This window comes from Rutidosis leptorrhynchoides, chromosome 7 (assembly GCF_046630445.1).
Source record: "Rutidosis leptorrhynchoides isolate AG116_Rl617_1_P2 chromosome 7, CSIRO_AGI_Rlap_v1, whole genome shotgun sequence".
NCBI classification, from domain to species: domain Eukaryota; kingdom Viridiplantae; phylum Streptophyta; class Magnoliopsida; order Asterales; family Asteraceae; genus Rutidosis; species Rutidosis leptorrhynchoides.
The window spans coordinates 84,688,843-84,833,021 of record NC_092339.1 but is presented as its reverse complement, the minus strand read 5'-3'; positions in this window follow the sequence as shown (position 1 = coordinate 84,833,021).

Below are 144,179 nucleotides of genomic sequence, written 5' to 3'. Positions count from 1 at the left end.
ATATTAAGTCACATTTCGCCCAGGCCCTAACTAGGGGTGTGATAACTAGCCACAAAACGTTGCTGCATTTATAACTATCTGGTTTCATTTTTCAAGTATTTTTAGCTGCTTTTTTATTTCTCTATATCCATAACCTTATTTTTTTTATTTTTCAAATATTCATAATGAATACGAATATATGAGAGTGTAGCTTCGTTTTGATGATAATTAATGGCCGCAAAATACGTATTTGATGTCACTACATTCCTCACAAAATCTGGAAAAATTTTGTGGAGAATTTTCAGAAAAATTTCAATTGCAGATTAGGCCCATTTTCGCAAGATAACTAGAAAACGGCACTACGAGCAAGACCTTCTTAAAGTTTTCCTCCGTTCGAAGCAGTTTAGATGCCGAAAATGACATATTACTATTTTTAAAGGTGAATTTTGCACTTTTAGATCTTACGATAAGTAATACCTTCACATGTATATATATATATATATATATATATATATATATATATATATATATATATATATATATATATATATATTGTGCCTATTTAAATACCACTATGATACTTATTTTTATTTAATAATGTATTTAGGTACATCGAGAATCATATTGGGGCTACTATCTCACCACTAGCTACAAAATGTTGCTGCTTTTATAACGTCTTCATTTTATTGTTTGAGTATTTATTGGCCGATTTTTTATTTCTCTAGATCATAACCTTATTTTTGTTTTTGTTTCTAAATTTTATATTGAATGAGAATATATGAGAGTGTAGTTTCATTTTGATGATAATTAATGGCCGCAAAACACATATTTGAAGTCACTACATTTCTCACAAAATCGGGCAAAATTTTGTGAGAATTTTCCAAAAAAATTTCAAATGCAGATTAGGCCAATTTTCGTAAGATAACTAGAAAACCGCGCTACGAGCAAGACTTCCCTAAGGCTTTTCCTCGTTCGAAGCAGTTTAGATGCCGAAAATGACATTTTATTATTTTTAAAGGTGAATTTTGCACTTTTAGATCTTACGATAAGTAATACCTTCACATGTGAATTGTAATCCCTGTTTAAATACCACAATGATACTTGCTTTTATTTAATATTGTATTTAGGTGGATCGAGAATCATGTTGGGGATACAATCTCACCACTAGCCACAGTATGTTGTTGCATTTATAATGTCCTGGTTTCATTGTTCGAGTATTTTTTGACGCTTTTTTATTTCTATAGATTCATAACCATATTTTTTTATTTTTCTAACTTTCATATTGACTGCGAATATATTAGAGTTTAGCTTCATTTTTATGATAATTAATGGCCGCAAAACACATATTTGAAGTCACAACATTCCCCACAAAATCGGGCATAATTTTATGGGGAATTAGGCCAATTTTCGCAAGATAACTAGAAAACGGTGCTACGAGCAAAACTTCCTTAAGGCTTTCCCCCGTTCGAAGTTGTTTAGATGCCAAAAATGACATTTTACTATTTTTAAAGGTGAATTTTACACTTTTAGATCTTACGATAAGTAATACCTACACATGTGAATTATTGTACTTGTTTAAATACCACTATGATACTTGTTTTTATTTAATATTTTATTTAGGTACATCGAGAATCATGTTGGGGATACTATCTCACCACTAGCTACAAAACGTTGCTGCTTTTATAACATCTTTGTTTTATTGTTCGAGTACTTTTAGCCGATTTTTTTATTTTTCTAGATTCATAACCTTATTTTTATTTTTGTTTATAAAATTCATATTGAATGAGAATCTATGTGAGTATAGTTTCATTTTGATGATAATTAATGGCCGTAAACACATATTTAAAGTCTCTACATTCCCCACCAATTCGGGCAAAATTTTGTGAGAATTTTATGAAAAATTTTCAATTGCAGATTAGTCTCATTTTCGCAACATAACTAGAAAACGACGCTACGAGCAAGACATCCTTAAGGTTTTCCCCAGTTCGAAGCATTTTAGATTCCGAAAATGATATTTTATTATTTTTAAAGGTGAATTTTGCACTTTTAGATCTTACGATAAGTAATACCTTCACATGTGAATTGTTGTGCCTGTTTAAATGCCACAATGATACTTGCTTTTATTTAATATTATATTTAGGAACATCGAAAATCATGTTGGTACTACTATCTCACCACTAGCTACAAAATGTTGTTGCATTTATAACGTCCTGGTTTCATTGTTCGAGTATTTTTTTCCGCTTTTTTATTTCTCTAGATTCATAACTTTATTTTTTTTATTTTCATAAATTTCATATTGAATGTGAATATATGAGAGTGTAGCTCCTTTTTGATGATAATCAATGGCCGCATAACACATATTTGAAGTCACTACATTTCCCACAAAATCGAGCAAAATTTTGTGGGGAATTTTCCAAAGAACTTTCAATTGCAGATTAGGCCCAATTTCGCAAGATAACTAGAAAATGACGCTATGAGCAAAACTTCCTTAAGGTTTTCCCCCGTTCAAAGCAGTTTAGATGCCGAAAATGACATTTTACTATTTTTAAAGGCGAATTTTGCACTTTTAGATCTTACGATAAGGAATACCTTCACATGTGAATTATTGTGCCTGTTTAAATACAACTATGATACTTGTTTTTATTTAATATTGTATTTAGGTACATCGAGAATCATGTTGGAGCTACTATTTCACCACTAGATACAAAACGTTGCTGCTTTTATAACGTCTTGGTTTTATAGTTCAAGTATTTTTAGCCGCTTTTTTATTTCTCTATATTCATAACGTTATTTTTTTATTATTTCTAAATGTCATATTGAATGAGAATATATGAGAGTGTAGTTTCATTTTGATGATAATTAATGTCCGCAATACACATATTTGAAGTCTCTACATTTTTCACAAATTCGGGCAAAATTTTGTGGGAATTTTGTGAAAACTTTTCAATTGCAGATTAGTCTCATTTTCGCAAGATAACAAGAAAACGGTGCTACGAGCAAAAATTTCTTAAGGTTTTCCCCTGTTCGAAGCATTTTAGAAGTCGAAAATGACATTTTATTATTTTCAAAGGTGAATTTTGCACTTTTAGATTTTACGATAAGTAATACCTTCACATGTGAATTGTTGTGTCTGTTTAAATACCACAATGATACTTGCTTTTATTTAATATAGTATTTAGGTACATTGAGAATCATGTTAGGGCTACTATCTCACCACTAGCCACAAAATGTTGCTGCATTTATAACGTCCTGGTTTCATTGTTCAAGGATTTTTAGCCGCTTTTTTATTTCCTTAGATTCATAACCTTATTTTTTATTTTTCTACAATTCATATTGAATATGAATATATGAAAGTGTAACTTCGTTTTGATGATAATTAATGGCCACAAAATACATATTTGAAGTCACTACATTCCTCACAAAATCGGGCAAAATTTTGTGAGAAATTTTCCAAAAATTTACAATTCCACATTAGGTCAATTTTCGCAAAATAACTAAAAAAGGGCACTACGAGCAAGAATTCCTTAAGGCTTTCACCCGTTCGAAGCGGTTTAGATGCCAAAAATGGCATATTAGTATTTTTAAAGGTGAATTTTGCACTTTTAGATCTTACGATAAGTAATACCTTCACATGTGAATTTTTGTGCCTGCTTAAATACCATTATGATACTTGTTTTTATTTAATATTGTATATCTGGTCATAGAGAATCATGTTAGAGCTACTATCTCACCACTAGCTACAATACGTTGCAGCTTTTATAACGTCTTGGTTTCATTGTTCGAGTATTTGTATCCGCTTTTTTATTTCTCTAGATTCATAACATTATTTTTGTTATTGTTTCTAAATTTTATATTAAATGAGAATATACAAGAGTGTAGTTACATTTTGATGATAATTGATGGTCACAAAACATATATTTGAAGTCACTACATTCCCCACAAATTCGGGCAAAATTTAGTGGGAATTTTCTAAAAAAAAATTTCAATTGCAGATTAGGCTCATTTTCGCAAGATAACTAGAAAACGGCGCTACGAGCAAGACTTCCTTAAGGATTTCCCCCGTTTGAAGCAGTTTAAATGCCAAAAATGAAATTTTATTATTTTTAAAGGTGAATTTTGCACTTTTAGATCTTACGATAAGTAATACCTTCACATGTGAATTGTTGTGCCTGTTTAAATACCACAATGATAGTTGCTTTTATTTAATATTGTATTTAGGTACATCAAGAATCATGTTGGGGCTACTATCTCACCACTAGCCACAAAACGTTGCTGCATCTTTTATAACGTCCTGGTTTCATTGTTCGAGTATTTTTTGCCGCTTTTTTATTTCTCTAGATTCATAACCTTGTTTTTTTTGTTTTTTAAATTTTCATATTGACTGCGAATATATGCGAGTTTAGCTTCATTTGGATGATAATTAGTGGTCACAAAAGACATATTAGAAGTCACTACACTCCCCACAAAATCAGGCATAATTTTGTGGGGAATTCTTCAAAAAATTTTCAAATGCATATTAGACCCATTTTCGCAAGATAACTAGAAAAAGGCGCTACGAGCAAGACTTCCTTAAGGCTTGTTAGTGCATTTTGCATAAGTCCCTAGACATCTACCGCACGTTTGTGATTAGTACTTCAGTTTGTGGGTTACATGATCGCTCGTTGTTATCCTATCTATGCTTATATGCGTATAAAGGTACTGCAGGAACAAGATATGGATGTTTGACTATATTATACTCAGTCAGACGTACGAGTGAAGACTCACTCGTACGGCTGACAAGCTCATACGCACGAGTGTGCTGAGCTGAGTCACAAACCTAATTTGTTTACACTTACATGAGTGAGTGATCACCAGTACGGTTGAGTCTGTCCACTCGTACGAGTGAGTGATCACCCGTATGGTTGAGTCTGTCCACTCGTACGAGTGAGACATGACTCGTGCGGTTGACTTATCAGCAGGGGTATATATTTTGTTTATGTTCTTCATTTTAGGTAAAGCCTCTCATTACACACAATCACTCAGATCTGGTAACCTGTCCGATTCTCTCTCTATTCTTCAAGCCCAAATCCTTGCAAAATGTGAATAATAGCTCTAGGTGTTAATCTAATCACACAATTATTTTTGTGGTTTGACTAAATTAATCCCAAAAGGCTTTTTCATATTCACTAGAGGGTTTGATTCACTATTCTGCCTTTGTGTGAGTTGAATCTGTTGATTTCGAAGTTCCTAGTCATGTTTCATCATTGGTATCAGAGCGTTGGTTGAGATTTCAACATCATGCTAGTCATTTTTGGTGATTAAGAGTTTATTATTTTGGGTTTTTGAGTTTAGAGAGTTTTAGATCAAAAAGTAATCATCTTTACGTGTGTAATAGTGATTAGAGAGTGTGTTTATGTTAGTTTAGTGCTAATCCAGCTTGTGGACGAAGAAATTGTTGTTTAACATCATTTTCTAGTGAGTTTTGAGTGATTTAGTGTGAACAGCTATTCACACGAGTGGGTCATAGAAAGAACACTCACTCGTGCGTCTGAGCTCACTCGTGAACTCATCCGCACGGTTTAGCATAACCTTGTTTAGGTAAAGTGACTACCGTCTGATCACACGAGTGATCACACGGTTGACTGTTGACGCGTACGATTGATCACACAGTTGATCATTACTCGCACGTTTGAGTTTTATGTTTGGTTCTTTTGGTTGTTAAGGTCATACGTATGACTGAGTTAGTGACACGTATGTGTGAAGTAGTTATTTAGTGACTCGTACGACTGAGATTACTGAACCGCACGATTTACCAATTTGGTAAGATTGTCAAGATGTTTAATTCGAACGACTATGCGTTAGCTGCGCTGTTAGGTCAGAGTATCACGAATATGACTCAACGAATATTCCTTGCTGAGAGTGAATCCGGAAGTGGTACAAAATGTCCAAGATTGATGAATATGGATAACTACTCTACATGGAAGTCAAGATTTAAGATTTGGTCTGATGGTCAAGACACGAAGCTTTAGAAGTACATTGAAACCGAATTTCAATGGCCACGTTCACCAGTTACGAATGAATTGTATACTTTGCATAATATGCCTTCTGAAGAACGTGAAGAGTATAACTTGGAGAAGAAGATGTACTGTAACTTGACAAGTGCTCTTGATAGTCCGATTTTCCATCAGTTTCTCTGTCATGATAATTCGTTCAAAATTTGGGAAGTACTTCGTACTTTCAATGAAGGAAATACAGCTTACAGAGCTAGAAAAGGTTTAGAGTTGAAAGCTAAGTTTGATCGTTTTCACTGGCAAGTTGGAGAATCTATTACAGATTTGGTCGAAAGATACCGTCATTTGCTAGCTGAATTACACAAGCATGATGTAACCATTGACAAGAAAGATAAAGTATTATGTCTAGCTGGAGCATTACCGTTGGAATGGAATGGTTTCGTATTAACGATGAAAATCAGTGGAGAACTTGCTACTATTATAGTGAACTCATTTATCGCAAGACTTCAGGAAGAATAACTAGAGTTGTTAAACAAAGTTAGGAGGTCTAAACAAGATTAAGATACAAAAATGTATTATCCAAATGGTTATACACCTGCTAAATCAGCTCATGCACCATTTCAAACTGCTTTTGCTACAAATAATCAGAATATATATGGTTTAAATGTCAGCAGTTCAAATACTCAACAACCTTCGTATCCACCACAAGTTTCACCATGTTCACTCGACACTCAATCACAGCCTACATCTAATACTACAGAGTCAACTACACCGTCTGCATCAGATGTTCTATCTGCACTTAAGATTGAAAACATAAGGAAAGCTGGGAAATAAAAGATTAGTGAAGATATAGCTTTACTATCAAGTCTTGTGAATTCTTATGATAGTTATCTTGATGGTCGTGTGGGTAACATTCATCTAACAACTGAAGATTATCATCAACTTGATAAGAATGAAGCAGAGAAGATGGATATCATGTGGGGTATGGCAAATTTTGTGAGAAGAGCTAGAGATTACGAAGAACGAACTGGGAAACCGATTAGTCTGACCAAAGATACCAAATTGGGATTTGATATGAATACTGTTACTTGTTACAACTATGGAGAACTAGGTCATTTTTCAAGACAGTGTACAAAATAGAAGAAGCAGGGTAATCGCAATCCTTTCAGGAATCAAAACTATAATTCTCAGAGTCAAACAACAAAGCGTGAGATTTACATTACTGATAAAGTAAATGAAGCAGAAACAACTGAGATTCCTAACAAATCTTTGGTTGTCATTCATGGAGATGTTGATGATTGGTCTATCAAATTGAATGTAGATGATCAACAACCTAAAGCTAACATGGCAAAGATCACTGAAGTAGAAGAAGACTGTGTCACTGATCAAAATTTAATTGAGAAGCTGACTGCTCATGCTGAAAGAGCTGAAGAATTGTCTCGAACTATTCGAAAAGAGAAGATTCAGAAACAGGTTAAAGACAAATTCAAGAAGGCACGTTATTCAATTCCTCGTACACCTGAATCTGGAAGTGTTTCACCAACATCGTCAGAGGACTACTACTATAACAGTTGGAAGAATAGATATGGTGATACCACAGTGTTTGAAGACAATCTAGAAGCTAAACAAAGTGAAGAAACATCATTTGATGCTGATAAAGAACTAGATGAATGGGGTAGAATGATTGCCGTAGAGCTGAAGATGTTAGTTCTGATGGGTGAAGGTTCAGATCTTGAGAGTGTAAATTCAGAAGATGATGAATCAGACAAGAAGTCAGATTCGGAGGTTAAAGATAAAGATGATCATACGGGAGCAGATTAAACTGATTTTAAACCACTGAACAAGCAAGCAGTAGATTTACTAAAGATGTGCTTATCAGAAAGTGATCTTGAGAAAGTTTCTGGGTTGACAAGAGCTAAAGATATTTGGGACAGACTTGAACAGATCCATTTAGGTAAAGATGTTGATACATCAGAGTTTCTTACAGATTCATCAGAATCAGAAGATGAGTTTGATGATGGGAAGAAAACAAATTACTTTACATTTATGGCTGAGACTTCTTCATCAAATAGTGCTCAACAGGTATCTTCTGATCCATCTACTGATACACCAAATGAATGTGTTAAATGTGATGAATTTAAAGTAACAATAGATAATTTAACCAAGTCTTATACGGAGATGCGAGATAAATATCAAGCAAACCTTGTGACTACTAAGGTTGAAAACGAGTTAAAAGAGCAGATCAAAGTTTATAGAAAACAAATTCACGATCTTAAATGTTATAATTTTGATATAAATCAAGCTTTAATTAAACGTGTTGACACAATCAATGAATTGAAGAAACAAATTGTTGAGGTTAAGAGTGAGAATGAAGTTAAATTGAAGGCAATGAATGATAAGATCAAATAACTCACGTCTGGGAAAACTAAATTGATAACGGATGGAGGAGAAACTTATTCCTCTGATTTGGGTGGAGACGATGAAAAAGATGATGAAAATGCTGGCACTGGAAATGAAGGACCCTCTTTTGAATATCCGTTAGTGATACCTATTCGAAGTTTCAATGAATATGGTGAGGTGTTTACTGCTGAATATTATATGAATTATTCAAATGTTTTTAATGATGTAGAAAAGGGGGACGTTCCGCCAAGTGTTTTTCCAATGGAACAGCTTGTTGCTCTGGCATATGACAGTGATTATGATACAGAGGATGCAGATGCAGTTGAAGCTAATGATAAGGCTCCACAAGAAGAGCCAGTTGATGAAGTCCCTCCCGAGTCAATCTAAAATATCGATTTAAGTGATTTTGAGAACTTGTTTGAAGATGAAAAGAGTCAAGATTCTGTTGGTGAAGGAAGTGTGAAAGAAGATGTGATTGTTGAGTCCGAGGATGAACTTGAAACAGAATCGAAGAAGGAAGAAGAAGAAGAAGAAGTTGAGATTGTGATACCGTCGCTCAGGACACACTCAAATCCATCACTCAATACCCTAAGTGATTTCTTTAAATTGAGTTGTGAGGAGAAAACAAAGAATTTAGTTGATCTTGAAAAGGCGAGGAAGGTGTACAATCGAAAAGTGAAAGAAGTTGATAGTTTGTTAGAAAGAAACAAGAGAATCTGACATCAAAAACTGCTCGTTGAGAGAGAAAAGAATGAAATTGAAAAGAAGAAGAAGAAAATCCGAGCTGAACAAGCTAAGGCCGATGGATGGGATGAGATTAAGAAATGGTTTGAATATGATAGGGTTAAGGTGAGTAGGAACATTGAAGAAGACGAGATTCGTCAAAGTTGGTGGAAACAGAACGTTGTGAACCCTGACCAGATCAGTAAGCCAAAACTCGAGCCGAAGTTTGTTAGTTTCTATGAGAAAGGAAAAAGAACCAAGAAGTACGCCAAGGGTAAGATTTTGAGCTGAGTTTACTTCAAGGAGATCGATTGTTTTGCTATCAAGAGGGAAGGAGGAGTAGATTATATGGCCAGACCTAGCCACTTCAAAACTCTAACTTACTTCGAGATAATGCAACTTGCTAAGCTGAGGATGTTAAACTCTAGAGATAGTGATCTGTCAAAGTGGTTTCAGAAAAAGCTAAGACTAGAATATAAAACAGGTAAGTGGGATATCTTCAAATCAACTGCTGCCAGGTTCTTCATGCATCCAACAAAGAAAAATTCAAAGGGTGGACCGGTGCGTGTTGTCAAGTTCGGCCCAGCAAAGTATATGAAATAGTCTCCCTTGATGCCATTACCCAAGGATATCTACAAAAACTTTAGATGGTGGTTCTATGATGAGTTGTTGGAAGAAGCAGTGATTCTTACTGCAGTTGAGAAGGATGATGGAAGCATTCAGTTCGACAATGTTAGGATTTTGGATCCTATGTGGCTGAGGAACTTGTCGAGATTTGATGTGGAGATGCTTCCATCACATTACTTTCCGAGAAGATAAGAAAGAGGAAGCTATGAGATACCAGCGTGTGATCGATGTCTACCATGCCTATCTCAACAGAGAAAGTGATGCTCAAAGCTTGAACTAAGCTCATGCCACCTAAAACATGTCTAATACTATGTTGCATGTTTGTATTTTATTTATGTTGTTTTTATGTGAGAGAGAGTTTCTGGATAGGTAATGATATTAAACTGATGTTACTTTTGAACTTATATGTATTTACGAATGTTTACTTTGTTGTAACAGATGTTCTAGGTCCTGGGGGGGAGTTGTTAGTGCATTTTGCATAAGTCCCTAGACATCTACCTCACGTTTGTGATTAGTACTTCAGTTTGTGGGTTACCATGATCGCTCGTTGTTATCCTATCTATGTTTATATGCGTATACATGTACTGCAGGAACAAGATATGGATGTTTGACTATATTAGACTCAGTCAGACGTATGAGTGAAGCCTCACTCGTACGGCTGATAAGCTCATACACATGAGTGTGCTGAGCTGAGTCACAAACCTAATTTGTTTACACTTACACGAGTGAGTGATCAACCGTACGATTGAGTCTTTCCACTCGTACGAGTGAGACATGACTCGTGCGGTTGACTTATCAGCAGGGGTATATATTATGTTTATGTTCTTCATTTTAGGTTAAGCTTCTCATTACACATAATCACTCAGATCTGGTAACCTGTTCGATTCTCTCCCTGTTCTTCAAGCCCAAATCCTTGCAAAAGGTGAATAATAGCTCTAGGTGTTAATCTAATCACACAATCATTATTGTGGTTTGACTAAATTAATCCCAAAAGGCTTTTTCATATTCACTAGAGGGTTTGATTCACTATTCCGCCTTTGTGTGAGTTGAATCTGTTGATTTCGAAGTTCCTAGTCATGTTTCATCAATAACGCATATAATTTTGAAACTAATATCACTTCACTAAGTATAGATTTTAAGTAATTTATATGCGCCACCAAATGTAGTATCATTTGACGGTGCATAATTTTTGATTTCAGATTCTTCAGAAATTCCGAAGATCACGTTAAAAGAAAGAAGGAGCAAGACTCCTTGAAGGTGTCTTTCCATTAGAGTTCGTCAAGAAAACGAAATGATATTTTATTCATTTTAGTGTTTTTTTAAATAGTTTTGAATTTCTATCATATTATTATTTTTGTTAAAGAATGACTTAATATGGTATAAATAGTTTTAAGGACTATTGTAATACCCCGTCAGAATTCACTAACGGTGTATTAACTCCGGTCCCATAGTTTAACGCTCACGCCCTCTATATGCGACATTTCTGAAAAAGTATTCGCATTAAATTTCAAAACAAAGACATCTATTAAAGAAATTATTCTAAAAAACAGTTGACATAAATTACCAACATAAGTAACACAAAACATTATTCAAACGCAACAGTTTTCAATGCGAATATATGTTCTTGAAATAAAAATGACAAAGTATGCTGGATATCATTCCAGTTCTAGTCGCAAACAAGCAAGACAACTTTAGCAATGCAGAAGCAATACCTCTATGGACCCGAGATAAAAACATGCAACATGTCAACGAAAATGTTGAGTGAATCTACAGGTTTAGTAAAGCATTTCGTAAGTTAGGCCACAAGATTTCTGAAAAACATCGTAAAAATTATACATAAGCATGAGCACTTAATTATAAAGCTTTAACCCTGCGGATAGCTAAAGCGCTACACGTCTTCCCTTTACCCTTTCCAAGCATACACCGATCAAGTGTACAAGTAACAACAGAATAAGCACCTCGTAGGTTGAGGCGAGGTTCGTCAAACCTAACGGTACCGTCCTTATAAGTTGAGCTTACTAAAAATTAATTAATATAATCAAGCTAATGGATTTTTGATCTGAACTCATATGTATATTGTTTAGTTGCTCGTGCCTAATATGTAAAATAGTTGAAAAATAGTTTAAGAAACAATTTCGAAAGCAGCATGTATCTCATCCCAAAAATGTTAATGAAAATGGGACTGTAGACTCACCTTCGCAACAGCACTAAAATCTCTTAGTAAAACCGTACAGTATTCGAACAATCTCGACCGAACAACGTAACCTAGTCAAATAGGTCACCTTAAGTATACACATAGGTCACACTATGTCAACCCATAGTGTACGCATAGTCCTAGTGCTCAGACTGACTCAATATGCATGTAAAAGTCAAATAGTCCAAGTAAGTCAACAAAAGTCAACCAAAGTCAATTCAAAAGTCAACTCGGTCAAAGTGGTCAACTAAAGTCAAACATCTCAGTAGGTCATGAAATCATGGTCAACATGTCAAACCTAAGTCAAATAACATAATTCATGAAAACATGCAAACTCCATATCACAACTAGACTCAAAAACGATTCCAAAAAGTCTAACCCGACCCTCATACGATGTCTACAAGTCGAATATCAGAAAAGGTCTAGTTACCATTTACCAAATCAGTTTTAGCATGCGCATCAGTTTTAGAACATTTCTCATTTAATACTGAAAATAGCTTTTGACGAATGGCAAATTGGAGATGACTCAAAACACTCCAAATTTTTAGTGATAAAATAATCAAAGACATTCATTTAGGTAATTACAGATTAGGCTATATTTACAGACCCTTCAGTTTTAATCAACAAACAGACATATCATTTGGTCAAGCTTATAACTCATGGCAATTCACATTTTTAGAAGTTAGCATACAAATGAAATACACTAAGAAACATATAAACTAACATATTCCAGAAGATAAAAGTCTCAATCAATTTCTAGTTCACTATAGGTTAATTCGTGTAACTTTAAAAACAGATTCAGCACACTATAAAGCACGAATCTTCGTTTTGACATACCAAGAGCATTACAAAAGCTTTTGACACAAATCTTAAGTCTAACATGCATAATTTTTCACAAGGATTAATAGCTAAATCACAAAGTACACAACTTAGAAAATTCGGATTACAAGCATAACCTAGACAAAACTTCAATCTAGCATATCTTGATCATATGATAACGAAATAAAGCGAAATCAAAGAACAGACTTATTAATTTTTTGAGATCTATTCATCTAAACACATTACAAGATCAGTTCATAAGTCAATTTTATCAGATTCATAAGATACAAATTCGTGATTCATGCAAACAACAACAATCGAGCAATTTAACGATAAACGACAACTCTATACATCATCAATTGAGCACTAGACTTGATTACACTATGTAATTGACAAAAAAAATGGATTTAGAAAAGTTAGGGTTTGCAAATATACCTTAGAATCACAAATTGCAAGTAGTATCGCGTAGAGGATGATGCAAAGAACAATGTTCGTGTAGATGATTTAATCTAATTTTGAGTTTTGAAGGTGATGGTGGTTGTGGGGTGATCGACGGCCAACAAGGGGAGGGAGGGGAGGAGATGTCGACTAAGAAAAGTGGAAGTGAGGGTTTACAGTGTTTTTACATCTAGTCATATCTTTCAATTCGGGCCTAAAACACAACCCAACAAGTAAATTGGTAGTCAAAAGGTCCAATAAGGGGTGCCCACTAGGGGGTTCGGCCGAACGGCCTTGGAGTGGGGTCTCTGGCTCGGTTTTTGTTAAATACTCATGTGCGCGTGGTCCGTTTCAAGTGTCGTTAACTGTACCGGGTCTCCGGAACGTTAACTAGTCGTTGAAACGAAATCACCGGGTTTAATTCATTAAATAAATAATAAATTAAAAAAGTTTTTCGTAAAGTCAATAATTATTATAAATAATTATTTTGTCATTTTTCTGAGTTCCGTAAACTGAAAAGCTTTCTAGGCGATTAACTTAATCGTATCGTTTTCTAGTTATTTCGTTATCCGAAACAAGTTCATAAATTAACATAACATATTAATTCAAGCAATCCAACAGGATCAAGTATGCATTTAAATCTATTAAACAAATAAAGTTCTAAGTAATCACCGTTAAATATTTAACGAACAAGTAACGATAGTAACGAAAAAAGTCGGGTTGTTACAACTATTCTCACATTGTAATTATGTATAATGCATATAATTTTGAAACTAATATCACTTCACTAAGTACAAATTTTAACTCATTAATATGCGCCGCCAAATATATTATCATTTGGTGGCTCATAATTTTCGGTTTCAGATAATGCTGAAATTCCTAACATCACCCTAAAAGAGAACAAGGAGCAAGACTCCCTAAAGGTGTCTTGCCAATAGCGTTCGTCTAGATGAAAAAATGACATTTTAATCATTTTAATGTTCTTTTTACACGTTTTGGATTTCTATCATATTATTATTTTAGTTAAAGCATGACTTAGCATGGTATACATAGTTTTAAGCCCTATTATTTCTCTAACAATGTAAATATATATAACGCACATAATTATGAAACCAATATCACTTCACTAAGTACAAATTTTAACTAATTAATATGCGCCACCAGATGTAGTATCATTTGGCGGTTCTTAATTTTCGGTTTCAGATTGTGCTAAAATTCTTAAGATCACCCTAAAATAACAAGATGCAAGACTCCCTGAGGGTGTCTTGCCATTAAAATTCGTCAAGATGACGAGAATGATATTTTGTTAAAGCATGACTTAGCATGGTATAAATAGTTTTAAGGCCGATTATTTTCTTACAATGTACTTATGTATAACACATATAATATTCAGACTAATATCACTTCACTAAGTACAAATTTTAACTCATTCATATGTGCCGCCAAATGTAGTATGATTTGGCGTAATCTTCGGTTTCAGATTGTGTTGAAATTTCTAAGTCACCCTAAAAGAGAACAAGGAGCAAGACTCCCTGAAGGTTGATAATGCTAAAAACGAATATATATTTCATAGCATTATCCCTCAAGAAAGACAAGCTTTTAGTTGCAATTGTTCTATTTACAAGTGATATTCGTCTAAATAATAAAAGGTGAAGACAAAAGACAGATTCGACGAATTGAAGACGCAAACGACCAAAAAGCTCAAAAGTACAAAGTACAATCCAAGAGGTTCAAATTATTGGTGAGAAACGTCTCAAAATTACAAGAGTACAAGCCGCAAAACGCAAAATACAAGATATTAAATTGTACGCAAGGACGTTCGAAAATCCGGAACTGGGATCAGAGTCAACTCTCAACGCTCGACGCAACGGACTAAAAATTACGAGTCAACTATGCACATAAATATAATATAATATTTAAATAATTCTTAAAATTATTTATATATTATATATATATTTATAAACCGTCAGCAAGAAGCAAACAAGCTCATGTGAGCTGGAAAAGCAGGCCATGCGATCGCATGGCCTGGCAGTTATAATACCATGCGATCGCATGGTGAATAGTAACTGGCCACATCCCTATAAATTTTGCAGTTTGGTTGAAGAACATCACATCTTTTCTCTTCCTATCTATCAACGTATATATATATATATATATATATATATATATATATATATATATATATATATATATATATATATATATATATATATATATATATATATATATTTTAATTTTAATTTTAATTTTAATAATAATAAGGGTATGTTAGCGAATGTTGTAAGGGTGTAAGTCGAAATTCTGTCCGTGTAACGCTACGATATTTTTAATCATTGTAAGTTATGTTCAACCTTTTTAAATTAATGTCTCGTAGCTAAGTTATTATTATGCTTATTTAAGCCGAAGTAATCGTGATGTTGGGCTAAATATTAAAATTGGGTAATTGGGCTTTGTACCATAATTGGGGTTTGGACAAAAGAACGACATTTGTGAAAATTAGACTATGGGCTATTAATGGGCTTTATATTAACTAAATGATACCTCGTTAATTTAATATATAGACTTATAATTTGACTTATTTATATATAACCACACACGCTTGACTGGGTACGGTGGGCGGGATATCTATAAATACCAATAATTATTCATTTTACCGGACACAGAACTGGATTAATAGTTAATGGACTAGTTGAAACAGGGGTGGATTACATTCAAGGGTAATTGGTATAATTGTTAACAAAGTAGTAAAACCTTGGACTACACGCAGTCGATAACCTGGTGTATTCATTAAACAAAGTAATAAGACCTTGTTACAATTCGAATCCCCAATTAGTTGGAATATTTGACTTCGGGAATAAGAATAATTTGACGAAGACTTCCGCACTTTATGATTATGACTGATGGACTATTATGGACAAATCCGTATGTACATATCGAATAATCCAGGACAAAGAACAATTAACCCATGGTACTAAACTAAAAACAACACCTCGAACATCATGATTACGGAAGTTTAAATAAGCATAATTCCTTTATTTCATATTTAATTGCACTTTTAATTATCGCACTTTTATTTACTGTCATTTTATTTAATTGCACTTTTAATTATCGTACTTTTTAATTATCGCAATTTTATTTATCGCAATTTCATTATTGTTATTTACTTTACGCTTTAAATTAAGTCTTTTATATATTTAATATTTTACATTAGGTTTTAACTGCGATTTAAGTTTTAAAATCGACAAACTGGTCATTAAACGGTAAAAACCCCCTTTTTATAATAATATTACTTATATATATATTTGTATTTTTACAATTATAAGTTAAAAAAAAATATAGCGTTAAACTTGGCGAGTTCCCTATGGACGAACCGGACTTACTAAAAATTACACTACTGTACGATTAGGTACACTGCCTATAAGTGTTGTAGCAAGGTTTAGGTATATCCACTCTATAAATAAATAAATCACTTGTGTAAAATTGTATCGTATTTAATAGTATTTTGTAGCAAAAATACTACTATTTTGTATACCCCTTTATGCACATCAAGTATTTTTGGCACCGCTGCCGGGGACACTAAAACGCCGAAAGCGCAACGCTATAAAAAAAGTATTTTTAGTAAGTTTTAGTTAATTTGTTGTAAAAATATACGTTTTAAATTTTAAAAATACAAAAATATAAAAAGAAAAGAAAAACAAAAAACTTATATATTTTTAATAGTTTGTTAAAATTATAAAATTATAAAGTTTTTATTTTTATTTAAAAATTAAGTTTTTATTTAATTTTTATATATATTTTGTATAAATATAAATCACAAAACAGAAAAAAAAATATAAAAGTACTCGGCCCAGAACTGTAGCAGCCCACACCTGGCCCGAAACCCTAATCCATGTGACTGCATGGATTTAAAATGCTCAGACCATGCGATCGCATGGCTCTGTCTGACACGCCAGGTTTGACTGCCAACTGCAATAATTACGGATTAATAATAATTATTATTATTAATTAAAACCCTATTTAGGGTTAGTTTTTTTTTAATTAGTTTTTAATTTTAGTTTTCTTATTTAATTTGTATTTTAAGTTTAATTTAGTTTTAATTAATATATAAAATTAATAGTTTTATAAAATAAATAATATAAAAATAATATTTTTATAAAAATTGTACTTTTTACAACTTTAAGTTTATTTTTTTTATATTTTGTATCTTTTTATTTGTTTTAGCTTAATATTTGTATTTTTCGTTCGTACTTAGTTTTAAACTTAGTATTTTGCTATAGTTACTTTTATTTCTAGACTCTTAGGCTTTGCCGTAAAATCTCTTAAGTACTTTTTCTTTAGACTAAGATTTAGGTGCTTTAGAATTTTGCGACGCCATTCTAAGATTTTAGTACTCTTTAAGTTATTGCCATTTGGGATATAGTATTTCTTTTAAGCTTTAATATTTTTAGACGCAACTATTAATTCTTAGTTTTTAGTTCCTTTTTAAGTTTCGACGCGCTCTTTTTCTTTCTTATTTCTCGACGCTCTAGTTTTTAGGACATAGAATTTTCTATTTATTCTCTAAAATTTCAATAAAAAAATTATTTTAAGTGGTTAAATTGATAGACATCCAAAATTTTCTGGTTCGTAGTAATAGTTGGATTTGTTAGTGGCGAGTTGCGAGCTTCCGATTTAAAGGGTTCTGGCTCCCTGCTGCATCTATTGGCTATTCGAAACGTGGGCAAAATCAGAAAAGTCTATTAATTTGATAACTTATATAATTTTTATCTTTTATAACTAATAGGATATTCAGTGAATGCACCGAGCAAAACGTTCACCACCTTTTGTACGTTCACCACCTGTAACTCGATCAAGACATCTAGCCAATATTGTCGCCGTTGATTTTTCTTTAGAAACGTCATCAAGTCGACCAAGTACTCCAATTCAAAATTCTGATAATCCATTTTTTGAACCCGACCTCACAATTGAGAATCCGGAGGATATTCAGGGACAATTCAGAGATCCTGAACCATTAATCTTTCCTCCGGAACCACCAATCATTCAAACAGAGATTGTCGAGGAACAACCCATTAAATCAGAATCCTCTAGTGATTCAGATTCAACAAATTCAATCATGGAGAATCTGGAACCTCTAAGTATGGAAGACCGAATGAGAGCTAAACGCACTGGCCAAGGTCACGCAATTACTTAACCAGATATTAATGCGCCGGATTATGAAATCAAAGGACAAATCCTACACATGGTGACTAATTAATGCCAATTTAGTGGTGCACCGAAGGAAGATTCAAACGAACATCTTCGTACTTTTAATAGGATCTGTACACTATTCAAAATCCGAGAAGTTGAGGATGAACAGATATATCTCATGTTATTTCCCTGGACTTTAAAGGGAGAAGCCAAAGATTGGTTGGAATCGTTACCTGAAGGGGCGATTGATACATGGGATGTTTTAGTTGAAAAATTTCTTAAACAATTCTTTCCGGCATCTAAAGCTGTGAGACTTCAAGGAGAAATTGTTACATTCACACAAAAGCCAAATGAAACTCTATATGAAGCGTGAACAAGATTTAGAAAGTTATTAAGAGGATGTCCGCAACATGGTTTAGACATCGATATAGCAGCTGGTGGTTCCATTATGAAGAAAACCACAACTGACGCTTACAAAATTATTAATAACACTGCTTCCCACTCACATGAGTGGCACCAAGAAAAAGATATCATTAGATCATCTAAAGCAGCTAGAGCCGATTCTAGCCAGGACTTCGATTCCATTTCTGCAAAGATAGATGCTGTCGAGAGACGAATGGAAAAGATGACTAAAAATATTCACTCAATACGAATTAGTTGTGAGCAGTGTGGAGGACCACATTTGACAAAAGATTGTCTTAGTATTGAACTAACAATGGAACAAAGAGAGAATGTTTCATACATAAACCAAAGGCCTGGAAATAATTATCAGAATAATTATCAACCGCCAAGACCAATCTACAATCAAAACCAGAATTATAATCGAAATGTTCCATACAACAACCAACAAGGTCCTAGCAATCAACAAGTACCTAATAATACTTACAATCAGCAAAGACCTATTTTTCAAAACAAACCACCACAAACCGATGATAAAAAGCCAAATTTAGAAGACATGATGTCGAAGCTAGTTGAATCTCAAACGCAGTTTTTCACATCTCAGAAACAAACCAATGAACAAAATGCTCAAGCATTTAGAAATCAACAAGCTTCTATTCAAAATCTGGAACAAGAAGTGAGCAACCTAGCAAGGTTAATAGGTGAAAGAAAACCGGGAAGTCTACCTAGTGATACAAATACTAACCCCTGGAATGAAACAGCTAAAGCCATTACCACAAGAAGTGGTATTACACTTAAACCACCTGAAATGTCTGTAATCTCTGATGAAGCTATTCCTACTTCACAAGAACCACAATCTGAACAAGATAAGGAAACAGAACCGGTAGTTGAAAAGGTTAATGAAGATAACACAATTAAGGCTAAACCTTATGTTAAACCATACCAACCACCACTTCCTTACCCGAGTAAAATGAGAAAAGAGAAACTTGAAGCCGAACAATCCAAATTCTTGGATATGTTTAAACAGATAAATGTTAATCTTCCTTTCATTGATGTAATTTCAGGAATGTCAAGATATGCTAAATTCTTGAAAGATCTAATCACAAATAGAAAGAAAATGGAAGAACTCTCGGCTGTTACTATGAATGCTAATTACTCTGCAGTACTATTGAATAAGATACCAGAAAAATTATCAGATCCAGGAAGTTTCACGATTCCATGTTTTCTGGGTAGTCTTAGTTCAATAGAAGCATTGGCAGATTTAGGTGCTAGTATAAATTTAATGCCATATTCACTATACACTAAACTAGACCTCGGAGAATTGAAACCAACACGAATAAGTATACAACTAGCCGATCGATCAGTAAAATATCCTAGAGGGATAATGGAGAACATGATAGTTAAAGTTGGTACTTTAGTATTTCCAGTAGATTTTGTTATTCTGGACATGGAAGAAGATTCCCGAGTTCCTCTCATATTAGGAAGACCATTCTTAAACACGGCCAAAGAAATAATAGACGTGTTTGGTAAGAAACTGACCCTAAGTATAGAGGATGAAAGTGTTACCTTTTCTGTGGATAGAGCCATGCAACAACCGCAATCTGCAGATGATACATGTTATTATATTCAAACTATAGATTCACATATAGAATTGTTAGAAGAATTTTCAGAAATACAAGGAACAGGAGAATGTTCTTTAGGAGAAGGAACTGAACCAATTAATGAAACTGAAATGTTAGCTACACTTATGGCTAATGGATATGAACCAACAACAGAAGAAATTCAAATGCTAAAAGAAGAAGACAGATATCGATATAAATCATGGATAGAAGAACCACCGACATTAGAATTAAAACCACTTCCAAACCATTTGGAATATGCTTATTTACATGGTGAATATGAATTACCTGTAATAATATCGTCTTCTCTTACTGAAAATGAAAAATCTCAACTCATTTCTGTGCTAAAAGCTCATAAACCAGCTATTGCATGGAAAATTCATGATATTAAAGGAATAAGTCCTTCGTATTGCACACATAAAATCCTTATAGAAGAAGGTCATAAAACTTATGTGCAATGCCAATGAAGACTAAATCCTAATATGCAAGATGTCGTTAAGAAAGAAATTATTAAATTGCTTGATGCAGGTTTAATTTATCCAATCTCTGATAGTCCATGGGTAAGCCCAGTTCAATGCGTACCTAAGAAGGGTGGCATGACTGTCATCACAAATGAGAAAAATGAGCTTATTCCTACTAGGACTGTAACAGGATGGCATATTTGTATTGATTATAGAAAATTAAATGATGCCACCAGAAAAGATCACTTTCCCTTACCTTTCATTGATCAAATGTTGGAAAGATTAGCCGGAAATAGTTACTATTGTTTTCTTGACGATTTTTCCGGATATTTTCAAATTCCAATAGCACCCGAGGATCAAGAGAAAACCACGTTTACGTGCCTTTATGGTACTTTTGCTTACAAACGCATGCCATTTGGACTTTGCAACGCCCCTGCAACCTTTCAAAGGTGCATGATGTCGATTTTTCACGACATGATAGAAGAATGCATGGAAGTTTTCATGGATGACTTTTCAGTCTTCGATGATACATTTGAATCATGTCTAGTTAATCTTGAACGAATGCTTATTAGATGCGAACAATCAAATCTAGTACTTAATTGGGAGAAATGTCATTTCATGGTTAAAGAAGGCATCGTTCTTGGTCATAAAATTTCAAAGGAAGGAATTGAAATGGATAGAGCTAAAGTAGATGTAATTGTTAAACTTCCACATCCCACCAATGTTAGAGGAGTTAGGAGTTTTCTAGGGCATGCCGGTTTTTACCGACGTTTCATAAAAGATTTTTCTAAAATTGCCACTCCTATGAATAAACTCCTAGAAAAGGATTCTCCATTCATCTTTTCAGATGAATGCATCAAGTCTTTTAATATTCTTAAAGAAAGACTCACTAATGCGCCGATCATGATAACTCCAAATTGGAATCTACCGTTTGAACTAATGTGCGATGCAAGTGATTTTGTAATGGGAGCCATTTTAGGACAAAGGATTGAAAAACGATTTCAACCTATTTATTATGCTAGTAAGACATTACAAGGAGCATAAACGAATTATACAACTACTGAAAAAGAACTCCTTGCCATTGTCTTTGCTTTTGACAAATTTCGTTCATATCTCGTTCTAGCTAAAACGGTGGTCTATACCGATCATTCTGCTCTTAGATACATATTTTCGAAACAAGATGCCAAACCAAGATTAATCCGTTGGATCTTACTCTTACAAGAGTTCGATATTGAAATCCGAGATAAAAAGGGAGCAGAAAATCTCGCCGCTGATCATCTTTCTCGTCTTGAAAATCCTGAATTAGAAGTTCTAAATGAATCGGCCATACAAGACAACTTTCCTGATGAATATCTATTGAAGATAGATTATAATGAAATTCCATGGTTTGCAGACTATGCAAACTACTTAGTATGTGGATTCCTTGAAAAAGGATTGTCGTACCAAAAACGAAAGAAATTCTTCAGTGATATAAAACACTATTTCTGGGAAGATCCACATTTGTTTAAAAGTTATCCCGATGGAATAATACGCCGATGTGTATTCGGAGATGAAGCTAGTCAAATCTTAAACCATTGTGACACAGGACCAATAGGAGGGCATTATGGGCCTCAGCTCACAGCAAGAAAAGTCTACGATGCTGGATTCTATTGGCCTACAATTTTCAAAGACGCACACCTTCTTTGCAAATTCTGTGATGCTTGTCAAAGGGCCGGAAAAATAAGTCAACGTGATGAAATGCCAAAAAATGTCATTCAAGTATGTGAAGTATTTGACATTTGGGGTATTGACTTTATGGGTCCATTTCCAAAATCTCATAATAATCTCTACATTCTCGTTGCCATTGATTATGTATCTAAATGGGTGGAAGCACAAGCTCTCCCGACTAATGATGCACGAGTTGTAGTCAACTTTTTAAAACGTCTTTTCGCAAGGTTTGGAACACCGAAAGCTTTAATAAGTGATCGGGGTACTCATTTTTGTAATAATCAACTTGAGAAAGTTCTTAAAAGATATGGAGTAACTCATAAAATCTCAACCGCTTATCATCCACAGACAAATGGACAAGTTAAAAATACCAACCGAGCTTTGAAACGTATTCTAGAGAAAACAGTAGGATCAAATCCGAAGGAATAGTCCATGAAATTGGAGGATGCACTCTGGGCTTTTAGAACAGCCTACAAAACTCCAATTGGAACCACACCTTTTAAACTCGTTTACGGAAAAGCATGTCATCTTCCAGTAGAAATTGAACACAAAGCATTTTGGGCTTTGAAGACATGTAATCTTGATTTACATGAAGCCGAACGTCTACGGTTAAGTCAACTAAACGAATTAGAAGAATTAAGACTAGAGGCATATGAAAATTCCTTAATCTATAAGGAAAGAACGAAGAAATGGCATGATAAAAGAATCAGAAGTTCAAAAGAATTTAAAGAAGGAGACAGAGTTCTTCTTTTCAATTCATGTATCAAGCTATTTCCTGGAAAATTGAAATCAAGATGGTCTGGACCATTCATCGTCAAAAGAGTTTTCCCATACGGAACAATAGAGTTAATAAATTCAAATGGGATTGAATTTAAAGTTAATGGTCACAGAGTTAAACATTACATACATGGTCCGATGGAAGTTGACAATGAAATCAATCATAATTTCACCACCCAAGAAAACCTTCAAAATGAAAACATAAATATGTTATCAACAACATATGAAAATTCAAAATTAAAAAATAAGGAGGATTCAAATTGGAATGATGAAGAAGAATTTCTATACAAACCTCCCATTCCAAGAAATGAAGAAAAAGAAGTTAAAATAGAAATGAAAGAACCAAGAAAAGAACACCCGAAAAAGGTTTACAAACCAACTCGACTTACTAAAGTAGGAGACCCGGGCGAATTTATCATTTCTTGCTTGCTTAAAGATGGTGCTATATATAATGGACTCGCAGATTTAGGATCAAGTGCAAATATTATGCCTCTTTCCTTATACAAAAGATTAGGTATGGGTAAATTAAAACCAACCAAAATAGGTGTTCAATCATTTAACCTAACCATTAAACACCCGGTTGGAATAGCAAATAATTTACTTGTTAACGTGGGAAGTTTGACCTTTGTTGCAAAATTCATAGTTATTAATATGGAGGAAAACCTTGATATTCCTCTAATTTTAGGTCGCCCATTTTTAGCAACCACCGAGGCGTTCATTGATGTAAGAGAAGGTAGAATGACACTTAGGGATGGTGATAAATCGATCACCTTTGTGAACCAAAAGTTTAGATCTCCACCAACCAAAACTGTTAAACCAATAAAAATACATAAGTGTGGGGAAGATGAAGAAACACTTAATGATGATCCGATCACAAAGAACCCCGTTGATGATACGAAATTAGATGAACCCATTTTTAACAGTTCAACAAAGAAACTTTATAAACGGATTCACGATGCTAGAATTAAGGGAAACTTTAAGTTATGTAACTGATTAGTATCCAATTTATCGCCAAAAGAAAAGGCGATGTTAGTTGAATTTGTGAAAGTTACGGAGGAAATCAACAAATGGATTGAAGCAAAAGTCAGAGATATACAAGTTGTTGATGATCCAATTGAAAATAACGTTAATCACAATTTCAACACCACATCTAACTAAGTGTGGGGAGGTTCGAATATTTTTAGGGTAATTTGTATTTCTGTTAGAGTTAGATATTTTGTTTTCCTGTAGTTCTCGAGAATGGAATCCGAATGATCTTTCCCTAGCAGACCCTAAAGAACTAGTCTTCTCCCTCCATTCTGAATTTTTATTTTTTTTTAGGTTTTACGAGATGAAGAATTCCTTTGATCTGAACCATGGTCTAATGCTACACGCTTTGATTACTAAACATAATAATGACACACTTCCGAGTGACCTGGTGTCAGTAATAAGAAGCAGATGTGACAAAGTAAGGAAAGAACTTAGGAAAGATCATCATAAGTTACATTTTGGTAAAGGAAAATCAAAATCCGTAACGAAAAGAAGAGCACGACACCTTGAAAGATGTCACAAATGCGGAAAATGGTCACACGAAGGTAAATGTTCAAATAATCAAACATATTCAAATACCGAATTTGTTACTCTATGCAGAGAAGGACCGTTTATATGTTTAGAAGAAAAGATATTAAAGATTCGAGGTTATGCTTACGTAGCTATGGAGAACCAAATCACACGACTCTCCTATGAGTCGGCTAAAGCAGGTCTCTGAGAATTCTTTCTCACATGTAAGTATGTACAATTTTTTTATTTTTATTTTTATTGCTTTTAAGCTTTTGATAATAAGCGCTGAATCGTTCGCTATAAAGTATTAAATTGGTATTCAATAAAATTAGGTATGCGTAACTGAAATTATTGATATCATACAAAAATTTATTACATCACTGCGAAATTTACCGTTTATTCTTAAGGTATAAATATCTTTAATTAATCAACCCAAAATATTTCAAAAATTCGTCAGGAGTAAAACTAGGTCGTTGAACCGAAATTACTTTACCGAAAAGAGGGGCATATATTTTTGATAATATTTGATTGATTAAAGTGGGATAAAAGACCAAAAAGATTTTTAAATTTATTTTTACTATGTTTTTAAAATTAATATATAAATATTAAATTAATATTGTAAACTTGTTAAAATCAATATATTTAAGTTTGTAAATATTTAAAAAATTAATATTTTTAATATAAGTGTGTATGTATAAAAATGATATTTATATGAATTTTTAATTTTATGCATTTTAAATTTAAGTTTGGTGTGAATTTAAAAACAAAAATTTATTTTATTTCACTAAGTTAAAAATATGATTTTTAATATTCGTCGTGAGTTGAAAACTAGGTCGTTGAACCGAAATTGCTTTACCCGAGGGAGGGACGAGAACTTTTATTATCATTATTTTTAATCTTATTGAATTAAAGTAAGCCAAAAACATAAAAAAAAAAAACCTGGGCCCCATGCGATCGCATGGGATTTAAACTACACCTCCATGCGATCGCATGGAGGCAAAAATCTGGTCAGATACAAGAGCAGCTCGCTGTTATGTCTTCACCATAAACACACACACACACACACACACACACACATATACTAACCTACTCCCAAATCACTGAAATGTCCCGTTCTTATTGATTAAAAACGTTCCATATTAATTGATTTCGTTGCGAGGTTTTGACCTCTATATGAGACGTTTTTCAAAGACTGCATTCATTTTAAAACAAACCATAACCTTTATATCATCAATAAAGGTTTAAAAAGCTTTACGTAGATTATCAAATAATGATAATCTAAAATATCCTGTTTACACACGACCATTACATAATGGTTTACAATACAAATATGTTACAACAAAATAAGTTTCTTGAATGCAGTTTTTACACAATATCATACAAGCATGGACTCCAAATCTCGTCCTTATTTAAGTATGCGACAGCGGAAGCTCTTAGTATTCACCTGAGAATAAACATGCTTTAAACGTCAACAAAAATGTTGGTGAGTTATAGGTTTAACCTATATATATATCAAATCGTAACAATAGACCACAAGATTTCATATTTCAATACACATCCCATACATAGAGATAAAAATCATTCATATGGTGAACACCTGGTAACCGACATTAACAAGATGCATATATAAGAATATCCCCATCATTCCGGGACACCCTTCGAATATGATACAAATTTCGAAGTACTAAAGCATCCGGTACTTTGGATGGGGCTTGTTGGGCCCGATAGATCTATCTTTAGGATTCACTTCAATTAGGGTGTCTGTTCCCTAATTCTTAGATTACCAGACTTAATAAAAAGGGGCATATTCGATTTCGATAATTTAACCATAGAATGTAGTTTCACGTACTTGTGTCTATTTTGTAAATCGTTTATAAAACCTGCATGTATTCTCATCCCAAAAATATTAGATTTTAAAAGTGGGACTATAACTCACTTTCACAGATTTTTACTTCGTCGGGAAGTAAGACTTGGCCACTGGTTGATTCACGAACCTATAACAATATATACATATATATCAAAGTATGTTCAAAATATATTTACAACACTTTTAATATATTTTGATGTTTTAAGTTTATTAAGTCAGCTGTCCTCGTTAGTAACCTACAACTAGTTGTCCACAATTAGATGTACAGAAATAAATCGATAAATATTATCTTGAATCAATCCACGACCCAGTGTATACGTATCTCAGTATTGATCACAACTCAAACTATATATATTTTGGAATTAACCTCAACCCTGTATAGCTAACTCCAACATTCACATATAGAGTGTCTATGGTTGTTCCGAAATATATATAGATGTGTCGACATGATAGGTCGAAACATTGTATACGTGTCTATGGTATCTCAAGATTACATAATATACAATACAAGTTGATTAAGTTATGGTTGGAATAGATTTGTTACCAATTTTCACGTAGCTAAAATGAGAAAAATTATCCAATCTTGTTTTACCCATAACTTCTTCATTTTAAATCCGTTTTGAGTGAATCAAATTGCTATGGTTTCATATTGAACTCTATTTGATGAATCTAAAGAGAAAAAGTATAGGTTTATAGTCAGAAAAATAAGTTACAAGTCGTTTTTGTAAAGGTAGTCATTTCAATCGAAAGAACGACGTCTAGATGACCATTTTAGAAGACAGACTTCCACTTTGAGTTTAACCATAATTTTTGGATATAGTTTCATGTTCATAATAAAAATCATTTTCTCAGAATAACAACTTTTAAATCAAAGTTTATCATAGTTTTTAATTAACTAACCCAAAACAGCCCGCGGTGTTACTACGACGGCGTAAATCCGGTTTTACGGTGTTTTTCGTGTTTCCAGGTTTTAAATCATTAAGTTAGCATATCATATAGATATAGAACATGTGTTTAGTTGATTTTAAAAGTCAAGTTATAAGGATTAACTTTTGTTTGCGAACAAGTTTTGAATTAACTAAACTATGTTCTAGTGATATCAAGTTTAAACCTTCGAATAAGATAGCTTTATATGTATGAATCGAATGATGTTATGAACATCATTACTACCTTAAGTTCCTTGGATAAACCTACTGGAAAAGAGAAAAATGGATCTAGCTTCAACGGATCCTTGGATGGCTCGAAGTTCTTGAAGCAGAATCATGACACGAAAACAAGTTCAAGTAAGATCATCACTTGAAATAAGATTGTTATAGTTATAGAAATTGAACCAAAGTTTGAATATGATTATTACCTTGTATTAGAATGATAACCTACTGTAAGAAACAAAGATTTCTTGAGGTTGGATGATCACCTTACAAGATTGGAAGTGAGCTAGCAAACTTGAAAGTATTCTTGATTTTATGTAACTAGAACTTGTAAAATATATGAAGAACATTTAGAACTTGAAGATAGAACTTGAGAGAGATCAATTAGATGAAGAAAATTGAAGAATGAAAGTGTTTGTAGGTGTTTTTGGTCGTTGGTATATGGATTAGATATAAAGGATATGTAATTTTGTTTTCATGTAAATAAGTCATGAATGATTACTCATATTTTTGTAATTTTAAGAGATATTTCATGCTAGTTTCCAAATGATGGTTCCCACATGTGTTAGGTGACTCACATGGGCTGCTAAGAGCTGATCATTGGAGTGTATATATCAATAGTACATACATCTAAAAGCTGTGTATTGTACGAGTACGAATACGGGTGCATACGAGTAGAATTGTTGATGAAACTGAACGAGGATGTAATTGTAAGCATTTTTGTTAAGTAGAAGTATTTTGATAAGTGTCTTGAAGTCTTTCAAAAGTGTATGAATACATATTAAAACACTACATGTATATATATTTTAACTGAGTCGTTAAGTCATCGTTAGTCATTACATGTAAATATTGTTTTGAAACCTTTAGGTTAACGATCTTGTTGAATGTTGTTAACCCATTGTTTATTATAACAAATGAGATGTTAAATTATTATATTATCATGATATTATGATATATAATATATCTTAGTATGATGTATATACAGTTAAATGTCGTTACAACGATAATCGTTACATATATGTCTCGTTTCGAAATCATTAAGTTAGTAGTCTTATTTTTACATATGTATTTCATTGTTAATACACTTAATAATATATTTACTTATCATTTAACATAATTAACCAAGTGTATCAATATCTTAATATGATTCATATGTACCTAGTAAGACGTTGTTATAACGATAATCATTATATATATCGTTTTCGAGTTTCTTAAATTAATAGTCTCATTTTTATGTATATAACTCATTGTTAAAATACCTAATGAGATACATACTTATAATAAAAACATGTTAACTATATATATAACCATATATATGTCATCGTATAGTTTTTACAAGTTTTAACGTTCGTGAATCACCGGTCAACTTGGGTGGTCAATTGTCTATATGAAACATATTTCAATTAATCAAGTCTTAACAAGTTTGATTGCTTAAAATGTTGGAAACATTTAATCATGTAAATATCAATCTCAATTAATATATATAAACATGGAAAAGTTCGGGTCACTACAGTACCTACCCGTTAAATAAATTTCGTCCCGAAATTTTAAGCTGTTGAAGGTGTTGACGAATCTTCTGGAAATAGATGCGGGTATTTCTTCTTTATCTGATCTTCACACTCCCAGGTGAACTCGGGTCCTCTACAAGCATTCCATCGAACCTTAACAATTGGTATCTTGTTTTGCTTAAGTCTTTTAACCTCACGATCCATTATTTCGACGGGTTCTTCGATGAATTGAAGTTTTTCGTTGATTTGGATTTCATCTAATGGAATAGTGAGATCTTCTTTAGCAAAACATTTCTTCAAATTCGAGACGTGGAAAGTGTTATGTACAGCCGCGAGTTGTTGAGGTAACTCAAGTCGGTAAGCTACTGGTCCGACACGATCAATAATCTTGAATGATCCAATATACCTTGGATTTAATTTCCCTCGTTTACCAAATCGAACAACGCCTTTCCAAGGTGCAACTTTAAGCATGACCATCTCTCTAATTTCAAATTCTATATCTTTTCTTTTAATGTCAGCGTAGCTCTCTTGTCGACTTTGGGCGGTTTTCAACCGTTGTTGAATTTGGATGATCTTCTCGGTAGTTTCTTGTATAATCTCCGGACCCGTAATCTGTATATCCCCCACTTCACTCCAACAAATCAGAGACCTGCACTTTCTACCATAAAGTGCTTCAAACGGCGCCATCTCAATGCTTGAATGGTAGCTGTTGTTGTAGGAAAATTCTGCTAACGGTAGATGTCGATCCCAACTGTTTCCGAAATCAATAACACATGCTCGTAGCATGTATTCAAGCGTTTGTATCGTCCTTTCGCTCTGCCCATCAGTTTGTGGATGATAGGCAGTACTCATGTCTAGACGAGTTCCTAATGCTTGCTGTAATGTCTGCCAGAATCTTGAAATAAATCTGCCATCCCTATCAGAGATAATAGAGATTGGTATTCCATGCCTGGAGACGACTTCCTTCAAATACAGTCGTGCTAACTTCTCCATCTTGTCATCTTCTCTTATTGGCAGGAAGTGTGCTGATTTGGTGAGACGATCAACTATTACCAAAATAGTATCAAAACCACTTGCAGTCCTTGGCAATTTAGTGATGAAATCCATGGTAATGTTTTCCCATTTCCATTCCGGGATTTCGGGATGTTGAAGTAGACCTGATGGTTTCTGATGCTCAGCTTTGACCTTAGAACACATCAAACATTCTCCTACGTATTTAGCAACATCGGCTTTCATACCCGGCCACCAAAAATGTTTCTTGAGATCCTTGTACATCTTCCCCGTTCCAGGATGTATTGAGTATCTAGTTTTATGAGCTTCTCTAAGTACCATTTCTCTCATATCTCCAAATTTTGGTACCCAAATCCTTTCAGCCCTATACCGGGTTCCGTCTTCCTGAATATTAAGATGCTTCTCCGATCCTTTGGGTATTTCATCCTTTAAATTTCCCTCTTTTAAAACTCCTTGTTGCGCTTCCTTTATTTGAGTAGTAAGGTTATTATGAATCATTATATTCATAGATTTTACTCGAATGGGTTCTCTGTCCTTCCTGCTCAAGGCATCGGCCACCACATTTGCCTTCCCCGGGTGGTAACGAATCTCAAAGTCGTAATCATTCAACAATTCAATCCACCTACGCTGCCTCATATTCAGTTGTTTCTGATTAAATATGTGTTGAAGACTTTTGTGGTCGGTATATATAATACTTTTGACCCCATATAAGTAGTGCCTCCAAGTCTTTAATGCAAAAACAACCGCTCCTAATTCCAAATCATGCGTCGTATAATTTTGTTCGTGAATCTTCAATTGTCTAGACGCATAAGCAATCACCTTCGTTCGTTGCATTAATACACAACCGAGACCTTGCTTTGATGCGTCACAATAAATCACAAAATCATCATTCCTTTCAGGCAATGACAATATAGGTGCCGTAGTTAGCTTTTTCTTCAATAACTGAAACGATTTCTCTTGTTCATCATTCCATTCAAATTTCTTCCCTTTATGCGTTAATGCAGTCAAGGGTTTTGCTATTCTGGAAAAATCTTGGATGAACCTTCTGTAGTAACCAGCTAGTCCTAAAAATTGACGTATATGCTTCGGAGTTTTTTTTGGGGTTTCCCACTTTTCAACGGTTTCGATCTTTGCCGGGTCCACCTGGATACCTTCTTTGTTCACTATGTGACCGAGGAATTGAACTTCTTCCAACCAAAATGCACACTTTGAAAACTTAGCATACAATTCTTCCTTCCTCAATACTTCTAACACCTTTCTCAAATGTTCACCGTGTTCTTGGTCATTCTTTGAGTAAATAAGTATGTCATCAATGAAAACAATGACAAACTTGTCAAGGTATGGTCCACACACTCGGTTCATAAGGTCCATGAACACAGCTGGTGCATTAGTTAAACCAAACGGCATGACCATAAACTCGTAATGACCGTAACGTGTTCTGAAAGCAGTCTTTGGAATATCATCTTCTTTCACCTGCATTTGATGATACCCGGAACGTAAGTCAATCTTTGAATAAACAGACGAGCCTTGTAGTTGATCAAATAAGTCGTCGATTCTCGGTAGTGGGTAGCGGTTCTTGATGGTAAGTTTGTTCAACTCTCGGTAGTCGCTACACAACCTGAATGTACCATCTTTCTTCTTGACAAACAAAACAGGAGCTCCCCACGGTGATGTGCTTGGTCGAATGAAACCACGCTCTAAAAGTTCTTGTAATTGGCTTTGCAGTTCTTTCATCTCGCTGGGTGCGAGTCTGTAAGGAGCACGAGCTATTGGTGCAGCTCCTGGTACAAGATCTATTTGAAATTCAACGGATCGATGTGGGGGTAATCCCGGTAATTCTTTCAGAAATACATCGGGAAATTCTTTTGCGACGGGAACATCATTGATGCTCTTTTCTTCAGTTTGTACTTTCTCGACGTGTGCTAGAACAGCATAGCAACCTTTTCTTATTAGTTTTTGTGCCTTCAAATTACTAATAAGATGTAGCTTCGTGTTGCCCTTTTCTCCGTACACCATTAAGGGTTTTCCTTTTTCTCGTATAATGCGAATTGCATTTTTGCAACAAACGATCTCTGCTTTCACTTCTTTCAACCAGTCCATACCGATTATCACATCAAAACTCCCTAACTCTACTGGTATCAAATCAATCTTAAATGTTTCGCTAACCAGTTTAATTTCTTGATTCCGACATATATTATCTGCTGAAATTAATTTACCATTTGCTAATTTGAGTAAAAATTTACTATCCAAAGGCGTCAATGGACAACTTAATTTAGCACAAAAATCTCTACTCATATAGCTTCTATCCGCACCCGAATCAAATAAAACGTAAGCAGATTTATTGTCAATAAGAAACGTACCCGTAACAAGCTCCGGGTCTTCCTGTGCCTCTGCCGCATTAATATTGAAAACTCTTCCGCGGCCTTGTCCATTCGTGTTCTCCTGGTTCGGGCAATTTCTAATAATGTGGCCCGGTTTTCCACATTTATAACAAACTACATTGGCATAACTTGCTCCGACACTACTTGCTCCGCCATTACTCGTTCTGACACCATTTGTTCCTTTCGTTCTATTAACCCCTGGTCCGTAGACCTCACACTTCGCCGCGCTATGACCATTTCTTTTACACTTGTTGCAAAATTTGGTGCAGAACCCCGAGTGATACTTTTCACACCTTTGGCATAGCTGCTTCTGATTGTTGTTGTTGTTACGGTTATTATTGTTGTTGGGATGATTGTTGTAGTTGTTGTTGTTGTTGTTGTTGTTGTTGGGCCGTTTGTTGTAGTTGCGATTGATGTTGCGATTGTTGGGATAATTGTTGCGATTATTGTTGTAATTGCTGTTGTTGTTGTATTGGTGATTCTTATCACCGTTTTCCTCCCACTTTCTTTTGACTTGCTTCACATTGACCTCTTCAGCAGTCTGTTCTTTAATTCTTTCTTCAATCTGGTTCACTAGTTTGTGAGCCATTCTACATGCCTGTTGTATAGAGGCGGGCTCGTGTGAACTTATATCTTCTTGGATTCTTTCCGGTAATCCTTTCACAAACGCGTCGATCTTCTCTTCCTCATCTTCGAATGCTCCCGGACACAATAGGCACAATTCTGTGAATCGTCTTTCGTACGTGGTAATATCAAATCCTTGGGTTCGTAACCCTCTAAGTTCTGTCTTGAGCTTATTGACCTCGGTTCTGGGACGGTACTTCTCGTTCATCAAGTGCTTGAATGCTGACCACGGTAATGCGTACGCATCGTCTTGTCCCACTTGCTCTAGATAGGTATTCCACCATGTTAACGCATAACCTGTGAAGGTATGCGTAGCGTACTTCACTTTGTCCTCTTCAGTACACTTACTTATGGCAAACACCGATTCGACCTTCTCGGTCCACCGTTTCAATCCGATCGGTCCTTCGGTTCCATCAAATTCCAAAGGTTTGCAGGCAGTGAATTCTTTGTAGGTGCATCCTACACGATTTCCTGTACTGCTAGATCCAAGGTTATTGTTGGTATGTAGCGCAGCCTGTACTGCGGCTATGTTTGAAGCTAGAAAAGTACGGAATTCCTCTTCATTCATATTCACGGTGTGTCGAGTAGTCGGTGCCATTTCCTTCAAAATAGTCAAATGGAACAAGTTAATCATACAGAATATTAAGAGTAGTTAATAGTATTTCGTAGCATAATATGAACTCATTTATAAAAGCTTTTTCTTCATATTAGCGTTTTATAAGTTTAAATTCGGGTAGTACCTACCCGTTAAGTTCATACTTAGTAGCTAATATACAATTCAACTACTACAATTCTATATGAAAAACTGATTATAATAATATTTCGCGTTCAAACTTTTACACAATATTTTACAAACTTACAATACCGCTTATTTTACATATAGCATGAAATATAGCACACAATAAATTTGATACAAGATGGTTGTGAAGATAATTCTAGCTAGTACACAAGTCGTTCAGCAAAGGCAATAAAGACACGTAATTCATACGTCCAGAAACAAGTCATGCATTCTGGTTTTACTAGGATTACTTCCCATCCTTGGTCTTGTGGAACATAACCGTTATGGCCGTTGATAAGACATCGTGTTGTAACGTCGTTAAAGGGACGAGGGTTACGTAATGTCCAACAGTCCCGTAACAATCTAAAAACCTCATTTCTTACCCCAATTACCGACTCCGTCACTTGTGGAAACGTTTTGTTTAATAGTTGTAGCCCGATGTTCTTGTTCTCACTTTGGTGAGAAGCGAACATTACTAATCCGTAAACATAACATGCTTCTTTATGTTGCATGTTAGCAGCTTTTTCTAAATCACGAAGTCCTATATTCGGATATACTGAGTCAAAATAATTTCTTAACCCGTTGCGTAAAATAGCATTTGGGTTTCCCGCAATATATGCGTCAAAGTAAACACATCGTAACTTATGGGTTTCCCAATGTGATATCCCCCATCTTTCAAATGAAAGTCTCTTATAAATCAAGACATTCTTGGAACGTTCTTCGAATGTATTACAAACTGATCTCGCCTTAAATAGTTGTGCCGAGGAATTCTGACCGACTCTAGACAAGATTTCATCAATCATGTCTCCGGGTAGGTCTCTTAAAATATTGAGTTGTCTATCCATTTTATGTTTTTAAACTGTAAAATAGACAAGAGTTAGATTCATAAAAAAATACTTATTAATACAAGCAATTTTTACATATATCATAAAGCATAAGCACACTATATTACATATATTACACCACACGAATACAACTATCTTATTCCGATTCGCTCGTTTCTTCTTCTTCGGTTTTGGTTCGTTTTGCCAAGTTTCTAGGGATATATGATGTTCCCCTAATACTAACTGTCGTTTTCCACAACGGTTTAAAAAAACCTGGTGGTTTAGAGGTTCCCGGGTCATTGTTACAACTTAAGGACTTCGGGGGTTGACGATACATATAAAGTTCATCGGGATTGGAATTAGATTTCTCTATTTTTATGCCCTTTCCCTTATTATTTTCTTTTGCCTTTTTAAATTCAGTTGGGGTAATTTCTATAACATCATCGGAATTCTCGTCGGAATCCGATTCATCGGAGAATTGGTAATCCTCCCAATATTTTGCTTCCTTAGCGGAAACACCATTGACCATAATTAACCTTGGTCGGTTGGTTGAGGATTTTCTTTTATTTAACCGTTTTATTATTTCCCCCACCGGTTCTACTTCTTCATCCGGTTCCGATTCTTCTTCCGGTTCCGATTCTTCTTCCGGTTCCTCTTCGGGAACTTGTGAATCAGTCCACGAATCATTCCAATTTACATTTGACTCTTCATTATTATTAGGTGAGTCAATGGGACTTGTTCTAGAGGTAGACATCTATCACATAATATCAAACGTGTTAAGAGATTAATATATCACATAATATTCACATGTTAAAATGTGATGACCCGAAAATTTCGACTAAATTTAAACTTAATCTTAAATGATTAATGATTTCGACACGATAAGCAAAGCCTATGAAACTGAATCTCAAAATTTTTGAACTACTTTTATATATTTAAATACCTTTCGGTTGTTTTCGACGATTAGCGAACAATTATATGTAAATAGATACATATATACTATAACTTGAAAAGGTAACAATGTATTAATTATTTGATACCGTACATTAAACTTATTGGTTTAAATATCTATTTGAATATATATGATAAGTTGAAATATTTATTATTAAAATTTATTTATAAATAACTTCCAATGTGTATTTAAAAAAAAACTGATTTATATATATTAAAAAGATATATACATATATATAATTTCAAGTTATTTAGTAAACGATAGTAACATTTCAAATTGCTACAGTACCCAAAATGCTACAGTATTTTTGAAAATCACTATTTGCTACAGTGAAATTGACTTTGCTACAGTAAAAATTGACTTTGCTACAGTGGTATATTTTATGGATGATTTAAGACTATATTTTGACAAAGGTACGATTCACGAAACGTAAAGTACAAGTTTTCTCAGCGTACGAAAGGGCGTTCGAAAAACCGGAACCGGGACATAAGTCGAGTGACAACGTACGACTTATCGGAACAAAAATTACAAGTCAACTATGCACGTGAATTTAATATAATATATAATTAATTAATTTAAATTATATATATTATATTTATATTTATTTTATATTATGTCGACAAGCTAGGAGCCAAAACAATGTGAGCTGTCCCTGGTCCTCATGCGAGTCGCATGGCCAGAAGGCCATTTCCATGCGAGTCGCATGACTCCAGATTTCAGGCCACATCTATAAATTTCAGTGTTTTCGCTCGATTTAAATCACACACATACACAAATATATATATACTCCGTAATATTATTTATTATTTATTATTATTATTATTATTATTATTATTATTAATAAGATTATTATTAATCTTATTATTTTTTTTTTATTATTAGTGTTATTATTTTTGCGATACAAAAATAATAATGTACAAAAAAATATTACGACGGAGTGATGTCCAAGTAATTTTCAAAACGAGTTTCCGAGCGAGCTAGAGCTAAGGAAAATATGGGTTATTGCCAAGGAAATTATGGGTAATGTTCGGGGGTATTTTTGTGAATCAAACCTCGTGTTTATCATCTCCGATGCGTCTACGTGCTTTCCTGCAATATTGTATATCAATATTAAACTGTGAGTTTCATATGATCCCTTTTACTCAATATATTTTTGGGCTGAGAATACATGCGACTGTTTATAAATACTGAAAATACTAGATTTATATGCGTGAGTTCATTTGATCCCTTTTTACATATATTTTTGGGCTGAGAATACATGCGCAGTTTTATAAACTGTTTTACTAAATGGATACAAATACTAAAACTGATTTTGTGTGAGTTTCATAAGATCCCTTTTACTCTCTACATTTTTGGGCTGAGAATACATGCAAATGCTTTATTAACCGATATACAATATTTATATGCGTGAGTTTCATTTGCTCCCTTTTTAATTGCTTTTGCAATATATATTTTTGGGCTGAGAATACATGCACTTTATTTTAAACACAATGGATACAAGTACATACTAAATTCTACACTGAGTTTGAACTGAAAATCCCTTAGCTTTGGTAACTAGTAACTGCCAGTTATAAGAACTGGTGGGCGCGAGTAGTAGTATATGGATCCATAGGGCTTGACATCCCCGTCCGAGCTAGAGCGCTAGCCTTTTAACGGACGTATGCTATTTGAGAAGCGTACACGTTGGTTTGCGTGTATTATTAAGATGATTATACAAAGGGTACAAATTATATATACGTTAAAGTTTATTTACCAGGGTGCTCAATTTCGTAGAATATTTTGATAAACGTTTCTGGATGAAACAACTGAAATCTTGTGATCCACTTTTATATAATCTTTTGATAAACGTTTCTGGATGAAACAACTGAAATCTTGTGATCCACTTTTATATAATCTATTGATAAACATTTCTGGATGAAACAACTAAAATCTTGTGATCCACTTTTATATACAGATTATACGAAACACTAAAACTATGAACTCACCAACCTTTGTGTTGACACTTGTTAGCATGTTTATTCTCAGGTTTCCTAGAAGTCTTCCGCTGTTTGCTTAGATGTTAGACAAGCTATGTGCATGGAGTCTTGCATGACATATTTTTCAAGGAAACGTTGCATTCACCAAATCATCACCATGTATCTTATTTTGACTGTATTGTCAATGGAAGTACTGTTGTAAACTATTATTTATGGTGATTCTCTATATGTAGAAATCATTAGATGTCGAAAACCTTTGATTTAAATATTCATTTATGGTGTGCCTTTTCAAAAGAATGCAATGTTTACAAAACGTATCATAGAGGTCAAATACCTCGCAATGAAATCAATGAATGACGTGTTCATCCATATGGATTTGGACCGATCGTCACATAAAAATATATAGTTTCCAACAAAATTTGTTAAGCAATCATTTTTCAAGTAAACACGGTCGAAGTCCAGACTCACTAATGCATCCTAACAAACTCGATAAGACACACTAATGCAAAATTCTGGTTCTCTAAGACCAACGCTCGGATACCAACTGAAATGTCCCGTTCTTATTGATTAAAAACGTTCCATATTAATTGATTTCGTTGCGAGGTTTTGACCTCTATATGAGACGTTTTTCAAAGACTGCATTCATTTTAAAACAAACCATAACCTTTATTTCATCAATAAAGGTTTAAAAAGCTTTACGTAGATTATCAAATAATGATAATCTAAAATATCCTGTTTACACACGACCATTACATAATGGTTTACAATACAAATATGTTACAACAAAATAAGTTTCTTGAATGCAGTTTTTACACAATATCATACAAGCATGGACTCCAAATCTCGTCCTTATTTAAGTATGCGACAGCGGAAGCTCTTAGTATTCACCTGAGAATAAACATGCTTTAAACGTCAACAAAAATGTTGGTGAGTTATAGGTTTAACCTATATATATCAAATCGTAACAATAGACCACAAGATTTCATATTTCAATACACATCCCATACATAGAGATAAAAATCATTCATATGGTGAACACCTGGTAACCGACATTAACAAGATGCATATATAAGAATATCCCCATCATTTCGGGACACCCTTCGGATATGATATAAATTTCGAAGTACTAAAGCATCCGGTACTTTGGATGGGGCTTGTTGGGCCCGATAGATCTATCTTTAGGATTCGCGTCAATTAGGGTGTCTGTTCCCTAATTCTTAGATTACCAGACTTAATAAAAAGGGGCATATTCGATTTCGATAATTCAACCATAGAATGTAGTTTCACGTACTTGTGTCTATTTTGTAAATCGTTTATAAAACCTGCATGTATTCTCATCCCAAAAATATTAGATTTTAAAAGTGGGACTATAACTCACTTTCACAGATTTTTACTTCGTCGGGAAGTAAGACTTGGCCACTGGTTGATTCACGAACCTATAACAATATATACATATATATCAAAGTATGTTCAAAATATATTTACAACACTTTTAATATATTTTGATGTTTTAAGTTTATTAAGTCAGCTGTCCTCGTTAGTAACCTACAACTAGTTGTCCACAATTAGATGTACAGAAATAAATCGATAAATATTATCTTGAATCAATCCACGACCTAGTGTATACGTATCTCAGTATTGATCACAACTCAAACTATATATATTTTGGAATCAACCTCAACCCTGTATAGCTAACTCCAACATTCACATATAGAGTGTCTATGGTTGTTCCGAAATATATATAGATGTGTCGACATGATAGGTCGAAACATTGTATACGTGTCTATGGTATCTCAAGATTACATAATATACAATACAAGTTGATTAAGTTATGGTTGGAATAGATTTGTTACCAATTTTCACGTAGCTAAAATGAGAAAAATTATCCAATCTTGTTTTACCCATAACTTCTTCATTTTAAATCCGTTTTGAGTGAATAAAATTGCTATGGTTTCATATTGAACTCTATTTGATGAATCTAAAGAGAAAAAGTATAGGTTTATAGTCAGAAAAATAAGTTACAAGTCGTTTTTGTAAAGGTAGTCATTTCAGTCGAAAGAACGACGTCTAGATGACCATTTTAGAAAACATACTTCCACTTTGAGTTTAACCATAATTTTTGGATATAGTTTCATGTTCATAATAAAAATCATTTTCTCAGAATAACAACTTTTAAATCAAAGTTTATCATAGTTTTTAATTAACTAACCCAAAACAGCCCGCGGTGTTACTACGACGGCGTAAATCCGGTTTTACGGTGTTTTTTGTGTTTCCAGGTTTTAAATCATTAAGTTAGCATATCATATAGATATAGAACATGTGTTTAGTTGATTTTAAAAGTCAAGTTAGAAGGATTAACTTTTGTTTGCGAACAAGTTTAGAATTAACTAAACTATGTTCTAGTGATTACAAGTTTAAACCTTCGAATAAGATAGCTTTATATGTATGAATCGAATGATGTTATGAATATCATTACTACCTTAAGTTCCTTGGATAAACCTACTGGAAAATAGAAAAATGGATCTAGCTTCAACGGATCCTTGGATGGCTCGAAGTTCTTGAAGCAGAATCATGACACGAAAACAAGTTCAAGTAAGATCATCACTTGAAATAAGATTGTTATAGTTATAGAAATTGAACCAAAGTTTGAATATGATTATTACCTTGTATTAGAATGATAACCTACTGTAAGAAACAAAGATTTCTTGAGGTTGGATGATCACCTTACAAGATTGGAAGTGAGCTAGCAAACTTGAAAGTATTCTTGATTTTATGTAACTAGAACTTGTAAAATATATGAAGAACACTTAGAACTTGAAGATAGAACTTGAGAGAGATCAATTAGATGAAGAAAATTGAAGAATGAAAGTGTTTGTAGGTGTTTTTGGTCGTTGGTGTATGGATTAGATATAAAGGATATGTAATTTTGTTTTCATGTAAATAAGTCATGAATGATTACTCATATTTTTGTAATTTTATGAGATATTTCATGCTAGTTGCCAAATGATGGTTCCCACATGTATTAGGTGACTCACATGGGCTGCTAAGAGCTGATCATTGGAGTGTATATATCAATAGTACATACATCTAAAAGCTGTGTATTGTACGAGTACGAATACGGGTGCATACGAGTAGAATTGTTGATGAAACTGAATGAGGATGTAATTGTAAGCATTTTTGTTAAGTAGAAGTATTTTGATAAGTGTCTTGAAGTCTTTCAAAAGTGTATGAATACATATTAAAACACTACATGTATATATATTTTAACTGAGTCGTTAAGTCATCGTTAGTCGTTACATGTAAATATTGTTTTGAAACCTTTAGGTTAACGATCTTGTTGAATGTTGTTAACCCATTGTTTATTATAACAAATGAGATGTTAAATTATTATATTATCATGATATTATGATATATAATATATCTTAGTATGATGTATATACAGTTAAATGTCGTTACAACGATAATCGTTACATATATGTCTCGTTTCGAAATCATTAAGTTAGTAGTCTTATTTTTACATATGTATTTCATTGTTAATACACTTAATAATATATTTACTTATCATTTAACATAATTAACCAAGTGTATCAATATCTTAATATGATTCATATGTACCTAGTAAGACGTTGTTATAACGATAATCATTATATATATCGTTTTCGAGTTTCTTAAATTAATAGTCTCATTTTTATGTATATAACTTATTGTTAAAATACCTAATGAGATACATACTTATAATAAAAACATGTTAACTATATATATAACCATATATATGTCATCGTATAGTTTTTACAAGTTTTAACGTTCGTGAATCACCGGTCAACTTGGGTGGTCAATTGTCTATATGAAACAGATTTCAATTAATCAAGTCTTAACAAGTTTGATTGCTTAACATGTTGGAAACATTTAATCATGTAAATATCAACCTCAATTAATATATATAAACATGGAAAAGTTCGGGTCACTACAATCACCTCTAAAATTCGCAATTTTTCACCATAATTCGTCAAATTTCTCGCTCTAATCATGAAATTGTTCAGAAGCTTTTCAAAGAAGGTAAAAATTACACCCCTAAACTCTTAAATTTCTTAATTTTTGTGATATTTACCAATATTTTACCTAATTTAATTTTGTTAATTTCTAGTGTAATTAGTGTTAAATTGTTAGTATATTATGCATGTATAACCTAGATTGATGCTATTTAACATGATTTGAAGCCAAAAACTTCAAATTTTTTAAAAATCTAAGGTTTGTGTTCTTGAGCAATTTGGGGCTTTTTGATATAAACAGGTTATGGCCAATTTTTGTCATGAGTTATTGCTAAATTAAGTAGCGCATCATGTTTAGGTAGCTAAATGATCCAAACTTTGATCCTAAACATGATTTTTGAGAATTAAAGTGAACTTTTTAAGTCTAAAATTCATGAACTTGATTAATTTGATATAATTGTCATTTGAGACTTATTTAATTGCTAGTAATGACTATTTTGACATGTTATTTGAGTTAAATGCTTATGAACTTTGTATACATTTTCATATATGCTTATTTGAAAAAGTGTAGATTTTGATAAAAATATGAAAATGAGCATAAGTTTAGTATAGATTAAACATGTCATTGTGATTGTTTTAAATTGTTATTTTGCTAACACTAATGCATATTTGGATGCACAAATTTTGTGTTTAATGTGTTTTGCAGAAATATACTGAAACTGGAGGTGCATCATCATCATCTAGACAACCACAACCGGAACCTGAGCCAGAATTGCAATACGAGCCAGAACCTGAACAAGAACCACAACCGGAACCTGAGCCAGAATTGCAATACGAGTCAGAACCCAAACAAGAACCACAACAGAAACAACAACATCAACCTGATCAACACGTACCTTATTATGATCTGCTACAATTTGTTAATGCCTTCATAGTATTTCCGATGCATCTGCCAGTAGAATACCCAACGATTCCTGAACACACGTTGCATCCTAATCTGAGATTCGATAGAAGCTGGAGAGATTACCCAACATATCAAAGTAACAAATTCAAACTAATACCGAAAAATGTAGAAGTGCCAAGGGTAATCGATTGGGAGCCTTTGGAAAGGGTCCAACTTGCTAACTCAGTTAGACAGCATTTGATCCAAAGGTATGGCAGCTCTTCTTTTCATGACTGGGAACGTTTATTCACCATTCGTAGACCTGTATATAAGGAATGGTGCATTGAGCTTATGAGTACTATAACGTTAAATGCGGATGTAGATAGGTTAGATGATAGAAGTTTTCATAGATTTATACTTGGCCGTAGGATGTACAGGATGTCCATGCTGGACATGGCCAGGACTTTGCAGATATATACTCCTGGTGAATTACTACTACTCGATTATATGAATTTGATTTATCGTGGTGAAAGGGTAGATAGGAATTTTGACGCAAACGCCGTCTGGAGGCGTATGTCAGATTATAATGTTTTTACCCTGGGAGGAAAACACTCCTACTTACATATTAACAAAGCCGAGCTTCGTATAATTCATAGATTTTTGGCTAACTCGATTACACAGAGAGGTCACAATAAGGAGAAAATGGCTATACATGATTTATTTTACCTAAAGTGTATTCGAGACCCAAGAGGCTTTGTTAATATCCCTTACTGTGTTGGTTTTTATTTGTCTAAGATGGTGGAAGGAATACAGGAAGGGGGAATAATAGGAGGAGGTATTTTTGTTACTCTCATTGGAGAGTATTTGGGTGTAGATAGGGATCAAGGGGGTCCACTTTTGGAATGTTGGGAACATGTTGAGCCTTTAGGATTGAGGGTCTATCAGGGTGCTAAGGTATTAAAAAGCAGACGCAATCAGGCAATACCCTATGAAGGTAGTCATCCTCAGGTAGAGAGAGGTTCATATGAGGAAATGGAGGAAGCGGATGACATTAGGGATGTCATTAGGGAGGCTATGACTGACGTCTACCAGCGTGTAGATGAGGTGAAAATGACAAACGAGGAGAGATTTCATCGGATGGAGCAGTGGCAAGCCCGGAATGATTACGAGCATTCCAGGCAACGACAGCATGATAGATGGGACTATCATCAGTGTCAGATCATGAGCTGACTGTCACCTCATGATCACTACGTACCGACCCGACCCGCTTACTATCCTCCACACCAGCCAGAGATGAGACCACCATTTACTCTCTACGACCCTAACCAGTCCTACCATTACACATATCACCAACCATGGAACCCGAACGACGACATGAACTGGAACCCCTATCTAGATTGATATAGTTCCCGTTGGTGATTTTTATGATTTTTATCTTTTTATTATTTTTATTTATTTATGTTTAAGCATACAAATATTGATACTTTTATTGTAATGTTTAATATTTTTATTATGTTGTACTAATATTTCATATTTGATTTGAAAGTGGGATTTTAAGTCCCATTTCAAATTACCATGTATGTTTATATTTGTATGCATGTATATTATCAATTGTATACAACAGGGTAAAATAGCGCATTTTCAAAGACTGGCATTAAGTTCAGCAAAAAGTACTGATTTTGACGACAAAACGAAAAACAAATGTGATGTAACAACAAGACGGAATGAACAAATGATGTGCACCATTTATCATTCAATAAACAAACGACAATATGTTTGAAAACTTTGGTAAAATTTAATCATTTTTCTACGCTAATCACCCTCAATAATTTAAATTGTTACTGATTTCTTGCAAATGAGGGCATTGCAAGATCTTAAGTGTGGGAAGGGGTTAAATTCTTTCGGATTTTTAAAATTTTAACTTATACACTTGGTTACCATTAAAAATACTAGTAACCCAGTAGTTGTATTAGAATCTAGTGCTCTCTGATAATAAAGAATAGCCCTAGTCTTATATACTGACTACCCAATTCTAGTAAATTTTTTCAAAATTTTTAATTAAATGAACTCAAAATCATGTTTATACATATTTATGAACGATAAAACTAGGTGTTAAAACACCGAAATTATTGTTACCTCGAAAAGGACATAAATTGAGAAACAACCCAAAATGTTAGAATTCATTTAAAATGGAATAGAGGACAATAAAAAGGTAAAGAAAGGAAAATAAAAGCCAAGTGTGGGAAAAATTTACCAAGTTATTTAAAACATATATCACATATTTTTGTACAAATAATTGAAGATACTTTTGTTTTGGACAAAATTAACCGTTTTACCCGGTAAATTGTAATATATTTGAAAGAAAGATGGATCTACACGATGAATCAATTCCATCATTAAAAGGAAGTAAAGTCTTCCGAAAAAGTCACGCGCTTCTTGATTTAGGTCAGGAAGTTGTCGTCCAGAAATCCACGGACCTCAGCATCAAACAGGATCGCCAAGTGGTCAAACTTATCCTAACCATGAGAGGATCTGTCTCGTAAAATGGGGAGGGCGCCATGCAAATTAGCTTGATAAGACTAATGAATCAGACCCCCAGAAAGGATAATCTCCTTAAAGATCAAAAATCAGCTTTTAAGCCTGATATTACTCAATCCTTGAGATTGACTTTTAAAGATTGAGAATTACAAACTCATGGAATTCAATGATATCTAAACTAGAGCTTGAACGAGGAAATACTTTGATCAAAATTACAAACCGATTTATTTTCTGAAAACCCATTTTTAATGCATTCATTACCATTGAACGTAAAATCCTAGGAATTCACATGGAATTCATTAGGTCACCTGAACCAAATCGGGTGTCAACCGTAAGAACGGTGGTTGCATAACATGGTCGAAGACAGGACCGTGTGCCAGACCGAAAAAACTATAGGGTGAGCTTTACTATTGCTCCTACCAAGGATAGTAATTGCATCCGACACGTTATAAACCATAATTAAAAGCATGTCAGGGGACACTGCCTTAACAGTTGCTTATTCAACGCTTTCCTTTACAACCGGACGGTAGTTTACCGAAAGGTAATATACGGAGCAAGTAAACTGGTCGTGTTGCTTTCCCAATACAAGGTTAGCAAGTGAGTGACACAAAACCGCAAGTTTTGAGCTAAAATTTTCAAATCTGGAACCCACCAAACCCACAAAAACATTTTGCAAACACCGGTGAAGGGTTATTCCAGAAAACTTATCTAGGGTAAAAGATAGATTGAATTTTCAAAAGATCAAATATTTTCATAAAGATCCAATTTCCTTAAGGATCTAAATTTTTATAGTCATGTGGGACTGTAAACCACATCGTTACTACCATTGTTCATACCGCCGTATAGAAATCACTGATGTACAAAGTGTGAAGAATAAAGAAGTGATTCTAGTATTTTTATTTCAAGACTATATTGCTTGAGGACAAGCAACCCTCAAGTGTGGGAATATTTGATAATGCTAAAAACGAACATATAATTCATAGCATTATCCCTCAAGAAAGACAAGCTTTTAGTTGCAATTGTTCTATTTACAAGTGATATTCGTCTAAATAATAAAAGGTGAAGACAAAAGACTGATTCGACGAATTGAAGACGCAAACGACCAAACAGCTCAAAAGTACAAAGTACAATCCAAGAGGTTCAAATTATTGGTGAGAAACGTCTCAAAATTACAAGAGTACAAGCCGCAAAACGCAAAATACAAGATATTAAATTGTACGCAAGGACGTTCGAAAATTCGGAACCAGGATCAGAGTCAACTCTCCACGTTCAACGCAACGGACTAAAAATTACGAGTCAACTATGCACATAAATATAATATTTAAATAATTCTTAAAATTATTTATATATTATATATATATTTATAAACCGTCGGTAAGAAGCAAACAAGCTCATGTGAGCTGGAAAATCAGGCCATGCGATCGCATGGCCTGGCAGTTATAATACCATGCGATCGCATGGTGAATAGTAACTGGCCACATCCCTATAAATTTCGCAGTTTGGTTGAACAACATCACATCTTTTCTCTTCCTATCTATCAACGTGTATATATATATATATATATATATATATATATATATATATATATATATATATTATAATTTTAATTTTAATTTTAATTTTAATAATAATAAGGGTATGTTAGCGAATGTTGTAAGGGTGTAAGTCGAAATTCTGTCCGTGTAACGCTACCCTATTTTTAATCATTGTAAGTTATGTTCAACCTTTTTAAATTAATGTCTCGTAGCTAAGTTATTATTATGCTTATTTAAGCCGAAGTAATCGTGATGTTGGGCTAAATATTAAAATTGGGTAATTGGGCTTTGTACCATAATTGGGGTTTGGACAAAAGAACGACATTTGTGGAAATTAGACTATGGGCTATTAATGGGCTTTATATTAACTTAATGATACCTCGTTAATTTAATATATAGACTTATAATTTGACGTATTTATATATAACCACATACGCTTGACTGGGTACGGTGGGCGGAATATATTTAAATACCAATAATTATTCATTTTATCGGACACGGAACTGGATTAATAGTTAATGGACTAGTTGAAACAGGGGTGGATTACATTCAAGGGTAATTGGTGTAATTGTTATCAAAGTATTAAAACCTTGGACTACACACAGTCGATAACCTGGTGTATTCATCAAACAAATTAATAAGACCTTGTTACAATTCGAATCCCCAATTAGTTGGAATATTTAACTTCGGGAATAAGAATAATTTGACGAAGACTTTCGCACTTTATGATTATGACTGATGGACTATTATGGACAAATCCGTATGGACATATCGAATAATCCAGGACAAAGAACAATTAACCCATGGTACTAAACTAAAAACAACACCTCAAACATCATGATTACGGAAGTTTAAATAAGCATAATTCCTTTATTTCATATTTAATTGCACTTTTAATTATCGCACTTTTATTTACTGTCATTTTATTTAATTGCACTTTTAATTATCGTACTTTTTAATTATCGCAATTTTATTTATCGCAATTTCATTATTGTTATTTACTTTACGCTTTAAATTAAGTCTTTTATATATTTAATATTTTACATTAGGTTTTAACTGCGACTTAAGTTTTAAAATCGACAAACCGGTCATTAAACGGTAAAAACCCCCTTTTTATAATAATATTACTTATATATATATTTGTATTTTTACAATTATAAGTTAAAAAAAATATAGCGTTAAACTTGGCGAGTTCCCTGTGGACGAACCGGACTTACTAAAAACTACACTACTGTATGATTAGGTACACTGCCTATAAGTGTTGTAGCAAGGTTTAGGTATATCAACTCTATAAATAAATAAATCACTTGTGTAAAATTGTATCATATTTAATAGTATTTAGTAGCAAAAATACTACTATTTTGTATACCCCTCTACGCACATCAAAGGTATCTTGCCATTAGAGTTCATCTAGATGACGAAAATGATATTTTATTCATTTTAATATTCTTTTTACACGTTTTGAATCTCTATATTATTATTTTTTGTTAAAGCATGACTTGTATAAGTAGTTTTAAGGCCTATTATTTCTCTAACATTGTAATTATGTATAACGCATATAATTTTTAAATTAATATCACTTCACTAAGTACAAATTTTAACTCATTAATATTCGCCGCCAAATGTAGTATCATTTGGCGGCACATAATTTTTGGTTTCAGATTGTGCTGAAATTCCTAAGATCACCCTAAAAGAGAACAAGGAGCAAGACTCCCTGAAGGTGTCTTTCCATTAGAATTCATCAAGATGACGAAAATGATATTTTATTCATTTTAATGTTATATTTACACGTTTTGAATTTCTATCATATTATTAATTTGGTTAAAGCATGACTTAGCATGGTATAAATAGTTTTAAGGCCTATTATTTCTCTCACATTCTAATTTTATATAACGCATATAATTTTGAAACTAATATCATTTGGCGGCGCATAATTTTCAATTTCAGATTGTGCTGAAATTCCTAAGATCACCCTAAAAGAGAACAATGAGCAAGACTCCCTCAAGGTGTCTTACCATTAGAGTTGGTTTGGATGACGAAAATGATATTTTATTCATTTTAAAAAAAAATTAAATGTTTTGAATTTCTATCATATTATTAATTATTATTTTTGTTAAAGCATAACCTAGCATGGTATGAATAGTTTTAACGCCTATTATTTCTTTCACATTGTAATTATGTATAACGCATATTATTTTGAAACTAATATCACTTGGCGGCGCATAATTTTATACAACGAGCAAGATTCCCTGGAGGTGTCTTGACATTAGAGTTCGTCTAGATGACGAAAATGATATTTTATTCATTTTAATGTTCTTTTTTAAACTTTTCCAAATTCTGTCATATTATTATTTTTGTTAAAGCATAACCTAGCATGGTATAAATATTTCTAACGCCTATTATTTCTCTAACATTGTAATTATGTATAACGCATATAATTTTGAAACTAATATCACTTCACTAAGTCCAAATTTTAACTCATTAATATGCGCCGCCAAATGTAATATCATTTGGCGGCGCATAATTTTCGGTTTCCGATTGTGTTTAAATTTCTAAGATCACCCTAAAAGAGAAAAAGGAGCAAGACTCCTTGAAGGTGTCTTGACGTTAGAGTTCGTCTAGATAACGATAATGATATTTTATTTATTTTAATGTTCTTTTTAAACGTTATAAATTTCAATCATATTATAATTTTTTTAAAGCATTATTAGCATGGTATAAATAGTTTTAAGACCTATTATTTCTCTCACATTGTAATTATGTGAAACGCATATAATTATGAAACTAATATCACTTCACTAAGTATAAATTATAACTCATTAATATGCGCCGCCAAATGTAGTATCATTTGACGGAGCATAATTTTCGGTTTTTTCGATTGTGCTGAAATTCCTAAGATCACCCTAAAAGAGAACAAGGTGCAAGACTCCATGAAGGTGTCTTGCCATTAGAGTTCGTTTAGATGACGAAAATGATTTTTTTTCCTTTTAATTTTCTATTTAAACATTTTTGAATTTCTATCATATTTTTATTTTTGTTGAAGCATGACTTAGCATGATATATATAGTTTTAACGCCCATTATTTCTCTCACATTGTAATTATGCATAACGCATATAATTTTGAAACTAATATCATTTCACTAAGTACAAATTTTAACTCATTAATATGCGCTGCCAAATGTAGTATCATTTGGCAGTGCACAATTTTTCAATTTCAGATTGTGTTGAAATTCATAAGATCACCCTAAAATAGAACAAGGAACAAGACTCCCTGAAGGTGTCTTGTCATTAGAGTTCGTCAAGATGACGAAAATAATATTTTATTCATTTTAATGTTCTTTTTAAATGTTTTTAATTTCTATATTATTATTACTTTATTGAAGCGTGACTTAGCATGGTATAAATAGTTTTAACGCCTATTATTTATCTTCAATTGTAATTATATATAACGCATATAATTTTAAAACTAATATCAGGTCACTAAGTACAAATTTTAACTCATGAATATGCGTGTGCTGCCTAAGATCACCCTAAAAGCGAACAAGGAGCAACACTCCCTGAAGGTGTCTTGCCATTAGAGTTCATGTAGATGACTAAAATGATATTTTATTCATTTTAATGTTTTTTTTAAAATGTTTTGAATTTCTATCATATTATTATTTTGGTTAAAGCATAACCTAACATGGTATAAAAAGTTTTAACGCCTATTATTTATCCCGCATTGTAATTATGTATAACGCATAAAATTTTGAAACTAATATGAATTCACTAATTACAAATTTTAACTCATTAATATGCGCCGCCAAATGTAATATCATTTGGCGGCGCATAATTTACGGTTTTTCTGATTGTGCTGTAATTCCAAAGATCACCCTAAAGGAGAATAGGGAACAAGACTTCCTGAAGGTGTCTTGCCATTAGAGTTTGTTTATATGACGAAAATAATATTTTATTCATTTTAATGTTCTTTTTAAACGTTTTGAATTTCTATCATATTATTATTTTTGTTAAAGCATGACTTAGCATGGTATAAATAGTTTTAACGACTATTATTCTTCTCACATTGTGATTATGTATTACGCATATAATTTTGAAACTAATATCACTTCACTAAGTACAAATTCTAACTCATTAATATGCGCCGCCAAATGTAGTATCATTTGGCGGCGCATAATTTTCGGTTTCAGATTGTGCTGAAATTCCTAAGATCACCCTAAAATAGAACAAGGTGCAAGAATCCCTGAAGGTGTCTTGTCATTAGAGTTCGTCTAGATGACAAAAATGATATTTTATTCATTTTAATGTTCTTCTAAAACATTTTGAATTTCTAGCATATTATTATTTTTTTAAAGCATGACTTAGCATGGTATAATTAGTTTTAAGGCCTATTATTTATCTCACATTGTAATTATGTATAACGCATACAACGCATATAATTTTGAAACTAATATCACTTCACTAAGTACAAATTTTAACTCATTAATATGCGCCACCAAATGAAGTTTCATTTGCCGGCGCATAATTTTTGGTTTTTCCTATTGTGCTGAAATTCCTAATATCACACTAAAAGAAAACAAGGAGCAAGACTCCCTGCAGGTGTCTTGCCATTATAGTTCGTCTAGATAACGCAACTGATATTTTATTCATTTTAATCTTCTTTTAAAATGTTTTGAATTTCTATCATATTATTTTTTTTAAAGCATGACTTAGCATGGTATAAATTGTTTTAACGCCTATTATTTCTCTACCATTGTAATTATGTATAACGCATTTAATTTTTAAACTAATATCACTTAAGTAAGTACAAATTTTAACTCATTAATATGAGCCGCCAAATGTAGTATCATTTGGCGGAGCACAATTTTCAATTTCAGATTGTGTTGAAATTCCTTTGATCACCCTAAAAAAGAACAAGGAGCGAGACTCCCTAAAGGTGTCTTGACATTAGAGTTCGTCAAGATGAAGACAATGATACTTTATATATTTTACTGTTCTTATTAAATGTTTTGAATATCTATCATATCATTATTTTTTTTTAAAGCATGACTTAGCATGGTATAAATAGTTTTAAGGCCTATTATTTCTCTCACATTGTAATTATGTATAACGCATTAAATTTTGAAACTAATATCACTTCACTAAGTACAAATTTTAACTCACTAATATGCGCCGCCAAAAGTATTATCATTTGACGATGCATAATTTACGGTTTCAGATTGTGCTGAAATTCTTAAGATCACCCTAAAAGAGAACAAGGAGCAAGACTCCCTGAATGTGTCTTGCTATTAGTGTAGTGACCCGAACTTTTCTATGTTTATATATATTAAATGAAATTGATATTTACATGATTAAGTGTTTCTAACATGTTAAGCAATCAAACTAGTTAAGACTTGAAGAATTGAAATAGGTTTCATATAGACAATTGACCATCCAAGTTGACCGGTGATTCACGAACGTTAAAACTTGTAAAAATTATATGATGACATATATGATGATGTAGCGTGAGGGTACGAAATAGTATTATTTTTAATACAAAATACTACAAAATATGACACAAGTTTTATTAATTTACGGATGGGATATACCTAAACCTTGCTACAACACTATAGGCAGTGTACCTAATCGTAGAGTAGTGTAGTTTTTAGTAAGTCCGGTTCGTTCCACAGGGAGCTGGTGATACTTACTATATTTTTAACAACTATATTTTTACAAAATATATATAATTATATAAGTAGTAATATTATTATAAAAGGGGGGTTTTACCGTTTAATGACCGGTTTGTCGATTCTATATTTTAAGCGCAAAGATAAATGACGATAATTAAAGTGCGTAAAATAATGACAATAAATAAAATGACAGTAAATAAAATTGCGAGTAATAAAATGACAGTAAATAAAGATACGATGAGAAATACAATAAAAGAATTATGCTTATTTAAACTTCCGTAATCATGATGTTTGACGTGTTGATTTTAATTTATTACCATGGGTTAATTGTCCTTTGTCCTGGTTTATTTGATACGTCTATCTGGTTTTTGTCCATAATAGTCCATCGGTCATAAATATAAAGTGCGAGTATCCTCGTCAAATTACCCTTATACCCGAAGTCAAATATTCCAACTGATTAAGGATTTAAACTGTGACGCAGTTATCACTTCTGTCAACAATTACACCAGTTATCACTGTATGTAATCCACCCCTGTTTTAATTAGTTTATGAATATTAATTCATCCACTTGATCAGAATGAATAATCAATTACCCAACCCAATTGATTAATTAAATGATTATAACAGATTCCATATGAACGTCACTAAATAGGACAACCATAATCATTATTAATTATTAGGTTAATTAATTTGAAGATAGGTTCGACAGACTCCAATGAGTTGTCACTCAATTAGACAATACCCCCATCTATTAATAGTCAATAGTCAAATTTCCACAAGTGTCGGTCTTTTGCCCAAACCTTAATTATGGTCCAAAGTTCAATAACCCCATCTTAATATTTTAGCCTAACATCACGATTATTTCGGCTCAAATAAGCATAATAATAACTTAGTTACGAGACATTAAATTAAAAAGGAAGAACATAGCTTACAGTGGTGATTAATCGCGTAGCGTTGCACGGACAGAATTTCGACTTAAAACCCGTAAAACATTTCTTACAATAACCCAACTAAACCATAACTTTATTATTAAAATTAACTTATATTAAAATTATAATATAAATATATATTACATATTACAGAAGAGAGAAAGAAATATGAAGAAAGGTGTTCTTTTCATTACACCGTGAATTTCATTTTATAGAAAATTGGTGATTTGAAATTTTCACTTATGACCCCTTAACTATGCTCAATTAACAACTTTTTATTATTTATTATTATTCTTATTATGAATTATTTAAATATTATATTATATTCTTGAGCATAGTTAACTTGTAATTTTAGCTCCGTTGCGTCGAGCGTTGAAAGTTGGTTCATGTCTCGGTTCCGAATTTTCGAACGTCCTTGCGTACAATTTAATATCTTGTACTTTGCGTTTTGTAACTTGTACTCTTGTCATTTTTAGACGTTTCTCATCAATAAATTGAACCTTTTGAATTGTATCTTGTACATTTGAGATTTTTGGACGTTTGTGTCTTCAAATCTTCGTTTTCGCCTTTTGTCTTCGCACTTATTTATTTAAACAATTACAATGAAAATATAATACAATTACATATGAAAACCTATTATTTAGAAGGGATATTGCTATGAAATATATGTTCCTTTTTAGCCTTATCAAATATCCCCACACTTGAGTGTTGCTTGTCCTCAAGCAATACAGAACTTGAAATAAAAACATACATGAATCACTTTTTTATTCATCACACTTTGTACATTAGTGATTTTGATATGGTGGTATAAACAATGATAGTAACGATAGAACCATGGTTAAAGGTGGGTGTGTCATCCACAGTTGCCTCGGGTTTAGGTCAACGACACTTGCAATCAAATAGCCGATTTACTTTCGGTTTCCAAAGCAAAGTGCACATTTGAAAGGCGGTTTACAGTTCCACATGACTATGAAAATTTAGATCCGTTAGGAAATTGGATGTTTATGAAAACATTTGATCTTTTTGAAAATTTAATCTAGCTTTTACCCTAGATAAGTTTTCCAGAATAACCCTTCACCGGTGTTTGCAAAATATTTTTGTGGGTTGTGTGGGTTTCAGATTTGAAAATTTTAGCTCAACACTTGTGGTTTTGTGTTACCCACTTGCTAACCTTGTATTGGGAAAGCAACACGTCCAGTTTACTTGTTCCGTATATTACCTTTCGGTAAACTACCGTCCGGTTGTAAAGGAAGGCGATGAACAAGAAACTGTTAAGGCAATGTCCAATGACATGCATATGATTATGGTCTTAAAACGTGTCGGATGCTAGTACTATCCATTGTAGGAGCAATAGTAAAGATCATCCTATGATTTTTCGGTCTGGCACAAGGTCCTGTCTCCGACCATGCTATGCAACCACCGTTTCTTACGGTTGACACCCGATTTGGTTCAGGTGACCTAATGAATTCTGATGAATTCTCAGGATTTTACGTTCAATGGTAATGAACGCATTGAAAATAGGTTTTCAGAAAACAAATCGGTTTTATTTTTGATCAAAATATTTTCTCGTTCAAGCTCGAGTTTAGATATCATTGAATTCCATGAGTTTGTAATTCTCAATCTTTAAGGTCAATCTCTAGGATTGAGTAATATCGGTCTTAAAAGCTGATTTTTGATCTTTAAGGAGATTATCCTTTCTGGGGATTTGATTCATTAGTCTTATCAAGCTAATTTGCACGGTGCCCCCCATTGTACGAGATAAATCCTTCTCATGGTTAGGATAAATCTGACCACTTGGCGACCCTGTTTGATGCTGAGGTCCGTGGATTTTCTGCTGATTTTAGAGATGACTTTTCTAGATTTTTCGTCAACCTACAGCTGGTCTGGACGACAACTTCTTGACCTAAATCAAGAAGCGCGTGTCTTTTTCGGAAGACTTTACTTCCTTTTAATGATGGAATTGATTCATCGTGTAGATCCATCTTTCTTTAAAATATATTACAGTAAATCGGGTAAAACTGATTAGTATCGTCCAAAGCAAAAGTACCTGCAATAATTCTTATACAAAAATGTGATAGATAGTTTTTAATTGAATAACTTGGTACATTCTCCCCACACTTAGCTTTTATTTATTCTTTTCTTTGCCTTTTTATTATCTTCTATCCCATTTTAAATGAATTCAAGCGTTTTGGGTTGTTTTTCAATTTATGTCCTCGAGGTAACAATAATTTCGGCATTAACACCTAGTTTTATCGTTCATAAATATGTATAAACATGATTTTGAATTCATTTAGTTGAAATTTTTTCAAATTTTCACAAAATTTGGCAATTAAAACAAGTGTAAACCCGAAAGAATTTATAACCCTTCCCCACACTTGAGATCTTGCAATGCCCTCATTTGCAAGAAATCAGTAAAAATTTAAATTCATGAGGGTGATTAGTGTAGAAAAATGATTAAAAATACCGAGTTTGCAAACATATTGTTGTTATTTCACATTTGATATTTTGTTTCTTGTCGTCAAAATTAGTACCTTTTTCTGAACTTAATGACAGTCTTTGAAAGTGCGTTGTTTTACCCTGTTTTGTATATAACATAAAATACAAACATACATAATTTTGAAGTTGGGTATATTACCCCACGTTCAAAAATTTATAAAATCTAATATTTTTTTTGGCATACTTTAAATCAATTAAATTAAAAATAATGATAACAAAATTTCTCTTCCCGCCCTCGGTTAAAGTAATTTCGGTTCAACTACCTAATCTTCAACTCACGACGAATTTTAGAAATCATTTTTTTTACTTAATAAAATAAAGTAAATTTTGTTTTTAAATTCACACAAAACTTAAATTTAAAAAGCATATTAATTTCATATAAAACCTACAAAATAAAAAAAAAATCAGAATGGGGGGAGAAAACTAGTTCTTTAGTGTCTGATAGCAGAAAAGACCAATCGGATTCCATTCTCAGAACTAGACGAGAACAGAACAACTAACTCTAGAGAGCATTTTCTTTTTAGAACACTTGAATCTCCCCACACTTAGGTAGCTGTGGTGTCGAAATTGTGAATAACTTCATCGTCAATTTCTCTTGGACCATAATCAACTTGCATATCTATGACTTTTTTTTAAGCCATTGGTCGGATTCCTGTGTAATATCCACAATTTCAACTAGTTTCGCCTTTTCTTTAGGCGATAGATTGGATACTAACCGGTTACATAACTTAGAGTTCCCCTTGGTTCTAGCATCGCGAATCCGTTTAATAAGTTTCTTCATTGAACTATTAATAACGGGATCATTTAATTTCGTATCAACAACGGGGTTCTTTGTTATCAGGTCATCATTAGGTGTTACTTCATTTTCCCCACACTTAGGCGTTTTATTATTGTTAAGCACTACCGTTGGAGTTGGTAAAACAACATGGTTCTTACCAATCGTTTCCGCTGGTTCAACGGTTTTGGTTGGTGGAGATTTAGACTTTCGAATCATAAAGGTGATCGATTTCTCATCATTACTAAGTGTCATTCTACCCTTTCTTACATCAAATAACGCCGCGGTGGACGCTAAGAATGGTCGACCTAAAATTAGAGGAACGTTTGAGTCCTCTTCTATGTCAATGACAATGAATTCGACTAGAAAGGTTAAATTACCTAATTGAACGGGTAGGTTGTCAGCAATTCCAACTGGGTGCTTAATGGTTTGATCAAGGAGTCAAACACTCATATCCGTTAGACTTAACTCACCTACACCTAATCTCTTATATAATGAAAGAGGCATAATACTTACACTCGCACCTAAATCTGCTAGTGCATCATACATGACACAATCACTAAGTAGACAAGGAACAATAAATTCACCTGGATCACCTATCCTAGGTAGAGGTTTTGGTGGAACTGTCTTCACCGGGTTTACTTCTACGGTTTTTATTTCTTGCACTTTCTTATTCTTCTTCTTCTTCTTCTTCTTTCCAGAGGTATCACAAACTTTATTACCTATCACTTTCTCATACTCAACTCCTTTTCTTGAAAACGGGATGGGTGTTTTGTATGGTGCCACCACTGGCTTTACATACTCGGGTGGTGGTGGTGGTGTAACTTCTTCATTGTTACTTACATCTAAAACCTCCCCATCTTCTGATGCTGGTTTTTCAGAATTTGTTGAAACCATATTAACATTTTCATTCCGAGGATTTACTTCAGTATTACTCGGTAGCTTTCCTTGTTCCCTTTCACTCATCAATCTAACAAGAGTACCTACTTGTTTTTCTAGATTCAAAATGGAAGCTTGTTGAGTTCTAAATGACTGATCAAACCTCTCATTCGTTTGGGTTTGAGTTTCAATAAATTGTGTTTGAGATTCAACTAGCTTAAATACCACTTCTTCCAGATTTGACTTCTTCTCGTCGGTTTGTTGTGGTGGTTTATATAAGCCAGGTCTTTGTTGATTGAAAGTGTTGTTTTGAGTTGGTTGGTTATTCGTACCTTGTTGGTTATACGAGTTATTGTCGGGTCCTTTTAGATTGTAAAGAATGTTTTGATTTCGATTGAATTTTGGCCTTGGCGGTTGATAATTATTCTGATAACTATTTTTCAGCCTTTGGTTCATGTAGACAACATTCTCACGTTGTTCCATCGTTTGTTCAATATCACAGTCTTTCATTAAGTGTGGTCCACCGCATTGCTCACAACTGATTCGTATTGCGTGAATGTCTTTAGTCATCTTTTCCATTCGTCTCTCGAAAGCATCTATTTTTGCGGAAACGGAATCAAAGTTATGGCTAGAATCGGCTCTAGCCGCTTTAGATGAACGATATATATCTTTCTCTTGGTGCCACTCATGTGAGTGGGAAGCAGTGTTATCAATAATTTTGTAAGCATCAGTTTTGGTTTTCTTCATAATAGAACCACCAGCTGCTGTGTCGATATCTTTTCGTGTAGCGATGTTTACGCCTTTATAGAAGATTTGCACTATTTGAAAAGTATCTAATCCGTGTTGAGGACATCCTCTCAACATCCTTCCGAATCTTGTCCACGCCTCATATAATGTTTCATTTGGTTTTTGCACGAACGTGGCAATTTCTCCTTGAAGTCTCACGGCTTTAGATGCCGGAAAGAATCTTTTAAGAAATTTCTCAACTAAAACATCCCATGTGTCAATCGCCCCTTCAGGTAACGATTCTAACCAATCTTTGGCTTCTCCCTTTAAAGTCCAGGGAAACAACATGAGATAGATCTGTTCATCCTCAACTTCTCGGATTTTGAATAGTGTACAGATCCTATTAAACGTACGAAGATGTTCGTTTGGATCTTCCTTCGGCGCACCACTATATTGGCACTGATTAGTTACCATGTGTAGGATTTGTCCTTTGATTTCATAATCTGACGCATTAATGTCTGGCTTAATAATGGGGTGACCTTGGCCCGTGCGTGTGGCTCTCATTCGGTCTTCCATACTTAGAAGTTCCAGATTTTCCATAATTGAATTTGTTGAATACGAATCACTAGAAGATTCTGATTTAATGGTTTGTGGTTCAGGAGGAATGATTAGTGGTTCTGGATCTTGGAATTGTCCCTGAATATTCTCCGGATTCTCAATTGTGAGGTCGGGTTCAAAAGATGGATTATCGGAAATTTGAGTTGGAGTTCTTGGTCGACTAGATGATGATTCTAAAAAAAAATCAACGGCCACAATATTGGCTAGATGTCTTGATCGAGTTATAGGTGGTGAACGTATGAAAGGTGGTGAACGTTTTACTCGGTGCATTCACTGAATATCCTATTAGTTTTTAAAAGGAAAGAAAAATTATATAAGTTATCCAATTAATAGACTTTTCTGATTTTGCCCACATTTCGAATAGCCAAAAGATGCAGCAGAGGGGCAGGATTCGTTTGGTCTCAATATAATTGAGTACTGTTTGGCTCCAATAACCCGGTCCACGTACAAATCCAACTATTACTACGAACCAGAAAATTTTGATGTCTATCAATTTAACCACTTAAAATAAATTTTCGTAATTTTAAGAAATTTAGATAAGAAGTAGAATAAAAATCTTATCCTAAAACTAGAATAGCGAGAAATAAGAAAGAAAAAAAAACGCGTCGAAAAAGGTCGAAAAATAAAAGGTCGAAAAATAGGCGTCGAAAAACAAAAATAAGAAAGTAGCGCGAAAAACGGCGTCGCAAAATTCTAAAGCACATAAATCTTAGTCTAAGGAATAAGCACTTAAGGGATTTTACGGCAAACCTAAAAATTCTAGAAATAAAAATAACTATGGCAAAACTAAACTTAATACTAAAAATTGTAACTAAAGTCTAAAAATCTAAAGGTAATAAAAAAAAAACTTTTTTTTTATATTTCGTTTTTTAAAGATTTTAAAATTTTTTTTTTAAAATTTTTTTTTTATATATATATTTTTTTTAAAACTTTTTTTTTTTAAAAAAAATTTTCTTTAAAAAATGATTTTTTTTACAAATTTTTTTTTTAAAACGAATTTTTTTTCTTTAAAAAAAAACGATTTTTTTACACAAATTTTTTTTAAAGGAATTAATAATTTTTTATTATTATTATTTTTTTTCAAAACTTTTTTTTAACTCATTTACTATTCATGAATAGTAAATGAAAAGAAATTAATTAATTTACTATTCACATGAAAGACACATGATAAAAATTATTAATTGCAAGTTACATAATATACCCCTGAAATATTTAATAAATACGACTTTTTAAAACTTTTAAAACTTTTACGTATCAAATTTGATTCTAAAATATTATTATATTATTATATTTTATTTCAATATTATTATATTATTATATTTATTAAATTATTATATTTAAATTAATATATCTTTAATCAATCAAAAACAAAAAAAAAAACTTAAATACCCCGTGAAAACACAAAAAGTGTCCCTGAAATTTCTTTTTTTTATAACTATATTTTTACAGATATAAATTAAAAATATAGCGTTTTAGCGCTCCCCGGCAGCGGCGCCAAAAACTTGATGATGTAGCGTGAGGGTACGAAATAGTATTATTTTTAATACAAAATACTACAAAATATGACACAAGTTTTATTAATTTACGGATGGGATATACCTAAACCTTGCTACAACACTATAGGCAGTGTACCTAATCGTAGAGTAGTGTAATTTTTAGTAAGTCCGGTTCGTTCCACAGGGAGCTGGTGATACTTACTATATTTTTAACAACTATATTTATACAAAATATATATAATTATATAAGTAGTAATATTATTATAAAAGGGGGGTTTTACCGTTTAATGACCGGTTTGTCGATTCTATATTTTAAGCGCAAAGATAAATGACGATAATTAAAGTGCGTAAAATAATGACAATAAATAAAATGACAGTAAATAAAATTGCGAGTAATAAAATGACAGTAAATAAAGATACGATGAGAAATACAATAAAAGAATTATGCTTATTTAAACTTCCGTAATCATGATGTTTGACGTGTTGATTTTAATTTATTACCATGGGTTAATTGTCCTTTGTCCTGGTTTATTTGATACGTCTATCTGGTTTTTGTCCATAATAGTCCATCGGTCATAAATATAAAGTGCGAGTATCCTCGTCAAATTACCCTTATACCCGAAGTCAAATATTCCAACTGATTAAGGATTTAAACTGTGACGCAGTTATCACTTCTGTCAACAATTACACCAGTTATCACTGTATGTAATCCACCCCTGTTTTAATTAGTTTATGAATATTAATTCATCCACTTGATCAGAATGAATAATCAATTACCCAACCCAACTGATTAATTAAATGATTATAACAGATTCCATATGAACGTCACTAAATAGGACAACCATAATCATTATTAATTATTAGGTTAATTAATTTGAAGATAGGTCCGACAGACTCCAATGAGTTGTCACTCAATTAGACAATACCCCCATCTATTAATAGTCAATAGTCAAATTTCCACAAGTGTCGGTCTTTTGCCCAAACCTTAATTATGGTCCAAAGTTCAATAACCCCATCTTAATATTTTAGCCTAACATCATGATTATTTCGGCTCAAATAAGCATAATAATAACTTAGTTACGAGACATTAAATTAAAAAGGAAGAACATAGCTTACAGTGGTGATTAATCGCGTAGCGTTGCACAGACAGAATTTCGACTTAAAACCCGTAAAACATTTCTTACAATAACCCAACTAAACCATAACTTTATTATTAAAATTAACTTATATTAAAATTATAATATAAATATATATTACATATTACAGAAGAGAGAAAGAAATATGAAGAAAGGTGTTCTTTTCATTACACCGTGAATTTCATTTTATAGAAAATTGGTGATTTGAAATTTTCACTTATGACCCCTTAACTATGCTCAATTAACAACTTTTTATTATTTATTATTATTCTTATTATGAATTATTTAAATATTATATTATATTCTTGAGCATAGTTAACTTGTAATTTTAGCTCCGTTGCGTCGAGCGTTGAAAGTTGGTTCATGTCTCGGTTCCGAATTTTCGAACGTCCTTGCGTACAATTTAATATCTTGTACTTTGCGTTTTGTAACTTGTACTCTTGTCATTTTTAGACGTTTCTCATCAATAAATTGAACCTTTTGAATTGTATCTTGTACATTTGAGCTTTTTGGACGTTTGTGTCTTCAAATCTTCGTTTTCGCCTTTTGTCTTCGCACTTATTTATTTAAACAATTACAATGAAAATATAATACAATTACATATGAAAACCTATTATTTAGAAGGGATATTGCTATGAAATATATGTTCCTTTTTAGCCTTATCAATATATATGATTATATATATAATTAACATGATATTATGATAAGTAAGTATCTCAATAGGTATTTTAACAATGAGTTATATACATAAAATTGTGTTTATTGAATTAAGAAACTCGAAACGATATATATAACGATTATCGTTATAACAACGTCTTACTAATTACTTATGAATCAGATTAAGATATTGTTACACTATATTTAATCATGATAAAAGATAATTAAACATGTCATTATGTATATTAACAATGAACTACATATGTAAAACAAGACTACTAACTTAAGAATTTCGAAACGAGACATATATGTAACGATTATCGTTGTAACAACATTTAACTGTATATATATCATACTAAGATATATTAATATATCATAATATCACGATAATGTAATAATTTAACATCTCTTTAGATATAATAAACAATGGGTTAACAACATTTAACAAGATCGTTAACCTAAAGGTTTCAAAACAACATTTACATGTAACGACTAACGATGACTTAACGACTCAGTTAAAATGTATATACATGTAGTGTTTTAATATGTATTCATACACTTTTGAAAGACTTCAAGACACTTATCAAAATACTTCTACTTAACAAAAATTCTTACAATTACATCCTCGTTCAGTTTCATCAACAATTCTACTCGTATGCACCCGTATTCGTACTCGTACAATACACAGCTTCTAAATATATGTACTATTGGTATATACACTCCAATTATCAGCTCTTAGCATCCCATGTGAGTCACCTAACATATGTAGGAACCATCATTTGGCAACTAGCATTAAATATCTCATAAAATTACAAAAATATTAGTAATCATTCATGACTTATTTACATGAAAACAAAATTACATGTCCTTTATATCTAATCCATATACCAATGACCAAAAACACCTACAAACACTTTCATTCTTAAATTTTCTTCATCTAATTGATCTCTCTCAAGTTCCATCTTCAAGTTCTAAGTGTTCTTCATAAATTCTACAAGTTCTAGTTTCATAGAATCAAGAATACTTCCAAGTTTACTAACTCACTTCCAATCTTGTAAAGTGATCATCCAACCTCAAGAAATCCTTGTTGTTTACAGTAAGATATCATTCTAAATCAAGGTAATACTCATATACAAACTTTGATTCAATTCCTATAACTATGTTATCTTAATTCGAGTGATAATCTTACTTGAACTTGTTTTCGTGTCATGATTCTACTTCAAGAACTTTCAAGCCATCCAAGATTCTTTGAAGCTAGATCATTTCTTGTCACTTCTAGTAGGTTTACCTACTAAACTTGAGGTAGTAATGATGTTCATAACATCATTCAATTCATACATATAAAACTATCTTATTCGAAGATTTGAACATGTAATCACTAGAATATAGTTTAGTTAATTCTAAACATGTTCGCAAACAAAAGTTAATCCTTCTAACTTGAATTTCAAAATCAACTAATCACATGTTCTATATCTATATGATATGCTAACTTAATGATTTAAAACTGGAAAACACAAAAAATACCGTAAAACCGGATATACGCCGTCGTAGTAACACCGCGGGCTATTTTGGGTTAGTTAATTAAAAACTATGATAAACTTTGATTTAAAAGTTGTTCTTCTGGGAAAATGATTTTTCTTATGAACATGAATCTATATCCAAAAATTATGGTTAAACTCAAAGTGGAAGTATGTTTTCCAAAATGGTCCTCTAGACGTCGTTCTTTCGACTGAAATGACTTTCTTTACAAAAATGACTTGTAACTTATTTTTCCGACTATAAACCTATACTTTTTATGTTTAGATTCATAAAATATAGTTCAATATGAAACCATAGCAATTTGATTCACTCAAATCGGATTTAAAATGAAGAAGTTATGGGTAAAACAAGATTGGATATTTTTTGATTGTTGTAGCTAAGGGAAATATTGTAACAATTCTATACAAATATTATCCTAGCTAACTTATATTGTATTATACATGTATTCTAATGTAATCTTAGGATACCATAGACACGTATGCAAATGTTTTGACATATCATATCGACCCATGTATATATATTATTTGGAACAACCATAGACACTTTATATGCAGTAATGTTGGAGTTAGCTATACAGGGTTGAGGTTGATTCCAAAAATATATATACTTTGAGTTGTGATCTAGCCTGAGACGTTCATACAATGGGTCGTGGATTGATTCAAGATAATATATATCGATTTATTTCTGTACATCTAACTGTGGACAACTAGTTATAGGTTACTAATGAGGACAGCTGACTTAATAAATTTAAAAGAGTAAAACGTATTAAAAATGTTGTAAATATATTTTGAACATACTTTGATATATATATGTACATATTTGTTATAGGTTCGTGAATCGACCAATAGCCAAGTCCTACTTCCCGACGAAGTAAAAATCTGTGAAAGTGAGTTATAGTCCCACTTTTAAAATCTAATATTTTGGGATGAGTATACATGCAGTTTTATAAATATTTTACGAAATAGACACAAGTAAATGAAACTACATTATATGGGTGAATGATCGAAGCCGAATATGCCCCTTTTGCTTGGTAGCCTAAGAATTAGTAAACCGATCTACTAATTGACGTGAATCCTAAAGATAGATCTATTGGGCCTAACGAACCCCATCTAAAGAACCGGATGCTTTAGTACTTCGAATTCATTTTTATCATGTCCGAAGGATTTCCCGGAATGATAGGGGATATTCTTATATGCATCTTGTTAATGTCGGTTACCAGGTGTTCACCATATGAATGAATCTTATCTCTATGTATGATATGTATATTGAAATATGAAATCTTGTGGTCTATTATTATGATTTGATAATATATAGGTTAAACCTATAACTCACCAACATTTTTGTTGACGTTTTAAGCATGTTTATTCTCAGGTGATTATTAAGAGCTTCCGCTGTTGCATACTAAAATAAGGACAAGATTTGGAGTCCATGCTTGTATGATATTATGTAAAAACTGCATTCAAGAAACTTATTTTTGATGTAATATATTCTTATTGTAAACCATTATGTAATGGTCGTGGGTAAACGGTATATTTTAGATTATCATTATTTGATAATCTATGTAATGCTTTTTAAACCTTTATCTATAAAATAAAGGTTATGGTTGTTTTAAAAATGAATGCAGTCTTTGAAAAACGTCTCATATAGAGGTCAAAACCTCGCGACGAAATCAATTAATATGGAACGTTTATAATCAATATGAACGGGACATTTCAGTTGGTATCCGAGCGTTGGTCTTAGAGAACCAGAAAATTACATTAGTGTGTCTTACTGAGTTTGTTAGGATGCATTAGTGAGTCTGGACTTCGACCGTGTTTTTCTTCAAAAACGATTGCTTAACATTTTTTTGTTGGAAACTATATATTATTAACATGTAAATATTATGTGATATATTAATCTCTTAACGTGTTTGATATTGTGTGATAGATGTCTACCTCTAGTACAAATCCCATTGATTCACCTAATAATATTGAAGAGTCGAATATATTTTGGGAAGATTCACAAATTCCCGAAGAGGAATCGGAAGAGGAGGAACCGGAAGAGGAGGAACCGAAAGAGGAGGAACCAGAAGAGGAGGAATCGGAAGAGGAGGAATCAGAAGAAGAAGAGGTTCCAGAGGAAGAAATATTGATACCTACAGTAAATCGATTAAATAAAAGAAAATCCTCAACCAACGGACCAAAGTTAATAATGGTCAATGGTGTTTCCGCCGAGGAAGCAAAATATTGGGAAGATTACCAATTTTCCGATGAATCAGATCCCGATGAGGATTCCGATGATGTTATAGAAATTACCTCGACCCAATTTAATAAAGCGAAAGAAAATAATAAGGGAAAAGGTATAAAAATAGAGAAACCCGATTCCAACCCCGATGAACTTTATATGTATCGACAACATCCGTATTTCCTAAAATGTAACAATGACCCGGGAACCTCTAAACCACCAGGTTTTTCTAAACCATTATGGAAAACGACGGCTCGTATTAGAGGAACACCATATATTCCTAAAAAATTAGGAAAACGAACCAAGTCTGAAGAAGAAGAAACCAGTGATTCAGATTAAAGGGTTGTAATCATGTTGTGTATTATATGTATTGTAGTGTGCTTGTACTTTTATGTTCTATGTAAAAATTGCTTGTATTGTTTGTTATTACGAATCTAATCCTTGTCTATTTATAGTATAAAAACAAAATGGACGTTAAGGGTAGACAATCGAATATTTTAGAAGACCTACCAGAGGATATGATTGAGGAAATCTTGTCTAGAGTCGGTCAGAATTCATCAGCACATTTAGTTATGGCGAAATTAACTTGTCAAACACTTGAAAGACTTTCCAGAAATGCCTTAGTTTATAAAAGGCTTTCCTTTGATAGGTGGGGTATATCACATTGGGGAGACCGTAAGTTACGCCGTGTTTTCTTTAAAGCATTAAATGTGGGGAACCCAAATGCAATTTTACGCTACGGGTTAAGAACCTATTTTGACTCAACATATCTCAACATAGGATTTCGCGAATTAGAAAGAGCTTCTAACATGCAACATAAAGAAGCATGTTATGCTTACGGGTTAGTGATGTTCGCTTCTTACCAAAGTGAGAAAAAGAACACCGGATTGCAACTTTTAAATAAAACCTTCCCACAAGTGACGGATTCAGTAGTTGGGGTGAGAAACAAGGTTTTTAGATTATTACGGGGCTGTTGGACATTACGAAACCCTCATCCTTTTGACGACATTACAACATGCTACCTAGCCAATGGTCAATGGTTATTTTCCACAAGACCAAGGATGGGAAGTCGTCTTAGTAAAACCAGAATGCATGACTTGTTTCTGGACTTATGAATTACGTGTCTTTATTTACTTTACTGAACAACTTGCGTATTAACTAGATTTATCTTCAAAACTGTCCTGTATCATAGTGTACTATATTTCATGTTATATGTAATATAGCGAAGTTGTAAGTTTGAAGAATATTTGTATGTGATATATTATTATAATCAGTTTTTCATATGGAATTGTAGTAGTTGAATTGTATATTAGCTACTAAGTATGAACTTAACGGGGAGGTAGTACCAGAATTTAAACTTATAAAACGCTAATATGAAGAAAAAGGTTTTATAAATGAGTTCATATTATGCTACGAAATACTATTGACTACTCTTAATATTCTGTATGATTAACTTAATTCAGTTGGCTATTTTGAAGGAAATGGCACCGACTACTCGACACACCATGAATATGAGCGAAGAGGAATTTCGTACCTTTCTTGCTGCAAACATAGCCGTAGTACAGGCTGCACTACATATCAACAATAACTCTGAATCTAGCAATGCATCTAACAGTGCAAGAAATAGTGTAGGATGCTCCTACAAAGAATTCACTGCCTGCAAACCTTTGGAATTTGATGGAACCGAAGGACCAATTGGAATTAAACGGTGGACCGAGAAAGTCGAATCGGTGTTTGCCATAAGTAAGTGTACTGAAGAGGACAAAGTTAAGTACGCTACGCATACCTTCACAGGTACTGCGTTAACGTGGTGGAACACCTATCTTGAACAGGTAGGACAAAATGCTACTTACGCACTACCGTGGTCGGCATTCAAGCAATTGATGAACGAGCAGCACCGTCCTAGAAACGAAGTCAATAAACTCAAGGCAGAACTTAGAGAGTTATGAACACAAGGGTTCGATGTCACCACATATGAATGACGATTCACAGAGTTATGCCTATTGTGTCCGGGAGCATTCAAAGATGAAGAAGAGAAGATCGATGCGTTTGTAAAAGGGTTACCAGTAAGGATTTAAGAAGATGTGAGTTCACACGAGCCCGCTTCTATACAGAAGGCAAGTCGAATGGCTCATAAACTCATAAATCAGATTGAGGGAAGAATTAAAGAGCAGGTGGCCAAAGAAGCTAACACGAAACAACTCAAGAGGAAGTGGGAGGAAAACGGTGACAAGAGTCACTAGTACAACAACAACAACAATTACAACCACAATCGCAACAACTATCCCAACAACCGCAACAACAATCGCAACAATAACCGCAATCCTAACAATAACTACAACAAACATCCCAACAACAACAACAACAACTACAACAACCATTTCAACAATAATAACAATCCCAACAATAACCTCAATAACAACAACGGCAACAAAAACCAAAAACAGCCATGTCATAGGTGTGAAGAAAATCATCAAGGGTTTTGCACGACATTTTGCAACAGGTGTAAAAGAAATGGTCATAGCACGACAAAGTGTGAGGTCTACGGACCAAAGTTTAACAGAACTAAAGGAACAAATAATGTTGGAACAAGTAATGCCGAAACGAATAGTGTCGGAGCAAGTAATACCAACGCTGTTTGTTATAAATGTGAAAAACCGGGACACATTTTTAGAAATTGCCCGAATCAGGGGAATACTAATGGGCAGGGCCGTGGAAGAGTTTTCAATATTAATGCAGCAGAAGCACAGGAAGACCCAGAGCTTGTTACGGGTACGTTTCTTATTGATGATAAATCTGCTTATGTTTTATTTGATTCGGGTGCGGATAGAAGCTACATGAGTAGAGAATTTTGTGCTAAATTAAGTTACCCATTGACGCCTTTGGATAGTAAATTTTTACTCGAATTAGCAAACGGTAAATTAATTTCAGCAGATAATATATGTCGGGAGAGAGAAATTAAACTGGGGGATGAAACATTTAAAATTGATTTAATACCAGTCGAGTTAGGAAGTTTTGATGTAATAATTGGCATGGACTGGTTGAAAAAGGTGAGAGCAGAGGTTGTTTGTTACAAAAATGCGATTCGCATTATGTGTGAAAAAGGAAAACATTTAATGGTGTGCGGAGAAAAGAACAACGCGAACGTAAATCTTATTAGTAGTTTGAAGGCACAAAAACTAATAAGAAAAGGTCGTTATGTCATTCTAGCACACATCGAGGAGGTTAAACCTGAAGAAAAGAACATCAGTGATGTTCTCGTCGCAAAAGAATTTCCCGATGTATTTCTGAAAGAATTACCGGGATTACCCCCACATCGATCCGTTGAATTTCAAATAGACCTTGTACCAGGAGCTGCACCAATAGCTTGTGCTCCATACAGACTCGCACCCAGCGAAATGAAAGAATTACAAAGTCAGTTACAGGAACTTTTAGAGCATGGTTTCATTCGACCAAGCACATCACCATGGGGAGCTCCTGTTTTGTTTGTCAAGAAGAAAGATGGTACATTTAGGTTGTGTATCGACTACCGAGAGTTGAACAAAGTTACCATCAAGAACCGCTACCCACTACCGAGAATCGACGACTTATTTGATCAACTACAAGGCTCGTCTGTTTATTCGAAGATCGATTTACGTTCTAGATATCATCAAATGCGGGTGAAGGAGGATGATATTCCAATGACTACTTTTAGGACACGTTACGGTCATTACGAGTTTATGGTTATGCCGTTTGGATTGACTAACGCACCAGCTGTGTTCATGGACCTCATGAACCAAGTGTGTGGGCCATATCTTGACAAGTTTATCATTGTTTTTATCGATGACATACTTATTTACTCGAAGAATGATCAAGAGCATGAAGAACATTTGAGAAAAGTGCTAGAGTTGCTGAGAAAAGAAAAATTGTACGCTAAGTTTTCGAAGTGTGCATTTTGGTTGGAAGAAGTTCAATTCCTCGGTCACATAGTGAACAAAGAAGGTATTCAGGTGGATCCAGCAAAGATTGAAACCGTTGAAAAGTGGGAAATCCCAAAAACTCCGAAACACATACATCAGTTTTTAGGACTAGCTGGTTACTACAGAAGGTTCATTCAATACTTTTCCAGAATAGCAAAACCCTTGACTGCATTAACGCATAAAGGTAAGAAATTTGAATGGAAAGATGAACAAGAGAAAGCATTTCAATTGTTAAAGAAAAAGTTAACTACGACACCTATATTGTCCTTACCTAAAGGGAATGATGATTTTATGATATATTGTGATGCCTCAAAGCAAGGTCTCAGTTGTGTATTAATGCAACGAACGAAAGTAATTGCTTATGTGTCTAGACAATTGAAGATTCACGAACAGAATTATACGGTGCATGATTTAGAATTAGGCGCGGTTGTTTTTGCATTAAAGACTTGGAGACACTACTTATATGGGGTCAAAAGTATTATATATACCGACCACAAAAGTCTTCAACACACATTTAATCAGAAACAACTGAATATGAGGCAGCGTAGGTGGATTGAATTGTTGAATGATTACGACTTTGAGATTCGTTACCACCCGGGGAAGGCAAATGTGGTAGCCGACGCCTTGAGCAGAAAGGACAGAGAACCCATTCGAGTAAAAGCTATGAATATAACGATTCACACTAACCTTACTACTCAAATAAAGGAGGCGCAACAAGGAGTTTTAAAAGAGGAAAATTTAAAGGATGAAATACCCAAAGGATCGGAGAAGCATCTTAATATTCAGGAAGACGGAACTCGGTATAGGGCTGAAAGAATTTGGGTACCAAAATTTGGAGATATGAGAGAAATGGTACTTAGAGAAGCTCATAAAACCAGATACTCAATACATCCTGGAACGGGAAAGATGTACAAGGATCTCAAGAAACATTTTTCGTGGCCAGGTATGAAAGCTGATGTTGCTAAATACGTAGGGGAATGTTTGACATGTTCTAAGGTCAAAGCGGAGCATCAGAAACCATCAGGTCTACTTCAACAACCCGAAATCCTGAAATGGAAATGGGAAAATATTACCATGGATTTCATCACTAAATTGCCAAGGACTGCAAGTGGTTTTGATACTATTTGGGTAATAGTTGATCGTCTCACCAAATCAGCACACTTCCTGCCAATAAGAGAAGATGACAAGATGGAGAAGTTAGCACGAATGTATTTGAAGGAAGTCGTCTCCAGACATGGAATACCAATCTCTATTATCTCTGATAGGGATGGCAGATTTATTTCAAGATTCTGGCAGACATTACAGCAAACATTAGGAATTCGTCTAGACATGAGTACTGCCTAACATCCACAAACTGATGGGTAGAGCGAAAGGACGATACAAATGCTTGAATACATGCTACGAGCATGTGTTATTGATTTCGGAAACAGTTGGGATCGACATCTACCGTTAGCAGAATTTTTCTACAACAACAGCTACCATTCAAGCATTGAGATGGCGCTGTTTGAAGCACTTTATGGTAGAAAGTGCAGGTCTCCAATTTGTTGGAGTGAAGTGGGGGATAGACAGATTACGGGTCCGGAGATAATACAAGAAACTACCGAGAAGATCATCCAAATTCAATAACGGTTGAAAACCGCCCAAAGTCGACAAAAGAGCTATGTCGACATTAAAAGAAAAGATATAGAATTTGAAATTGGAGAGATGGTCATGCTTAAGGTTGTACCTTGGAAAGGCGTTGTTCGATTTGGTAAACGAAGGAAATTAAATCCAAGGTATATTGGACCATTCAAGATTATTGATCGTGTCAGACCAGTAGCTTATCGACTTGAGTTACCTCAACAACTCGGGGCTATACATAACACTTTCCACGTCTCGAATTTGAAGAAATGTTTTGCTAAAGAAGATCTCACTATTCCGTTAGACGAAATCCAAATCAACGAAAAACTTCAATTCATCGAAGAACCCATCGAAATAATGGATCGTGAGGTTAAAAGACTTAAACAAAACAAGATACCAATTGTTAAGGTTCGATGGAATGCTCATAGAGGACCTGAGTTCACCTGGGAACAAGAAGATCAGATGAAGAAGAAATACCCGCACTTATTTCCAGAAGATACGTCAACATCTCCAACTGCTTAAAATTTCGGGACGAAATTTATTTAACGGGTAGGTACTGTAGTGACCCGAACTTTTCCATGTTTATATATATTAAATGAAATTGATATTTACATGATTAAGTATTTCCAACATGTTAAGCAATCAAACTTGTTAAGACTTGATTAATTGAAATAGGTTTCATATAGACAATTGACCACCCAATTTGACCGGTGATTCACGAACGTTAAAACTTGTAAAAACTATATGATGACATATATATGATTATATATATAATTAACATGATATTATGATAAGTAATTATCTCATTAGGTATTTTAACAATGAGTTATATACATAAAATTGTGTTTATGGAATTAAGAAACTCGAAACGATATATATAACGATTATCGTTATAACAACGTCTTACTAATTACTTATGAATCTTATTAAGATATTGTTACACTATGTTTAATCATGATAAATGATAAGTAAACATGTCATTATGTGTATTAACAATGAACTACATATGTAAAACAAGACTACTAACTTAAGAATTTCAAAACGAGACATATATGTAACGATTATCGTTGTAACAACATTTAACTGTATATATATCATACTAAGATATATTAATATATCATAATATCATGATAATATAATAATTTAACATCTCTTTAGATATAATAAACAATGGGTTAACAACATTTAACAAGATCGTTAACCTAAAGGTTTCAAAACAACATTTACAGGTAACGACTAACGATGACTTAACGACTCAGTTAAAATGTATATACATGTAGTGTTTTAATATGTATTCATACACTTTTGAAAGAATTCAAGACACTTATCAAAATACTTCTACTTAACAAAAATGCTTACAATTACATCCTCGTTCAGTTTCATCAACAATTCTACTCGTATGCACCCGTATTCGTACTCGTACAATACATAGCTTCTAAATGTATGTACTATTGGTATATACACTAACATGATCAGCTCTTAGCAGACCATGTAAGTCACCTAACACATGTAAAAACAATCATTTGGCAACTAGCATGAAATATCTCATAAAATTACAAAAATATTAGTAATCATTCATGACTTATTTACATGAAAATAAAATTACATATCCTTTATATCTAATCCATATACCAACGACCAAAAACACCTACAAATACTTTCATTCTTCAATTTTCTTCATCTAATTGATCTCTCTCAAGTTCCATCTTCAAGTTCTAAGTGTTCTTCATAAATTCTACAAGTTCTAGTTTCATAAAATCAAGAATACTTCCAAGTTTACTAGCTCACTTCCAATCTTGTAAAGTGATCATCCAACCTCAAGAAATCCTTGTTGTTTACCGTAAGATAACATTCTAAATCAAGGTAATAATGATGTTCATAACATCATTCGATTCTGATAATGCTAAAAACGAACATATATTTCATAGCGTTATTCCTCAAGAAAGACAAGCTTTTAGTTGCAATTGTTCTATTTACAAGTGATATTCGTTTAAATAATAAAAGGTGAAGACAAAAGACAGATTCGACGAATTGAAGACGCAAACGACCAAAAAGCTCAAAAGTACAAAATACAATCAAAGAGGTTCCAATTATTGATAAGAAACGTCTCGAAATTACAAGAGTACAAGATTCAAAACGCAAAGTACAAGATATTAAATTGTACGCAAGGACGTTCGAAAATCCGGAACCGGGACCAGAGTCAACTCTCAACGCTCGACGCAACGGACTAAAAATTACAAGTCAACTATGCACATAAATATAATATAATATTTAAATAATTCTTATAATTATTTAATATATTATATTATTTATAAAACCGTCGGCAGAAGAAAACAACCAAAAATGAGCCTCCCCAGCTGGCCATGCGATCACATGGCCTGGAAGGCATTAATCCATGCGATCGCATGAGCCCCAGTTCCAGCCCACATGCCTATAAAAATCGAGCTTTGGTGCACCAAAAATATCCATCTATCTTTCTCTTCTCTCCATATATACGTAAAATATATATTTATAATTTATATTTTAATTTCCATTTTAATTATAATTCTAATAATAAAGGTATGTTAGCGAATATTTTAAGGGTGTAAGTCGAAATTCTGTCCGTGTAACGCTACGCTATTTTTAATCATTGTAAGTTATGTTCAACCTTTTTACATTAATGTCTCGTAGCTAAGTTATTATTATGCTTATTTAATCCGAAGTAATCATGATGTTGGGCTAATTACTAAAATTGGGTAATTGGGCTTTGTACCATAATTGGGGTTTGGACAAAAGAACGACACTTGTGGAAATTAGACTATGGGCTATTAATGGGCTTTATATTTGTTTAACTAAATGATAGTTTGTTAATGTTAATATAAAGATTTACAATTGGGCGTCCCTATAATTTACCATATACACTCAATCGGACACGATGGACGGGGTATTTATATGTACGAATAATCGTTCATTTAACCGGACACGGGAATGGATTAATAGCCACTAGAATAATTAAAACATGGGTGAAATTATGTACAAGGACACTTGGTATAATTGATAACAAAATATTAAAACCTTGGATTACACTCAGTCGACATCCTGGTGTAATTATTAAACAAAGTATTAAAATCTTGTTACAGTTTAAGTCCCCAATTAGTTGGAATATTTAACTTCGGGTATAAGGATAATTTGACGAGGACACTCGCACTTTATATTTATGACTGATGGACTGTTATGGACAAAAACCAGACGGACATATTAAATAATCCAGGACAAAGGACAATTAACCCATGGGCATAAAACTAAAATCAACACGTCAAACATCATGATTACGGAAGTTTAAATAAGCATAATTCTTTTATTTCATATTTAATTTCCTTTATTTTATATTTAATTGCACTTCTAATTATCGCATTTTTATTGTTATTGTATTTAATTGCACTTTTAATTATCGTACTTTTTAATTATCGCAAGTTTATTTTATCGCACTTTTATTATTCGCAATTTCATTATCGTTATTTACTTTATGCTTTAATTTAAGTCTTGTATTTATTTTTAATATTTTACATTTGGTTTTAACTGCGACTAAAGTTTTAAAATCGACAAACCGGTCATTAAACGGTAAAAACCCCCATTTATAATAATAATATTACTTATATATATATATTTGTATTTTTATAAAAGTAAACTAATATAGCGTTAAGCTTTGTTTAAAAAGATTCCTTGTGGAACGAACCGGACTTACTAAAAACTACACTACTGTACGATTAGGTACACTGCCTATAAGTGTTGTAGCAAGGTTTAAGTATATCCATTCTATAAATAAATAAATATCTTGTGTAAAATTGTATCGTATTTAATAGTATTTTCTGCAAAAATATAAGCTATTTTATATACTACTCTGCTCGAACATCAAGTATTTTTGGCGCCGCTGCCGGGGACATCATTCTAGCTTAAAATCCAGAAGCGCAACGATAATATAAAAAAAAAAAGATTTTTATTTTTAGTACGCTTTTGTAAAAATACGTTTTAAATATTCAAAAATATTAAAAGAAAAACAAAAATATAAATATTTTTTTTTAAAGAGTTTGGTAAATATTTAAGTTTTATAAAGTTTCTTTATTTCTATTTTTTTTAGTTTGTAAAAATTTAAGTTTTATTTAATTAATAAATATATTTTATATTTTACAGCAAAAACAGAAAAAAAAAATAAATAATAAAATTTTAATCGGCCTGTACTGTAGCAGCCCAACTCTGGCCCGAAACCCTAGCCCATGCGATCGCAGGGCTGGGTAACTTAGAACTCATGCGATCGCATGAGCGTATCTGACAGGCCATCATCGTACAGCAATTAATACGATTAGGGTTTTAATTAATTATTAATTTTATTATTAACCCTAATTAAGTTTTATTATTTAATTAGTTATTAGTTTAAGTTTAATTTGTATTTTTAGTTTAATTAGTTTATTTAAATTGTAAAATTAATAGTTTTATAAAATAAATAATATAAAAATAATATTTTTATAAAAATTGTACTTTTTACAACTTTTTATATATTTTTATATTTTTTTCCTTTTTAATCGTTTTAGCGTAACTTTTGTATTTTTAGCTCATAATTAGTTTTAAATATAGTTTTTGCCATAGTTATTTTTACTTCTAGATTTTTAGGCTTTTCCGTAGAATTCCTTAAGTGCTTTTTCTTTAGACTAAGATTTAAGTGCTTTAGAATTTTGCGACGCCTTTTTAAGTTTTAGTTTCTTTTTAAGTTATTTCCATTTGGGATTTAGTTTTTCCTGTAAGCTTTAATATTTTTAGACACCTTTTACTATGTATCAATTATCATTCCAATTAGTAATCTCAATTTGCGATTATAATTTTAAGTTAGTTGTAGTAATAAGGTTAGGTTAGTCAAGTACTTTTAAGTTTTATAAGTTTCTTTAATTTTTCCGTCACCTTTTATTTTTCAACCATTTTTCTTTTTCGACATTTTTCCGACGAACTCTTTTTCTTTCTTATTTCTCGTTATTCTAGTTTTAGGACATAGATTTTTGTTCTACTCCTTATCTAAATTTCTTAAAATTACGAAAATTTATTTTAAGTGGTTAAATTGATAGACATTAAAATTTTCTGGTTCGTAGTAATAGTTGGATTTGTACGTGGACCGGGTTATTGGAGCCAAACAGTCCTCAATTATATTGAGACCAAACGAATCCTGCCCCTATGCTGCATCTTTTGGCTATTCGAAACGTGGGCAAAATCAGAAAAGTCTATTGATTGGATAACTTATTATAATTTTTCTTTCCTTTTTAAAACTAATAGGATATTCAGTGAATGCACCGAGCAAGACGTTCACCACCTTTTGTACTTTCACCACCTGTAACTAGATCAAGACATTTAGCAAATATAACCGCCGTTGATTTCTCTTTAGAATCGTCATCCAGTCGACCAAGTACTTCAGTTCAAATTTTTGATAATCCATTTTTTGAACCCGACCTCACAATTGAGAATCCGGAGAATATTCAGGAACGGTTCGTAGATCCTGAACCACTAAACTTTCCCCCAGAACCACCAATTATTCAAACAGAGATTGTTGAGGAACGAACCATTAAATCAGAATCCTCTAGTGATTCCGATTCAACAAATTCAATTATGGAGAATCTGGAACCTTTAAGTATGGATGACCGAATGAGAGCTAAACGCACTGGCCAAGGTCACGCAATTACTCATCCAGACATTAATGCGCCAGATTATGAAATCAAAGGACAAATTCTACACATGGTGACTAATCAATGCCAATTTAGTGGTGCACCGAAGGAAGATCCAAATGAACATCTACGTACCTTTAATAGGATCTGCACACTATTTAAAATCCGAGAAGTGGAGGATGAACAGATATATCTCATGTTATTTCCCTGGACTTTAAAGGGATAAGCCAAAGATTGGTTGGAATCGTTACCTGAAGGGGCGATCGATACATGGGATGTTTTAGTTGAAAAATTTCTTAAACAATTCTTTCCTGCATCTAAAGCCGTAAGACTTCAAGCAGAAATTGTTACGTTTACACAGAAGCCAAATGAAACTCTATATGAGGCATGGACAAGATATGGAAAGTTGTTAAGAGGATGTCCGCAACATGGTTTAGACACCTGTCAAATAGTACAAATATTCTACCAAGGATGCGACATCACTACAAGGAAAGACATAGATATAGCAGCTGGTGGTTCTATTATGAAGAAAACCGAAACTGATGCTTACAAAATTATTGATAACACTGCTTCCCACTCACATGAGTGGCACCAAGAAAAAGATATCATTAGATCATCTAAAGCAGCTAGAGCCGATTGTAGCCATGACTTAGATTCCATTTTCGCAAAGATAGATGCTGTGGAGAGACGAATGGAAAAGATGACTAAAGATATTCACTCAATACGAATTAGTTGTGAGCAGTGTGGAGGACCACATTTGACAAAAGATTGTCTCAGTATTGAATTAACAATGGAACAAAGAGAGAATATTTCATACATAAACCAAAGGCCTGGAAATAATTATCAGAATAATTATCAACCGCCAAGACCGATTTACAATCAAAACCAGAATTATAACCGAAATATTCCATACAACAACCAACAAGGTCCTAGCAATCAACAAGTATCCAATAATAATTACAATCAGCAAAGACCGAATTTTCAAAACAAACCACCACAACAAACCGATGATAAAAAGCCGAATTTAGAAGATATGATGACGAAGCTAGTTGAAACTCAAACGCAGTTTTTCACATCTCAAAAACAAACCAATGAACAAAATGCTCAAGCATTTAGAAATCAATAAGCTTCTATTCAAAATCTGGAACAAGAAGTAAGTAACCTAGCAAGGTTAATAGGTGAAAGAAAACCGGGAAGTCTGCCTAGTGATACAAATGCTAACCCCCGGAATGAAACAGCTAAAGCCATTACTACAAGAAGTGGTACAACACTTAAACCACCAGAAATACCTGTAACTTCTGATGAAACTATTCCTACTCTACAAGAACCACAACCTGATCAAGATAAGGAAAAAGAACCGGTAGTTGAAAAGGTTAATGAAGATAACACAGTTAAGGATAAATCTTATGTTAAACCATACCAACCACCACTTCCTTACCCGAGTAAAATGAAGAAAAAGAAACTTGAAGCCGAGCAATCCAAATTCTTGGATATGTTTAAACAGATAAATGTAAATCTTCCTTTCATTGATGTGATTTCAGGAATGCCTAGATATGCTAAATTCTTGAAAGATCTAATCTCAAATAGAAAGAAAATGGAAGAACTCTCGGCTGTTACTATGAATGCTAATTGTTCAGCAGTGCTGCTGAATAAGATACCAGAAAAATTATCTGATCCAGGAAGTTTCACAATTCCATGTTTTCTGGGTAGTCTTAGTTCAATAGAAGCATTGGTAGACTTAGGTGCTAGTATAAATTTAATGCCATATTCACTATACACTAAACTAGACCTTGGAGAATTGAAACCAACCAGAATAAACATACAACTAGCCGATAGATCAATAAAATATCCTAGAGGGATAATGGAGAACATGCTAGTTAATGTTGGTACTTTAGTATTTCCAGTAGATTTTGTTGTTTTGGACATGGAAGAAGATTCTCAAGTTCCTCTCATATTAGGAAGACCATTCTTAAACACGGCTAAAGCAATGATAGACGTGTTCGGTAAGAAACTGACCCTAAGTATAGAGGATGAGAGTGTTACCTTTTCAGTTGATAGAGCAATGCAACAACCACAATCTGCAGATGATACATGTTATTATATTCAAACTATAGATGCACATGCAGAATTATTAGAAGAATTTTCAGAATTACAAGGAACAGGAGAATGTTCTTTAGGAGAAGGTAATGAACCAATTGATGAAGCTGAAATGTTAGCTACACTTATAGCTAATGGATATGAACCAACAACAGAAGAAATTCAAATGCTAAAAGAAGAAGACAAATATCGATATAAATCATCGATAGAAGAACCTTCGAAATTAGAGTTAAAGCCACTTCCAAACCATTTGGAATACGCTTATTTACATGGTGAATCTGAATTACCTGTAATAATATCGTCTTCTCTTACTGAAAATGAGAAATCACAACTCATTTCTGTGTTGAAAGCTCATAAACCAGCCATTGCATGGAAGATTCATGATATTAAAGGAATAAGTCCTTCGTATTGCACACATAAAATCCTTATGGAAGAAGGTCATAAAACGTATGTGCAACGCCAACGAAGACTAAATCCTAATATGCAAGATGTAGTTAAGAAAGAGATTATTAAACTGCTAGATGCAGGTTTAATTTATCCAATCTCTGATAGTCCATGGGTAAGCCCAGTTCAATGCGTGCCTAAGAAGGGTGGCATGACTGTCATTACAAATGAGAAAAATGAGCTTATTCCTACTAGGACTGTAACAGGATGGCGTGTATGTATTGATTATAGAAAATTAAATGACGCCACCAGAAAAGATCACTTTCCCTTACCTTTCATAGATCAAATGTTGGAAAGATTAGCCAGAAATAGTTACTATTGTTTTCTAGATGGATTTTCCGGATATTTTCAAATTCCAATAGCACCCGAAGATCAAGAGAAAACCACATTTACGTGCCCTTATGGTACTTTTGCTTACAAACGCATGCCATTTGGACTTTGCAACGCCCCTGCAACCTTTCAAAGGTGTATGATGGCGATTTTTCACGACATGATAGAAGAATGCATGGAAGTTTTCATGGATGACTTTTCAGTCTTCGGTGATACATTTGAATCCTGTCTAGTTAATCTGGAACGAATGCTCCTTAGATGCGAACAATCAAACCTAGTTCTTAATTGGGAGAAATGCCATTTCATGGTTAAAGAAGGCATCGTTCTTGGTCATAAAATTTCAAAAGAAGGAATTGAAGTGGATAGAGCTAAAGTAGATGTAATTGCTAAACTTCCACATCCCACCAATGTTAGAGGAATTAGGAGTTTTCTAGGGCATGCCGTGTAGTGACCCGAACTTTTCCATGTTTATATATATTAATTGAGATTGATATTTACATGATTAAATGTTTCCAACATGTTAAGCAATCAAACTTGTTAAGACTTGATTAATTGAAATATGTTTCATATAGACGATTGACCACCCAAGTTGACCGGTGATTCACGAACGTTAAAACTTGTAAAAACTACACGATGACATATATATGGTTATATATATAGTTAACATATTTTTATTATAAGTATGTATCTCATTAGGTATTTTAACAATGAGTTATATACATAAAAATGAGACTATTAATTTAAGAAACTCGAAAACGATATATATAACGATTATCGTTATAACAACGTCTTACTAGGTACATATGAATCATATTAAGATATTGATACACTTGGTTAATTATGTTAAATGATAAGTAAATATATTATTAAGTGTATTAACAATGAAATACATATGTAAAAATAAGACTACTAACTTAATGATTTCGAAACGAGACATATATGTAACGATTATCGTTGTAACGACATTTAACTGTATATACATCATACTAAGATATATTATATATCATAATATCATGATAATATAATAATTTAACATCTCATTTGTTATAATAAACAATGGGTTAACAACATTCAACAAGATCGTTAACCTAAAGGTTTCAAAACAACATTTACATGTAACGACTAACGATGACTTAACGACTCAGTTAAAATGTATATACATGTAGTGTTTTAATATGTATTCATACACTTTTGAAAGACTTCAAGACACTTATCAAAATACTTCTACTTAACAAAAATTCTTACAATTACATCCTCGTTCAGTTTCATCAACAATTCTACTCGTATGCACCCGTATTCGTACTCGTACAATACACAGCTTTTAGATGTATGTACTATTAGTATATACACTCCAATGATCAGCTCTTAGCAGCCCATGTGAGTCACCTAACACATGTGGGAACCATCATTTGGCAACTAGCATGAAATATCTCATAAAATTACAAAAATATGAGTAATCATTCATGACTTATTTACATGAAAACAAAATTACATATCCTTTATATCTAATCCATACACCAACGACCAAAAACACCTACAAACACTTTCATTCTTCAATTTTCTTCATCTAATTGATCTCTCTCAAGTTCTATCTTCAAGTTCTAAGTGTTCTTCATATATTTTACAAGTTCTAGTTACATAAAATCAAGAATACTTTCAAGTTTGCTAGCTCACTTCCAATCTTGTAAGGTGATCATCCAACCTCAAGAAATCTTTGTTTCTTACAGTAGGTTATCATTCTAATACAAGGTAATAATCATATTCAAACTTTGGTTCAATTTCTATAACTATAACAATCTTATTTCAAGTGATGATCTTACTTGAACTTGTTTTCGTGTCATGATTCTGCTTCAAGAACTTCGAGCCATCCAAGGATCCGTTGAAGCTAGATCCATTTTTCTCTTTTCCAGTAGGTTTATCCAAGGAACTTAAGGTAGTAATGATGTTCATAACATCATTCGATTCATACATATAAAGCTATCTTATTCGAAGGTTTAAACTTGTAATCACTAGAACATAGTTTAGTTAATTCTAAACTTGTTCGCAAACAAAAGTTAATCCTTCTAAATTGACTTTTAAAATCAACTAAACACATGTTCTATATCTATATGATATTCTAACTTAATGATTTAAAACCTGGAAACACGAAAAACACCGTAAAACCGGATTTACGCCGTCGTAGTAACACCGCGGGCTGTTTTGGGTTAGTTAATTAAAAACTATGATAAACTTTGATTTAAAAGTTGTTATTCTGAGAAAATGATTTTTATTATGAACATGAAACTATATCCAAAAATTATGGTTAAACTCAAAGTGGAAGTATGTTTTCTAAAATGGTCATCTAGACGTCGTTCTTTCGACTGAAATGACTACCTTTACAAAAACGACTTGTAACTTATTTTTCCAACTATAAACCTATACTTTTTCTGTTTATATTCATAAAATAGAGTTCAATATGAAGCCATAGCAATTTGATTCACTCAAAACGGATTTAAAATGAAGAAGTTATGGGTAAAACAAGATTGGATAATTTTTCTCATTTTAGCTACGTGAAAATTGGTAACAAATCTATTCCAACCATAACTTAATCAACTTGTATTGTATATTATGTAATCTTGAGATACCATAGACACGTATACAATGTTTCGACCTATCATGTCGACACATCTATATATATTTCGGAACAACCATAGACACTCTATATGTGAATGTTGGAGTTAGCTATACAGGGTTGAGGTTGATTCCAAAATATATATAGTTTGAGTTGTGATCAATACTGAGATACGTATACACTGGGTCGTGGATTGATTCAAGATAATATTTATCGATTTATTTCTGTACATCTAATTGTGGACAACTAGTTGTAGGTTACTAACGAGGACAGCTGACTTAATAAACTTAAAACATCAAAATATATTAAAAGTGTTGTAAATATATTTTGAACATACTTTGATATATATGTATATATTGTTATAGGTTCGTGAATCAACCAGTGGCCAAGTCTTACTTCCCGACGAAGTAAAAATCTGTGAAAGTGAGTTATAGTCCCACTTTTAAAATCTAATATTTTTGGGATGAGAATACATGCAGGTTTTATAAATGATTTACAAAATAGACACAAGTACGTGAAACTACATTCTATGGTTGAATTATCGAAATCGAATATGCCCCTTTTTATTAAGTCTGGTAATCTAAGAATTAGGGAACAGACACCCTAATTGACGCGAATCCTAAAGATAGATCTATTGGGCCTAACAAACCCCATCCAAAGAACCGGATGCTTTAGTACTTCGAAATTTATATCATATCCGAAGGGTGTCCCGGAATGATGGGGATATTCTTATATATGCATCTTGTTAATGTCGGTTACCAGGTGTTCACCATATGAATGATTTTTATCTCTATGTATGGGATGTGTATTGAAATATGAAATCTTTTGGTCTATTGTTACGATTTGATATATATAGGTTAAACCTATAACTCACCAACATTTTTGTTGACGTTTAAAGCATGTTTATTCTCAGGTGAATATTAAGAGCTTCCGCTGTTGCATACTAAAATAAGGACAAGATTTGGAGTTTATGTTTGTATGATATTGTGTAAAAACTGCATTCAAGAAACTGATTTCGATGTAACATATTTGTATTGTAAACCATTATGTAATGGTCGTGTGTAAACAGGATATTTTAGATTATCATTATTTGATAATCTACGTAAAGCTTTTTAAACCTTTATTTATGAAATAAAGGTTATGGTTTGTTTTAAAAATGAATGCAGTCTTTGAAAAACGTCTCATATAGAGGTCAAAACCTCGCAACGAAATCAATTAATATGGAACGTTTTTAATCAATAAGAACGGGACATTTCAGTTGGTATCCGAGCGTTGGTCTTAGAGAACCAGAATTTTGCATTAGTGTGTCTTATCGAGTTTGTTAGGATGCATTAGTGAGTCTGGACTTCGACCGTGTTTACTTGAAAAATGATTGCTTAACAAATTTTGTTGGAAACTATATAATTTTAACATGTGAATATTATGTGATATATTAATCTCTTAACGCGTTTGATATTATGTGATAGATGTCTACCTCTAGAACTAGTCCCATTGACTCACCTAATAATAATGAAGAGTAAAATGTAAATTGGAATGATTCGTGGACTGATTCACAAGTTCCCGAAGAGGAACCGGAAGAAGAGTCGGAACCGGAAGAAGAATCGGAACCGGATAAAGAAATAGAACCGGTGGGGGAAATAATAAAACGGTTAAGTAAAAGAAAATCCTCAACCAACCGACCAAGGTTAATTATGGTCAATGGTGTTTCCGCCAAGGAAGCAAAATATTGGGAGGATTACCAATTTTCCGATGAATCGGATTCCGACGAGAATTCCGATGATGTTATAGAAATTACCCCAACTGAATTTAAAAAGGCAAAAGAAAATAATAAGTGAAAGGGCATAAAAATAGAGAAATCTAATTCCAACCCCGATGAACTTTATATGTATCGTCAACCCCCGAAGTCCTTAAGTTGTAACAATGACCCGGGAACCTCTAAACCACCAGGTTTTTCTAAACCAATGTGGAAAATTACGGCTCGTATTAGGGGAACATCATATATCCCTAGAAACCTGGCAAAACGAACCAAAACCGAAGAAGAAGAAACGAGCGAGTCGGAATAAGATAGTTGTATTCGTGTGGTGTAATATATGTAATATAGTGTGCTTATGCTTTATGATATATGTAAAAATTGCTTGTATTAATAAGTATTTTTTTATGAATCTAACTCTTGTCTATTTTACAGTTTAAAAACACAAAATGGATAGACAACCCAATATTTTAAGAGACCTACCCGGAGACATGATTGATGAAATCTTGTCTAGAGTCGGCCAGAATTCCTCGGCACAACTATTTAAGGCGAGATCAGTTTGTAAGACATTCGAAGAACGTTCCAAGAATGTCTTGGTTTATAAGAGACTTTCGTTTGAAAGATGGGGGATATCACATTGGGAAACCCATAAGTTACGATGTGTTTACTTTGACGCATATATTGCGGGGAACCCAAATGCTATTTTACGCAACGGGTTAAGAAATTATTTTGACTCAATATATCCGAATATTGGACTTCGTGATTTAGAAAAAGCGGCTAACATGCAACATAAAGAAGCATGTTATGCTTACGGATTAGTAATGTTCGCTTCTCACCAAAGTGAGAACAAGAACATCGGGCTACAACTATTAAACAAAATGTTTCCACAAGTGACGGAGTCGGTAATTGGGGTAAGAAATGAGGTTTTTAGATTATTACGGGACTGTTGGACATTACGTAACCCTCGTCCCTTTGACGACGTTACAACACGCTGTCTTATCAACGGCCATAACGGTTATGTTGCACAAGACCAAGGATGGGAAGTAGTCCTAGTAAAACCAGAATGCATGACTTGTTTCTGGACGTATGAATTACGTGTCTTTATTGCCTTTGCTGAACGACTTGTGTACTAGCTAGAATTATCTTCACAACTATCTTGTATCAAAGTTATTGTGTGCTATATTTCATGCTTTATGTAAAATAAGCGGTATTGTAAGTTTGTAAAATATTGTATAAAAGTTTGAACGCGAAATATTATTATAATCAGTTTTTCATATAGAATTGTAGTAGTTGAATTGTATATTAGCTACTAAGTATGAACTTAACGGGTAGGTACTACCCGAATTTAAACTTATAAAACGCTAATATGAAGAAAAAGCTTTTATAAATGAGTTCATATTATGCTACGAAATACTATTAACTACTCTTAATATTCTGTATGATTAACTTGTTCCATTTAACTATTTTGAAGGAAATGGCACCGACTACTCGACACACCGTGAATATGAATGAAGAGGAATTCCGTACTTTTCTAGCTTCAAACATAGCCGCAGTACAAGCTGCGCTACATACCAACAATAACCTTGGATCTAGCAGTACAGGAAATCGTGTAGGATGCACCTACAAAGAATTCACTGCCTGCAAACCTTTGGAATTTGATGGAACCGAAGGACCGATAACGGTGGACCGAGAAGGTCGAATCGGTGTTTGCCATAAGTAAGTGTAATGAAGAGGACAAAGTAAAGTACGCTACGCATACCTTCACAGGTTCTGCGTTAACATGGTGGAATACCTATCTAGAGCAAGTGGGACAAGATGATGCGTACGCACTACTGTGGTCAGCATTCAAGCACTTGATGAACGAGAAGTACCGTCCCAGAACCGAGGTCAATAAGCTCAAGACAGAACTTAGAGGGTTACGAACCCAAGGATTTGATATTACCACGTACGAAAGACGATTCACAGAATTGTGCCTATTGTGTCCGGGAGCATTCGAAGATGAGGAAGAGAAGATCGACGCGTTTGTGAAAGGATTACCGGAAAGAATCCAAGAAGATATAAGTTCACACGAGCCCGCCTCCATACAACAGGCATGTAGAATGGCTCACAAACTCGTGAACCAAATTGAAGAAAGAATTAAAGAACAGACTGCTGAAGAGGCCAATGTGAAGCAAGTCAAAAGAAAGTGGGAGGAAAACGGTGATAAGAATCACCAATACAACAACAACAGCAATTACAACAATAATCGCAACAATTATCCCAACAATCGCAACATCAATCGCAACTACAACAAACGGCCCAACAACAACAACAACAACAACAACAACAGCAACTACAACAATCATCCCAACAACAATAATAACCGCAACAACAACAACAATCAGAAGCAGCTATGCCAAAGGTGTGAAAAGAATCACTCGGGGTTCTGCACCAAATTTTGCAACAAGTGTAAAAGAAATGGTCATAGCGCGGCGAAGTGTGAGGTCTACGGACCAGGGGTTAATAGAACGAAAGGAACAAATGGTGTCGGAACGAGTAATGGCAGAGCAAGTAGTGTCGGAGCAAGTTATGCCAATGTAGTTTGTTATAAATGTGGAAAACCGGGCCACATTATTAGAAATTGCCCGAACCAGGAGAACACGAATGGACAAGGCCGCGGAAGAGTTTTCAATATTAATGCGGCAGAGGCACAAGAAGACCCGGAGCTTGTTACGGGTACGTTTCTTATTGACAATAAATCTGCTTACGTTTTATTTGATTCGGGTGCGGATAGAAGCTATATGAGTAGAGATTTTTGTGCTAAATTAAGTTGTCCATTGACGCCTTTGGATAGTAAATTTTTACTCGAATTAGCAAATGGTAAATTAATTTCAGCAGATAATATATGTCGGAATCGAGAAATTAAACTGGTTAGCGAAACATTTAAGATTGATTTGATACCAGTAGAGTTAGGGAGTTTTGATGTGATAATCGGTATGGACTGGTTGAAAGAAGTGAAAGAAGTGAAAGCAGAGATCGTTTGTTACAAAAATGCAATTCGCATTATACGAGAAAAAGGAAAACCCTTAATGGTGTACGGAGAAAAGGGCAACACGAAGCTACATCTTATTAGTAATTTGAAGGCACAAAAATTAATAAGAAAAGGTTGCTATGCTGTTCTAGCACACGTCGAGAAAGTACAAACTGAAGAAAAGAGCATCAATGATGTTCCCATTGCAAAAGAATTTCCCGATGTATTTCCGAAAGAATTACCGGGATTACCCCCACATCGATCCGTTGAATTTCAAATAGATCTTGTACCAGGAGCTGCACCAATAGCTCGTGCTCCTTACAGACTCGCACCCAACGAGATGAAAGAACTGCAAAGCCAATTACAAGAACTTTTAGAGCGTGGTTTCATTCGACCAAGCACATCACCGTGGGGAGCTCCTGTTTTGTTTGTCAAGAAGAAAGATGGTACATTCAGGTTGTGTATCGACTACCGAGAGTTGAACAAACTTACCATCAAGAACCGCTACCCACTACCGAGAATCGATGACTTATTTGATCAACTACAAGGCTCGTCTGTTTATTCAAAGATTGACTTACGTTCCGGGTATCATCAAATGCGGGTGAAAGAAGATGATATTCCAAAGACTGCTTTCAGAACACGTTACGATCATTACGAGTTTATGGTCATGCCATTTGGTTTAACTAATGCACCAGCTGTGTTCATGGACCTTATGAACCGAGTGTGTGGACCATACCTTGACAAGTTTGTCATTGTTTTCATTGATGACATACTTATTTACTCAAAGAATGACCAAGAACACGGTGAACATTTGAGAAAGGTGTTAGAAGTATTGAGGAAGGAAGAATTGTACGCTAAGTTTTCAAAGTGTGCATTTTGGTTGGAAGAAGTTCAATTCCTCGGTCACATAGTGAACAAAGAAGGTATTAAGGTGGATCCGGAAAAGATAGAAACTGTTGAAAAGTGGGAAACCCCGAAAACTCCGAAACACATACGCCAGTTTTTAGGACTAGCTGGTTACTACAGAAGGTTCATCCAAGACTTTTCCAGAATAGCAAAACCCTTGACTGCATTAACGCATAAAGGGAAGAAATTTGAATGGAATGATGAACAAGAGAAAGCGTTTCAGTTATTGAAGAAAAAGCTAACTACGGCACCTATATTGTCATTGCCTACAGGGAATGATGATTTTGTGATTTATTGTGATGCATCAAAGCAAGGTCTCGGTTGTGTATTAATGCAACGAACGAAGGTGATTGCTTATGCGTCTAGACAATTGAAGATTCACGAACAAAATTATACGACGCATGATTTGGAATTAGGCGCGGTTGTTTTTGCATTAAAGACTTGGAGGCACTACTTATATGGGGTCAAAAGTATTATATATACCGACCACAAAAGTCTTCAACACATATTTAATCAGAGACAACTGAATATGAGGCAGCGTAGGTGGATTGAATTATTGAATGATTACGACTTTGAGATTCGTTACCACCCGGGGAAGGCAAATGTGGTAGCCGATGCCTTGAGCAGGAAGGACAGAGAACCCATTCGAGTAAAATCTATGAATATAATGATTCATAATAACATTACTACTCAAATAAAGGAGGTGCAACAAGGAGTTTTAAAAGAGGGAAATTTAAAGGATGAAATACCCAAAGGATCAGAGAAGCATCTTAATATTCGGGAAGACGGAACCCGGTATAGGGCTGAAAGGATTTGGGTACCAAAATTTGGAGATATGAGAGAAATGGTACTTAGAGAAGCTCATAAAACCAGATACTCAATACATCCTGGAACGGGGAAGATGTACAAGGATCTCAAGAAACATTTTTTGGTGGCCGGGTATGAAAGCCGATGTTGCTAAATACGTAGGAGAATGTTTGACGTGTTCTAAGGTCAAAGCTGAGCATCAGAAACCATCAGGTCTACTTCAACAACCCGAAATCCCGGAATGGAAATGGGAAAACATTACCATGGATTTCATCACTAAATTGCCAAGGACTGCAAGTGGTTTTGATACTATTTGGGTAATAGTTGACCGTCTCACCAAATCAGCACACTTCTTGCCAATAAGAGAAGATGACAAGATGGAGAAGTTAGCACGACTGTATTTGAAGGAAGTCATCTCCAGACATGGAATACCAATCTCTATTATCTCTGATAGGGATGGCAGATTTATTTCAAGATTCTGGCAGACATTACAGCAAGCATTAGGAACTCGTCTAGACATGAGTACTGCCTATCATCCACAAACTGATGGGCAGAGCGAAAGGACGATACAAACGCTTGAAGACATGCTACGAGCATGTGTTATTGATTTTGGAAACAGTTGGGATCGACATCTACCGTTAGCAGAATTTTCCTACAACAACAGCTACCATTCAAGCATTGAGATGGCGCCATTTGAAGCACTTTATGGTAGAAAGTGCAGGTCTCCGATTTGTTGGAGTGAAGTGGGGGATAGACAGATTACGGGTCCGGAGATTATACAAGAAACTACCGAGAAGATCATCCAAATTCAACAACGGTTGAAAACCGCCCAAAGTCGACAAAAGAGCTACGCTGACTTTAAAAGAAAAGATATAGAATTTGAAATTGGAGAGATGGTCATGCTTAAAGTTGCACCTTGGAAAGGCGTTGTTCGATTTGGTAAACGAGGGAAATTAAATCCAAGGTATATTGGACCATTCAAGATTATTGATCGTGTCGGACCAGTAGCTTACCGACTTGATTTACCTCAACAACTCACGGCTGTACATAACACTTACCACGTCTCGAATTTGAAGAAATGTTTTGCTAAAGAAGATCTCACTATTTCGTTAGATGAAATCCAAATCAACGAAAAACTTCAATTCATTGAAGAACCCGTCGAAATAATGGATCGTGAGGTTAAAAGACTTAAGCAAAACAAGATACCAATTGTTAAGGTTCGATGGAATGCTCGTAGAGGACCCGAGTTCACCTGGGAGTGTGAAGATCAGATGAAGAAGAAATACCCGCATCTATTTCCAGAAGATTCGTCAACACCTTCAACAGCTTAAAATTTCGGGACGAAATTTATTTAACGGGTAGGTACTGTAGTGACCCGAAATTTTCCATGTTTATATATATTAATTGAGATTGATATTTACATGATTAAATGTTTCCAACATGTTAAGCAATCAAACTTGTTAAGACTTGATTAATTGAAATATGTTTCATATAGACGATTGACCACCCAAGTTGACCGGTGATTCACGAACGTTAAAACTTGTAAAAACTACACGATGACATATATATGGTTATATATATAGTTAACATATTTTTATTATAAGTATGTATCTCATTAGGTATTTTAACAATGAGTTATATACATAAAAATGAGACTATTAATTTAAGAAACTCGAAAACGATATATATAACGATTATCGTTATAACAACGTCTTACTAGGTACATATGAATCATATTAAGATATTGATACACTTGGTTAATTATGTTAAATGATAAGTAAATATATTATTAAGTGTATTAACAATGAAATACATATGTAAAAATAAGACTACTAACTTAATGATTTCGAAACGAGACATATATGTAACGATTATCGTTGTAACGACATTTAACTGTATATACATCATACTAAGATATATTATATATCATAATATCATGATAATATAATAATTTAACATCTCATTTGTTATAATAAACAATGGGTTAACAACATTCAACAAGATCGTTAACCTAAAGGTTTCAAAACAACATTTACATGTAACGACTAACGATGACTTAACGACTCAGTTAAAATGTATATACATGTAGTGTTTTAATATGTATTCATACACTTTTGAAAGACTTCAAGACACTTATCAAAATACTTCTACTTAACAAAAATGCTTACAATTACATCCTCGTTCAGTTTCATCAACAATTCTACTCGTATGCACCCGTATTCGTACTCGTACAATACACAGCTTTTAGATGTATGTACTATTAGTATATACACTCCAATGATCAGCTCTTAGCAGCCCATGTGAGTCACCTAACACATGTGGGAACCATCATTTGGCAACTAGCATGAAATATCTCATAAAATTACAAAAATATGAGTAATCATTCATGACTTATTTACATGAAAACAAAATTACATATCCTTTATATCTAATCCATACACCAACGACCAAAAACACCTACAAACACTTTCATTCTTCAATTTTCTTCATCTAATTGATCTCTCTCAAGTTCTATCTTCAAGTTCTAAGTGTTCTTCATATATTTTACAAGTTCTAGTTACATAAAATCAAGAATACTTTCAAGTTTGCTAGCTCACTTCCAATCTTGTAAGGTGATCATCCAACCTCAAGAAATCTTTGTTTCTTACAGTAGGTTATCATTATAATACAAGGTAATAATCATATTCAAACTTTGGTTCAATTTCTATAACTATAACAATCTTATTTCAAGTGATGATCTTACTTGAACTTGTTTTCGTGTCATGATTCTGCTTCAAGAACTTCGAGCCATCCAAGGATCCGTTGAAGCTAGATCCATTTTTCTCTTTTCCAGTAGGTTTATCCAAGGAACTTAAGGTAGTAATGATGTTCATAACATCATTCGATTCATACATATAAAGCTATCTTATTCGAAGGTTTAAACTTGTAATCACTAGAACATAGTTTAGTTAATTCTAAACTTGTTCGCAAACAAAAGTTAATCCTTCTAAATTGACTTTTAAAATCAACTAAACACATGTTCTATATCTATATGATATGCTAACTTAATGATTTAAAACCTGGAAACACGAAAAACACCGTAAAACCGGATTTACGCCGTCGTAGTAACACCGCGGGCTGTTTTGGGTTAGTTAATTAAAAACTATGATAAACTTTGATTTAAAAGTTGTTATTCTGAGAAAATGATTTTTATTATGAACATGAAACTATATCCAAAAATTATGGTTAAATTCAAAGTGGAAGTATGTTTTCTAAAATGGTCATCTAGACGTCGTTCTTTCGACTGAAATGACTACCTTTACATAAACGACTTGTAACTTATTTTTCCAACTATAAACCTATACTTTTTCTGTTTATATTCATAAAATAGAGTTCAATATGAAGCCATAGCAATTTGATTCACTCAAAACGGATTTAAAATGAAGAAGTTATGGGTAAAACAAGATTGGATAATTTTTCTCATTTTAGCTACGTGAAAATTGGTAACAAATCTATTCCAACCATAACTTAATCAACTTGTATTGTATATTATGTAATCTTGAGATACCATAGACACGTATACAATGTTTCGACCTATCATGTCGACACATCTATATATATTTCGGAACAACCATAGACACTCTATATGTGAATGTTGGAGTTAGCTATACAGGGTTGAGGTTGATTCCAAAATATATATAGTTTGAGTTGTGATCAATACTGAGATACGTATACACTGGGTCGTGGATTGATTCAAGATAATATTTATCGATTTATTTCTGTACATCTAATTGTGGACAACTAGTTGTAGGTTACTAACGAGGACAGCTGACTTAATAAACTTAAAACATCAAAATATATTAAAAGTGTTGTAAATATATTTTGAACATACTTTGATATATATGTATATATTGTTATAGGTTCGTGAATCAACCAGTGGCCAAGTCTTACTTCCCGACGAAGTAAAAATCTGTGAAAGTGAGTTATAGTCCCACTTTTAAAATCTAATATTTTTGGGATGAGAATACATGCAGGTTTTATAAATGATTTACAAAATAGACACAAGTACGTGAAACTACATTCTATGGTTGAATTATCGAAATCGAATATGCCCCTTTTTATTAAGTCTGGTAATCTAAGAATTAGGGAACAGACACCCTAATTGACGCGAATCCTAAAGATAGATCTATTGGGCCTAACAAACCCCATCCAAAGAACCGGATGCTTTAGTACTTCGAAATTTATATCATATCCGAAGGGTGTCCCGGAATGATGGGGATATTCTTATATATGCATCTTGTTAATGTCGGTTACCAGGTGTTCACCATATGAATGATTTTTATCTCTATGTATGGGATGTGTATTGAAATATGAAATCTTTTGGTCTATTGTTACGATTTGATATATATAGGTTAAACCTATAACTCACCAACATTTTTGTTGACGTTTAAAGCATGTTTATTCTCAGGTGAATATTAAGAGCTTCCGCTGTTGCATACTAAAATAAGGACAAGATTTGGAGTTTATGTTTGTATGATATTGTGTAAAAACTGCATTCAAGAAACTGATTTCGATGTAACATATTTGTATTGTAAACCATTATGTAATGGTCGTGTGTAAACAGGATATTTTAGATTATCATTATTTGATAATCTACGTAAAGCTTTTTAAACCTTTATTTATGAAATAAAGGTTATGGTTTGTTTTAAAAATGAATGCAGTCTTTGAAAAACGTCTCATATAGAGGTCAAAACCTCGCAACGAAATCAATTAATATGGAACGCTTTTAATCAATAAGAACGGGACATTTCATGCCGGTTTTTACCGACGTTTCATAAAAGATTTTTCTAAAATTGCCACTCCTATGAATAAACTCCTAGAAAAGGATGCGCCATTCATCTTTTCAGATGAGTGTATCAAATCTTTTAATATTCTTAAAGAGAAACTCACTAATGCGCCGATCATGATAACACCAAATTGGAATCTACCATTTGAACTAATGTGCGATGCAAGGGATTTTGCAATGGGAGCCGTTTTAGGACAAAGGATTGAAAAACGATTTCAACCTATATATTATGCTAGTAAGACATTACAAGGAGCACAAACAAACTATACAACTACTGAAAAAGAACTCCTTGCTATTGTCTTTACTTTTGACAAATTTCGATCATATCTCGTTCTAGCAAAAATGGTGGTCTATACCGACCATTCTGCTCTTAGATACCTATTTTCAAAACAAGATGCTAAACCAAGATTAATCCGTTGGATCTTACTCTTACAAGAGTTTGATATTGAAATCCGAGATAAAAGAGGAGCAGAAAATCTCGCCGCTGATCATCTTTCTCGTCTTGAAAATCCCGAATTAGAAGTTCTAAATGAATCGGCCATACAAGACAACTTTCCTGATGAATATCTATTGAAGATAGATTATAAAGAAATCCCATGGTTTGCAGACTATGCAAACTACTTAGTTTGTGGATTCCTTGAAAAAGGATTATCGTACCAAAAACGAAAGAAATTCTTCAGTGATATAAAACACTATTTCTGGGAAGATCCACATTTGTTTAAAAGTTGTCCCGATGGAATAATACGCCGATGTGTATTTGGAAATGAAGCAAGTAAAATATTAAACCATTGTCACACAGGACCAACAGGAGGGCATTATGGGCCTCAACTAACAGCAAGAAAAGTTTATGATGCTGGATTCTATTGGCCTACAATTTACAAAGACGCACACCTTCTTTGCAAATCCTGTGATGCTTGTCAAAGAGCCGGAAAAATAAGTCAACGTGATGAAATGCCACAAAATGTCATCCAAGTATGTGAAGTATTTGACATTTGGGGTATTGACTTTATGGATCCATTTCCAAAATCTCATAATAATCTATATATACTCGTAGCCATTGATTATGTATCTAAATGGGCGGAAGCACAAGCTCTCCCAACTAACGATGCACGAGTTGTAGTCAACTTTTTAAAACGTCTTTTTGCAAGGTTTGGAACACCGAAAGCTTTAATAAGTGATCGGGGTACTCATTTCTGTAATAATCAACTTGAGAGAGTTCTTAAAAGATATGGAGTAACTCATAAAATCTCCACCGCATATCATCCACAAACAAGTGGACAAGTTGAAAATACCAACCGAGCTTTAAAACGTATTCTAGAGAAAACCGTAGGATCAAATCCAAAGGAATGGTCCATTAAATTGGAGGATGCACTCTGGGCTTTTAGAACAGCCTACAAAACTCCAATTGGAACTACACCTTTTAGACTTGTTTATGGAAAAGCATGTCATCTTCCAGTAGAAATTGAACATAAAGCATTTTGGGCTTTGAAGACATATAATCTTGATTTACATGAAGCCGGACGTCTACGATTAAGTCAACTAAACGAATTAGAAGAATTAAGACATGAAGCATACGAAAATTCGATAATCTATAAAGAAAGAACGAAGAAATGGCATGATAAAAGAATCAGAAGTTCAAAAGAATTTAAAGAAGGAGACAGAGTTCTTCTTTTCAATTCGCGATTCAAGCTATTTCCTGGAAAATTGAAATCAAGATGGTCTTGACCATTCATAGTCAAAAGAGTTTTCCCATACGGAACGATAGAATTAATAAATTCAAATGGGATTGAATTTAAAGTTAATGGTCACAGAGTTAAACATTACATACATGGTCCGATGGAAGTCGACAACGAAGTTAATCACAATTTCGACACCACAGCTAACTAAGTGTGGGGAGAATCAAGTCTTTAAAGGATAATATGTATTTCTGTTAGAGTTAGATTGTCTGTTTTCGTGTAGTTCTCGAAAATGGAACCTGAATGGTCTTTCCCTAGCAGACCCTAAAGAACTAGTCTTCTCCCCCCATTCTGAATTTTTATTTTTTTTTAGGTTTTTACAAAATGAAGACTGCCTGTGAACTAAACCATGGTCTAATGCTACACGCTTTGATCACTAAACGTAATAATGACATACTACCGAGTGAATTAGTATCAGTAATCAGAGAAAGAATGGACGGAGTTAGAAAAGAATCCAGATGCGAAGATAATAAGTTACAATTTGGTAAAGGAAAATCAAAATCCGCAGCGAAAAGAAGAGCACGACACCTAGAAAGATGTCACAAATGCGGAAAATGGTCACATGGAGGTAAATGTTCAAATAATCAAACCTATTCAAATACCGAATTTGTTACTTTATGCAGAGACGGACCGTTCATATGTTTAGAAGAAAAGACACTGAATGCTCGAGGTTACGCCTATGTAGCTATGGAAAATCAATTAAACCGACTATCTTATGAATGGGATAGATCATATAACTAAGAAATCTATCTCACAGGTAAGTCTGTACAGTTTTTAATTTCTATTTTTAACCTTTTGATAATAAACGCTAATTTGTTCGCTATAAAGTATTAAATTGGTATTGAATAAAATTAGGTTTGGCGACCGAAATTATTGATATCATTCAAAAATTTATTACATCACTGCGAAATTTAACGTTTATTCTTAAGGTATAAATATCTTTAATCAATCAACCCAAAATATTTCAAAAATTTGTCATGAGTTAAATTAGGTCTTGGAACCGAAATTACTTTACCGAAAAGAGGGGCGCATATTTTTGATAATATTTGATTGATTAAAGTGGGATAAAAAGCCAAAAAGATTTTTAATTTTATTTTTACCATGTTTTTAAAATTAATATTTAAATCTTAAATTAATATTGTAAACTTTGTAAAAACAATATTTTTAAAATTGTAAATATTTGAATTTTTAAATTAAGTTTGGTGTGAATTTTTAATTTTTAAAATATGAATTTTTAATTTTATGCATTTCAAATTTTAAGTTTGGTGTGAATTTTTAATATTAATTTTGAATTTTATATTTAAGTTGTGTGAATTTGAAAACAAAAATTTACTTTATCTCATTAAGTTAAAAATATGATTTTTAAAATTCTTCGTAAGTTGAAGACTAGGTCTTTGAACCGAAATTGCTTTACCCGAGGAAGGGACGAGAACTTTTATTATCATTATTTTTAATCTTATTGAATTAAAGTATGCCAAAAACATTAAAAAACCCAAAAATCTTTACTTTTAAAAATCGCGCTTTGATTTGACAAATTTTAAAATTTTGTCGAGGGACAGACTAGGACAACGATCCGAAACGCCCTCGCTCCTAAAGGAAAACAAAAATTTTAAAATTTAATTAATTATAAGTTTTATAAAGCATAAGGTTTTATTTAAAAAAAAAAAAACGGCTGAAAACACTGTAGCCGGCACCCCATGCGATCGCATGGGGTTTGCACTTGGAACCCATGCGATTGCATGGGGACCAAATGCAGGTCAGAAACAAATAACAGCAGCGGGTCTGTTCTTCACACAAAACACACACATACACCCGAAAAAACTCTCAAATCATCACCAAATTTCGCCAAAATTCACCGTAATTCGTCATTTTTCTTGCTCTAATCATGCCTAGATTCTCATTCTTCAGCAAATTGGTAAAAATTACACCCCTAAACTCTATAAATTCCTAGTTTTTGTGATAATTACCAATTTTTTACCTAATGCAATTTTGTTAATTTCTAGTGTAATTAGTGTTAAATTGTTAGTATTTTATGCATGTATAACCTAGATTGATGCTATTTAACATGATTTGAAGCCAAAAACTTCAAAATTTTTAGAAATCTAGGGTTTGTGTTCTTGAGCAATTTGGGGCTTTTTGATATAAACAGGTTATGGCCGATTTTTATCATGAATTATTGCTAAATTGAGTAGTGTAACATGTTTAGATAGTTAAATGATCTAAACAATGATCCTAAACATGATTTTTGAAGATTAAAGTGGACTTTTTAAGTCCAAAATTCATGAACTTGATTAATTTGATATATTTGCCATTTGAGACTTGTTTAATTATTAGTAATGAATATTTTGACATGTTATTTGAGTTAAATGCTTATGAATTTTGTATACATTTTCATATGTGCTTATTTGAAAAGTGTAGAATTGTGAAAATTTGTGAAAATTGTATAAGTTTAATTTTGATTTAACATGTTATAGTGATTGTTTTAAGTTGTTATTTTGCTAACACTAATGCATATTTGGATGCACAAATTTTGTGTTTAATGTGTTTTACAGAGAGCCGATACTGGAGGTTCAGGAGCATCATCATCTAGACGACCAGCACCAGCACTAGAACCAGAACCAGAAATGCAACACGAACAAGAACCACAACAGGAACAACAACAGCCTGATCAGCACATACCTTATTATGATCCAGTACAGTTTATTGATGAATTCATAGTATTCCCAATGAGGCCGCCAGTAGAATTCCCAACGATTCCTGAGCACACTCTACATCCTAATCTGAGATTTGATAGAAGATGGAGAGATTACGAGACATATCAAAGGAACAAATTCAAATTGGTAACAAAAAATGTAGAGGTGCCAAGGGTAATTGATTGGGCACCTTTGGAAACGGTCCATCTAGCTGACCGTGTTAGACAGCTTTTAGTTCAAAGGTATGGCAGTTCTTCTTTTACAGATTGGGAACGTCTTTTCACCATTCGTAGACCTGTATATAAGGAATGGTGTGTTGAGTTGATGAGTACTGTATCACTTGATACAAATATAGTTAGGATAGATGATAGAAGATTTCTTAGGTTTATCCTTGGCGGTAGGATGTACAGAATGTCCATGCTGGACATGGCCAGGGCCTTACAGATATATACTCCTGGTGAGTTGCTATTACCCGATTGTACAAACTTGATTCATTATGGTGAACGGGTAGATAGTAACTTTGACGCTGACGCCATTTGGAGACGTATGTCACATTTTGATGTTTTTACACGAGCAGGAGGACACTCCTATACACATATTGATAGAGCCGAGCTTCGTATTATTCATAGATTTTTGGCTAACTCGATTACACAAAGAGGTCATAATAAAGAAAAAATTACCTTATATGATTTATTCTACCTAAAGTGTATTCGGGATCCTAGAAGCTTTGTCAATATCCCTTACTGTGTTACTTTTTATTTATCTAAAATGGTAGAGGGAATGCAGGACGGAAGTATAATAGGAGAAGGTATTTTTGTTACTCTCATTGGAGAGTATTTAGGTGTTGATAGGAACCAAGGGGGTCCATTACAGATTTGTAGAGAATAGGTTGAGCCATTAGGATTGAAAGTTTATGTGGGTGCTAAGGTATTGAAAAGTAGACGTAACCAGGCAGTACCCTATGAGGGATCTCATCCTCAGGTAGAGAGAGGCTCAGACGAGGAAATGGAGGAGGCGGAAGACATTAGGGATGTCTTTCGAGATGCTATTCTTGACGTCCACGTTCGTATAGATGAGGAAGCAATGACGAATGCGGCCAGACATAGTATGTATGAGCAGTGGAACTCCGAGCGAGTATACGAGGATTATAGGCGATGCCAACACGATAGCTGGTTAGTTCATCAGCACCAAATCATGAGCCAGCTATCATATCAGGTACCAAATAACTATGTACCTACTCGACCTGCTCATTTTCCGCCACATAGCCCCGATATCCGACCACCCTTTAACCGGTATGACTATGACCAAGCCTATCAGAACACCTATAACCAACAATGGAACCCACCCGATGAGATGAACTGGAACCCCTATCCAGACTGATTTAGTTCCATTTGGTTATTTTTATGATTATTATGTTTTTATCTTTTGACTTTTTCATGTTTAAACTTATGTTCTTGGATAAATTTGTGTAATTTTTATTATTTTATTATTATTGTGTACTAATATTTCATATTTAGAATTTGAAAGTGGGATATTAAGTCCCATTTCAAATTGCCATGCATGATTATACTTGTATGTATGTATATTGTCGATTGTTCAAAACAGGGTAAAACAGCGCATTTTCAAAGACTGGCATTAAGTTCAGCAAAAAGCTACTAATTTTGACGACAAGATGACAAATAAATGTGATGTAACAACAGACGAAATGAACAAATGCTATGCACCATTTATCATTCAGCAAACAAACGCCAATATATTTGGAAACTTTGGTAAAATTTAATCATTTCTACGCTAATCACCCTCAATAATTTAAATTGTACTGATTTCTTGCAAATGAGGGCATTGCAAGATCTTAAGTGTGGGAAGGGGTTAAATTCTTTCGGACTTTTAAAATTTTTATCTTTATACACTTGGTTACCATTAAAAATACTAGTAACGTAGTAGTTGTATTAGAATCTAGTGCTCTCTGATAATAAAGAACAGCCCTAGTCTTATATACTGACCACCCAATTCTAGTAAAAATTTTCAAAATTTTCAATTAAATGAACTCAAAATCATGTTTATACATATTTATGAACGATAAAACTAGGTGTTAACACCGAAATTATTGTAACCTCGGAAAGGACATAAATTGAGAAACAAACCAAAATGTTGAAATTCATTTAAAATGGAATAGAGGACGATAAAAAGAAAAATAAAAGCCAAGTGTGGGAAAATTTACCAAGTTATCTTAAACATATGTCACATATATCTGTAACAAATAACTGAAAATACTTTTGCTTTGGACTAAACTAAACCATTTTACCCGATGAAAGAAAAGAAGAGATGGATCTACACGATGAATCAATTCCATCATTAAAAGGAAGTAAAGTCTTCCGAAAAAGACACGCGCTTCTTGATTTAGGTCAAGAAGTTGTCGTCTAGACCAGCTGTAGGTTGATTAAAAATCTAGAAAAGTCATCTCTAAAATCAGCAGGAAATCCACGGACCTCAGCATTAAACAGGGTCGCCAAGTGGTCAGATTTATCCTAACCATGAGAAGGATTTATCTCGTACAATGGGGGGGGCACCATGCAAATTAGCTTGATAAGACTAATGAATCAGATCTCCAGAAAGGATAATCTCCTTAAAGATTAAAAATCAGCTTTTAAGCCTGATATTACTCAATCCTAGAGATTGACCTTAAAGATTGAGAATTCAAACTCATGGAATTCAATGATATCTAAACTCGAGCTTGAACGAGAAAATATTTTGATCAAAATTACAAACCGATTTGTTTTCTGAAAACCCTATTTTCAATGCGTTCATTACCATTGAACGTAAAATCCTAGGAATTCACCTGGAATTCATTAGGTCACCTGAACCAAATCAGGTGTCAACCGTAAGAATGGTGGTTGCATAGCATGGTCAAAGACAGGACCTTGTGCCAGACCGAAAAATCGTAAGGGTGAGCTTTACTATTGATCCTACCAAGGATAGTAATTGCGTCCGACACGTTATAGACCATAATCAAATGCATGTCATTAGACATTGCCTTAACAGTTGCTTGTTCAACGCTTTCCTTTACAACCGAACGGTAGTTTATTGAAAGGTAATATACGGGACAAGTAAACTGGACGTGTTGCTTTCCAAATACAAGGTTAGCAAGTGGGTGACACAAAACCGCAAGTTTTGAGCTAAAATTTTCAAATCTGAAACCCACCAAACCCACAAAAATATTTTGCAAACACCGGTGAAGGGTTATTCCGGAAAACTTATCTAGGGTAAAAGCTAGATTGAATTTTCAAAAGATCAAATATTTTCATAAAGATCCAATTTCCTTAAGGATCTACATTTTCATAGTCATGTGGGACTGTAAACCGCCTTTCAAATGTGCACTTTGCTTTGGAAACCGAAAGTAAATCGGCTATTTGATTGCAAGTGTTGTTGACCTAAACCCGAGGCAACTGTGGATGACACACCCACCTTTAACCATGGTTCTATCGTTACTATCATTGTTTATACCGCCGTATAGAAATCACTGATGTACAAAGTGTAAAGAATAAAGAAGTGATTCTAGTATTTCAAGACGATATTGCTTGAGGACAAGCAACGCTCAAGGGTGGGAATATTTGATAATGCTAAAAACGAACATATATTTCATAGCATTATTCCTCAAGAAAGACAAGCTTTTAGTTGCAATTGTTCTATTTACAAGTGATATTCGTTTAAATAATAAAAGGTGAAGACAAAAGACAGATTCGACGAATTGAAGACGCAAACGACCAAAAAGCTTAAAAGTACAAAATACAATCAAAGAGGTTCCAATTATTGATAAGAAATGTCTCGAAATTACAAGAGTACAAGATTCAAAAACGCAAAGTACAATATATTAAATTGTACGCAAGGACGTTCGAAAATCCGGAACCGGGACCAGAGTCAACTCTCAACGCTCGACGCAACGGACTAAAAATTACAAGTCAACTATGCACATAAATATAATATAATATTTAAATAATTCTTATAATTATTTAATATATTATATTATTTATAAAACCGTCGGCAGAAGAAAACAACCAAAAATGAGCCTCCCCAGCTGGCCATGCGATCGCATGAGCCCCAGTTCCAGCCCACATGCCTATAAAAATCGAGCTTTGGTGCACCAAAAATATCCATCTATCTTTCTCTTCTCTCCATATATACGTAAAATATATATTCATAATTTATATTTTAATTTTAATTTTAATTATAATTCTAATAATAAGGGTATGTTAGCGAATATTGTAAGGGTGTAAGTCGAAATTCTGTCCATGTAATGCTACGCTATTTTTAATCATTGTAAGTTATGTTCAACCTTTTTACATTAATGTCTCGTAGCTAAGTTATTATTATGCTTATTTAATCCGAAGTAATCATGATGTTGGGCTAATTACTAAAATTGGGTAATTGGGCTTTGTACCATAATTGGGGTTTGGACAAAAGAACGACACTTGTGGAAATTAGACTATGGGCTATTAATGGGCTTTATATTTGTTTAACTAAATGATAGTTTGTTAATGTTAATATAAAGATTTACAATTGGGCGTCCCTATAATTTACCATATACACTCAATCGGACACGATGGGTGGGGTATTTATATGTACGAATAATCGTTCATTTAACCGGACACGGGAATGGATTAATAGCCACTAGAATAATTAAAACAGGGGTGAAATTATGTACAAGGAAACTTGGTATAATTAATAACAAAATATTAAAACCTTGGATTACACTCAGTCGACATCCTGGTGTAATTATTAAACAAAGTATTAAAATCTTGTTACAGTTTAAGTCCCCAATTAGTTGGAATATTTAACTTCGGGTATAAGGATAATTTGACGAGGACACTCGCACTTTATATTTATGACTGATGGACTGTTATGGACAAAAACCAGACGGACATATTAAATAATCCAGGACAAAGGACAATTAACCCATGGGCATAAAACTAAAATCAACACGTCAAACATCATGATTACGGAAGTTTAAATAAGCATAATTCTTTTATTTCATATTTAATTTCCTTTATTTTATATTTAATTGCACTTCTAATTATCGCATTTTTATTGTTATTGTATTTAATTGCACTTTTAATTATCGTACTTTTTAATTATCGCAAGTTTATTTTATCGCACTTTTATTATTCGCAATTTCATTATCGTTATTTACTTTATGCTTTAATTTAAGTCTTGTATTTATTTTTAATATTTTACATTTGGTTTTAACTGCGACTAAAGTTTTAAAATCGACAAACCGGTCATTAAACGGTAAAAACCCCCATTTATAATAATAATATTACTTATATATATATATTTGTATTTTTATAATAGTAAACTAATATAGCGTTAAGCTTTGTTTAAAAAGATTCCCTGTGGAACGAACCGGACTTACTAAAAACTACACTACTGTACGATTAGGTACACTGCCTATAAGTGTTGTAGCAAGGTTTAAGTATATCCATTCTATAAATAAATAAATATCTTGTGTAAAATTGTATCGTATTTAATAGTATTTTCTGCAAAAATATAAGCTATTTTATATACTACTCTGCTCGAGCATCAGATTCATACATATAAAACTATCTTATTCGAAGATTTGAACATGTATTCACTAGAACATAGTTTAGTTAATTCTAAACTTGTTCACAAATAAAAGTTAATCCTTCTAACTTGACTTTTAAAATCAACTAATCACATGTTCTATATCTATATGATATGCTAACTTAATGATTTAAAACCGGAAAACACGAAAAACACCGTAAAACCGGATATACGCCGTCGTAGTAACACAGCGGGCTGTTTTGGGTTAGTTAATTAAAAACTATTATAAACTTTGATTTAAAAGTTGTTCTTATAGGAAAATGATTTTTCTTATGAACATGAAACTATATCCAAAAATCATGGTTAAACTCAAAGTGGAAGTATGTTTTCCAAAATGGTCCTCTAGACGTCGTTCTTTCGACTTAAATGACTTCCTTTACAAAAATAACTTGTAACTTATTTTTCCGACTATAAACCTATACTTTTTATATTTAGATTCATAAAATAAAGTTCAATATGAAACCATAGAAATTTGATTCACTTAAATCGGATTTAAAACGAAGAAGTTATGGGTAAAACAAGATTGTATATTTTTTGATTGTTGTAGCTACGGAAATATTGTAACAATTCTATACAAATCATATCCTAGATAACTTATATTGTATTATACATGTATTCTAATGTAATCTTGGGATACCATAGACACGTATGCAAATGTTTTGACATATCATATCGACCCATGTATATATATTATTTGGAACAACCATAGGCACTCTATATACAGTAATGTTGGAGTTAGCAATACAGGGTTGAGGTTGATTCCAAAAATATATATACTTTGAGTTGCGATCTAGCCTGAGACGTGTATACACTGGGTCGTGGATTGATTCAAGATAATATATATCGATTTATTTCTGTACATCTAACTGTGGACAACTAGTTATAGGTTACTAACGAGGACAGCTGACTTAATAAATTTAAAATAGTAAAATGTATTAAAAATGTTGTAAATATATTTTGAACATACTTTGATATATATGTACATATTTGTTATATGTTCGTGAATCGACCAGTGGCCAAGTCTTACTTCCCGACGAAGTAAAAATCTGTGAAAGTGAGTTATAGTCCCACTTTTAAAATCTAATATTTTGGGATGAGAATACATGCAGTTTTATAAATGTTTTAAGAAATAGACACAAGTAAATGAAACTACATTATATGGGTGAATGATCGAAGCCGAATATGCCCCTTTTGCTTGGTAGCCTAAGAATTAGTAAACCGATCTACTAATTGACGCGAATCCTAAAGATAGATCTATTGGGCCTAACGAACCCCATCCAAAGTACCGAATGCTTTAGTATTTCGAATTCGTTTTTATCATGTCCGAAGGATTTCCTGGAATGATAGGGGATATTCTTATATGCATCTTGTTAATGTCGGTTACCAGGTGTTCACCATATGAATGAATTTTATCTCTATGTATGGGATGTATATTGAAATATGAAATCTTGTGGTCTATTATTATGATTTGATAATATATAGGTTAAACCTATAACTCACTAACATTTTTGTTGACTTTTTAAGCATGTTTATTCTCAGGTGATTATTAAGAGCTTCCGCTGTTGCATACTAAAATAAGGACAAGATTTGGAGTCCATGCTTGTATGATATTATGTAAAAACTGCATTCAAGAAACTTATTTTTGATGTAATATATTCTTATTGTAAACCATTATGTAATGGTCGTGTGTAAACAGTATATTTTAGATTATCATTATTTGATAATCTACGTAATGCTTTTTAAACCTTTATCGATAAAATAAAGGTTATGGTTGTTTTAAAAATGAATGCAGTCTTTGAAAAATGTCTCATATAGAGGTCAAAACCTCACGACGAAATCAATTAATATGGAACGTTTATAATCAATATGAACGGGACATTTCAATTAGAGTTCGTCAAGATGACGAAAATGATATTTTATTCATTTTAATGTTATTTTTAAACATTTTGAATATCTATCATATTATTAATTTGGTTAAAGCATGACTTAGCATGGTATAAATAGTTCTAAGGCCTTTTATTTCTCTCACATTCTAATTTTGTATAATGCATATAAATTTGAAACTAATATCACTTCACTAAGTACAAATTTTGACTCATTAATATGCGCTGCCAAATGTAGTATCATTTGACGGCGCATAATTTTCGGTTTCAGATTGTACTGAAATTCCTAAGGTCACCCTAAATAGAATAAGGTGCAAGACTCCATGAAGGTGTCTTGTCATTAGAGTTCGTCTAGATGACGAAAATGATATTTTATTCATTTTAATGTTATTTTTAAACATTTTGAATTTTTATCATATTATTATTTTGGTTAAAGCATGACCTAGCATGGTATAAATAGTTTTACCACCTATTATTTCTTTCATATTGTAATTATGTATAACGCATATAATTTTGAAACTAATATCACTTCACTAAGTACAAATTTTAACTCATTAATACGCGCCGCCAGATGCAGTATCATTTGACGGCGCATAATTTTCGATTTCAGATTATGCTGAAATTCCTTAGATCACCCTAAAATAGAAGGTGCAAGACTCCATGAAGGTGTCTTGTCATTAGAGTTCGTCTAGATGACGAAAATCATATTTTATTCATTTTAATGTTCTTTTTAAACGTTTCGAATTTCTATCATATTATTATTTTGGTTAAAGCATGATCTAGCATGGTATAAATAGTTTTACCGCCTATTATTTCTTTCACATTGTAATTATGTATAACGCATATAATTTTGAAACTAATATCACTTCACTAAGTACAAATTTTAACTCATTAATACGCGCCGCCAAATGCAATATCATTTGACGGCGCATTATTTTCGGTTTCAGATTATGATGAAATTCCTAAGATCACCCTAAAATAGAACAAGGTGCAAGACTCCATGAAGGTGTCTTGTCATTAGAGTTCGTCTAGATAACGAAAATCATATTTTATTCATTTTAATGTTCTTTTTAAACATTTTGAATTTCTATCATATTATTATTTTGGTTAAAGCATGATCAAACATGGTATAAATAGTTTTACCGCCTATTATTTCTTTCACATTGTAATTATGTATAACGCATATAATTTTGAAACTAATATCACTTCACTAAGTACAAATTTTAATCATTAATATGTGCCGCCAATTGTATTATCATTTGGCGGCGTATAATTTTCTGTTTCAGATTGTGCTGAAATTCCTAAGATCACCCTAAAATTGAACAAGGTGCAAGACTCCCTGAAGGTGTCTTGTCATTAGAGTTCGCCTATTATTTCTGTCACATTGTAATAATGTATAACGCATATAATTTTGAAACTAATATCACTTCACTAAGTACAAATTTTAACTCATTTATTTGCGCCGCTAAATGTAGTATCATTTGGCCGCGCATAATTTTTAATTTCAGATTGTACTGAAATTCCTATGATCACCGTAAAAGATAACAAGGAGCAAGACTCCCATTAGAGTTCTTCTGGATGACGAAAATGATATTTTATTCATTTTAAAAAAAATTTAAATGTTTCGAATTTCTATCATATTATTATTTTTGTTAAAGCATAACCTAGCATGGTATAAATAGTTTTAACGCCTATTATTTCTCTCACATTGTAATTATGTATAACGCATATAATTTTGAAACTAGTATCACTTCACTATGTACAAATTTTAAATCATTAATATGCACCGCAAAATGTAATTTCATTTAGTGGCGCATAATTTTCGGTTTCCGATTATGCTGAAGTTCCTAAGATCACCCTAAAAGAGAACAAGGAGCAAGGCTCCCTAAAGGTGTCTTGCCAGTGGAGTTTGTATAGATAACGAAAATGATATTTTATTCATTTTAATGTTCTTATTAAACATTTTGAATTTCTATCATATTATTAATTTTTAAAAGCATGACTTAGCATGGTATAAATAGTTTTAAAACCTATTATTTCTCTCACATTGTAAATAGTTTTAAAACCTATTATTTCTCTCACATTGTAATTATGTATAACGCATATAATTTTGATACTAATATCACTTCACTAAGTCCAAATTTTAACTCATTAATATGCGCCGCCAAATGTATTATCATTTGTCGGCGCATAATTTTCAGTTTTTCCGATTGTGCAAAAATTCCTAAGATCACACTAAAAGAGAACAAGGAGCAAGACTCTCTGAAGGTGTCTTGCCATTAGAGTTCGTCTAGAAAACGAAAATGATATTTTATTCATTTTATTGTTCTTTTTAAACGTTTTGAATGTTTATCATATTATTATTATTTTTTTAAAGCAAGACTTAGCATGGTATAAATAGTTTTATTGCCTGTTTCTCTCTACCATTGTAATTATGTATAACACATATAATTTGGAAACTAAGATCACTTAAGTACAAATTTTAACTCATTAATATGCGCCGCCAAATGTAGTATCATTTGGCGGCGCATAATTTTCGATTTCAGATTGTGCTGAAATTCCTTTCATCACCCTAAAAGAGAACAAGAAGCAATACTCCCTGAAGGTGTCTTGACATTAGAGTTCGTCAAGATGATGACAATGATACTTTATACGTTTTAATGTTCTTATTAAACGTTTTGATTTTCTATCATATCATTATTTTTGTTAAAGCATGACTTAACATGGTATAAATAGTTATAAAACCTATTATTTCTCTCACATTGTAATTATGTATAACTCGTATAATTTGGAAATTAATAACACTTCACTAACTACAAATTTTAACTCATTAATATGCACCGCTGATATGGTCAAAACGGACGGTTTTATTTATGTGGTGTCGTCAGGCCACAAGGCGTCAGGATCAGCTGCCGAGAGTGGGGGATCAATAGTTTTAAATTTATATTTTATCGGGCCTAAATCGTACTACTCCTTATTATGAGTAAGGGAAGTATGACATAGGGTCGTATTTTTAAGATATCAGTAGAATCAACCTATAATTAAAGCTTAAGATTATTCTAAAGTGACGGAGTCGTGTGATATACCTAATTTTTGGTTTTCTAGTTTATAAGATAAAGTAAAGTAAATGTGATAAAATTTGTAATTCAGATAAGGCTAAAACAAGTGCATACTATGATTTTATCAGTTACTTTGCCAAGATTATGGAATGCTGGCTCATGGATAGGTAGTGACCTTGTATTCATTACACTGGTCCTAAATACCACTGTCATAAGACATGTCACTAGGTAATGCATTAGGCTTGAAGATTTTGAATAGACATCAACGTCCCTTACCCCCGACGCCCGTGCAGTCTGACTACAGGCATACACGTTCAGATCCAATTGAGCGACTCGATTGGGTGACGTATTAACATTCCACAAAGGTCTGAACTTTCTTAAGCATAATAGAATATCGGGTTTGCCATATCCGAGAGGTGTGATATGTTTAGATGCTTTCATTAATGATTGGGTTTAAAAGATAGTTAGGCCCTTAAAAGAGTTTAACCATAAAGAACACCATGGTCAAGTCAGGTTTGACTTCCATGAACACGTTCGGTTATCCTAACAGTCCAATGCTTTATGTGTTTAAACAAACAGTTCCTTAATTAACTAAGAATCCCTCAAGCAGGGTGCAATGCTTGAGACCGCGTTATGGTGAAGTGTACTAATCAGCACTGACCGGATTCCATGGCCTTACGTAGCAGAGGTGCAGCTTACAACAACCGTTGTGCTTCAGCATATACGTACGAAGTTTATATGCTTAGTGACTGCACTAGCATGGTCTAGGACCGATAATGTACTATGGGTCTACTTAGATGTTTCACTATGAAAGAGTCCTCAGTCGGAATCCAAGGCTTGGTGGACTTACTACAACCGGTGTGCCTTAGTTAAACTTACGTTGTATCTGATAGACTTTAATGTGTGAAATCTAGTATATAATTTATCTTGGAAAATACAAGTTTTAAAGATTACTACACTCTAACGGGTAGTGTACCCGATCGTGCAATAGTATAAAGTTGGTAATTCCGAAATCATTCCAAGGACAGTTTTAAACGTGAGAATTAAGATTGCAACTAATAAAATAAACTAAGTTAATCTATGAAAATCGAAAGTACGAGATAATTTGTTTTGTGGCTATTTAACGAATAGCCAAATAAAAGATTGATTTAAAAGTAAAAGACAATATTTTTGTGTTTTTAAGTTTATAAGAAATAAATGCAGACTCAACGAAAAGTAAAGATATTTGAATTCAAAAGATAAAAGAATGTTCGCCTAGATCTCCTATTTGCAGTGTCGGATAATTTGTTATTAAGCTCTAGTTCAATTTATCAATACATGCAACTACAGAGTCGGTTTACCCAGAGTTCTCTTTTAGCAAACACGTCAAACTTGGATTTATTAGCTTAGGGTTCCCTTTCACCAAAGACCTCTTTCGTTTGTGACTTAGTAATTAACTAATTATAAGATTAAGATTCAATTGGTTACTGCGTTCGCTCCACACAATTCACCCATATTTTTTTTAATCTTTGTTACCCGGTTTACCTCCTTGGTTCAGTAAGCACCCAATTGGTTAAGACAAATCAATTGAAAACTAGTGTTCTAAATTGAAACAGGGTTTTATTTGTTCAAACAAGATCACTAATCAACCTAGTAATAATAATCAACACCCACAAGAGTGGTTCTTAATCAAAACTCATAATTATCATGCATTAATCAAATCAAACATTAAAGTATCATCCAAACACATACGAATATTCAATCTAGACAAATATTTAAGTGCTTAGCCAACCATGGCTAAAACCAAAATCATAAATAAACAATTAAGAGTATTCATAATGATGATAAGAATTAAACCTAATAAAAATTGTGTTCTTGACTAATGATCTTGATGTGTTAGATGTACAGAATTAAACCTAATAAAAATTGATGTGTTAGAATGATCTTGGAGTTCCCCAAAAATCACCCTTTTTCGTCAAAAAGCTGCTGGAATTCGTCTGGATGCAATAATGAATAATTAGGGTAAAAATTCGGGCTTTAAATAGTAAAGTTCTGAAACCGACAGAAGGTGGAGCGGCGCTCTAAATATGGAGCGGCACTCCATATAGCTGAAAACTGATCTTTTGATTTCCAAAACCCCTTGAACTGAAATTCCTGCCTACTGGAGCGGCGCTCCATGTTTTGGAGCGGCTCTCCAGACCCTTTTTGCTGAATCCAGACAGTAAAACTCATAAAATCACTCGTTTTCGAACCAAACTCGAATCGAACCAATTTCTTTCACTCGTTTCCATAGAAAATTACTAAAACCATCAAATAAATTCAAATTTCATCTCCTTGGTCTTAGAACTCGAACTTTCACAACACTTATCGAAATAACACCAAATCGTATCCAAAAGGACCAAAATGTGATCGATATCGCTAAGGAAAATGTGTAATAAATATGCAATATCAAAAAACCCCACACTAGAGTTTTGCTTGTCCTCAAGCAATTAAACTCGATAATAATCTTCTACCATAAAGTAACCTCTTCAAAAGTATATGTAGAACCAAACGAACAATCAACAAACCATCATCTAGCATGGGCACGATTTGGAGAAAATACCAACCATACCTCCCACTTGCATTCCCCCAAATTTAACTTCCCAATCCTCAAGCAATCAAATATGAACAAAGTCGCTAATTAAAGTCTTCAATAGCGTACCAAATAAAATAAGGCAAAGAATCTCAAACCATAATGTAAGTCTTCAAAGGAACCGGGAATCAAGTGGGAGCCAACACCAAAGATATGACAATCGAACGCATGTGCTAAAAAGAACACACGAGCTACCCCGCAATTGGTCAAACCAATGCCTCCCACAGTACCTAACATCGTGAGATGTCGGTAAGAAAATAATGTGCTTAGGAGGGTACACATTACGTTCAGATATCATCGATAATCATGAGGTAATCATCTAATCCATTAAGTCAATCATAGAGATTGAGGTTCATCAGGCTTAAAAGCTGATATCTTACCTTTCCGGAGGTTATCCACTGGGAATCTGATCAATCACTGACATTTTGTGTATCATGGTGTGCTTCCTATTTGGCTAGCAAATCTCTCTCATTGAGATAAGCTTTGACTACCAGTTTCTCTGTTTGACGTTGAGGCCTGGTAGATTTCCAGTCAATTTTAGCAATGACTTTTCAAGATTTTTCGTCACCCTAAAACTGGTCTGGACTACAACTTCTGAAACAAATCAGCAAGTGTGTCGTTCGGGAGACTTGACTCCCTTTAGGATGGAATGGATACATCCTGTGTGGTTAAATAAAGTGGTCAGGTGCAACATTGTCCTTGTTAGGAGAAACAATGAGGATCGCCCTGTTAAAGTTTTCGATCTAGCGCATGGTCCGGTTTCGACCACACGCTACTATCACCGTTCATACGGTTGACACTCGCCTTGGTGTAAGTGACCTACGATTAAATTCTAAAGAATTCGTAGGATTTCACGTTCATTGGTAATGAACATGTTTCGAAAGTTCAAGACTTTGACCTCTAACAGTACCTCATCGTGAAATGATGGGTAATGAAATGGTACAGCTTAAGAGATATACGTACCAAGTGAAACGGTCGGAAGACTTTACTTCCTTAATGAGTGGATCTGACTCACTCGGGAAGGCCAATCTATTTCAATTGACACTCGGTTTAAATCCTAAAAACCTTAGGGTGCCATAGCTTTTGGCTATGGGTTGTGTTGTCTAAGCAAACACAAGCACGTAGCTATTGTTCTTAAAAAGGACAACACTGGTGAAGCTCTAGGCTCCTCTTCCCACAGTATCACACCATTAAATGATGTAATAAATAAATGATATAGTTTCGGAAGTCTGCTATACCAAGTAACCAAAAGTTTGTGATCTGGCACGTGATTCGGTCACAATCACGCTATGCAATCACCGCTCTCTCACGGTTTAACCTGTTTTGGTACAGGTGACCTACTATTGAGTTCTCCGAACTCGTAGGATTTCATGTCCAAGATAATGAACATGTAGGACAATTTTGGCTTCTTTTAAATCATGAAATATGCCATAAAATACCAAGTCAATTTTCATAATAAAGGTTTTGGCCAAATTTTCAATTGTTTTTCTACTTTTTTTTTATATTTTTAAACTAACTTTTCTATATATATATTTTTTTATTTTACCCCTAATTTTTATTATTTTTTTTACGACCAAAACCCGTGAAACGTCAAGTCTTTTTAAATAAAAACTAATATGATGATGATTCCATTAACAACCAACCCGAGAGATTTTACATCCCCCACCCCACACTTGAGATCAAGGAATGTCCCCATCACTTGAGATCAAAATTAGATAAAAATCGAAAGGGTTATGTGAGAAAGAAAATATAAAAACTTATCGAGCTTAACCACTGATCGTGGAATGCCATTGACAGATGGCGCTGAACTGACTGCCAGCATAAGAACATCGTCCATTCCCGATCCTTACACCAATATCATCAATCATGCAGTTTTGCTGAACTTAATGCCAGACTTGAAAAATCATTTCACCAATAAACCAAAGAAAAGAAAAACAAACGAACTACATAAACAGAACAAGGTGGCACCACCCGATGCCGAAACGCCTTATCCCTCAAATAAGTTTCAAAGTACACAATTAGAGAATATAATTATTCAAGTACAGACCAAAGGAAAAGTAAATAGTTTCAAACAAATACGACATAAACATGCGCAACAAATCATCTCACGGCCATAAATCTCTGGTAGGGTCCCAATCCACACCATAGGTATCCTGACAAGCCTGGTACGGGTCATATGATGGATCTGGCCTCGGAGGAGTAACTGATGTATAATCAGGAATGGTAGTACGTGTCGGAATATAAGCCTCCGAGTTTTGACGCATCTGTCTCTGAATTTGTCTCTGATGAACCTCCCACTGATTATGGGCCCGAATTCCCCTCACATCATACTCTACACTGTCAACTCGCTCACCCAAATGACCCATCTCCGTTTTGAACTGTCCCAGCGCTGTGTTAATCGCACCATAACTATTCTGGTGCCAAACCCTCATATCCTCGTTATGCCTGCGCTGATCCTCTAGCATCCTCTGATTATGCTCAACCTGAGCATCATACGCTGACCGGCAATCCTGAAACTCCAGATGAATACCGTCTACAATGTTAACCAACGAATTCCAACTCTCTTCACCAAGTGTCAACGTTCCCTGTACGTTCGCAGTACTCGAGCTTCATGCCTCATACGTGGATCGACTAACACCACGTCCACGTCCACGTCCAGCACCGTCACCTGGTTGTTGTTGCTCATCATCCACCAAAACCCAACCTTGTGGACCTCTTCGGATAAACTCAGCTTTTGAGAAAAACAGAATATTAGTGGGCATCGCCTCAACCCCCAACATACTACACCTATTAGTCGGGACTGAAAACACCCGAGCAAATCTAGTCACCAAGTGCCCACCTAACAACGGGCGTTCTGTTCGTTTATCTGTTCCAATCTCTTGAAACCATGCTCCTAACATACAAGGGACATCAATTCGCTCTCGCAATTTAATCTGCTGAAGAAACCAAAGATCTCTTCGCTGAATCTTATTCGCATTTCCTCTAGCCATAAACATGTGAGCAATCATCTTAAAAATCATCCGGTCCTCCGGAAGTCGAAGCATTGACTAAACACTCCTACTTGAACTAAAAGGACCCGCATCACCTTTCGCCACCGTTGGCCAATAATCACTTTCACTAAACGGTTCCTGCCCAAACACCTTCCCCTGTACCAAAAACCACTTTAAATCGTTGTCATTTAACTCGGGATATAAATCCAACACCCGAGCTACCCCAATCTTACTCAAACTGCGCTCCAACCCTCCTAACCTGAATGTCAAGAAATCTGCCTCAGTCAGAGAGGCTCGCGGTCTACAACTAACAGTGGAAAAGAACTCTATAGTTAATGGCTCAAAGATATCCTCATTAATTTCAAATAACCGTTCGTACTATCTCAATTCTTCACCCGCGTATGTTACCCACAAAAACCCACGCAATCTCCTAACAATATTGTTACCCAAAGCTGTGAGTTGCGTCCAATCCAAATAATAAGTTCGTTCGATCGGACGGGCGCTATTAATCGTGAATCGTTCTTCCAAATTCTCATCATTATAGATTTGTGACAACCATAGCTCAAGATTATTTGGTGGTTGTCTTGGTTGTTCGGTGTTGCCTCGCGATCTCTACACACATGAAACAAATAAAGAAAGCAAAACACCAAACTCAAAAGTTAGTGTTAGTTTAAATAATAAGCACCAAAGTCCCAGCACAACCAAAACATGTTACATGCTAAGTCACTTTAAAGACAATCACCAAGTTAACCGAGTAACACATGTAAACATGCCAAGAGCTCAAATCTATGCATATCAAATTATCTCTTAAAACATAGCTCATAGCAACCATACTCTCATAACAACACTACCAAAACATGACAAACATGATTACATATCACTCATTTAAATTCCACAAATATAATAAAATTCATCATGTTGCAAACTTACACCAATTCAAATTACCACTAACACAATACTCATCACATCACAAAACACATGTTATGTTCCCTCTAGCATGGCATCATAAATAAATCAATCAATTTAGCTCAAATCATTCAAACCAATTTGACCCGCCCATATGCACACACCCCACACTAGCTCATGAACATATCAACAATTCAAGAACAAGAACAATTTCAAGCAAACAACTCTTCTATCACTTACAAATTCGCATTCTCAAACACACAAACCCTAGTATCAAGTATAACTTCCAAAAACACAAAGTTAATCATGAAATCAAAGCATACAAGCATAAACTAACAAAACCCATTACTAATTAGAACACAAAACCCCAATTAAACAAACCCCACACTAATTCACCATGTAAATAAAAGATTAAGCAAGCAAATACACATAATTAGATGAAATTAGCAAGATAGAAAACAAATTCGGACCTTAGTGGGAGCCATTCTTGCAAGATGAGACGTAATTAGTCAAGAAATTAAAGTTCAAGAATTTAGGGTTTTTAGATCTAGGTGTTTGTAGGTGAAGAAAAGATAGATAGAATGAATTAGAATGAAAGGTTGGTGTGTAAAAAGCTGTAAACCCGACTTCTATTATGTGGTTGGGAAAATAATGGGTTTTTTTTATATTCAAACGCAAACAGCCCAGCCCGTCAGACAAATGGAGCGGCGCTCCAGTAATCGCCAGCGATCCGATTTGTTGTGCGACACTCCAAACACGCGCGCGGCGCTCCAGTACGCTAAAAAATCATGTCGAGGGTATTTAAACATCTGGTACATCCGGTACGTACCATCTAAGCGGCGCTCAATGGTTTGGAGCGGCGCTCCAAGTGCTGATAATCCAGAATTTCGCATTTTTAAGCCATTTTAACCCATTTACTCCACCTAAAAACCAACAAACAACCCAAACAAAAAGTCGAGCACGATCATATTGCACATATCATCAAACAAGCACAAAAATATACATATCTACAACAATGTGAAGTTTATTACCGAGTCATTCACAAGACTCGTTACCAACTTCAAGTGACGTTAGGATCGGGTTCAACATGAACCCCGTCATCAATCTCCAACGGACCATTGAAATATTTCTTCACTCGATGTTCGTTAACCTTAAAGGTAGTACCACTCGCATTTTTCAACTCAATCGCACCGTATAGGTAAACCTTAACAACCTCAAATGGTCCCGTCCACCTGGACTTAAGTTTTCCCGGTAAAAGCTTCAATATAGAGTTAAACAAGAGCACTCGATCGCCATCATTAAACTCTTTCGGACCCTTTAACCTTCTATCATGCCATTGCTTGGTTTTCTCTTTATAAATCAACGAATTTTCATACGCATCAAGGCGTAATTCACCAAGCTCATTCAATTGCCCCGCCCTTAGGCGTCCGGCTTCCTTCAAATCCAAATTGCACTTTTTCAGTGCTGATGTTAAAGCTAAGGGGTATACAATACTATTAAATTTTACATGGAAATACTATTAAATACGATACAATTTTACACAAGATATTTATTTATTTATAGAATGGATATACTTAAACCTTGCTACAACACTTATAGGCAGTGTACCTAATCGTACAGTAGTATAGTTTTTAGTAAGTCCGGTTCGTTCCACGGGGAAAATCTTTAAACAAAGCTTAACGCTATATTAGTTTTATTTTATAAAAATACAAATATATATATAAGTAATATTATTATAATAAAGGGGGATTTTTAACTTTTAATGACCGGTTTGTCGATTTTAAAACTTTAGTCGCAGTTAAAACCAAATGTAAAATATTAAATAAATAAAAGACTTAATTTAAAGCGTAAAGTAAATAACGATAATGAAATTGCGATAAATAAAAGTGCGATAAAATAAACTTGCGATAATTAAAAAGTACGATAATTAAAAGTGTAATAAATACAATAACAATAAATAAAAATGCGATAATTAGAAGTGCAATTAAATATAAAATAAAGGAAATTAAATATGAAATAAAAGAATTATGCGTATTTAAACTTCCGTAATCATGATGTTTGACGTGTTGATTTTAGTTTTGTGCCCATGGGTTAATTGTCCTTTGTCCTGGATTATTTAATATGTCCGTCTGGTTTTTGTCCATAACAGTCCATCAGTCATAAATATAAAGTGCGAGTATCCTCGTCAAATTATCCTTATACCCGAAGTCAAATATTCCAACTAATTGGGGACTTAAACTGTAACAAGATTTTAATACTTTGTTTAATAATTACACCAGGATGTCGACTGAGTGTAACCCAAGGTTTTAATACTTTGTTATCAATTATGCCAAGTGTCCTTGTACATAATTTCACCCCTATTTTAATAATTCCATAGACTATTAATTCATTCCCGTGTCCGGTTAAATGAACGATTATTCGTACATATAAATACCCCGCCCATCGTGTCCGATCGAGTGTATATGGTTATTTATAGGGACGCCCAATTGTAAATCTTTATATTAAAATTAACAAACTATCATTTAGTTAAACAAATATAAAGCCCATTAATAGCCCATAGTCTAATTTCCACAAGTGTCGTTCTTTTGTCCAAACCCCAATTATGGTACAAAGCCCAATTACCTAATTTTAGTAATTAGCCCAACATCATGATTACTTCGTTTTAAAGAAGCATAATAATAACTTAGCTACGAGACATTAAATTAAAAAGGTTGAACATAACTTACCATGATTAAAAATAGCGTAGCGTTATACGGACAGAATTTTGACTTACACCCTTACAACATTCGCTAACATACCCTTATTATTAGAATTAAAATTAAAATATAAATAAATATTACGTATAGATATATTGAGAGATAGAAAAAGATGATGAAAAATGATCAAACTGCGTTGCCTTTTATAGGGATTTGAGTCCAGGTAATCTCCGCGACTCGCGCCCTTTTTGCTCTTCAAACTTCGCGAGTCGCGGAGTTTTGGATCTTTGTTTACCGACGGATTTTTATATTATATAATATATAAATAATTATAAGAATTATTTAAATATTATATTATATTTATGTGCATAGTTGACTTGTAATTTTTAGTCCATTACGTCGAGCGTTGAGAGTTGACTCATGTCCCGGTTCCGGATTTTCGAACGTCCTTGCGTACTATTTTATATCTTGTACTTTGCGTTTTGAATCTTGTACTCTTGTAATTTCGAGACATTTCTTATCAATAATTTGAACCTCTTTGATTGTATTTTGTACTTTTGAGCTTTTTGGACCTTTGCGTCTTCAATTCGTCGAATCTGTCTTTTGTCTTCACCTTTTATTATTTAAACGAATATCACTTGTAAATAGAACAATTGCAACTAAAAGCTTGTCTTTCTTGAGGAATAATGCTATGAAATATATGTTCGTTTTTAGCATTATCCAATATTCCCACACTTAAGCGTTGCTTATTCTCAAGCAATATAGTCTTGAAATACTAGAATCACTTCTTTATTCTTCACACTTTGTACATCGGTGATTTCTTTACGGCGGTATAAACAATGGTAGTAACGATATGGTTTACAGTCCTACATGACTATAAAATTTAGATCCATTAAGGAAATTGGATCTTTATGAAAACATTTGATCTTTTGAAAATTAAATCTAGTTTTTACCCTAGATAAGTTTTCTGGAATAACCCTTCACCGGTGTTTGCAAATTCTTTTTGTGGGTTTGGTGGGTTTCAGATTTGAAAATTTTAGTTCAAAACTTGCGGTTTTGTGTCACCCACTTGCTAACCTTGTATTAGGAAAGCAACACGTCCAGTATACTTGCTCCGAATGTTACCTTTCAATAAACTACCTTCCAGTTGTAAAGGAAAGCTTTGAACAAGCAAATGTTAAGGCAATATCCCCTGACATGCTTTTAATTATGGTCTATAACGTGTTGGACGCAATTACTATCCTTTGTAGAAGCAATAGTAAAGCTCACCCTTATAATTTATTGGTATGGCACAAGGTCTTGTCTTCGACCATGCTATGCAACCACCGTTCTTACGGTTGACACCCGATTTGGTTCAGGTGACCTAATGAATTCCAGGTGAATTCCTAGGAATTTACGTTCAATGGTAATGAACGCATTGAAAATGGGTTTTTAGAAAACAAATCGGTTTGTAATTTTGATCAAAATATTTTCTCGTTCAAGCTCGAGTTTAGATATCATTGAATTCCATGAGTTTATAATTCTCAATCTTTAAGGTCAATCTCAAGGATTGGGTAATATCAGTCTTTAAAAGCTGATTTTTGATCTTTAAAGAGATTATCCTTTCTGGGGATCTGATTCATTAGTCTTATCCAGCTAATTTGCACGGTGCCTCCCCATTGTACGAGATAAATCCTTCTCATGGTTAGGATAAATCTGACCACTTGGCGACCCTATTTTATGCTGAGGTCCGTGGATTTCCTGCTGATTTTAGAGATGACTTTTCTAGATTTTTCGTCAACCTTCAGCTGGTCTGGACGACAACTTCCTGACCTAAATCAAGAAGCGCGTTTCTTTTTCGGAAGACTTTACTTCCTTTTAATGATGGAATTGATTCATCGTGTAGATCCATCTCTTCTTTTCTTTCATCGGGTAAAACAGTTTAGTTTAGTCCAAAGCAAAAGTATCTTCAATTATTTGTTACAGAAATATGTGACATATGTTTAAAATAACTTGGTGAATTTTCCCACACTTGGCTTTTATTTTCCTTTTTATTGTCCTCTATTCCATTTTAAATGAATTCTAACATTTTGGTTTGTTTCTCAATTTATGTCCTTTCCGAGGTAACAATAATTTCGGTGTTTAATACCTAGTTTTATCGTTCATAAATATGTATAAACATGATTTTGAGTTCATTTAATTGAAAATTTTGAAAATTTTTACTAGAATTGGGTAGTCAGTATATAAGACTAGGGTTGTTCTTTATTATCAGAGAGCACTAGATTCTAATACAACTACTGCTTTACTAGTATTTTTAATGGTAACCAAGTGTATTAGATAAAAAATTTTAAAAAATCCGAAAGAATTTAACCCCTTCCCACACTTAAGATCTTGCAATGCCCTCATTTGCAAGAAATCAGTAACAATTTAAATTATTGAGGGTGATTAGCGTAGAAATGATTAAATTTTACCAAAGTTTTCAAACATATTGTTGTTTGTGTTGAATGATAAATGGTGCACATCATTTGTTCATTCCGTCTTGTTGTTATTTCACATATATTTTGCATCATGTCGTCAAAATTAGTTGCTTTTGCTGAACTTAATGTCAGTCTTTGAAAATGCGTTGTTTTACCCTGTTGTATACATAAGATAAACTGCAAACATATATACATATTTTTGAAGTTTGGTATATTACCCCACATTCAAAAATTATTAAAATCTAATAATAAAAGTTAGAAAATTATAAAAACTATTACAATATTAACATAAGTATTAAATGTATCAACATTACAAATTATAAAATAAAAAAAAACTAAGTAGACTAGGGATGATACTGATACCAGTAGGGGTTCCATGCATAACCGTATGTGTTATAGAATGCTTCGGCTGGGTTATACGTAGGATACGGTGGTTGGATCTCTATAGACCAGGGAGGAAATACGGGCGATGGAGTAGGAATATAGTTTCTACCTACATGTTGGCAATGAGCTATGATTTGGTTTTGATGAACTTGCCAATCTTCAAATGCTCGATGTCTAGCATTTTTATACTCTTGTGAAGCTATAAACCTTTGAATTTCTGTTATTTCATTTCCCCCTCCCACATTACCTGGCTGTTGGTTTCTCTCAACCTGTGGATGTCTACCATTATATTGTACTGCGGCGTTATTTCGCCTCTTCAAAACTTTAGCACCATGGTATACATTTACACCAATTGTATCGTGGGGTTCTGGTTCTTCGATTAATAATCCCCCCTGACTTATATCCACACCGAGATATTCAGCAATCAAAGTAATAAATATACCACCTCCTATTATGCTATGCGGTCTCATCCCCCTAACCATAGCTGATAAATAATAACCCACACAATAAGGTATACTTACAGCGCTTTGTGGGTCTCGAATACACATGTGGTAAAACAAATCCTGTTCATTTACCTTTTCCTTATTCTTACCTCGTTGTGTAATCGAATTGGCTAAAAACCTATGAATTACTCTTAACTCTGCTCTATCTATATCTAAATAAGAGTAATTTCCCCCTTTAAATCGGTGATGGCTAGTCATTTGACTCCATACACCATGCGTATCAAAATTTTCATCAATTTTCCTACCGTTCAATATCAACCCTCTACAAGCGGCAGATGCTAACTCCTCAGGCGTATATATACGTAAGGCCTGAGCCATGTCTAGTAAAGACATGTGGCGCATCGAACCTCCTAAAAAAAATCTAATAAAAGATCGATCGGTTAAACTAACTACCCGATCATTTATTTCTATACTACACAATAATTCTTCACACCATACTTTATATACAGGTCTACGCATGCTGAATAATCGTACCCAATCGTTAAAAGTAGAATTACCATACCTCTGTGTAAGTAATTCTCTAATTGGCCCGGCTAATTCTACAGCTTCTAACGGTGCCCATTCTATTACCCTAGGTACTTCAACAGCTTTAGAATGAAGAGTATGCAAGCCCCTTTGGTATTTTGAATAATCTATCCAACGTCTGTCAAATCTCAAGTTCGGGTGCAAATCTTCCAAGTGCATATCTGAAAATGTCATAACTGGATGAGGTATATCTTGTTTATAATAGCTATCAACATCTTGTTGTTCCGCATTCTCAGGAGGAGCATTGCGAGCTTGGGATGAAGATTCACCCCTTTCAGTCTGCAAAACACATCAAACACAATTTTTGTGCATCCAAATATGCATTAGTGTCAGCAAAATCATCAATCAAAATAATTACAATGACATGTCCAATTTATATCAAACTTATGCTCATTTTCATATTTTTATCAAATCTACACTTTTTCAAATAAGCATATACGAAAATGATCACCAAGTTCATAAGCATTCAACTCAAATAAAATGTCAAAATAATCATTACTAGTAATTAAACAAGTTTCAAATTGCATTATCTCTCAAAAATCAAGTTCATGAATTTTAGACTTGAAAAAGTCCACTTTAATTCTCAAAATCATGTTTAGGCTCAAAGTTTGGATCATTTAACTACCTAAACATGTTACACTACTTAATTTAGCAATAATTCATGATAAAAATCGGCCATAACCTGTTTATATCAAAAAGCCCCAAATTGCTCAAGAACACAAACCCTAGATTACTCAAAATTTGAAGTTTAAGACTTCTAATCATGTTAAATAGCATCAATCTAGGTTATACAAGCATAATACATAAGCAATTTAAGCATAATTACACTAAAAAGCATCAAAATCGAATTGGGGAAAAAATTGCTCAAGAACATCAATTTTCGGATTAAATGGTGTTTAGGTGTAGAAATTTACCGTTTTCCTTGAGTAATTCCTTGATAACATCCTTCTCAACATGATTTTGTGAAAGATTTGATGATTAATGGTGAAAAAATTCGGATTTTAGAGGTGATTTTCTTGTGTTTTTCGCAGTATATTTTGTGGAGTGTGTGCAATCTGATCTGCTCTGGCGTTTTTATTTTTTTCAGTATTTTGGACCCTCCGCGAGTCGCGGCGTTTGGCTCTTTCAAATACCGCGAGTCGCAGTGTTTGTTTTTTTTTTTGTTTTTTTTTAAATAAACCTTAACTTATAAAACAAATATAAAATAAATTTAAAATTTTGTTTTCCTTTGTTTTAGGACGAGGTCGTTTCGGATCGATGTCCTAGTCCGTCCTTCGACAAAATTTTAAAATTTGTCTTTTTGTAGCGATTGTTTTAAAAGCTAAGATTTTTGGGTTTTTTTTTTTATGTTTTTGGCATACTTTAATTCAATAAGATTAAAAATAATGATAATAAAAGTTCTCGTCCCTCCTTCGGGTAAAGCAATTTCGGTTCAAAGACCTAGTCTTCAACTTACGACGAATTTTAAAAATCATATTTTTAACTTAGCGAAATAAAGTAAATTTTTGTTTTTAAATTCACACCAAACTTAAATTTAAAATGCATAAAATTAAAAATTCACACAAAACTTAATTAAAAATTCATATTATAAATTCACACCAAACTTATATTTAATTTTGTTGTTATACATACAAACTTATATTAAAAATATTAAAAATTTTCAAATATTGACAAACTTAAATATATTGATCTTACAAAGTTCACAATATTAATTTAAGATTTATATATTAATTTTAAAAACATGGTAAAAATAAAATTAAAAACCTTTTTGGCTTTTATCCCACTTTAATCAATCAAATATTATCAAAAATATGCGCCCCTCTTTTCGGTAAAATAATTTCGATTCCATGACCTAATTTAACTCATGACGAATTTTTGAAATATTTTGGGTTGATTGATTAAAGATATTTATACCTTAAGAATAAACGTTAAATTTCGCAGTGATGTAATAAATTTTTAAATGATATCAATAATTTCGGACCCCAAACCTAATTTTATTCAATACCAATTTAATACTTTATAGCGAACAAATTAGCGTTTATTATCAAAAGGTTAAAAATAAAAATAAAAATAAAAACATAAACTGTACAGACTTACCTGTGAGATAGTATTCTTAGTGATATGATCTATCCCATTCATAAGATAGTCGGTTTAATTGGTTTTCCATGGCTACATAGGCGTAACCTCGAGCATTCAATGATTTTTCTTCTAAACATATGAACGGTCCGTCTCTGCATAAAGTAATAAATTTGGTATTTGAATAAGTTTGATTATTTGAACATTTACCTCCATGTGACCATTTTCCGCATTTGTGACATCTTTCTAGGTGTCGTGCTCTTCTTTTCACTGCGGATTTTGATTTTCCTTTACCAAATTGTAACTTATTATCTTCGCATCTGGATTCTTTTCTTACTCCGTCCAATCTTTCTCTGATTACTGATACTAGTTCACTCGGAAGTGTGTCATTATTACGTTTAGTGATCAAAGCGTGTAGCATTAGACCATGGTTTAGTTCACAGGAAGTCTTCATTTCGTAAAACCCTAAAAAAATAAAAATTCAGAATGGGGGGAGAAGACTAGTTCTTTAGGGTCTGCTAGGGAAAGACCATTCGGGTTCCATTTTCGAGAACTACACGAAAACAGAAAATCTAACTCTAACAGAAATACATATTATCCTTTAAAAGACTTGATTCTCCCCACACTTAGTTAGCTGTGGTATCGAAATTGTGATTAACTTCATTGTCAACTTCCATTGGACTATCTATGTAATGTTTAACTCTGTGACCATTAACTTTAAATTCAATTCCATTTGAATTTATTAATTCTATCGTTCCGTATGGAAAAACTCTTTTGACTATGAATGGTCCAGACCATCTTGATTTCAATTTTCCAGGAAATAGCTTGAATCGTGAATTGAAAAGAAGAACTCTGTCTCATTCTTTAAATTCTTTTGAACTTCTGATTCTTTTATCATGCCATTTCTTCGTTCTTTCTTTATAGATTAATGAATTTTCGTATGCTTCATGTCTTAATTCTTCTAATTCGTTTAGTTAACTTAACCGTAGACGTTCAGCTTCATGTAAATCAAGATTACATGTCTTCAAAGCCCAAAATGCTTTGTGTTCAATTTCTACTGGAAGATGACATGCTTTTCCATAAACGAGTCTAAAAGGTGTGGTTCCAATTGGAGTTTTGTAGGTTGTTCTAAAAGCCCAGAGTGCATCCTCCAACTTAATAGACCATTCCTTCGGATTTGATCCTACGGTTTTTTCTAGAATACGTTTTAAAGCTCGGTTGGTATTTTCAACTTGTCCGCTTGTTTGTGGATGATATGCAGTGGAGATTTTATGAGTTACTCCATATCTTTTAAGAACTTTCTCAAGTTGATTATTACAGAAATGAGTTCCCCGATCACTTATTAAAGCTTTCGGTGTTCCAAACCTTGCAAAAAGATGTTTTAAAAAGTTGACTACAACTCGTGCATCGTTAGTTGGGAGAGCTTGTGCTTCCGCCCATTTAGATACATAATCAATGGCTACGAGAATATATAGATTATTATGAGATTTTGGAAATGGACCCATAAAGTCAATACCCCAAATGTCAAATACTTCACATACTTGAATGACATTTTGTGGCATTTCATCACGTTGACTTATTTTTCCGGCCCTTTGACAAGCATCACAGGATTTGCAAAGAAGGTGTGCGTCTTTGTAAATTGTAGGCCAATAGAATCCAGCATCGTAAACTTTTCTTGCTGTTAGTTGAGGCCCATAATGCCCTCCTGTTGGTCCTGTGTGACAATGGTTTAAAATTTTACTAGCTTCATCTCCGAATACACATCGGCGTATTATTCCATCGGGACAACTTTTAAACAAATGTGGATCTTCCCAGAAATAGTGTTTTATATCACTGAAGAATTTCTTTCGTTTTTGGTACGACAATCCTTTTTCAAGGAATCCACATACTAAGTAGTTTGCATAGTCTGCAAACCATGGAATTTCATTATAATCTATCTTCAATAGATATTAATCAGGAAAGTTGTCTTGTATGGCCGATTCATTTAGAACTTCTAATTCGAGATTTTCAAGACGAGAAAGATGATCAGCGGCGAGATTTTCTGCTCCTCTTTTATCTCGGATTTCAATATCGAACTCTTGTAAGAGTAAGATCCAACAGATTAATCTTGGTTTGGCATCTTGTTTCGAAAATAGGTATCTAAGAGCAAAATGGTCGGTATAGACCACCGTTTTTGCTAGAACGAGATATGAACGAAATTTGTCAAAAGCAAAGACAATAGCAAGGAGTTCTTTTTCAGTAGTTGTGTAATTCGTTTGTGCTCCTTGTAACGTCTTACTAGCATAATATATAGGTTGAAATCGTTTTTCAATCATTTGTCCTAAAACTGCTCCCATTGCAAAATCACTTGCATCGCACATTAATTCAAACGGTAGATTCCAATTTGGTGTTATCATGATCGGCGCATTAGTAAGTTTCTCTTTAAGAATATTAAAAGATTTGATGCATTCATCTGAAAAGATGAATGGAGCATCCTTTTCTAGGAGTTTATTCATAGGAGTGGCAATTTTAGAAAAATCTTTTGTGAAACATCGGTAAAAACCGGCATGCCCTAGAAAACTCCTAACTCCTCTAACATTGGTGGGATGTGGAAGTTTAGCAATTACATCTACTTTAGCTCTATCCACTTCAATTCCTTCCTTTGAAATTTTATGTCCAAGAACGATGCCTTCTTTAACCATGAAATGGCATTTCTCCCAATTAAGAACTAGATTTAATTGTTCGCATCTAATAAGCATTCGTTCCAGATTAACTAGACATGATTCAAATGTATCACCGAAAACTGAAAAGTCATCCATGAAAACTTCCATGCATTCTTCTATCATGTCGTGAAAAATCGCCATCATGCACCTTTGAAAGGTTGCAGGGGCGTTGCAAAGTCCAAATGGCATGCGTTTGTAAGTAAAAGTACCATAAGGGCACGTGAACGTGGTTTTCTCTTGATCTTCGGGTGCTATTGGAATTTGAAAATATCCGGAAAATCCATCAAGAAAACAATAGTAACTGTTTCCGGCTAATCTTTCCAACATTTGATCAATAAAAGGTAAGGGAAAGTGATCTTTTCTGGTGGCGTCATTTAATTTTCTATAATCAATACATACACGCCATCCTGTTACAGTCCTAGTAGGAATAAGCTCATTTTTCTCATTTGTAATGACAGTCATGCCACCCTTCTTAGGCACGCATTGAACTGGGCTTACCCATGGACTATCAGAAATTGGATAAATTAAACCTGCATCTAGCAGTTTAATTATTTCTTTTTTAACAACATCTTTCATATTAGGATTTAGTCTTCGTTGGCGTTGCACATACATTTTATGACCTTCTTCCATAAGGATTTTATGTGTGTAATACGAAGGACTTATTCCTTTAATATCATGAATCTTCCATGCAATAGCTGGTTTATGAGCTTTCAATACAGAAATGAGTTGTGATTTCTCATTTTTAGTAAGAGAAGACGATATTATTATAGGTAATTCAGATTCACCATGTAAATAAGCGTATTCCAAATGGTTTGGAAGTGGCTTTAACTCTAATGTTGGAGGTTCTTCTATCGATGATTTATATCGATATCTGTCTTCTTCTTTTAGCATTTGAATTTCTTCTGTTGTTGGTTCATATCCATTAGCTATTAGTGTAGCTAACATTTCAGCTTCATCAATTGGTTCAGTACTTTCTCCTAAAGAACATTCTCCTGTTCCTTGTAATTCTGGAAATTCTTCTAACAATTCTGCATGTGAATCTATAGTTTGAATATAATAGCATGTATTATCTGCAGATTGCGGTTATTGCATTGCTCTATCAACTGAAAAGGTAACACTCTCATCCTCTATACTTAGGGTCAATTTTTTACCAAACACGTCTATTATTGCTTTAGCCGTGTTTAAGAATGGTCTTCCTAATATGAGAGGAACTTGAGAATCTTCTTCCATGTCCAGAACAACAAAATCTACTGGAAATACTAAAGTACCAACTTTACCTAGCATGTTCTCCATTATCCCTCTAGGATATTTTATTGATCTATCAGCTAGTTGTATACTTATTCTATTTGGTTTCAATTCTCCAAGGTCTAGTTTAGCGTATAATGAATACGGCATTAAATTTATACTAGCACCTAAGTCTGCCAATGCTTCTATTGAACTAAGACTTCCCAGAAAACATGGAATTGTGAAACTTCCTGGATCAGATAGTTTTTCTGGTATCTTATTCAACAGCACTGCTGAACAATTAGCATTCATAGTAACAGCCGAGGGTTCTTTCATTTTCTTTCTATTCGAGATTAGATCTTTAAGAAATTTAGCATATCTAGGCATTCCTGAAATTACATCAATGAAAGGAAGATTTACATTTATTTGTTTAAACATATCCAAGAATTTGGATTGCTCGGCTTCAAGTTTCTCTTTTTTCATTTTACTTGGGTAAGGAAGTGGTGGTTGGTATGGTTTAACATAAGGTTTAGCCTTAACTGTGTTATCTTCATTAACCTTTTCAACTACCGGTTCTTTTTCCTTATCTTGTTCAGGTTGTGGTTCTTGTGGAGTAGGAATACCTTCATCAGAATTTTCAGGTATTTCAGGTCGTTTAAGTGTTGTACCACTTCTTGTGGTAATAGCTTTAGCTGTTTCATTCCGGGGGTTAGCATTTGTATCACTAGGTCAACTTCCCACTTTTCTCTCTCCTATTAACCTTGCTAGGTTACTTACTTCTTGTTCCAAGTTTTGAATAGAAGCTTGTTGATTTCTAAATGCTTGAGCATTTTGTTCATTCGTTTATTTTTGAGATGTGAAAAATGCGTTTGAGTTTCAACTAGCTTCGTCATCATATCTTCTAAATTCGGCTTTTTATCATCGGTTTGTGGTGGTTTGTTTTGAAAATTAGGTCTTTGCTGGTTGTAAGTATTGTTGGATACTTGTTGATTGCTAGGACCTTGTTGGTTGTTGTATGGAATATTTCGGTTATAATTCTGATTTTGATTGTAAATAGGTCTTGGTGGTTGATAATTATTCTGATAATTATTTCCAGGCCTTTGGTTTAGATATGAAACATTCTCTCTTTGTTCCATTGTTAGCTCAATACTAAGACAATCTTTTATCAAATGTGGTCCTCCACACTGCTCACAACTAATTCGTATTGAGTGGATATCTTTAGTCATCTTTTCCATTCGTCTCTCGACAGCATCTATCTTTGCGGAAATGGAATCTAAGTCATGGCTAGAATCGGCTCTAGCTACTTTAGATGATCTAACGATATCTTTTTCTTGGTGCCACTCATGTGAGTGGGAAGCAGTGTTATCAATAATTTTGTAAGCATCAGTTTCGGTTTTCTTCATAATAGAACCACCAGCTGCTATATCGATGTCTTTCCTTGTAGTGATGTCGCATCCTTGGTAGAATATTTGTACTATTTGACAGGTGTCTAAACCATGTTGCGGACATCCTCTTAATAACTTTCCAAATCTTGTCCATGCCTCATATAGAGTTTCATTTGGTTTCTGTGTGAACGTAACAATTTCTCCTTGAATTCTTACGGCTTTAGATGCCGGAAAGAATTGTTTAAGAAATTTTTCAACTAAAACGTCTCATGTATCAATCGCCCCTTCAGGTAACGATTCCAACCAATCTTTGGCTTCTCCCTTTAAAGTCCAGGGAAATAACATGAGATATATCTGTTCATCCTCCACTTCTCTTATTTTAAATAGTGTGCAGATCCTATTAAAGGTACGAAGATGTTCATTTGGATCTTCCTTCGGTGCACCACTAAATTGGCATTGATTAGTTACCATATGTAGAATTTGTCCTTTGATTTCATAATCTGGTGCATTAATGTCTGGATGAGTAATTGCGTGACCTTGGCCAGTGCGTTTAGCTCTCATTCGGTCTTCCATACTTAAAGGTTCCAGATTCTCCATAATTGAATTTGTTGAATCGGAATCACTAGAGGATTCTGATTTAATGGTTCGTTCCTCAACAATCTCTGTTTGAATGATTGGTGGTTCCGGAGGAAAAATTAATGATTCAGGATCTATGAATCGTCCCTGAATATTCTCCGGATTCTCAACTGTGAGATCGGATTCAAAAAATGGATTATCGGAAATTTGAATTGGAGTACTTGGTCGACTGGATGACGATTCTAAAGGAAAATCAACGGCGGTAATATTTGATAGATGTCTTGATCTAGTTACAGGTGGTGAACGTACAAAAGGTGGTGAACGTCTTGCTCGGTGCATTCACTGAATATCCTATTAGTTTTTAAAAGGAAAGAAAAATTATATAAGTTATCCAATTAATAGACTTTTCTGATTTTGCCCACGTTTCGAATAGCCAAAAGATGCAGCAGAGGGGCAGGATTCGTTTGGACTCAATATAATTGAGGACTGTTTGGCTCCAATAACCCGGTCCACGTACAAATCCAACTATTACTACGAACCAGAAAATTTTGATGTCTATCAATTTAACCACTTAAAACAATTTTTCGTAATTTTAAGAAATATTAGATAAGAAGTAGAATAAAAATCTATGTCCTAAAACTAGAATGACGAGAAATAAGAAAGAAAAAGAGTGCGTCGAAAAAGGTCGAAAAAGAAAAGGAGTCAAAAAAGTCGAAAAAGAAAAAGAGTGACTTATAAAACTTAAAAACACTCGACTAACCCAACCTTATTACTATCACTAACTTAAAATTATAATCGCAAACTGAGATTACTAATTGGAATGATAATTGATACATAGGTAAAAGGCGTCGAAAAATAAAAATAAAAAAGTAGCGCGTTAAAACTTAAAAAAGAACTAAAAACTAAAAACTAAAAACTAAAAGTTGCATCTAAAAATATTAAAGCTTACAAGTAAAACTATATCCCAAATGGCAATATCTTAAAAAGGTACTAAAACTTAAAAAAAATGTCACAAAATTCTAAAGCACCCAAATCTTAGTCTAAAGAAAAAGCACTTAAGGAATTTTACGGTAAAGCCTAAAAATCTAGAAGTAAAAATAACTATGGCAAAAACTATATTTAAAACTTAAAAATGAGCGAAAAATACAAAAATTACGCTAAAACAATTAAAAAAGGAACAAATTATAAAAATATACTAAAAGTTTTAAAAATTACAATTTCTTTAAAAATATTATTTTTATATTATTTATTTTATAAAATTATTAATTTTATATTTTAATTAAACTAATTTAACTAAATAATACAAATAATAAAATAACTAAACTAATTAATATAATATAAATAACCTAATTAGGTTTAAAGTTAATAATAATAATAATTACCCCGTATTAATTGCGATTAGGTTTTCTGGTCACGTGTGTCAGGGCAGCTCCGCGAGTTGCGGTGCCCGAAGCTGGAAAACTCCGCGAGTCGCGGGGTTCGAAAATTCAGATTAGGTAGCTTCGTTTGACAGGTTTCGGTTTTTTTATTTATTTATATATATATATTTTATTTTTCTGTTTTTAATTTAATTAAAATATTTATATAATTTAAATAAAACTTATATTTTAAAAACTAGAATAGAAATAAAAATATGTTACAATTTTATAAATAAAAATCTTAAAACTAGATTTATATATAAATTTTTTTCAGTTTTTGATTTTATGTTTTAAATAAAAACAAAATATTTAAATAAAACTTATATTTTTATAAAATAAAAATAAAGAAACTTTATAAAACTTAAATATTTCACAAACTCTTAAAAATATTTATATTTTTGTTTTCTTTTTATGTTTTCGAATATTTAAAACGTATTTTTACAAAAGCGTATTTTTTATAAAAGTAAACTAAAAATAAAAATCTTTTTTTTATATATTAGCGTTGCGCTTCCGGCGTTTAAGCTAGATTGTTCCCCGGCAGCGGCGCCAAAAATACTTGATGTTAATGCTAAGGGGTATAAAATACTATTAAATTTTACAAGGAAATACTATTAAATACGATACAATTTTACACAAGATATTTATTTATTTATAGAATGGATATACTTAAACCTTGCTACAACACTTATAGGCAGTGTACCTAATCGTACAGTAGTGTAGTTTTTAGTAAGTCCGGTTCGTTCCACAGGGAAAATCTTTAAACAAAGCTTAACGCTATATTAGTTTTATTTTATAAAAATACAAATATATATATAAGTAATATTATTATAATAAAGGGGGTTTTTACCGTTTAATGACCGGTTTGTCGATTTTAAAACTTTAGTCGCAGTTAAAACCAAATGTAAAATATTAAATAAATAAAAGACTTAATTTAAAGCGTAAAGTAAATAACGATAATGAAATTGCGATAAATAAAAGTGCGATAAAATAAACTTGCGATAATTAAAAAGTACGATAATTAAAAGTGTAATAAATACAATAACAATAAATAAAAATGCGATAATTAGAAGTGCAATTAAATATAAAATAAAGGAAATTAAATATGAAATAAAAGAATTATGCGTATTTAAACTTCCGTAATCATGATGTTTGACGTGTTGATTTTAGTTTTATGCCCATGGGTTAATTGTCCTTTGTCCTGGATTATTTAATATGTCCGTCTGGTTTTTGTCCATAACAGTCCATCAGTCATAAATATAAAGTGCGAGTATCCTCGTCAAATTATCCTTATACCCGAAGTCAAATATTCCAACTAATTGGGGACTTAAACTGTAACAAGATTTTAATATTTTATTTAATAATTACACCAGGATGTCGACTGAGTGTAACCCAAAGTTTTAATACTTTGTTATCAATTATGCCAAGTGTCCTTGTACATAATTTCACCCCTGTTTTAATAATTCCATAGACTATTAATTCATTCCAGTGTCCGGTTAAATGAACGATTATTCGTACATATAAATACCCCCCCCCCCCATCGTGTCCGATCGAGTGTATATGGTTATTTATAGGGACGCCCAATTGTAAATCTTTATATTGAAATTAACAAACTATCATTTAGTTAAAAAAATATAAAGCCCATTAATAGCCCATAGTCTAATTTTCACAAGTGTCGTTCTTTTGTCCAAACCCCAATTATGGTACAAAGCCCAATTACTCAATTTTAGTAATTAGCCCAACATCATGATTACTTCATTTTAAAGAAGCATAATAATAACTTAGCTACGAGACATTAAATTAAAAAGGTTGAACATAACTTACAATGATTAAAAATAGCGTAGCGTTATACGAACAAAATTTCGACTTACACCCTTACAACATTCGCTAACATACCCTTATTATTAGAATTAAAATTAAAATTAAAATTAAAATTAAAATTAAAATATAAATAAATATTACGTATAGATATATTGAGAGATAGAAAAAGATGATGAAAAATGATCAAACTGCGTTGCCTTTTATAGGGATTTGAGTCCAGGTAATCTCCGGACTCGCGCCCTTTTTGCTCTTCAAACTCCGCGAGTCGCGGAGTTTTGGCTCTTTGTTTACCGACGAATTTTTATATTATATAATATATAAATAATTATAAGAATTATTTAAATATTATATTATATTTATGTGCATAGTTGACTTGTAATTTTTAGTCCATTGCGTCGAGCGTTGAGAGTTGACTCATGTCCCGGTTCCGGATTTTCGAACGTCCTTGCGTACTATTTTATATCTTGTACTTTGCGTTTTGAATCTTGTACTCTTGTAATTTCGAGACGTTTCTTATCAATAATTTGAACCTCTTTGATTGTATTTTGTACTTTTGAGCTTTTTGGACCTTTGCGTCTTCAATTCGTCGAATCTGTCTTTTGTCTTCACCTTTTATTATTTAAACGAATATCACTTGTAAATAGAACAATTGCAACTAAAAGCTTGTATTTCTTGAGGAATAATGCTATGAAATATATGTTCGTTTTTAGCATTATCAAGTGCCCACATAGCTTTATGTTCAATCTCCAACAGAAGATGGCACGCTTTTCCGTAAACCAACTGATAAGGAGTGGTACCAATCGGAGTTTTGTAGGCAGTTCGAAACGCCCACAAAGCTTCATCGAGCTTATTTGCCCACTCCTTCGGATTCGACCCCACAGTTTTCTCAAGAATTCCTTTAAGAGCTCGATTGGTATTCTCAACTTGTCCGCTTGTTTGGGGATGGTACGAAGTAGAAACTTTATGGAGAACTCCATATCGCTTTAATAACTTCTCCATTTGGGCGTTACAAAAATGAGTACCTCTATCGCTAATTAAAGCTTTAGGAGTTCTAAATCGAGAGAATAAATGCTGAAGGAAAGAAATCACAACTCGTGCATCGTTTATAGCCAAAGCTTGCGCTTCGGCCCATTTAGACACGTAGTCAATGGCAACGAGTATGTAACTATAATTCTGAGATTTCTGAAATGGCCCCATAAAGTCAATCCCCCAAACGTCAAATACTTCGCAAACTTGGATGCTTTGTTGAGGCATCTTGTCCCGTTTAGTGACTTTACCGGCCCTTTGACAAGAATCGCACAATTTACAAATCCGGTGGGCATCTTTGAAGATTGTCGGCCAAAAGAAGTTGGCATCATAGACTTTACGCCCCGTGATTTGGGGTCCAAAATGACCACCGGTAGGCACACTATGGCACTCGGTCAAAATACACATACACTCTTCACCGGAAACACACCGGCAAATAACCCCATCGGGACAACAACGAAAAAGAAAGGGGTCCTCCCAGAAATAGTACTTAAGGTCACTGAAGAATTTCTTCCTCTTTTGATGTGACCACCCTTTTTCCAAGAATCCCCCAACGAGATAATTAGCAATGTCCACGTACCATGCCTCGTCCACCTTGTCCATCGCCATGAGATATTCATCGGGAAAATCATCATGGATACTCGACTCGTGAAGGACTTCGAGATTTGGATTCTGGAGTCTAGACAAGTGGTCAGCCGCTAGATTTTCAGCACCCTTCTTATCCCGGATCTCGATATCGAATTCTTGCAAAAGTAAGATCCATCTAAGCAGTCGAGGTTTTGCATCCGGTTTCGAAATTAGGTACTTAAGAGTAGAATGGTCCGTAAAAACAATAGTCTTAGACAAGACTAAGTAGGACCGAAAATTATCAAACGAAAAGACCACCGCCAGGAGCTCCATTTCAGTGGTAGTATAATTCAATTGCACTCCTTGCAAGGTCTTGCTTGCATAATAAATGGGTCGGAAATGTTTCTCTTCCCTTTGACCCAGAACAGAGCCAACAGCAAAATCAGAAGCATCGCACATAAGCTCGAATGGAAGGGACCAATTCGGAGCAATTATGATGGGTGCATTGATCAGTTTCTCCTTAAGAAGATCGAATGCCTTTAGGCACTCTTCGTAGAAATTCCACGGTGTGTCCTTTCCGAGGAGTTTGTTCATCGGGTTAGCGATTTTGGAAAAATCCTTTATAAACCGCCGGTAAAAACCGGCGTGCCCGAGAAAACTCCGAACACCCTTAACATCGGTGAGAGGTGGAAGGTTCTTAATAGCTGTTACCTTCGCGGGATCCACCTCAATACCGTCCTTAGAAATCCTGTGCCCGAGAACTATGCCCCCTTGAACTATGAAATGACACTTTTCCCAATTGAGCACAAGATTACACTTCTCACACCTTTCCAACATCCACTCTAAATTAAGAAGGCATGAATCGAAAGTGTCACTGAAGACTGAAAAGTCATCCATGAACACCTCCATGCAATCTTCTATCATATCATGGAATATGGCCATCATGAACCTTTGAAAAGTGGCCGGAGCATTGCAAAGGCCAAAGGGCATGCGTCAGTATGAGAATGTGCCATACGGGCACGTGAAAGTGGTTTTCTCTTGGTCCTCGGGCGAGATAGGAATTTGGAAATAGCCCGAAAAACCATCAAGAAAACAATAAAAGCTGTTTCCAACTAACCTCTCTAGCATTTGATCCATGAAAGGTAACGGGAAGTAGTCTTTGCGTGTGGCGTCGTTCAACTTCCGGTAGTCAATACAAACACGCCACCCCGTGACAGTCCGAGTAGAAATTAACTCATTTTTATCATTGGTGGTAACGGTCATACCACCTTTCTTAGGTACACATTGTACCGGGCTAATCCACGGACTGTCAGAAATCGGATAAATCAGACCTGCATCGAGGAGCTTAATGATCTCTATCTTCACGACATCTTGCATGTGTGGGTTCAACCTCTGTTGTCGTTGCACCACAGGTTTGGAGTTATCCTCCATTAGGATTTTGTGGGTGCAATAGGAGGGACTAATACCCTTAATGTCATGAATTTTCCACGCAATGGCCTGTTTATGGGCCTGCAGCATGGTTACAAGCTCAGTTTTCTGACCTGTAGTAAGAGAAGAAGAAATAATTACCGGGAGGTTAGATTCCTCCTGCAAATAAGCGTATTCCAAATGATCTGGAAATGGCTTCAATTCTAACTCGGGAGGTTCTTCAATTGAAGACTTGCTCCAGTAATCCGCATCACGTTCGAGTTCTTTGAACTCCTCCTCAGTCGGCTCATAGCCATTTTCCATCAAGGTGGTCAAAATATCCACCTCCTCAACCTGCAACTCTTCATCAATTTCAACCAATGAACATTCTCTTGAACCTTGTAACTCTGGGAATTCCTGCAAAAACTCAGACTGGACATTCACAGTGTTAAAAAAATAACATGTATCATCAGTGTAGGCAGGGTATTTTAAAGCATGGTCGATTGAGAAAGTTGCATTCAAATCATCTATCCTAAGGGTCAACTGTTGGCCATAAACATCAATGATACATCTAGCCATATTTAAAAATGGCCGACCCAAAATCAGTGGAATCCTCTCATCCACTTCCATATCCAACACCACGAAATCGACCGGGAAAACCAACGACCCGGTCTTAACTAGCATATTCTCTATAATTCTACGAGGGAATTTAATGGAGCGGTCAGCTAGCTGAATAGCCATACGTGTGGATTTCAACTCCCCGGGGTCTAGCTTTAAGTAAATAGAATAGGGCATTAAATTTATGCTAGCCCCCAAATCTGCCAACGCCCTCATACAATCCAAATTACCCAGTAGACAAGGGATGGTGAAACTCCCAGGATCCTTAAGCTTCTCGAAAAGCTTGTTTGAAACTACCACTGACCATGCGGCATTCAACCTGACTGAAGACACGTTCTCCAGCTTCTTCCTGTTAGTTAGCAAGTCCTTAAGAAACCTTGCATACTTGGGCATACCTGCAATCACATCAATAAAAGGCAAATTTATATTAACTTTTTTAATCAAGTCCATGAACTTGGACTTTTCCGCCTCAAGCTTCTCCAATCTCTGCTTCCTCAGGAATGGGAGCAGTGGTTGATACTCTTTAACTACCGATTTAGCAGCAACAGTTTTCGGTACCCTCACAACTTGATCAATCACCTGTTCTGGCTCCTTATCACCCTCCGGTTCACTAACAACAATCGGCTCACTATCCTTAACCAACGGCACTCGCAAATCATACTCATCTGGCTTCCGCTGTGAATCATATGCTAAACCACTTCGGGTAGTGATAGCATTAACGTGCCCATTCTTCGGGTTATTATCTGTCTTACTCGGTAACTCCCCCAGTTTCCTCTCATTATTCTGATTAGCAAGTTGACCAATTTGTTTCTCCAAATTCTGAATAGCCGCTTGTTGATTTCGAAACATTTGATCATTCTTCTCATTGTTTTGAGTAACAGTAGTAACAAGCTGAGTTTGAGACATCACAAGCTTTTCGATCATAGCTTCAAGGTTGGACTTTTTCTCTTCGGCTTGGGGCTTTTGAAAATACCCGGGAGCTTGCTGTTGATATCCTCCACTAGATCCTGGCTGGAACCTCGAACCTTGATTACCTTGAGGATTATAGGGATTGTTGAAATTCCTATTAAACTGCGCATGTCCCTGAAACTGATTGTTGTTCTGTTGACTAATATAAGCGATCTCTTCTTTCTGGTTCATAGTCAAACCCGCATCACAATCTTTTCCTAAGTGTAATCCCCCGCAACATTCACAACCAACCTTAATACCATGCATGTCCTTCTCCAACTTCTCCAAGTGTCTACCAAATTTGTCTAACTTAGCATTAATAGAACCATAATCATCATATGCACCAGTGGTTTCGGTTCTCTTAACTGACACTGAATGAGTTGACTCATGATCTTGATGCCATTCGTGAGTGTAAGCATCTTGCTTTTCAATAATCTCTAGTGCCTCTTCTTCGGTTTTATCCATTAAAGTTCCACCTGATGCTTGATTAATACTCTGACGAGTTGGTATGTCACACCCCTTATAGAAAATCTGGACCTTTTGTAAATCATTCAACCCGTGTTGCGAACACGAGCGTAACATATTAGAATAACGGTCCCAAGCATCAAACAATGTCTCACTGCTCTTTTGTTTGAATTGAAAAATATCTGCTTGAAGTCTAGCAGCTTGAGACGCAGAGAAAAACTTTGCTAAAAACTTATCCACCAAAACTTCCCAAGAGGTAATCGCTCCCTCTGGCTGCTTATCTAACCATCTCTTAGCTTCTCCCTTAAGAGTCCAGGGAAAAAGCCTTGTCTTGATCGAAGTATCGGTAACCTCATGCAACTTGAAAAGGTTGCAAACATCATTGAAAATATGAAGATGCTCGTTAGCATCCTCACTATCCTTACCATGAAATTGGCAGTCAGAAGAAATCAAACTCAGAATTGAACCTGTAATTTGAAAAGGCTGAGTGATGTTCGGTTGAGTAATCGAATTGACTTGGCCAGCTCGGGTGGCCTTCAACTTTTCTGCCATAGTCTGAGGACGATTTGGTTGATTAGCCTGTTCAGCCATATCTTCAATCTCGAAAAGATCTAATGAAACGTAAGATTCTTCTTCTCTGATTTCAGGTGGTGTATCGGGAACCACAGTCTCAGAACTACAACCCAAATTAATTATATTAGCACTCGAAGAAAAAGATGAATCCACTGTAGACTGTTGCTCTTGACTTAACGCTCTGAATAACTCTCTTTCGGGTTCATCAAACGGTTAAAGAATCGGAGAATTAGAAGAACACGTATGTGGCATGCACTACCTGTTATCTGCGAAATTACAACTAACAACTCATTAAACGCACCAATTCAAATGAGAATAAACGAAAAGAAATAATAAACTATAACTAAAACTAAACTAAGAACAATTAGATAACAATCTTAATTTTCGACACAACTGTCCCCGGCAGCGGTGCCAAAAACTTGATGTGTGAAATCTAGTATATAATTTATCTTGGAAAATGCCGGTTTTAAAGATTACTACACACTAACGGGCAGTGTACCCAATCGTGCAATAGTATAAAGTTGGTAATTCCGAAATCGTTCCAAGGACAGTTTTAAACGTGAGAATTAAGATTGCAAGTAATTAAATAAACTAAGTTAATCTATGAAAATTGAAAGTACGAGATAATTTGTTTTGTGGCTATTTAACGATTAGACAAATCAAAGATTAATTTAAAAGTAAAAGACAATATTTTTGTGTTTTTAAGTTTATAAGAAATAAATGCAGACTCAACGAAAAGTAAAGATATTTGAATTCAATATATAAAAGAATGTTCGCCTAGATCTCCTATTCGCAGTGTCGGATAATTTGTTATTAAACTCTAGTTCAATTTATCAATACATGCAACTACAGAGTCAGTTTACCCAGAGTTCTCTTTTAGCAAACACGTCAAACTTGGATTTATTGGCTTAGGGTTCCCTTTCACCAAAGACCTCTTTCGTTTGTAACTTAGTAATTAACTAATTATAAGATTAAGATTCAATTGGTTACGCGTTCGCTCCACACAATTCACCCCTATTTTGTTTAATCTTTGTTACCCGGTTTACCCCCTTGGTCCAGTAAGCACCCAATTGGTTAAGACAAATCAATTGAAAACTAGTGTACTAAATTGAAACAGGGTTCCCTTTGTTCAAACAAGATCACTAATCAACCTAGTAATAATAATCAATACCCACAAGAATGGTTCTTAATCAAAACTCATAATTATCATGCATTAATCAAATCAAACATTAAAGTATCATCCAAACACATACGAATATTCAATCTAGATAAACATTGAAGTGCTTAGCCAACCATGGCTAAAACCAAAATCACAAATAAATAATTAAGAGTATTCATAATGATGATAAGAATTAAACCTAATGAAAATTGTGTTCTTGACTAATGAACGGATCGAGATGCGTTTTCGGAATGATTGATGTGTTAGAATGATCTTGGGGTTCCCCAAAAATTACCCTTTTTCGTCAAAAAGCTGCTGGAATTCGTCTGGATGCAATAATGAATAATTAGGGAAAAAATTCGGGCTTTAAATAGTAAAGTTCTGCTACCGACAGAAGGTGGAGCGGCGCTCCAAATATGGAGCGGCGCTCCATATAGCTGAAAACTGATCTTTTGATTTCCAAAACCCCTCGAACTGAAATTCCTGCCTACTGGAGCGGCGCTCCATGTTTTAGAGCGGCGCTCCAGACCCTTTTTGCTGAATCCGGACTGTAAAACTCATAAAATCACTCGTTTTTGAACCAAACTCGAATCAAACCAATCTCTTTCACTCGTTTCCATAGAAAATTACTAAAACCATCAAATAACTTCAAATTTCATCTCCTTGGTCTTAGAACTCGAACTTTCACAACACTTATCGAAATAACACCAAATCGTATTGAAAAGGACCAAAATGTGATCGATATCGCTAAGGAAAATGTGTAATAAATATGCGAAATCAGACTTCTCTTGCCAAGGGGTGACACAGATAGTTTACTCTGAATCGGGTTTCGCGAATTCCCAATAACAGAGCCAATAACTACGTTAAAATTTATTGAGTTTAAAACATAATCGGAAAGCATCTTGACAACATACACAAACCATAATATTATTTTGGAATTATAACTGATTACATCATAGCATACACTAAAGATAACTACTCGCTAATCATGGCAACAATATCACAAAGCATAATAATGGAAGACATTGTATAAAGACAAAGGATAGAAGTATCAATAGATTAAACGAGTTCTGAATATAAAAGTGACAACTTCAAACTCCATACCACACCTAATACAATCTTCAGCGTTCTTCTTCGGGTACTAGGTTTCCCGCACGGAGACGAAGACCTTGAAAGTATGACTAATATTGTAGAAAGAGAAAGAAGTGAATTGAAGTGTATGTAAAAATGGATGAAAAAAAGCCTTTAAAAAGAAGTGGGATTTGCCTCCAAATGGCTGGCAGGCCGTTTGTCAAGCCGTTTGCAGGGGCCGTTTGCACTGGTGGCCCGTTTTAGATGCACGTTTGCCTGGGCCATTTGGCAGGCCATTTTCCCTTATGGCAGGCCATTTAGCAATCCATTTAATTTCACTGGATCGTAACTTAATTTCCTTGATCGTATCTTGGTTTCTTGTCTTTCACCGTTTTCGCTCTAGAATCTTCGTAGTAGCTCCGATTCTCTTGATTCTTTTAGCACCGTCTTCGTAATTACAAGATCTTCAATATAAATTGATAAAGCGGGAATTTTGGCCATAAAGCTCAGAAATTTATTGTTTTTGGGCCTTAATACCGGGGTAAAAACGTGACTTTTTAGCCGATATCAACCGCCAAATGTAGTATCATTTGACGGCGCATAATTTACGGTTTTAGATTGTGCTGAAATTCCTAAGATCACTCTAAAAGAGAACAAGGAGCAAGACTCCCCGAAGGTGTCTTGCCATTAGAGATCGTCAAGATGACGAAAACGATATCTTATTCATTTAAATGTTCTTTTTAAACATTTTGAATTTCTATCATATTATTAATTTGGTCAAAGCATGACATAGCATGGTATAAATAGTTTTAAGACCTATTATTTCTCTCACATTGTAATTTTGTATAACGCATATAATTTTGAAACTAATATCATTTCACTAAGTACAAATTTTAACACATTAATATGCGCCGCCAAATGTAGTATCATTTAACGGCGCATACTTTTTGGTTTTAGATTGTGCTAAAATTCCTAATATCACCCTAAAATATAACAAGGAGCAAGACTCCCTAAAGGTGTCATGTCATTAGAGTTCGTCTAGATGACGAAAATGATATTTTATTCATTTTAATTTTTTTTTAAACGTTTTGAATTTCTATATTATTATTGCTTTGCTAAAACATGACTCGGCATGGTATAAATTGTTTTAACGCCTATTATTTCTCTCACAATGTATTTATGTATAACGCATATAATTTTAAAACTAATATCACGTCACTAAGTACAAATTTTAACTCATGAATATGTGCCGCCAAATGTAGTATCATTTGGCGGCGCATAATTTTAGGTTTCAGATTGTGATGAAATTCCTAAGGTCACCCTAAAAGAGAACAAGGAGCAAGACTCCCAAAAGGTGTCTTGCGATTAGATTTCGTCTAGATGACGAAAATGATATTTTATTCATTTTAATGTTCTTTTTAAACGTTTTGAATTTATATCATATTATTATTTTTGTTAAAGCATGAATTAGCATGGTATATATAGTTTTTAACGCTTATTATTTCTCTCACATTGTAATTACGTATAACGCATATAACCTTGAAACTAATATCACTTCACTAAGTGAAAATTATAACTCATTAATATGTGGTGCCAAATGTAGTATCATTTGGCAGCGTAGAATTCTCAGTTTCAGATTGTGCTGCAATTTCTAAGATCACCCTAAAAGAGCACAAGGAGAACGACTCTACGAAGGTGTCTTGCCATTAAAGTTCGCCTAGATGACGCAAATGATATTTTATTCATTTTAATGTTCTTTTGAAACGTTTTGAATTTCTATCATAATATTATTTTTGTTAAATCATGATTTATCATGGTATAAATAGTTTTAAGGCCTATTATCTCTCTCATATTGTAATTATGTATAGCGTATATAATTTTGAAACTAATATCACTTCACTAAGTAAAAATTTTAATTTATTAATATGTACAGCCAAATGTAGTTTCATTTGGTGGCGCATAATTTTCTGTTTCAGATTACCTTAAAAGAGAACAAGGAGCAAGACTCCATGAAGGTTCTTGCCATTAGAGTTTGTCAAGATGACGAAAATGATATTTTATTTATTTTAACGTTTTTTAAATGTTTTGAATTTCTGTCATATTATTATTTTTGTTAAAGCATGACTTAGCATGGTATAAGTAGTTTTAAGGCCTATTGTTTTTATCTCGCATTTAAATTATGTATAAAGCATATAATTTTGAAACTAATATCACTTTACCAAGTACAAATTTTAACTCATTAATATGCGCAGCCAAATGTAGTATCATTGGGCGGCGCATAATTTTCGGTTTTAGATTGTGCTGAAATTCCTAAGATCACCCTAAAAAAGAACAAGGAGCAAGAGTCCCTGAAGGTGTCTTGAAATTAGAGTTCGTCTAGATGGCGAAAATGATATTTTATTCATTTTAATGTTTTTAAAGCGTTTTAAATTTCTATCATATTATTATTTTTGTTAAAGCATGACTTAGCATGGTATAAATAGTTTTAACGCCTATTATTTCTCTCACATTGTAATTATGTATAACGCATATGATTTTGAAACTAATATCACTTCACTAAGTACAAATTTTAACTCAATAATATGCGCCACCAAATGTAGTATCATTTGGCGGCACATAATTTTCGAATTCAGATTGTGCTGAAATTCCTAAGATCACCCTAAAAGAGAACCAGGAGCAACATTCCCTAAAGGTGTCTTGCCATTAGAGTTCGTCTAGATGGCAAAAATGATATTTTATTTATTTTGATGTTCTTTTCAAACGTTTTTAATTTCTATCATATTATTATTTTTGTTAAAGCATGACTTTGCATGTTATAAATGTGACGACCAGGAAATTTTCGACTAATTTTAAACCAAACGTTCGATACGATTTAATATTTTTGACACGACAAGAAAGGTCTGTTATGTTAAGTCTTAAAATTTTTGAACTGTTTTCATACAATCATTTAACTTCGACCATTTCTGACGAATCATGAACTATTACTTGTAAATAAATAGATACATATATATTTAAATATATATATACAA